General features: G+C 47.5%; 3 protein-coding genes and 1 long non-coding RNA gene across 13 annotated transcripts; 1 reads left to right on the forward strand and 3 right to left on the reverse strand.

The window, feature by feature from the left end:
- Positions 1-1,117: 1,117 nt before the first annotated feature.
- BIN2 (bridging integrator 2) lies at positions 1,118-31,298 on the reverse strand. Its single transcript, XM_037137109.2, has 13 exons — positions 31,139-31,298; positions 24,353-24,433; positions 17,240-17,294; positions 16,855-16,949; positions 16,217-16,312; positions 14,815-14,922; positions 14,191-14,276; positions 12,920-12,995; positions 11,972-12,054; positions 6,244-7,003; positions 4,524-4,604; positions 2,922-2,996; positions 1,118-2,128 (listed from the first exon to the last, which is right to left on the reverse strand). The coding sequence occupies exons 1-13, from the start codon at positions 31,217-31,219 to the stop codon at positions 2,099-2,101; spliced, it is 1,707 nt and encodes a 568-aa protein (XP_036993004.2). The 5' UTR covers positions 31,220-31,298; the 3' UTR covers positions 1,118-2,098.
- Positions 31,299-31,306: 8 nt separating this feature from the next.
- On the forward strand, positions 31,307-70,053 carry LOC119043266 (uncharacterized). Of its 2 annotated transcripts, XR_008391026.1 has the most exons (4): positions 31,307-31,721; positions 48,934-49,175; positions 67,089-67,270; positions 69,426-70,053. It is a non-coding gene; the product is annotated as an uncharacterized LOC119043266 (long non-coding RNA). The 2 variants fall into 2 exon arrangements; XR_005081382.2 differs by lacking the exon at positions 69,426-70,053 and having other exon boundaries at positions 67,089-67,686.
- CELA1 (chymotrypsin like elastase 1) lies at positions 36,219-51,055 on the reverse strand. The gene is made up of 8 exons (XM_037137170.2): positions 51,006-51,055; positions 50,295-50,377; positions 49,049-49,149; positions 48,067-48,192; positions 45,190-45,326; positions 43,928-44,073; positions 37,116-37,265; positions 36,219-36,371 (listed from the first exon to the last, which is right to left on the reverse strand). Exons 1-8 carry the CDS (start codon positions 51,043-51,045, stop codon positions 36,354-36,356), a joined length of 801 nt encoding a protein of 266 aa, XP_036993065.2. The 5' UTR covers positions 51,046-51,055; the 3' UTR covers positions 36,219-36,353.
- GALNT6 (polypeptide N-acetylgalactosaminyltransferase 6) lies at positions 57,547-87,607 on the reverse strand. Of its 9 annotated transcripts, XM_053662282.1 has the most exons (15): positions 87,507-87,606; positions 85,504-85,601; positions 83,268-83,403; positions 80,902-81,118; positions 80,036-80,365; positions 77,046-77,638; positions 75,357-75,529; positions 68,875-69,024; positions 67,585-67,819; positions 64,232-64,349; positions 62,714-62,914; positions 62,049-62,180; positions 61,364-61,465; positions 60,164-60,316; positions 57,547-59,208 (listed from the first exon to the last, which is right to left on the reverse strand). In XM_053662282.1, exons 6-15 carry the CDS (start codon positions 77,534-77,536, stop codon positions 59,095-59,097), a joined length of 1,869 nt encoding a protein of 622 aa, XP_053518257.1. In that variant the 5' UTR covers positions 77,537-77,638; positions 80,036-80,365; positions 80,902-81,118; positions 83,268-83,403; positions 85,504-85,601; positions 87,507-87,606; the 3' UTR covers positions 57,547-59,094. The 9 variants fall into 9 exon arrangements, 8 of the variants coding, with proteins under 8 accessions (XP_053518257.1, XP_036993028.2, XP_053518256.1 ...); XM_037137133.2 differs by lacking the exon at positions 80,036-80,365 and having other exon boundaries at positions 80,902-81,024; XM_053662281.1 differs by lacking the exon at positions 80,036-80,365.
- Between the last annotated feature and the right edge of the window lie 23,399 nt (positions 87,608-111,006).

Genomic DNA, 111,006 nt, shown 5'->3' on the forward strand with positions numbered 1-111,006 from the left:
TAGAGGGAGGCTTGCAATCTCCTCTCCATTACAAAACAGATCCTCTGAAGGTTTTTAAAATACAACGAAAGAGTAGCAGGCTCAGATCTTAGGAAAATGACTTCTAAATACAAACATGTATTTCCAGTTCCCTAACAGACACACCTACCAGAAAGTCCTGCAAGTTCTCAAACTTGTTAGTGTCCAAAGTTTGTATGATACCCCAAAACCTGCACACAGAGCATACAATTTGATATTGATACATACATATACCCTGCAAATTATCACAATCCAAATTAACATTTCTATCACCCCCTAAGCTTCCTTGTACTTCTTTGTAATCCACCCTCCTTACCACCACCGGTCTCTCACTGTAGACGCTAACAAGTTTCCCCCTCTGACTGGGCCAGTAAGATTCTTTCTCCAGGGAATCTGGATCTGGAAAGGACCCAGGGACACACGTTGGTTAAAGCCAAGTCTCCCAATGACAGCTGCCTAGGGGATCAGTCCAGATTCCTGCTACAGGCATTGTGGGCTGGCTCTTGTCTTCTTCAGCCTGGCTGTTCTTTCAGTTCTGTGAGCTGCCCAGTATTCTTCAATGTGCACTTTATTGCTTGCTTGTGTCAGTGTGTGTTTGTCAGAGAACCCGCATACAATGCACTTCCTCCTGTAGTAGCCACTTCAGGGAATGGCACCATCGAATTCTAGTCTCTAGAGCCTAACCTGGACTAATTCCCTGAACCTCGAGTCATCATGTCTGTAACACATCACTAACCCCTGCCCATTCTTCTCTGGGCTCAGTGTTCTGTCTCTATGAAGTTCTCGCTTTTTCTACTCATCACTGTTTCTCCAGGACCTAGTGCAGTGCTTGGCTCAGAGCAGGTGCTCAATAAATGCTTGCTGAATGACTGAAAAGGTGACACCTATCACCCTTAGAAACAAAAGCAGCCCTGGCTGGTGTGGCTCAGTGGACTGAGTGCCGGTCTGTGAGTCGAAAGGCCACTGGTTCGATTCCCAGTCAGGGCACATGCCTAGGTTGCTGGCCAGGTCTTCAGTCGGGGGTGTGCCAAGAGGCAACTGATAGATGTTTCTCTCCCTCTCTTCCTCCCTTCCCCTCTCTCTAAAAATAAATAAAACGTTAAGCAAACAAAAATCTTCATTAGTGACATTTTGAAAAAAAGCAAAGATGGAGGAACGAGTGTTTGCATGTGTGCATGTTTATCAGGGTGGCAGGATTTACAAAGTTAGCTTTTAATGTTTTTCACAGAAGCAAATGATAGAACTTGAATCCAGGACTTGATTCCCAATTACATGCCATCTCCATTATATTACTATACTTTCTATTCTTTCCCTTCACTTGGGGTTCCATGTCTTCTCCAATCCTGCTCATATCCTTACTTACACCAAGTACCAGATTATAAACACTAGACGTAGCTCTAAGTGTAACCCTTTTCCAAGGGTATTTGCTTATTAACTATAGGGGGGCGGGGGTAGTACAGGACTTGGACTGAGGAGCCTGTGGCCTGTGGCATCATCAAAGCGTTATGGCCAGGAGGTCGGGTGGGGAGGTCGGGGATGGGACTAAGGCTGTGCGACCCTGGGGCAGAACCAATACCCTCGCTCAAGTGGAGGGCACTGTGTTGGGCTGGGACAGCCTGTGTGCCAGACAGAGCGTCCACACACAGAATACTTTCTTTATCAATCTGAAAAGATGTCGACTGGAAGTCTTGAAAAAATGAGTAGTAGATCAAAGATTCGTTTCCTATTCCCTGAGCATGTGTTACATGTGCGTCTACAGATGCTTTTGCTTGTGGTAGTAATTTTAGCCCCATTTTAATTAATAGATAAAGTTGTAATTGTTCTAACAACGCTAAAGTCTGAATTAAATATTCCCTAAGCCTAATGACCTCTTCTCCCAGGCCTGTCTGCGTCCCTCTCCTAATTCTGCTCCTCAGCCTCCATTAATGCAACTAGGTCTTTAGACACCATCGGCACCCTTACTGCTTCAGAATCTAGAAATGACTGTTGAATCTTAAGTCCCTCTGACTTATTTATATGCCCTGTAGCTGAAGAGTTTCTCTGGGAGGTGTGTGTGCGGGGAGGTCTTGGCGGTTCCTCTTCAGAGCTGTTCACTTTGAACTGTGGATGCCTGGAAAGAAAACATGATTGCGTTAGATGCTCACCTGCCCTCCCACCAACCGCTCAAGAAGGGCAGAAACTCAATTTGCTCCTATCCAACTACACTGCACGTTGTGCGCTGCTGAGGGAAGTGAAACTGGTTGTTGGGATTATCGTCAAGACTTGTTACACATACTGTTCATTACGTTCCGTCACCGTCTCTTTATGAGGATTCGCAGGACGGATTTCTTTTTCATCTTAGTATTGTAGCAGTTGTTGTTCTCTGAAGGAATGGCATCGTGAACTTGGTGAACTGATCAGATTTTTCTCTTCTTCTTGGATGTTTATAAAGTCGAGCCAATTTCGTGATCCATCCTTAGGAAGTTTACTTTATCGAATGTAGTTTCGTACTTGCCTTATTCATAGCTCCATTTTGTATCACTGTCACTAACACTCTTCTGAGTTATTTTGCTATGAGCATATTCAATATGTGCATTTACCTTTTTGTATGCCTTCTGTATATCTTAACTCCTTTTTGAAATAAGTTCAGATATAACTAAATAAGTTCTTAGGAGACAGAACTATGGTGAGAATTCAAGAGGTTCAAGGCCAAATGTTGGGAAATGGGCACCAAAAAACAGAGCCCCAAGTTTACTCCTGGTTGCCCAGGCTCCCACCTACTTGACTTTGCCCTAAGGATACTGTTCACGGGGAGTTCCCCTTGTATCCCACAGGGGAGATTCCAGTCTGTGGCCAAACTGCTGTTCATTCCCAAAGACCAATCTTACCACCCATCCTGGCCTCTGCATATCTGGCCTCCTTACCTCTTCTTGAGGCTCAGGAGCTGTGACATTGCTGTCTTCTGGAACCACAGAGACATGAAGCTGGAGACCTGGGCTCTACAAAAAGAAGATTTCTGCCGGTGAGAGGTGGCTCAACACCCCCAGCCTCCGTACTTAAAAGGGCCTCCTGTGCCTTACACTACAGGGCCACGGACAACACGAAGGGCTGACATACGCTGTCGTTTCATTATAGCTTAAAGGCATCAGGGAAGGCTTTCCTGTCATCCTCTCTCACAGGCCATGCAACCAAGATTCAGAGGGTGAAATGACTTGCTGGGACAAGTGGCCAGGTCTTTGGGCTCCAGAGATGCTTCCATGATCAGACACCATGTGGTATGTGTGACATGCACCTGTGTGTCTATTTCTGTGGGAGTCTGTGAGGGCATAACCACCGTCTTAAGAACACAACTTCTAGACTGACCCTCCTCCACAATACACTGCAGCTCTCACACTTAGAGATGAGCCTAACCTATGGCAGTTAGGAGAGGCAAGTGGGATGCACAATGGCTCCTTTGGGAAAAGTTCTAGGTTCTGTGATAGGAACTCGCGTGTGGAAAACCCTATCAAGGAGCTGCGAAGCCTTGGCACTCTACAACTTAGAATGAATTTACTTTTTAATTGAGGTTTAATTCATACTATAAAATTCACCCTTTTAAAGTGGGACCAAATTCTATCAATGTGACAGATGCTTGAAATTCTCTGATTTTTCCTTGAAGGAAATTTTCCTTCTTACTCCCTACTCTGATTCCAAGCCACACATTACCACAAAGGTAATACCACCTCCCCGAAAGTTACCATTCTCTCTCAGGTAATTCAAATGCTAAGTAAGAACAAATTTTCTCATGGTGATCTTTTTATTTACCCATTTTATATGTGATATGTCCATAATTCTGCTTGAGAAAAAAGATGATTTATGATGCATCTGCAAGGGAAATGAATGGGTCTTGTAGGACAGACTTCAGAGGACTGAGGACACCGACAGGCTAGGATCTAAGATGCTGTAGTTGCTTAATTCCATGGGAAAAATAATGTCTCCTTAGCTGATGACCAATGCAATCCCACAGGAGAGGAGAGAGTCAAAAACACTCTAAATCTCAACTATGAGGAGGTGGCCTCGGGGAAAGGAGGCTGCGTCCTGTACCTCCTTCCCAAGGAGGGCAGTGTTACTAGCCTGTTCCTCAAAACAATCAGACAGCATCTTGGCCCTTTATAATCTCCCTTTCAACAAGATCACTCCCAGAATAAAAATGTTTTATTATTCACCAAACAGAAGGTGACTTTATTGCTGTCTTCACACTAAAGTCATATGTTCCAAAGTCAAATTTAAATTAACTTTGGACTTTCCATACTGTGGAGTTACTCTTTTCAGTGCAGAAAGGTGAGAAGTGGCCACACCTGCCTCAGAATCCCCCCCTCTGCCAAGCGCTCACTCACCAGCCGCACGCCCTGCATCTTTCTCAATGAGCACGGTTACCTCAGACTAGAAACCTGCCAAGGGGAAGTTTTGCATCTTGCTCTGTTAGGACCTTCAGTACTTCCTGTGAGTCTAGTCTTAGGGCATAATGTCCACTTAGATTTTAGTACCTCAGGGGACTCAGCCGAGATAAGCTTATTGTTCTCATCCTTGTCTTCCATCTTACTTTGCTTGTCAGACTCTGAAAAACCCTGTGGTAAAAGAGAACAATGTAGAAGGAAGTTTTGCACCTTCACACCCTGGATGGCACCCTGGGACCCTGTGTCCATGCTGACTCCTCAGACAGCAGAAGGCGCCAAGGCGGTGGGAGCCTTCAGTCAGGCACAGACAGGAGCAGGGGCTATGGTCTGCGGTGCCGGAAACCTCACACTCCCAGACATCGGCTTGGCCCGTGCCCCAGCCTCCCTCATTGCTCTAAAGTCACCTTCTCTGCCACTCTTTAAAACTGCAATACAGCCCCCACTCCCTGGATCTTCCCCTACTTAATTTTTCTCCATCTTTTATCACCACTATTTGTAAATTTTACTTGTTTATTCTGTTTTGTGTTTATCTTCTCCCCTCCCCCATTGGGGTGTTAGATGCACAGAATTTTGTGTTTTGTTCACTCTACTACCCCACCTCCTAGGAAAGTGCCTGGTACGTAGTAAGGGCTCAATAAGTAATCGTGGAATAAATGAATGAATGACTATCTAGTCAGATGTCTCACCAAGACCCTTTTGACAATGCACCTGACGGATGTTCATATGTCTTAGCTTTTACAATTAAGGAAGGAGAGCTATTTCTCAAGGTGGCCCACCCCATTTTGGTTTTTAGAAGCCCCTTGTATCCCCTTTCTCCTATATTTAAAAAATATTTTTCCATACCATTTTTAACAGAGCTAATTGCTAAAAGTTCTCCTTGTATCCATCAAAAATGTACTGCCCTGGCTGGTGTAGCTCAGTGGGTTGAGCGTGGGCTGTGAACTAAAGGGTCGCCAGTTTGATTCCCAGTCAGGGCACATGCCTGGGTTGTGGGGCAGGTCCCCAGTAGAGGCCACGTGACAGGCAACCACACACTGATGTTTCTGTCTCTCTCCCTCCCCCTCTGTCTAAAAATAAAAATTTTTAATTTAAAAAATTTTAAAAATGTACTTAAAAAAAAAAAACTTTACACATAGGGCCTAGTTCTGCCCTTGGGAATCTCATAGAACAAGTCAAATCTCTCTATGACAGCATTTCCATATAATGTAAATAGAATGTGACTTTTTAGATCTTTCAGAGAAAGATCCCAAGAGTTGCTCTCCCAAGAGTCTGTGTTTCCGTTTTAACACAATTCTTGTCTCATCCATATTCTCATCTTTCAAAAGACCATCTCTTTCGCTTTCCTTCCTCAGTAAGTTCCTTCTTCTAGGTCTTTCTTATCAAAGAAATAATACTTTGGAGATTTGCTAATGCCATTTTGGTTGAGGTCTATTTACCATAGTCATAAGTAGGGCAAACTGAAGTGTGAGCCTCTTCCCATCCCCTCTTAACAAAGATAAAGCTCAGGATGCCAGCTGTTGATTTTGTATATTGGAACTCACAGGACTTGGTACAAAAAAAGAAAATTAGTAGAAATTCATAATAATATTGGAGATAAGCCCCTCACAGAAGTCAATTATCTTAAGAGTAGACTCACTAAATTAGTTGCTCTGAAGATGTAAAACAATCCCCGAACCAGAAAACAGTGATCAAGAATATCTTTGAGACTATAATGACATAAAGTCCACTCGACTGTGGGACAACCTGGCTACAGTCAAGATGATCTGAATGGAGGTTACATAAGAAAAGACTTAGTCAGATGCACTCTCACCTGAGGGATCATCGAGGTGGGGGAAGTACCAAGTTCCGGGTTTGGGTGGTCGACGTTTTCCTTTTCTCCATCCTCAGGAGTTCTTGTTGGCTTCTCTGGTGGCTCTGGATTGAGAGAAACCTCCAAAGAGGCCCTGGGACTAGGACTTGGCGTCCCAGACCTCAAGGAGGCCCTGGAGCTGGTGGGTGAACCCTGCTCAGAAGCTGTAGGACTGGAGGGTGTGTTCCCTGTGGAGGTCCTAGGGCTGGGAGTGGCTTTGGGTGGAGGAGGCCTAGTAGGGGGTGCTGAGGTCCTCTGGACAGGGGCTCTCTTCTTCGATTGCTCAGACCCTTCACTGGAGGTTCGGGTTCGGAAGACAACTTCTGGGACAGATGAAGGCTGCTCTGAAGGGGTTGGGGCCATGCCTGGGGATGGAGCTGGGGAGCCAGGGGGAACTTCCTCCTGGGACTCGCCACCCTCAGCGGTGGAAGAGGGCTGGGCCTGGGTGGGGCCATTGCAGGCTGGCAGAGGCTCTTCCCCCTCAGAGGAGCTTGTTTCAGCCTCCTTCTCCTCTATTTCCTTGTCTGTTAAGGGCTTTTCTTTAATCTCAATGTCGTCTTCTTCCTGGGCTGTATCAGACGCTAGCTCTTCTTCACTTGCTGAGATGGAATCCTTCTCACTGGTCAAGGGAAGTGCAGAGGGACTGGTAGGTGAGGTAAGAGGGCTGGAGACGGCAGATGTCCGAACTGGGGAGGAGATGACTAAAGAGCGTCTGCTGCTGCTAAAAAACGAAGGACATTCAGATTCAGAAGAGCTAAAAACTGGAAGTTTTACTGAATACTTTTAAATACCTCCAAATGATGCATGCCATAGAATAATAAAACAGAATACAAAAAAATTTAAGTACTTTAGCCCTGGCTGGTGTAGCTCAGTGGATTGAGCGCAGGCCTGCAAACCAAAAGATCACAGTTTGATTCCCAGTCAGGGCACATGCCTGGGTTGCAGGCCAGTTCCGGGGGGGGGCGGGGAGACACATGAGAGGTAACCATACACTGATATGTCTCTCCCTCTCCCCTTCCCCTCTAAAGATAAATAAATAAAATCTTAAAAAATATAAAGTACTTTAAAATGATACTAGAAAGTTTGTATAATTTGCAACAATGCTTACATTATAAAGTGAAGTGAAAAACGACTATATCACAACCTCGATTATTTAAAAATATATAAAGATATTTCCGATCTCTACTGGAAAGTAATAGCAACATACTAACAAAATATTTTCTCTGGGACTTCCGCCAAGATGGAGGCGTAGGTGGAAGCACTGTGCCTTCTCACACAACCAAGTTTAAAAACGACAAAGTTTTAGCAACAAAAACACAGCCAAAACCACAGAAAATTTAACTTATAGAAGCCTGACAACAACGAACCCTTCAGCCAAACCAGTAAGAGGGGCAGAGCCAGCAGCAGAGCCAGCAGCAGAGCGGGGTCCACCGGACTGACCCGGGTGCACAACCCAGGTGCGCAGACAGCCGTGGGCGGATCCACTGAGGGCGCAAGGCGGTGGACTCACTGAGGGCTGACCACGGTCACACATTTACGTGCAGATAAACTGGTGAAGGACCGAGTGGTGAGACAGACCGTGCAGGCTCCAGTGGCGGGAAGCGGCAGAAGGAACCGCCACTGTCCCTCTCTGACCCCGCCCCCAGTCACAACCCAGTGACTGGATAGACCCGCCCTAGTGAACACCTAAGGCTCTGCCCCTCATACACAACAGGCGTGAACAGACCAAAACATTATGGCTCAAGAACTCAAAGACCCAGAGCCAATATCTCTAAGCAACCAAGAAATAGCCAAGCTATCAAATGCACAGTTCAAAACACTGGTGATCAGGATGCTCACAGGACTGGCTGATTTCAGTCACAAATTAGAGGAACATATGAAGGCTAAACTAATTGAAATGAAGGGAAATGCACAGGAAACCAATAGTAATGGAAAGGAAACTGGGACTCAAATCAAAGGAGTGGACCAGAAAGAGGAGAAAAATGACCAAACAGAAAAGGATGAAGAAACAAGAATTCAAAATAATGAGGAGAGGCTTAGGAACCTTCAGGACATCTTTAAACGTTCCAACATCCAAATTATAGGGGTACCAGAAGGGGAAGAACAGCAAAAAGTGGAAAACTTATTTGAACAAATAATAAAGGAGAAATTCCCCATTCTGGCAAAGAAAATAGACTTCCAGGAAATCCAGGAAGCTCAGAGAGTCCCAAAGAAGTTGGCCCCAAGAAGGAACACACCAAGGCACATCATCATTACATTAGCCAAGATTAAAATGAAGGAGGGAATTCTAGGAGCAGCAAGAGATAAGGGGACAGTAACCTACAAAGGAGTTCCCATCAGACTGTCAGCAGATTTCTCAAAAGAGACCTTCCAGGCAAGAAGGGGCTGGAAAGAAGTATTCCAAGTCATGAAATCCAAAGACCTACATCCAAGATTGATCTATCCAGCAAAGCTTTCATTTAGAATGGAAGGACAGATAAAGTGCTTCTCAGATAAGGTCAAGTTCAAGGAGTTCATCATCACCAAGCCCTTATTATATGAAATGTTAAAGGGACTTATCTAAGAAAAAGAAGATAAAAAAGATCAACAGTGAAAGGACAGCAAACTCACAGTTATTAAGAACCGCACCTAAAACAAAAGCAAACTAAGAGGACAGCTAGATCAGGAGTGGAAACATAGAAATGAAGATCTCATGGAGGGTTAGCAACAGGGGAGTGGAAGGAGGAGAAGGGGGGAGAAGGTATAGAAAATAAGTAGCATAGACGATAGGTAGAAAATAGACAGGGGGGGGCAAGACTAGTATGGGAAATATAGAATCTAAAGAACTTGAGACACATGGTCATAAACTAAAGGGGGAGAATGATGGGGGAGGGGGTGTGCAGGGTGGAGGGGAATGAAGGGAGGAAATAGGACAACTGTAATGGCATAATCAATAAAATATATTAAAAAAGAAAAAATATTTTTTCTGGGGAAAACATTCCTGGACGACATACAATTGATCTTCATGGATTCTGCATCTACAAACTCACCAACCCCCTAAAATTTACTTGTAACCCAAAATCAATACTCGTGGTGCTTTCCTGGTTATTTGTGTACACGTGCAAGCTGTGAAACATCAGTGCCTGACAGCACTTTCTCAGCTGAGGCCTGTCCAGAAAACCTTCTGCCTCCTCATTGCTGCTCTCACACGGTGAACACGTCCCTTGGTCACGGTTTCTACATTGTGGTACTTCTCCTTAGTGTTTCTGCTGTTTCAAGTGGCCTCCAAGTGTAGCACTACAGTGCTAAGAGCAACAGGACTGTGATGTGCCTTACAGGAAAAATATGTATGTTATATGAGTTTTATTCAGGCAGGAGTTATATAGTGCTGTAGGCTGTGAGTTCAATATTAATGAGTCAACAATATATACTAAATAAGGAGTCTCTAAACAGAAACACTCAGAACACAAGCTTATGTATTGAATGGGTGATGTAAAGGTTGGGACCAGGGGCTCGCAGGAACCAAACGCTGTGTTTCCCCTGGGAGCAGTGGTTTGGTATTCACTGATTCAGTGTTGGGGTTGATTTGATAGAACAAAACCACCATGAATGACAAAAAACGACTGTAACCTTTATCAAGTGTGCTGCATACTGCGCCGAGTGCTTCTATAGCCAGTATCAGCTTAATGCCTCGCCTCTGTAAGTGCCTCCTATGAACTATCCACCAAATTATCAAACCTCCCCAAAATACCTGCTTGACAGGTACCAACTATGTGTTGTGTCCTGGGCACTAGAACGGGAGATGTGGACAGGAAGAAAAAGATGTAGAAAAAGTTCCTTCTAAGGGAGTTTCTGACATGATATTAAACTGAGTGACATAAGGTTCTTTCCAGCACTAGAATTCTAGAGTTCAATAGGCTTGGAAGGCCCGGGACATAGCAAGTACACACTAGATTTCCCTACACGGTTCTGAGACACCTTGGTGTAAGTAATGGTAAGTTTCAGACGAAAGGACAATTAGAGAGAACTATGGCTTTCAATACTGAGAAGAGGGGAGAGTTTTGGGAGCAAAGTAGGAAGTCTACTTTGGCTCTTTAGTGGTTGTTTTTAATAGTCTGTAACTAACTGCTAAATGAATAGTATGAGCAACAGACATGAGCCCTATTCTTCCTTCAGGTCCCAAGCTCAGTCTTACCGCCGCCTTGAAGCCTCTCCGGACCATCTGCACACGGGTAATTACTTACCTAATGATCCCTGCTGGGCTCATTAGGCTCTGCAGCCTCATTAGGCACTACATATGTGCAAGTTTGTATTGTTCCTCGTCTCCTTATGCACATTTTCTGTCCTTTCAAGTTTTTGAAAGATCACTTCAGGGAAAGAACAAATCTCCTATCTTTGGCGCCCTCATTTTTGTCATAAAGTCTTGCACAAGGAAAGAATTTAATAAAACTTCCTGAATAAAGGCTTCATAATAAAAAAGTGATCACATTCTGAGGGACCAGTGAATTACTTACACTTACCAGCATAAAGAATGTATGAGGGCAATAGATACCACAAAAAAAAAAAAGGAAAAAAGTGAAAACTCAATGCATAACAAATTGAAAAAATTTTGCAATGAATATCATCAGATAATGAACATTCAGAGTATACAAACCCCCCCAAAACTTTATATAAATAAAATTTTTAAAAGGATAAACAATCCAAATGAAAAATGTGGAAAAAGGATAAACAGCAGTTACAGAATAGGAATCTTAACTCACTAATAACAAGAAAAGATGTTCACTAGCAATTGTGGAGATATGAATTAAAATCACAAAAAATTCTATTTCATACCCATTAGCTTGAAAATTAAGAAATCTGACAGTTACATGTATCAAGAATATGGAGGAGGGGGAACTTTCATTCACTGTTGATGGGTTGTAAACTGAAACAATCAGCTGAAGAACAATTTGGTAATGGCAACATCTCGTGAGGCCCAAGGAGCCTGAATGCTTGGATCTGTGACTCAGCAATACCACTCCCCGTACACACCCTACAGAAACTCTTGATAATATTCAGAAGGAGAAAGGTAAAATGTGTTCAATGTAATATTATTTGTAATAGCAAAAACTATAAAACAACCAAAATGTCCATTAGCAGGAGGACATATAAATTGTGAACTAGCCATACATATAACAATATAGAAAGAAAGGATCAGAGCTAGCGACACAAAGCTACAAGAATGAATAAACCTCATAAACAATACTAAGAGAACAAAAGAAGTTGCAAAAGAATACATCCAGTATAATTCTACCTATATAAAGTTTAAAAACATGCAAAACAATATTTTCTGTGTGTACATATGTGTATCATAATAGTAAAAAGACATGCACATACATGGGGATAATAAACACTAAATTTCAGATAGTGACCACCTTAGTGGAAAGTGAGTGGGGAAGGGATAGTGGGAGCTTCAATTATATGTGTATAATAGTTGTTTTCTTAAATTTGGTGGTAGGTGTATGGCTATTTGTTGTATTACTCTTTATACCTTTAGTCATAGCTGAACTGTTTCGTAAAGGGTGAAAGGCTTACACGGAGGCGCAACAACAAACGACATCATGCACATGAACAGGAAGGAAAGGCCAGGCTCTGGGGCTGGAGCTCAGAGTGTGGAACACATTCTCCCACAGGACACGGGAAACAGGGGAGAGTCTCAGGAGTTGCTCACCTTGAGAGTCCCTTCACCACAAAGACTTTATTGGAATGTTGCTTCTCCAGTTTGCTCATCACCTCATAGAGATTGTGGTTCAGCTAGAGCCAGCAAGAGAGAAGGGGATGCTTACTCAGATGGACCTTGAGGCTGGCATATTCCTTCCCTACACTCAGACAGTGAGCCAACCGAAAACCTCCACACCCTTAACTATAAAGTCACCCCCATCTCTTTTGCACTCAGTGTTCAGGGTCCTGTCCCACCATCCCTGCTTCCTTGACTTCCTTCTTAAGTTCTGCCTCTTCCATCAGACTTGCCATTTTCTGAAGGCAGGGTCCTTGATGAATGATTTGAGGTTCTAGCTTCTCTCAGGTGATCCCAGGAATGAAAACTCATTGTAATATAACCAGGCAAATCATAATTTAATTTAGCCAAAGTAACTGTGGAGAGGAACACGTGTGGGTGCGGATGTGCATATATTAATAATGGCGAAGAGTCTTGGACTCTCAGGACTAGAAACAACCCCATGAGGTCGTGCTTTGTTGGCTGCCTATCACTGAACAGGAGTGACCCTACTCAAAACCAACTAACTACCAGAGAAACTGACTTGTACTTAATTGAAACACTGCCCTCTCTGCTCCATAGCAACGAAAGATAGAGATCTCACAACTTGGTTCCCCACTTCGGTGATTCCTTCCATAGACCTAACCATCTTTATTCATCTTAAGTTCAAGTTTGGATACTATCATTCAGTTGTTAATGGTGATAGAAAGGGCCCTCTGATATGTATATTTATACTTTAATATGGTCAACACAGTAAATAAAGTACTATTATTTTATCATGAGAAAAAGGTAAAAATCTGTGGTGCTGATATGGATATTTAATGAGATTATGTAAATTAGGACTACTTCCATATTGACCACAAAAACCCACTGAGGTGTGTAAATTGACCAGCTGTGCCTTACCTTGCTCATTTCCCTGTAGAAGACGTCCTTCAAGTTGGAAATGTTTTGAAAGATGGTCACGTAACAGCCAATACGACTATCAGAAGGCAAAACAACAAATACATGGGTAAGGGTAGGTAAAGGAAATCTGTTTGAAAACACAGATAGGAGCTTTTGCCCAAGCCAGCCACCACCAGGGCTCCTCGGGGAAAGCCACCCCACACCCTAAAGCTCAGGATGTTCCGGGACCTGCATTCACCAGGGCCAGCCCAGGAGCACCCTTGACTCTCAGGAGGCGGAAGGCCAGAGGAGGCCCGCAGCCCGAGCCGACGCCAAAGTACAATATAACAGACCTCTAGCTGCATGAAGTTATCCGATTCAGGCTCTTTAGATACTGAAGCCAACATAAAAGTGCTTTGAGGAATTTTTAAAATGCTATCTAAATATAAGGCCATAAAAAAAGAAACAAATATATATATTTTTGTTAATTAAAAAAAGAAACACAAGGCCATGCAATTATAATTATTGCAATAATTAATTATTCTTTCTCATTATGCAATATGGGACTTCTGTGAAGCTACATGTACACTAATGGGATTCTATTGGAAATGAATTGGGAAAATTTACATTTCAAGAAACTATTAAATTTCAATTGTATTTAAATTGAGTCATATAATGCTTTAGAATACATGCAGCTATTAAAAAGGCTCCATAATATATAGAGTAATATTAAGTGACAATATGAAATACACTGGCTACAACTGCATTAAAGCATACCTTATGCAGTGAAAAAAAAAGATAGGATTTGTACAGAATTTCTGCTCAGATTTCTCTTCCAATGTAAAAAATTTATACCTAAAACACTTTTACCTACTGTGAAGCAGACATCTTCATTAATGGAAATAATTATCCCACAATTTATCTATATAAATCTGGATGGTCACAAACCGAGGTTAACAATACGCCCTTGTGGCATGAACCAGATACTTGTAGTAAGCCTGATGACAGCAATTTACTTGCCAAGATCTCTCCTATCTAAGAAGCACCTTGTTTTTAAACCCGGAAAAGCTGGCAGGGCAAGGATGGTTATCTGCATATTGCAGATGAAGAAACCAGGGTCTGGAGAGATACCGAGGCTTGCCTAATATCACACAGCAGGCTAGCAGCTGGGCTGAGGCCATAGCACTCTTAGACCAGGATGCTTTTTTTCATGAGATGACATGTTTGGGCTGCTGGCTGCCTGGGCCTCCAGTGGCCCAGGAGTCCAGCACTTTCCTGGACTCAATCATTACCTATTATAAAGAATGGGCAGCTCCTCTAGTAGTTCCTGGTTCAGGTCTTCAAACACAAGCTGGGCTTTGTTGAACTCTTCCTCTGCCTATGTGGTAAAAGAGACAACAATTCCTTCCTCTCAATCCTCAACCCCAGGATAGAATCTACTTCTTTCATCCTCTGCATTTTTTTTTCACGGACTACGCTTCCTCGGAACCATGGCTCTCCTTCCCCAGACCCATGCCCTCCCCAGCCTTGAGTTTCTGGCTCTCTGTAAAGCATTGGTGTCAGAGGAAACGAGATTTCTTCAGGACTTTAGATGTTAAATTCATCATTTCCTAAACCAAGTGTGCTCCAGCCACCTGCCATCATTGTGGGGAGAGAGAGGGCAGGAAGGTTTTATCAGGATTTTTTTTTAGCCCTGGCTGGTGTAGCTCAGTGGATTGAGCACGGGCCTGTGAAACAAAGGGTCACTGGTTCAATTCCCAGTCAGGGCACATGTCTGGGTTGCAGGCCGGGTCCCCAGTAGAGGACACATGAGAGGCAAGCACACATTGATGTTTCTCTCCTGCTCTCTCTCCTTTCCCCTTTCTCTAAAAATAAATAAATAAAATATTATTATTTTTTAAAGGATTTTTTTTTACCTTGGCAATCTTGGCCTCATCTTTCTTCTTGGCATTCTGCACCGCCTCCAGGTGGTGTCGGGCACTGTCGTAGTCCACGAGTTTCCGACCCCGCTTGGCAATTCTTTCCTAACCCAGAGTCAGGAGAAAGGGCCTTGACCCTCCGTGGCCCGGTGGTCGGCAACAGAGTATCAAACAGAGAGGCAAGAGTCCTGGGTCCTATTATCGAATTTCATGCGCTCCCAGGGTTTTGTGCCCAAGGGATCTCCCTCACTATCTGGAGAGAACAGGGGTTCTCAGGGGGAGAGAGACTGAAGGGCAATTCGACAAAGCACTTGCAAGCTTGCCATTAAATATTACTATTTGCTATGAACTCACTAAAACTAGTTCAGCCTCCAAGATAAACAGTCTTGAGAATCCTATGAAACTGAAAGGCAGGAGTTTTGGGTCTTACTCCTAACACTGCCATTTATTAGCCTTGTGACCTAGAGCAAAGTCCATCTCTTGTGAAGCCTCAGGAGCCTCGTCCATCTTTTGGTGTTATTTTGAAGATCAAATGCTAAATATACAGTGCTTTGAAAATCCTAAAGCACAACAAAAACATGAGCACTGAGAGAAAGTGTACTCGATCTCACCCAAACGACAAATTATACCAGGGAGAAGTAAATTATGTTATTGACCCCATCTCATTCTTTCAATCACTGAATTTGAAAGGATCCTAGCCATTATATGGTCCAACTTTCTATGCAATACATGAACATTTTGTACAACAGCCAAAATAAGAAGCAGTTTGAGCACTGGCTGGTGTGCCTCAGGTGGCTGGAGCGTAGACCCATAGACCAAAAGGTAGCGGGTTCAATCCCCAGTTGAGGCGCATACCAGAAGGTAACCAATCAATGTTTCTCTCTCCCTCTTCCTGTCTTTCTAAAATCAATAAACACCTTTTTAAAAAGTTGTGTGACATCTGTTTGAACACAGAATAGAGAACCCACTATCTTATGAAATGAATGAATCCTAATTCCGCTTTCTGGGACTGTTTAGAACAGGTTCAGTTCCTCTTTAGCCTACCAGACTTTCAAGTATTTGAAGATAACTATTTCGACTCCTTCCGCTTCTCTACAATAAATCTCTTTTAGTCCCATCAGCTGTTTCAAACAACTAAAAGGAATGCTCTGGCCTGGATCTCATTCAAAACCAGCCCAGATCTAGTTCACTGAAATCTAACTCCAAACATAACCTTCATACCACCCCTCACCCTTCACCCTAACCTTCTGTCTAACACTCCGCATTAATCCTTCTCCTAACCTACCGAACTTCATTCCTAATCGGGGGTCCTAACTCTATTATAAATTTAACCCAGTATGGTCTCTAACTTTGTGGGCCACTCATAATCCATCCTTGATTCTGTGAATTGGGTAAGTACCTTTATTTCTCCAAACTGGGCTACATAGTTTTCCATGGTCCTCAAAGCCTGGTCAGCTAGTTTCTCTTCATAGTCTTCCCAGAGAAGGTCATTATTCTGTGGGGCAGAGGCGAAGGGGAGTGGTGAGGGCCCCACTTCTCAATAATTGCACACCAGGGAAATACCCTAAGTCTTCCTGCAATAGCTTCCCTTTTTGAGCACCAGAAGAATCAGACGAAGAAACAGCCCTTCCCCAAGGAATTGCCCTACAAGTGATTGGACATATATTCAGGGATTAAGAACAGGAACAGATGGTCAGAGTCTTGTATTCTAGTGCTTGAAGGATAGGAAATTTTGGAAGTAAATAGCAGCATGAATTAGCTTCCAAAAACAACCAGTCAGGTTTTATGTAGGTAAAACATCCATAAGATTTTAAAAGGGGGAAGAAGGTCAAAAACGGAGGAGTCCACAGATTAGGGGAAACCTGTTTTTACCTTACAAGTTGCAGCATTTTCCTTTCACCTGTGACTGGGATATGCAAATGAACAGTGTGAACTGGCTGCTTTGCTTTCCCGGCGTTTGCGGATGGAGAAGCTAAGGTGACACTGAAATGAGGGGGGGGGGGTTGTGAGGAGTTCTAAGGCCCAGAACACTCTTACCCCTACGATGGCCTTCAGCTCCTCATGACCATCCCACTCACTGCTGTAGATCTCCTGCAGTGTTTGTGACACTCGCTTTGAACTTTCATGTATCACTGAAATGAGAGAAGGCCATCAAGTTTCCTGAAAGGTAGTCTGATACAATCATATGGGCGACAGGCAAATAAGTGGGCTCAATTCAGAAGGACATACTCAAAAGGTCTGGGTTATTGGTGAGGGAAGCTGGATGAGGCTGGGATGGGACTCTTCCCTGGCCCACAAAACTCCAGGAGTCAGGGGCAGGCAAGTGATAAAAACCCTGAGTATGGTTGATTTTTATTTCTATCCCCAGACCTACGAGCTGCATAAACACCCACTGGATTTTTTCCTGTGTTGCAATACCCACCTTTGACTGCACTAAGGAAGTTCTTCAGGTCCTTGTATAGCTTGAGGCCCTCTGCCTGAAAGGGAGAAATGCCTTTGGTAACTAAAGAGATATATTTGGAAAGATGCTCCGGAGGTCAAAGTATGAAAGTAGCTTAAAAGCAGAAGTCAGTCTTGGATTTTCTTCAAGCATTTGCAAATGTTGCAAATTAGCCTGTACTGTCTTACAAGAAGTTGCAGGTTGTCTCTTTGCGGCAATTTGTAGGTTGGGAGATTGCTCCCACTGCATCAGTGCGTCTTCCTTCCTGTGCCTGCTTCCAGAGAACCAGGGCCTTTACCAACGTTTCTCTGTTGAAATGTAATAGTCCTCTGGCTTATGCCTTCCTCTCTGGGTGAACTGCTCCCGTCTTCTGTGGACACCAGACTCTCCCCCCTTCTCTGCTCCCTCACACATTCTCCTCCCCATTCTCCTCCCCTAATATCCTCTCTGCCTGGCCCCGAGTTACCCTTCCCTTCCGTCAGCCACTGCTTTACACTTCTCTTCCAAGGAGCCTCATCATTGACTCTCCTCCTATTCTACTCCAGTGTCCTCACCTATGGCTCTATCTATCTTCCTGATTCTAGCTTCACTCCTGTGTCTGAATTCTCATTTTTTTATGCTAGGACTCCCAAGCACAGATTACATCTCCTCCCTCTGAAACAGAAAAAGGGAGAAAGGAGAGGAAGGTATCATTTATATTTTGCAGCTTAAATCTCAACCCAATAAATGAGCCGCTTTTGTTATAACTCTGACAAATGTTCATTTAGCCTCTGCTTCTTGAATACTTCCAGCAACCAGAAACTCATGACCTCTTGTTGAGGCTGCACTTCATTTTAAAATAGTTCTATCAGAACTTTTACCCACTGGCCTTAGTTAGATTGGCCTTCTGTACTCAGAGTAGATCTAATTTCCCTTCACTCGTTTGAAGACATCTTTCACATGCCCCGTACCAAGTCTTTTTCACAGGCTTCCTCAGTTGTTCTGCCGGGTGTTGTTTAAAGCCCCATTTCCCTCCTAGTCTCTTTCCTCTGTGTGAACTCCACTTCTAGGAGTTGGATGAGAGGGGAGTTTGAGACCAGGCCATTGGCATTTTAGAGCCTGACTTCAGGAGCGTGGGACTGGACTGAAAGGGCGGCCAACTGCAAGGGCCAGGCCCGTGGGTCCACAGTGACCCTCCTCCCAGTTCAGGTGATGAAGTACCTGAGCTAAGATACACTATGCAGGACATCATAAAATAGTTGTGAACGTGTTCATTACCAGATAGGCTATAGGCTATTGAGCATATCGAAAGTATAAAAAATAATAGGAGAAAACCTGAAAATTTAGTAAATTCTATCCAACAACTTGAAATTTTTATTTGTGGACATCTTTGAGAAAATGATCATTACTATTTAATTTTAGCAGCAGAAAATCTAGGTCTGCGCAGTCGAATAAAGAAAACTGAACTAAATATTTCATCTATCTTCTTGCCTCCAGAACTCTCCTCTGAGCCAGTCCAAACTTTTGGCTGGACTTCAGGTTAAAAGTCCTTTTCTAGAGGCTGAATTCCAGGGCTCAAGGGACATGAAGACCAAGGTAATCTCAAATTAATCTAAGGCACTGTCAGAGAGGGGGAGCAGCTGGGATTGTGTGGCATGTCATGGCAAATGAGAATCAAGGCAGTATCAGAGAAGTGACCAGGGAAGAGACAGATGCCACAGAGAGGTTAGAAGGCAGGAAGAATTGGTGAAAGTCACCGAACTTGGTAACTGGAGGTCACTGTTGACCGTGAGAAAGTGCCTTCTGTAGCATGACATAGAAAAATTCAGCCAGTTAAAAAAACCCTCAGAATCACTCAGCACTCACCAGAAAGGCTATCTCACTTCCTCCTTGCTTTTTCATTAACAGAAAAAAAGTTTAAATAGTAAAAGATATTAAATGTACATTAATATCTTTTAAACATGACTATGATATGTAGCTATAAGCTTGAGGGTTTGAAAATGTGATAACCAAGGTTTTAAAGAGTTTTAGGGATTCTAGAAATTAACAAAGATCTCAATTTCTTTTTTGAAGGAAAACAACTCAGATTCAACTTTTTACTTCACCATGAAGATTTAGTATCAAAAATACATATTTGAACAAAAGCTGTGAAAGTATCTTACATAAGTTCTACAAATAAAATTCTCGAATTTAACAAAATTTAAGACATGTATTTCACTTATTGATTTATTTTTAGAGAGAGGGGAAGGGAAGGAGAAAGAGAGGGAGAGAAACACCAGTATGTGGTTGCCTCTTGAGCACTCCCTGCTGGGGACCTGGCCTGCAACCCAGGCACATGTCCTGACTGGGAATTGAACTGGCAACCCTCTGGTTCATAGGCCACCAGTCAATCCACTGAGCCACAGCAGCCAGGGCAAAATTCTCAATTTTTTATTCCATTAGATATTACATGGCATGAAAAAACAGATTGATAATCAAGGCTATCATGTATGATTGTGTAAGTCGTATGTATACTGTTCAAAACTAGGGGCTACTCTATATAACACAGTCCACAAAATGTGAACACTTTCTGCCCTCCGTTACATCTCACAGAAGTCCAAATCCATTTCTGTGTTTTAGAATCAAGCCTCGTGGTCAAACTTCTTCCTTTATGCTTTTGTTCTTCCCTTTGAGGCGATGAAGTGGTACTAGTGGGACGTAGGCTGGCAGAACAGCCCTGGGCATCATTTTATTTCTCTGACCTGTCTGTCTTCCCCAAAACATCTCCAGGATGAATCACCCTGGAACATTTCTTCTTTCCTGACAGATGCAACTCTCACAGTGTTAGGTCTCTACTTGTCTGGGAGTCAAACTCTTGTCTCTGCCACCAACTAGCAAGTCGATCCTCTCCTTTGGCTTTAGCTTCCTCATCTATAAATGCTGGGTAAGGCGATTTGAGCTCTAAAGCTTTGTATTACTTCTGCTTTCTGAAGCCTTGTCAAATTCTTGGCAGCACTATGAAGAGTCTGAGTCAGTCTCTCCCATCCCTTATACAAAGAGTCTCAGCCCTCAGTTAATGCACCACTTGCTCTGGAAGCTTTTCCTAAGCACTCAGGTAGATAGAGCTGTCCAAAGAGACTCAGGTAATGATGAAGAAGGTCCCTGCCCTGGGTTTCCCTACTTGCTGGAGAAAAATGGACTCAGAGAAACCCAAACCTTTAGCAAAACAAGTAAAGGGCATGACCAGCTTGAGCAAGGGCTGGAAAAGTTTGATATAAGGGAGGTCCAGAAGGGAACAATGAGGCTGGACAGTTAGATGTGATTTTAAAGGCAATGACTTGGAAGCAGCTGTCACTACCAGAAACAAGAGATTAAAATGCTGCTTGAGAAAAAGAATTCTTCTTATATAATATGTTTTGGAGAGAGGGAAAGAGGGAAGAAAGCAAGCAGAGCTCTCAAAGGACAATTACCTATGGAAATTTGATTAGGAACCTAGGCAGGTACAAGGCCTTAAAATCAGGCTGGCACGTTTGGGAGTGATATTTATTAACTAACAAAAAGTTTACCTACAAGTTGTTGCTGGGTGAGGAACAGCGCACATGACCAACTGGTCCAGTCTCTGGAATACTTAACTGTCAATCTCTGGCCCTCTCCTTTTTCCTCCTGTTTGTCTGAGCCACCCCAGCTCCAGCCTCAGACCCGACTGTATTATCTATGGCTGTCTTTTTCTTAAACTGTGAGGGCCTTGAGGGCAGGTATGTTGTCTTATTTACACTGAAGCCCCAGCATCTACCACAGTGCCTGCAAGCAGGCACCTACGAAATGTTTGTTGCATGAACTTTCCAAGCATGTTCAAACACAAGTTGCTAGAGATGTAGCATTCTCTCAGGAGAAAAGTTTTTCCTCATTCCTAATCTAACTCCATTTCATTTCTCAAACCGATTTCCCCCCATTGAGTGACACTTAGTTGGGGCTCGCACAGGGAATTCTGAGGGAATCGTCCATCTGATCCTCTTTTTCTTCCTGATGACCCCATCTCTTGCCCTTCCTGCCCACACATCTGCCGTTGGAGGGCCATCCCACGAGGCAGACAGGAAAAGAAAGACTGAGGGACAGAATGGGCCAAGAGTGGGGACCTTTCCAAGTGGGTGTCAGCTTACTGATTCCTGTTCTTTTTATGCTGGAGTTGGAAGAACAGTAACTGGAGCGGAGAAGAGGCCCAGGGGGGGCCTTCTCTTGAGGTACAGGGAGAAAAGCACAGGGTTCAAGTCTGAATTCTAGCTCGGCAACTCTTCTGCTGCGTTACCTTGATGAAATTGTTCCCTCCCAATCAGATCCTATTTCCCCTCAAAGAAGTTAGACTAGATCGGTTGCCAAATGCTGTTCTCAGACTAGCTGCTACATCATAATTACCTACAAAGCTTAATGTAAAACACAGATTCCCTAGTTAATGATCACTTATGACTGTTAATATCACACAAAAAAGGAGACAACCAGGCATTATGTACCTCCAATGAAAGAACAGAATACCTATAATAATAAGTATTCTTTTAAAAAATATATATTTTTTATTTTTAGAGAGAGGAGAAGGGAAGGAGAAAAGAGAAACCTCAAGGTATGGTTGTCTCTCGCATGCCTGACTGGGAATTGAATTGGCAACCCTTTGGTTTGCAGGCCGGCACTCAATCCACTGAGCCACACCAGCCAGGGCAATAATAAGTATTCTTTTTTTTTTTTTTTAAAGATTTTATTTATTTATCTTTAGAGGGGAAGGGAAGGAGAGAGGGAGAGAAACATCAATGTATGGTTGCCTTTCATAAGTCCCCTGCTGGGAATTGGCCTGCAGGGAAATGGTCTGCAACCCAGGCATGTGCCCTGACTGGGAATCGAACCTCAATTGTCTGGTTTGCAGGCCCGTGCTCAATCCATTGAGCTACACCAGCCAGGGCAATAATAAGTATTCTTGCCACCAAAAGAAACGAAATAAAAAATCTGAATCTCATCAAGGCCCTAAATCTAACTATGAATTTTCAGACAAGTCAAGAGACAGGGAACATGTTAAATTATACCACAGATTCAATCAGCTAAATTTAGACTGCATGAAATTGTAGGTAAATAACCTAGTATCAACAAATAAACTACCAAAAAAAAAAGAATTAGAAATCTGTAGATTAAAAGATTTAACCTTAACTCTAAGACATTTAAATATGCTAGCTAGTTACTGACAAATAAACTATAAAAAATAACACAATTAAGAGAATGTGAACATTGACTGGATATTTTATAATATTAAGAAATTATTGCTGCCCCACCTAGTGTAGCTCAGTGTACTGAGCACGGCCTGTGAACTAAAAGGTTCCTGGTTCGATCCCCAGTCAGGGCACATGCTTGGGTTGTGGCCCAGGTCCCCAGTTGGGGGGCACATGAGAGGCAACCACACATTGATGTTTCTCTCCCTCTCTTTCTCCCTCTCTTCCCTCCCCTCTCTCTTAAAAATAAATACATAAAATTAAAAAAGAAATTATTGCTAATGTTTCTAGATATCACTAAAACACGTTTTAATGGGATAGTTATCATGAGATATCTGAAAAGATATTTGCGTTATTCTGAAAAAGGCAAGTTATAAAGCCATATGAGTGGGGTTTCACTTCTGTAAACCTTGTTTATTCATAGTGCATATATTTAGAGATCACGTACATATACAACAAAATAAGATATAAAACAGTGGTTGTGGCATGGAAGGGTATAAAATCATTATTTTTAAATTAAATTTTTTCTTGATGTACTTTCTGATTTGTTATGAGAAGTGCTTTACTGAAAAATATATTTAGGTGCAATAATGGTTTTGTGATTATATTTTAAAAGTCTTTATCTTTAGAGATTGATAATGAAATATTTTTTATAACCCCCGTGGGGTTAGCGGGTTAGGGCTCTGAGGCAGGTGGGATCAGCCCGGCCTCCAGGGGACAGGAGGGCAACTAGAGGTTGAGTTCAAACCCTTGGCCAACGATTCACTCTGCAGTGAAGTCACAGTAAAAACTCTAGACACCTGGAGCTGGGGTGAGCTTTCTCGGCAGGTTGGTTAGATCAGTGTGCTGGGAGGGTGACATGTCTTATGACATGTCCTGTGGACACATGTCTCTGGGACCCTCCCAGCCCTTACCGTGTAGGTCTTCATTTATCTGGTCTTGATTTGTATCCTTTATAATGAAACTGCAGTAGTAACTGGGGCCCTTTCCTGAGTTCTGGGAGTCATTTTAGCAAACTGTGCAAGCTGAGCAGCTAGTAGCTACCCCCAAATTTATAGCCAGTTGGTCAGAAATGCAGGGGGCCTGGGAACTCTGGAGTCTGTGCTCGTGTCTGAAGTACGGCAGTGCCGTGGGGGACTGTGCCCCTGACCTGTGAAATTTCACCCGTGAGTAGTCAGTGTCCTGACTGCAATGTAACTACATACTCATTTAAGTTAACAACTCCCTTCTTCCATCAAGAGGGATCACAATCCCCAAGGCTGTTGTTGTAGGAACTGAACGAGATGTGTGTAAAGCACCGGGCACGATGCCTGGCACACGGAGGTGGAAATTCAAATACCCCATGGAAGTCAAACTTCTGTCACCCACTTCTTAATGTAGGTTTTCTACATAAAATCACCATAACTCCCAGTGAAGACAGAAGGCACAGAAAGAGTAGGAGGTGGTGGTGAGAATGACCAGTGAAAAGACGGAGATACTACTTTTGAATAAAAGGCTTAGGTGGGGTATGTAGATGTAGTGGACCAAGAGGCCACACGGAAAACATGGGGCTACTGAGACAAAAGCCCTAGGGAAAGAGAGGGGAACCCTGGGAAGTAAATAAGGTGACAGGGGCTCATTTTGATTCTGTCTAAGGACCTGATGATGCCACTGTACCCTGAGGGAACCCTCGTCGGCGTGCCCCTAGAACCCGGGGACAGCAGGATCAGGAGAGCTAAGTTTCTCTGGACCGGAGGACTAGCAGCAGGGCACGCCACGGCCCTTACCCTTGGGGGAAGGCGGCTTAGTGGGGACACTTGCTGGTTTGAAGAACGTGCTGTTCCTCTGCCCCTCAGCACTCGTGTCTTCTTTCTTCCTCCAAGCTTCCCTTCCCCACCCTCCAGATTACCTGCTGATAGTAAAAGTTGTTGGCACTTTGTTCAAACCGTTCATCTTTGGTTTCCACAGTTTTCCCCAACTTCTGCAGTACCTGGGGAGATAAAGTCAGAAAGGTCCATAGGTTATATATGGTCAAGCCTCTCTTATCTGTTGGCTTCATATGACCCTGGCTTCTCTCTCAGAGTTTCAGATGCAACTAAAGGGCCACTGTACTGAATAATCAGCCCAACAGAATTATATATATAGCGCACCGCTGAATAAACAATCGTGTTTTGTGGCTCTTTTAAAATTGCATACTCATGGGGATATGCAGCAGTATGCTAGAAGCCATATATAAAGCCTAGAATAAATAAGGTATATGTTCCTGGAATGACATTGATATTTAGAGTGTTTTCTGTGGGGAGAGATGGGAAGTACTATATTAAAATAAGAATTAAAAGGAAGAATGTAAAATGTTCGTGGCTTTTAAAGATACAACATGAGCCTTAAGAATTTTTCACATAGCCACAGGTTCCTCTAGATAGACGAGGTTAGAGGGGCGGGCTGGAGACTCGTCTCTTATGAGGGCCCTTGTGGAAAATTTTAAGAAGCCCTAATAAAATGCATTTAAAATTCAGCTAAAAATTAATGCTATCCATGCCTGTCTCCTCTCCACTGGGAACCCGAGAGGTAACTGTTATACTGGTCTCAGTGCCAACGGGAAGGACGTGGAAATGAAAAAGGCACAGTACTTGTTCTCATAGGGGACACTCACTAACAAATACGAAAGTCCTGCCTCTTCTGTCTGCAACCCACTTTGGGAGGAGGCACCCCCCACCCACCGTGTTCACGTTGGAATCTCAGGAGTTGCCTGCCCTCAGCTCCACCTTGCCCACCTCCTTCACTGAACCCCTGACCAGGTCCATCTCCGAAAACCACCCCATGCTTTCTAGTTTCACTGCCACAGCTTCAGCCCAGGCCCTGACCATTTCCCAACTGGTCTGCTACCAATAGGCCTACCGTGCTGCTGCTTAAAACCTTCTAACGAGTCTCCATTTACCTTCTCAACACATTTTTACTCAAAACCCACTATGTGCCTGTAAATTATAGTTCCAGCTTTAGCATGCATACCGGTCTCAATGATTTGACTACTCATTTAGCCTCAGCTCTCACAGTTCTTCCTTCTTGTAGGTCTCTTCCCTCCCCACTTTTTCATTTCCTGAGTAAACCATAGTTCTTGCTTGTCGTAGATGCTCTTTCCTCTTTCTGGAATGCTCTTCCCCACCTTGGCTGTCAGGCCACTATCTAAAAAAAACCCAATTCATAACCTATATCCTTTGTGACACTTAATCACATCTACTTTACCTTATTAATCAAGTTAATCAGTTTCTTCTAAGTACTTACAACTTCTGTACCTTACATGCATTTCTGATATTGTTTTATTATTTGTATTTGTCTCCTATCTATGTCTCCTTCTATATTGTAAGCTCCTTAAGGATTGAGTACTTGCCTTCTTCATCTAAATTTCTCAGTATCCAACAAATGGATACTTAATACTTATAACAGGAAGGAGAGTAAGACTGATACAGGAGAGGAACAATGAGCTGGGCCTGGAATTAAGATTTGGCTAAATTAGAATAGAGTATGAAGGGTGAGGGTGGAAAGAAGCTTCTAGGAAAAGACAACATCAGCAAAGCCACAGGAGTATGCAAACTTTTAAAAAAATTATTTACTTTTAGAGAGCAGGGAAGGGAGAGAGAAATAGGGGGAGAGAAACATCAATGTGTGGTTGCCTCTCGTGTGCCCCCACTGGGTCCTGGCCCATAACCCAGGCATGTGCCCTGACTGGGAATCGAAATGGCGACCCTTTGGTTTGTAGGCTGATGCTCAATCCACTGAGCTACACCAGCCAGGCCAGGAGTATGCAAATTTATAGAAGCTTCATAAGTTGGTTCAGCATGGCTGGTTTACGGTGTGTTACAGGGAATGTGTGTACAGAAGCTAGAGAGGGTGACTGGGCTCTGAATCACATGAAAGACTGCCTGAGTCCTGAGAGTGAGAAAGACTCCGTTCTCAGGCCTGGGCTAGTGTCTCTCACTTCTGGAGCTCTCTCCACAATGTTAGTGTCAAGGACTCAGGAGTCGGACAGACAGATATAAGCATGCTCCCATCTTGGCCTTTCCGCTTACTGGCTATAAGCCTTTAGGCAAATCACTTCAACTCTTGAGCCTCAGTTTACCAAACTCCCTTTCCTCCATTAAGATACTAGTATCTCCTGGGGTTGTTGGTAAAATTAAATGATATTATACATATAAATTGCTTCAACAGTGCTGCCCTAAGGTGAGTACTCAACACAAATTCACTATTACTGTCTAGTTCCACTCCTTGCCCCATGCATACCTGTCTTTGTCTCCTTTTCAGTTTAAGCGCATGTGTTTGTCTACGTCTAACTTCACTTTATTTACAACCCAGCCCTGGCTGTGCAAAGTCCACCAGCTTCCTTGGCTCCACCTTCTCCCCCCAACGAAGCACTATTTTCTACCAAGAAAGTTGCAAAACCACCTTGTTTAGTGGTTAACTCAGCCCTTACTTCCTTCCTGCCAACCCTCCCTTCCTTTGCGTGGGGAGTGGTTCTTCTTAGGTGCAGCGGCTGGAAGAATAAGGAGTCAAGTGAGGCTAGAGTCGGTGTGGCATACCCCAGAGTGGACCTGTACTCCCAATGCTCACAAGGCTCAAGGCAAAAAAGGGCTGGAAGGCATGGGAGTGTGTGTGCTGAGGAAACACAACCACCTTCAATTCTGAAACTGAAGATGAGTATCATCATCCTGAAAACATAGCGAGCGCCCTGGGCCCAAAGTTTCTTGTTGCCATAAGCAACAGGGCCAGGCGTCACGGCACATACACTAGGCTGTAAATGTTCTTTCTTAACTAGGGTTCCCAGAGGGGAGAGGAGGTACAGATGCTCCACAGATGTGTGTTGAAAAAAATGAATAAATTCTACCTTTGGATCACTTTCTATCAAAGGCCCACCTAGTGTCAATCCCCAAAGTCCTGCACTGAGAATTCTGCCCAAATTTGTCTAGTTTAGTGCCTTGAAAGTTAGAATATAGATATTCAGGAAGAAAGAGCAGGGACAAGAGACAAAGTAAATGTGGCAAAGTGTTAACACTTAGTGAAATGGGTACAGAATATTCCAGTATTCACTGATTTATTTTCACTTCTGTGTAGGTTGAGGTGGGAGGGTAGAACTTAAAAAAAAATTCACTGCAGACATGTTTGGTGGATATAGTTCCTCACCATGACTCTTTCCCATAATCATTTATTATATCTTAGTTAATTCTCTCAATTGGGGTAATTTGAATAGGTCCTGTACATTAGATATTATGAAATTTTATTAAAATTTTTTTCTTAGGTGCAATAGTGATACTATAGTTACGTAAGGAACCCTTGCATTCAGGATATATGCTGAAGTAAACTCTCCTTAATAAGGCCCTAATACACTTGCCAGTCTTTTCTCCCACCACTCCTTGCCTGAAGGGATTTCCAGATGCCTTGCCTTGCTCCTGCTGGCTGGAACGCTCCCTCACACCTTGCCTGAGGAACTGCTACGGCCTCCACGACAAAACCTCCCTCCATTCTCAACTTTTCTGTCCTTGGCATTCCCATGGCAGCGCAGTTCTCTCAGGTCACTTATTTTACCTTTTTATTGTTTTTTAAGGACTTTATTTATTTATTTTTAGAGATGGGGAGGGGAGAGAGAGAGGGGAACATCTATGAGATGTGAGACAGAAGCACAGAGAGGCCTCCCCTCACCTCTCGTATGCACATTGACAGGGGGCGACCCGGACATGTGCCTGGATGGGGAATCAAACCCACGACTCAGGCATGTGTCCCAACCAGGAACTGAACTTTTGCTTGGTGAGACAACACCCACCCAACTGAACCATATGGGGTCTGGGTGACTTTTTTTGGTTTGTTTGTTTTAAACTAGATCGGAAGCTTCTAGCAGGCAAGAATGCCTCTAACTCCTCTCTAAATTCTCTCCTGGGTCCAGCTGGGTATCCAGGACAGGAGTTTTTCTCTAAATATTGTTGACTGAATTGTCTGGGACACAAGTTGAGTAAAAGTCAACACAGGAAAAGACCAACAAAGGAGTGGTAAAAATGCTCTTTCTTGGGGAATCAGAAATCTGAAAGGTCCGCCCTGGACATAACACAAACAGTTGGTGAAAATGTGAAGATGTGTCAAATTGTAAAAAAACACTGTAAAGCCAGTTTGAATTGTCTCATGTAGAGTCTGGGTGGGAACTGGGAAATAAAACAAGAACGCTTCACCTCCGCTGTGTTTAACAGTCACCAGACCTTCCACTCCTAGCTTTTAAGCCGCAGGTGCCTGAGCAAAAGGTGTTTCCATGCCCAGCTTTGCTCCTGAGAAGAGGTCAGCAGGAAGTGGGCGGGCACAGATATCAGACTGGGGCTCCTTAAACAGAACAGCCCGAGTCTGGCATCCAAAGAGGCAACACACCTGGGCTCCAGTGATAATTCTGCCACATGCCAATCTCTTTTGAGCCTTATTTCCTCATTTCTAAAATTGGGATGCTAATAACATGCTTAAGGGTTGAAAAGATGAAGTGAGAACATATCATGAGTATGTTGGCTCCATAAAGGGAAAGATCATGCCTTTCTGAAGTGGGCGCTTGATATGTGACACATTTGACTATTTGACATGTTAGTTATTACATACTGTTCAGAATATTATAGCCAACTGCTTACAGAAAAAATGCAAAGTTTGCCAGGGAGTCCTTTCTTTTGACTGTAACTTTTGCCATCTTTACCCTGCCTTCAATAACTTCTCATTCAACAGTAAAAAAATAAAAATAACTTCCCAAGATGCAAAGACTCTGGCAGGCTGAACTGAGCTCCTCCCCACATTCCAGGCCATTCCCCCTCCATGCATGCGGCGTCTGCTGCGTTTAGGGTGCTAGCTCAACTTCTGCCTGCCACTGTGCCTAAGTCTGGGTTCAGAGTATCTTCTGGTTTTCTGCAGCAATCTGGGGATCCTCAGGGCAGATTTGAGTTTGTTCTTCACTCTGCTGTTTCAAGGTTCAGACCTGGAAAAACAGGGTGTACCCAGGCAGCTGGTTTTCCCTTTGGAAAGTATTTGACTCTGGTTTAGTGAGTCTTCTCCCCTTTTCACTTGGGTGTCTTTACCATTTTGAGTTTCCAAATTGCTGAACACCAACTCTCTCATTTTACAAATGCAGAATTTGAAGCCCAGAGTAGGGACTTTATTTACCTAAGGCTTAGGAATCCATGCTTAAAAAAGGAGAGAAATCACAGAACAAGGGCATAGCATTAATGATAGGCTGGATGAGGACAGAAGGTGAAAGAGTGAGGTAAAATCAATTTCTGTGTTTTTAAAAAATAATTATTCTCCATAAGTTTTTGTCCTTTGGGTTTTCTTTTTGTTTTCCCAACCCATGGTGTAGCTGGCCTTCCCCTGTTGTCCAGTACCTCTGGTTTCTCCACACTGCTTCTTACTAGACCTTCACGGAGACTCTGACCTCTATGCATGCATCAGATCCGTAACAAGACAGCCTTTTGAAACCACGATCAAGTTGAAGTTAGGGTAAGGTGAAGTAACAAAGGCTAACCACACGAAATCTTTCCCTTTTCCTCTGCTCTTTCACAGCACTCGGCTTCCATTTCCCCGCCCCCCCTTCTATTATGAACCTCTTTAAAGATAAGGACTATATCTACATTCCATCAATTCTCTGTTGATAATCCCACTTGGGAGAGCTGGTTGCCTTTAATCCTTCCAGGACCAAGCCAGTGCTCTGCTTTTCAGAAGATGACACAAATATTTCAATTCTTAAGCATGTGATATTCATCCAAATGCTTCTAAGACCATGAATCCTTAGAAAAACCACAGTTCTATGCCAGGGCCTTCTTATCTTTCCCTCACCCTTTTCTTCTGGTTTTCGTCTTCCCATACCATCTCATCTACCTGAGTGTTAACAGGGGGAGGGCAGAAGCTGACGTTAGAAGCAAAGAAAACACTCTGGGTAGGTGGAAACAAGAATGCCACGAACTGTGTAGCGCAGTGTGCACATAATTTACATAGGTAGGCAAGTTACAGAAGGACAGCCTGCCTAAGTGCTAGCGCTGCAACAGGAGCACCATTAACTAATCAAGGGCACAATTTAAACTGAGAAGCACCTTCATCACCTTGGGATGGTCCTCTCCAACGCCAGAGGCAGAGTACAGGAAGCAGATAAGGGCTACTCTTACGTCAGCTTAAACAACACCTGGAGGCCAGGCAGGCTTGGGAACGGAGTCGTACGGAGGACTCCAGCCCTTGGCCTCCCAGTCCACGTCAACCAGCAACACTCGCAGGCAGCACAGCTGGTCGTCTTTGTCTCATGACTTTGGGGGGAATTACCTCCTTTGAAGCCTCATTGTCATCATCTGCAAAATACCATCCTTGCTGGGTTGCTAGGACAAAAACTGCTACACAGCAGTCGCCAATGTTAGTTCCTTCCCTTCATCTTTTCCTGGGCCAGGCAGAGCGTTAAGGCTCCTGAGAGAGACTGGGGTCTCCGCAGCGTCCCTCATCCTCGCCCAAGACTGGGTGATGTTCTCCCTCTTTCTCTCTCTCTCTCTCTCTCAAGTCTGCTTGTTTTCATGGACCTGTCTCCACTCCCGTTTCCCGGGGGAAGCCGGACACCCTCCTCTTCAGCCCAGACCAGGACCCCTCGGCACCCTGTACACCCCTCTCGTCACCTCCAGCCTCCGCCGGAATGGAGGCCCCCACTGACCTTCTCCTGGGCCCTGCTGAACTTCTTCTGCATCTGCTTGGCAAAGACGCCGGCAGCACCGCCAGCCTTGCCCTCTGCCATCCTGTGGGTCCCCTGGGGGCGCCGGCCCTGGCGGCCTGGGCAGGAGCCCTGTGGTTTTCTGGAGGCCGCTGAGGAGGAAGTGCAGTTCCCAGCATGCCTCGCTTCCGGCCCTGGTGGGCGGGGCCCCGACTTCCCCTCCGCAGCTGCCCCTGCACGACAGGACACGTAGCCCGTGGCTGCCTCGGGACCACCCAGCAGCGAGCCCAGGCCCCATACAGCGGCCACCGTGAGCAGGCCCACTGTGAGGTTCGCTTGGGCCCACTCCAGCCCAGCCAGCACTGACCCCTGAAGCCCTCCCCGAGGCCCACCGTGGTCCAGCGCTGGCCGTGGCCCTCAGGGCAGAGGCCGGGCTGTGCAGAGGAGGCTGGAAACTTGGTCCCGCCCGCAGGCAGCCCGCACTCAACACCAACCTTAAAGTTGTCCAGCCCTGACGTACAGGAGGACCAGCAGCCCCATGAACAGAGTTTTCAAATGTGGGCCAGTACTCATTCATTCCCGAAAGGTAATTATCTAGAATGATCCATGCTCGAAAATAACTACGGATGGGGTAGAAAATACTGTGCTTTTCACTCAGCAGGAGTACTTACTGTATGGGAAAACACGTTCCACTTATATGGGTATGTACACTGGGTTGCCAAATAAAGTATACTTCTTTAGGTTAGTTTTTAAAGATGGAAAGCCCCTATCAGAGAGGTTGGCTCTAAGCCTAGAACTGGTAGGGTTAGAGTCCACACTTGAATTTGAAAGGCAAGAACAACTGAGGTGTAGATAGAAATGGGGGTCCTTGGGAAAGCAGAGGGTCTTGTTGAAAAAAGTCGTAGGAGGAGAGTATGGAAGCGGGTGCTGGGGAGGGAGAGCAAATCATTCCAGCTTGATAAACGAGCACCATGTACTAGAAAGAGGCAGAAGGTGAAGACAGACACAGATTGCAAAGCTGGGGCGGGACTGCTGCTGTCACAACTGTTGCTTCTCTAGGTGGAAGGTCTCTAACAGGAAGTTACTCTTTGACCTGTTTAAGCAAATAGCTGGAAATTAGGACACTAGGTCTGGAGGAACTATTTACTTAAGGATGTTACAGTGCAGATGAAATTCCCTTAAGGAAGGGAAGAGGGTCAAAATGTACTTCCTAAGGAGTGGAGAAGGAAGCTGGACACCTGGGACGGAATTAGAGGCCGTCGTCCACTGTTGTTTTCCACGTCATTCCCCCAGGTGGATGTGCTACACTCAAGATCAGTTGTGTGACGGGCACCGCAGAGTGCTGGGAAGCCAAAGATGAATTAAAAACATGTGACCTCTGCCCTGGTCAGGTGGCTCAGTTCATTGGCCCTTCATCCGCACACCAAAGTGTTGCAGTTTCCATTCTGGTCAGGGCAAATGCCCAGGTTTCTGGTTCCATCTCTGGTTGGGGCATGTGTATAGAGAAGCGACTGAATCAGTATTTCTCTTCCACACTGGTGTGGTTGTCTGTCTGTCTGTCTCTCTCCTTTCTCTCTCTCCCTCTCTGCCCCTTCTTCTCACTTTAAAATCAATAAACATTTCCTTAGGTGAGGATTTAAATAAATAAATAAATAAATAAATAATCTCTATTCTCAGAGAGGTAGAGAAAGGTTGGTAATCAGATGATTATAATGTTAATGTTATATATGTTACTCACTTATACAGATAGGTACACTTTTTCATGTAATAGGTCAGTAGGTTTATTTGGAATGTTAGTTGTGAGTTGGTCTAGAAGGGCAGAATGAAGAAAATGGAAGGACTTGATGTTGGATAAAGAGAAGTGGGGAGAGGTCCAGAGAGTGGTGGTACTTGGGGACAACTGAGAAAAGATGGTGGTGTTAACAGGTGTGTCATTGACAGAAGGAGGCCAATATCCGTGTCACTCTCAGGAATCCACAGCATCTTCAGCAATGCAGTCCAGCCACTGCCTCCTAAGAAACTCTCTGCAGTGCTAATCTCTTTGGAACTGAGATTGATGGTCACCAAATCATGTACTATTAGAGCACAAATAATCTAGAAGTTAACTAGATAGGGAAATTGAGTCACAGAACTGGCTGGCGGCTGGCTCAAGGTTTCCCATTCCTCATTTGTGAAACTGAGACTGGGAATATAAGCTTCCTGATTCCAGCCCGCATTCTGGTAATGTATACACTGTTCCAGAGGCCTCTGCTGACACAGCAGCCTCCAGACTCCAGGACCTGTCTTAGCAGGTTTCCCCTGCTGTAATGTTAACTACCCTGGTCCCTCTTATTCTGTCCTCAGTGACTGCTGGGGAGAGTTGCTTCTCAAAACAGCTGTCCCAAGGAAGTCCACACCATGCATCTAGGAGGGTTTGGGGAACAAGCTTCTGTGGGAAGCGGGAGAAAGATTCTAGGAAGAACTGTGGCCAGGACCAATGCCACCCTGAGCCACGGAGTACTCTTTCATTGAATATAAGAATTTTAAGCTGATACACCGGCAGTGTGCAGCTTTCTTCATTGTGGTTGAAGTTAATGACACTAAGAATGAGATGGCATTTTATGAATTTGTCCAATAATTTGTAGAAGTTGTAGTTCAGTACTTCAGCTGGGTGAGTGAATTATATGTGATGTTTAATTTGGATAGAATATACATCATTTTGGATGAGATAGTGTTAAATGGCTGCGTTGTAGAAATTAATTGGGCAAGAATTCTTGCCCCTTTCCTGATTCTTGACAAGATGTCAGGAAGCTGCATAATGGAAGGCTCTGCCAGGCGTCATCGACGCAGGAAATGAGAATGTGGGACACCTCGCAACGTCAGTAGCCCAGAAGAGCATACATTGCAAAATGGAGCATCCTGCCAAAGACATTTTAAATAGGTGTTTTTCACAGTTTCTAAATGGAAAACAAACTTATATTTTAAAATATGATGCACAAAGGAAAGTAATCTCCGGGAGATGTTTTAGTTTCTAACCATAAGCATTTCCCTCTAATTGTTTAAATTTTGTTAAATAAAATTTTTGCTTTCTGCTTTTCTTTGCAAACTAAATTCAAGAATGGCAGCATGAGGTGGGAAGAAAGTGTGGCAGCCTATATCAACCAATAAAAATTTAAAACTAACTAAAAAAAAAAGAAGAAAGTTGCTTCTCATCCTCTTAGGCTTCTCCTCTGTTTCCTCTTCACTCTATCATAGAACACACTAACGGACTGAGCCCTGGCCAGGATGAGGCAAATTATCTGCTTCCCAGTTCTCTGTGGTTTATAGAACCCTGAATTAGGCTGCCTATGTTAGTCCCAGCCTTGAAGTGCTGACTCATACTTATTTAAGGATATATGAGGTCTGTCCAGAAGGTATCTAGCCATGTACTATGAAAAAGAGAGACATTTATTGAAGAAGAGACAGAAGACATTGTACACAGGACAATGACACTTCAGTTCCTTTCAAAGTAGGCACCCTGAGCCTCACATAGTTCATGTAGTTGCCATCAGCTGCCCCATCATATTTTTCTGAATCTCATCAATGGTCTGAGATCTCTTCCCTTTCAAAGGTGATTTTAGTTTTGGGAAAAGCCAGAAGTTGCAGAGCATCAAATCTAGGCCGTAGTGGGTCTGAGTCACCTGGGTACTTGATATTTTGCTGAAAAACTCTCTGTGGGACGTGAGGCATGAGTGAGCATGTTGTTGTGATGAAGCTGCTAATCAGTTGCCCATAGCTGTGGTCTTCTGGACCATCTGAATAGTTTCCACAGAGGAATGTTCAAACTTAATGCAAAATTTGATACAGATTTGTTGCTCTTATCAGTCATTTTGAATGCAATGGCCACACAGTACACATGCTTACTCACCAGCTTCTACCACCCCCACTGACTAGTACAGTGAAGGTGAAGTTGTCATTGTTCATGCATGTGCATTCTAGTCCACTCTCCTTGGCTGCCAGCTTACACTGATGTTGCACAAACTGTTGTTGTTATATTAACAATGGCTGCACTTTTATTTTTTGAAAGAATATATATTTCCCCCCAAAAAATACTTGTGAGCATTTCATGAACTTTCCTCTGTGAGGCTTCAAGCTACCAGGACACAAGACCACCAATACCCTTAATCTTCTCCTCAACCCTTTTGCTGAAGAATTTGGCCATTGTGATGACAGGCCGCTTTGGGAGCTTTCCCTTCCCCAGAACTTGGCCCGATTGCACCACATCAATGACGGGAGCAGCTCCGGTCTTGTTTTTGGCAGCATTTACCTGTGTCTGCTCACTGACCAAGGTCCACAGTGTATCAAGGTTGACAGTTGGGCAGAAGCTCTCGTTCCTCTTTAAGTGGTCATGCCTCATACCAACTTTCCCAAAGTAACCTGGGTGATAGTTATCAAAGTTGATCCTGTGATAATGCAAGCCACCAGCATTACCTTGACCTCCCAAATGCTGCTGGTGCTTGCAGATGCAACTATGGCTGTGGCTCACGTGAAGTCCCATATTATTGACTCCTCTCCCTTTTTGTTCTGCCCCTTCCCCTTAATTCTTTCTTTTCTTCATTCAATGTCTTCTTTTATCCTTTTTTAATCTTTCCTTCCTAGTCTCCTTTTTTATTTGCCACTTTCTTTGCTGGCATCTGACTTCCCACCTAATCCTGTATTCCTATCTCTAGTGTATCCTACCAAGAAGTTGCCCTCATCCAGAACCTTGGAGTGAACACTGGTTCTAGGCACTGAAGGAGGAAACAAAAAGGAGGAGCCACATAGCGTGGCTGGGAGATCAGAGCACATTGTGTAACTCAGGAGCATTTAAAAGTACTCCAAGCCTTTAAATATAGCAAATAAGCATAGAAGGAGGGCAGATGAGCAGATTAATGGATAGGTAGATCCTAAAATACAAGGTAATTCAAAAAAGATCATGTAAACCCATTCCCACTTGGCTTAGTTTGTGAACTGGCAGAGGTGGCAGCAAATGGAAGAATCAGCCCAGAAATGTGCAATCCAGCTTGGGTCGTCTAACTGCATTTCTTCTAAAGAGCTTACTCGCAAATAAAAAGACACAAGCTGATAATGTATATGCAGTTTTACTTGCTTTTCCATATCTGGCTCAATAGTCTCCTGGAATGTTTTTTCCTTGATGACCTCAAGTTCTGCTGTGAATTGAAGAATCATCTTGGGATGTCTTTTGTACTCAGAAAGATGTTCAGTTGCTGGCAATGACCTGAAGGAAAAGCCATGTATACCCACAGTCAGTTACTTCTGCCCACCTCCTTTCTTTTTGCTCCAGGGTTCCCAGCTGAGAATGGCCTTGTACTGGGTTTATGGGAGTTAAGAGGTTGCGGGGCAGGAAGTAGGTTTCGTCTGTGTCAGGGCAACTCAATGTTATAGGCATATACGCAGGACTTAGAGGCAAGGACAGACTTTGAAATGGTTGTGAGTCAGTGTTCATGTCACAAGACTCCAGAATGTGTCAAAAGCTGGAGGGCACAGGTGGGATGGCTATGAGGCTCTCCCACGACGTCAGTGCAGGTAGAGTCTCACCTAACTCTCGAATGTTGTTTAAAGTAGTAAAACCTCTTTCCAAAGGGTAGAGCAAATTCTCATAATGGGAGAGAATGTTAGTGCCTCTTCCCTTGCCCAGGACCATGCAGGCCTTCTGAAACCGTTTTTCCTTTGGCTTTAATTTAGGACAGCAGTGACATACGCCTGGTTCGGATGTGTTGTTACCACTATCTTACCCTATGTAGTAAACAACGTGGTGAGGCCTGCTTAGTGGCTGCGTGAAGGGGAACTCAGGACACCAGCATTATTGAGGGGAAGTGCATTACAGAGGGAAGGGAAAGGAGTAAAACATGAATGCGATGAGGAAAATGTTGGCTTTCCCTGCCCAACTTTTGCTCCCCAATCCAGCTAGTGTATAGGCCTCCAGGTGGCCCTATTTCGACCATTATTTGAGAAGACTCACATTTTTTATCCAAGAGATGTAAGCAGAGACCCGGGTGAAGACTGTGGGCTTCCTGGCAACATTACAGCCCTGGCTGGACACAAAGCTGGTCACCCCATGGACAACATACTGGCCGTTCACCAAGCAGTGGAGGGGGCCCCCAGAATCACCCTGCAGGGAATAAAAGCAGAGTCCTAAAATCCCAGGTATTTTGATCTTTTGGCCTTTACTTTTGCTTATGCCCTGCCCACCCCATCTCTGTTTGTAAAAACCTTAACAGTTTTAAAACTCCAGTTCAAATCACCACTTGCTTCACATCCCCACAATCAAGATGAATCTCTTCTTCCTTTCTGAACAACCACAGTACTTCTTCCTTTCTTTTGCATTATTTATGTCATGCAGAACATGCAGAACTTTGTATTTTGGTTTCACAATTTGTTTCTACCTCCCACACATATCTAAGAGCTTGAGAGTGTGAGACAAAAGCTATGTCTTGCTGATATTTCTCCTTTCCACAATGCTAACATAGAACTTTGAACATCTGCAGCTTAATAGCTTTTACTGACTTAAATTGAACCTGGGAAGGGAGAAGTAGGGCGTTCTGATGATTTTTTATCCCATACCTTGAGACCAATGGGTCTGATTAGACTTAGCCTGTACACACAGGGGAGGGAGTCAACACATGTTAACTGGGTGAAGAGTAGAGAAAATGATGTACTTGGTAGTGGTTACATACTCAAGCTTAGAATCAGAGGAATCTGGGTTTATAGAATATAACCTTGCATTATTCTTCTTACTCAGTCCCCAGAATGCCAGTTCTATAACTCCCCTATATAAAGTTGGAATAAAGTTGGATATAAAGTTGGAAGATATTTCTTGGGACAATCTGGCCAGAAGAAGAGGAAAGATCTAAAGACACTGACGTTGGAAATCCCCCAATGAAACGGCCTGGCCAGATCACTTGACAAAGCAGTTCCCTGCAGCTGAACTCCACCTGAGGTTCAGAGCTGCCTGTCGGCTTTAACTACCCCACTCTGAAATAGGAGCAGGTGGTCAAGGATTACAAAACATTTGAAGAAAGTCTGTTGTACAAAAATAAAAGAAAGAGACAAAGAAATAAACAAAAAACAGAGGCAACAAAGATTATGCAGGGAGAAGAAAACAAGAAATAAAACTTTTAAATATTGCATCCATGATATAAAAACAGCATGCTATTAAACAAAACATTTAGAAAACAAAAACAGCCTTTGGAAATTATGAATATGATAGTGGGAATGAAATATTGAAAGTGTTAGAAGATAAAGTAGAACAAACAAACAAAATATAGAGAAAATAAGAGAACCAGTTTAGGAGGCAAATGTGTAAATAACAAATTCTGGAAAGAGAAAAGAAAAATGGAGGGGAGGAAATCATCAACAAATAGACATTTTTGGAAACAAAGCTCTAGAGTTTCCAGAATGAAAGAAACCTAGGAAGTGTCCCTCATGACCAATGCAAACAGACCCTTACCAAGACAGAACACTAGGGACAAGAGAAGATAAAATTGGTCACTTACTAATCAGTGGAGAGTGTGGGGTTGAATCAGCAATAAGTTGAGTATATATTATGCAAATAATAAAGACAGTTATTTTGTAGAGAAAACAAAACTATGCAAGAAATGAAAAGTAATCCTAGAATACATGGTTTGGTTGTGAATAGCATTTCCTATAAAAAACATTAAATGTTATTCTAATACAAATTATTTTTGGAGGTCGAGGTGGTGATGGGAAGAGTTCATGCTTAGGGGAAGTATATATGTGTAAAAGGAAGAGAAATTGCATTTCTCATAATGCCTGAACTGAAAATTTAAGTAGCAACATGACCATATATATTTTCAGAGAGATATGGCATAGAAACCAAGGTCAGCTGAAAAGAGTTGAAAGTTGTCTCTTCTGGGGAACAAGAATTCAAGGGGCCAAAGGAATCTTTTCCCTTATTAAGTCTCATAGTTTTATTTGCCACCTTGAGCAATTTAATACCTATAGCTTCAATGAAAAATTAAAACTTAAAAAAAAAAGAACTAGGGAAAGAGACGAAAAGTTCAAATTAGTGATTTATTTTTAAAAGGGGCTAGCTGTACCCCACCTGAACTATTGCTTAGCCAAAGAAGATGTTTGCTTTAGACTATTGTACTCATAATGAACAAAAACGCTTAAACCTGTTCTACTCAAATTCTAATCGGGATTTGAGAGTATTTCTGGGCCAGAGGACAGGAGGGTAACTGATTTTATGTAATGCTACACTCTTATGCCAATTAACCTGAAAAGAAACAGAGACTCTAGAGAGATGGAGGGTAAGGCTGAGGGTTTCAGGACAGGAGAAGGAGATGGACAAGAGCTCAGTGGGGCATGTGGGTTGAGGTAAGTGGAGTTCAATGAGTTCACTCTCAGGGAAGGGCCCGGGACACAGAAGTCTGAAAACCTAAAGGAACACACTCTTTGGAAAGCTCTAGTGGGAAGGCACTCAGAGACACAACTGTCTCAGAGAATTGTCAATTTTGAGGGGCAGCCAGAAGACAACTCTAGATTTTCCGAGTTCAAGATCCTGGAAGAGAAGAAGAAATCCGAGCACACAGAGACCAGCAGCATACACAGAAAAAAGGTCACGAGAAGACACAGCAAGAAGGTCCCCATCCAAAAGTCCAGGAGAAAGGCCTGAGAAGAAAACCAAGCCTGTGGACACTTTGATTGGACACCTGATTGGACACCCAGCCTCCAGAACTGACCTGGCTTTAGTTTCTCATCTTGGTGATTGTTGGCCCCCGAAGCAGCAGAAGATAATAACTGGGTTTAGGCTAAAGGTCACAAGACTGAAGCGGATAAAGATAACGTCTTAATCTAAATTTCATTTTAACTTCTAAGCCCTAAGGTGGAATGAACCCCTTGGCTACCTTTCTTTGAAACTGGTTATGGACAACTGGACTTTTCAAAAATGTCAGTGTCGTGAAAGACAAAAAATACGGTAATATAAAATACAAGGGACAATAAAGGAGACTAAAGAAATAATTCTATTATTAAAAAAAAAAGACCCTGAAAGAGAGCAGAGGGAAGTGAATTAACTCAAAAAGTTTGAAGCCTTAAGAAGTTATGAATTAATTTGGCTGGTGGGGACTTGGAAGAGGTCTCCTTAGATCAGGGGTGCCAAACTCACTTTCACTCGGGGCCACAGCCTCACCGTTGCCTTCAAAGAGCCGAATGTAATTTTAGGACTGTATAAGTGTAACTACTCCTCAACAGGTAAGCCAGAGCTCAGCACTGCTGCCTCCAGGTAGAAACAAGGTGCTGGCCAGATAAAACAAGGTGGAGGGCTGGATTCAGCCTATGGCCTTGTGTTTGCCACCTGTGCCTTAGGTCTCGGTTCCTTTTTTGGCCCCTCCTTGTATATTGGGTTCCTATGATACAGGACACTTAGGTTTTAACACTGGGGGAGTTCTGGGAAAACTGGGATGATTTGGTCAACTTCCATAGTGCTTAGTACTCACAAAAAACCTGTATTTAATCTTTTGCTTCTGCTATTGTAGCCTGCAGGCTGGTAAGCTTCCTGCTGGCTTCTCTTCCTCTTCTACCTAGCTTGGACCTTGCGTTTGATTGGCAAGCCTGTTCTTTTGCTCAGTAATGACCTCAGTAATGCAGGAAAACTTAGTTCTGGATGAACCCATTCTCTACAACTGGGTCTTTGAATAAAATGAATGGCTATTATGTGATCTCTAACCTCAGTAATATTTTGGAAGCCAATGCTTCTCCCATTCACTTTAATTAATCCAGACCCACACAGCCCTTTCCTCTTCATTTTCAGCATCCGGTCTGATTCCTAGCTCATGAGTAAATAGAAGCAATAATGCAGAACATCTGCCAGCTTTCACCCACCCAGCGTGCACACTCTTTCACATTCATGCACCTCGGGCATCCCTTTCCCCGTGCAAAACAAGCTCCACCTGTCCTCTCAGTTCCCTCTTTTTTGTCACCTCCAGGATCTTGTGCCATCCCTTGTTTTCCTTTCTGCCTATTAAACACACTCAAAATTCTCTCCTCTTAAAACATCTACCCCCTCCTGACTTGTCATTCTTCTCAAAGCTACCAGACTTTTTCATTCCTCTCTTTCACCCAAGATGCTTGGAAGAGTGATCCACATTTCCCTGCTACGGTTTTTGTTGCCAGTGCTTCCTTACCCTCTAGCCTCTGCCATCACCGCCCCACTGGAACTGTTCTTGCCACAGTGCCGCTGATTCACCCGCAGCCAAGTAGTCACATTCGGTTATCCGCTGTAGCTCCTGGCTGGCGTGTGTGATGTATCCGTACTTTCTGAGGTTTTATAAAACCCTATTTTTCTCTTGCCTCTAATCCCTCTTAGATCTTTATGGGGTCTTTTTTTTTCGTCTTCCACCTATGTCCCTGAAACACTCATCACAGTTCTTTTGACTCACTTGTTGACTTTCCTTCTCTAGAAGTTTCCCCATGTGTTGGGGACCAAAGGGGATCTCATTGGGTACTAAGGGTATCTGTAGCCCAGCTCTCCCCTCCAAGGTTCCACTGTCTTCACATCTAATTATATCTAATTAACTATACCTGAATACCCCACAGGGGTCTCAGACTCAACTTATCCAGAACCGAACTCATCACCTTTCCTCCAAAATCCTATCAATCTTGTCTCATTTTTAAAAAGGTTTTATTTATTTTTAGAGAGAAGGGAAGGGAGGGAGAAAGACATCAAATCAGTTGCCTCACCTATGCACTCCCACAGGGGACCAAACCTGCAACCTAGGCATGTGCACTGACCAGGAATAGAATCAGCGACCTTTCACTTTGAGGGGCAACATCCAACCAACTGAGCGACACTGGTCAGGGCAAATACTGTCTCATTTGAGGGAGCAGAACCCTTTCCCAAATCACTGAAGCCAAAGCCTGTAATTTGTCCCATATCCTCCTCCTTTCTTCTCCACGGCCCGATTCAGGCCCTCACATTTCTCACCTGGACAATTACAATAGTCTCCTAATCGGTTTCCTTGCTAATCTTGTCCTCTTCATGATTATCTTGTCATCAGAGAGTGCTTCTAAAAGACAAATCTGATCATGCTGTTCTCCTATCTAAAGCTCTTCAATCATTTCCTAGTATCTGAGTGATAAAGTTCATGTCCTCAGCATGACCTTTGAAGCCTTAAAGCTTGTGGCTCCTATTGTCCCCAGCGTCATCTACTGACATTTCCTAGTATGGCAGTAGTTTACGTTCTAGCCCAAAGGGTCAGCAAACATTCTGTACTAAGCCAATTAGTAAATACTTTAGGCTTTGCAGGCCATTCAAGTCTCTGTAGCAACTTACTCAATTGCGAGAGCAGCCATAAATAACACATAACAAACAACTATGGCTGTGTTCCAATGAAATATTTTCCATGAACACTGAAATTTTATATTTTTCATCTGTCATGACATATTATTATTTTATTCCCCCCCCAATCATTTAAAAATGTAAAAACCATTCTTAGCTCATGGGTCAAACAAAAACAGGCAACAGGTTAGATTTGGAAGCTGTGGGCTTCGATCTCTGCTACAGCAAGTTGTAGGGAACGCCTTACGAGTCTCCGTGTTCCTTACTAGGTTCTTGGGCCATGCCTTTCTTCACACTGTCCCCTCTCTCTGAATGTCCTTCCCTCTGTCTCCTGTTTAACCTGCAGGATTCTACAGACTCCACTTCCTCAGGGAAGGCAAGTCTTTTCTGACCCCAACAGATAGAGGCAAGTACCTATTTTTTGTACGTCCATATCACCTGATGCATATCTTTATTGTAACATTCGACCATATTGTCAAATACCATATGATCTCACCTATAAGTAGAACCCAATCAACTCATCAAACAAGCAAGCAAAATATAACCAGAGACACTGGAATTAAGAACAAACTGACAGTAACCAGAGGGGAAGTGGGAGGGGATAATGGGGGAAAAAGGGAGAAGGGTTGTCAAATAACATGTATAAAGGACACATGGACAAAACCAAAGGGGGTAGGATCAAGGGTGGGAAGTAGGGATGGCCGGGGTGGGGGGAGTGGCAGGGGGAAATGGAGACAACTGTTCTTGAACAGCAGTTAAAAAAATTTTTAAAAATTAACCATATTGTATTACGGTGCTCTACCATATGTCTGCTCTTCCCATTCTTCCACTGAGTTTGATTTATCTTTGTATCCCTAGTGCTTAGCACAGTGCACATTTTATTCAGTAGATAATCAAGAACATTTGCCAAATTGCATTAAGAAATCTGTAAGCTGGTGTATTGCTGATTGACCTATTTGTTATATAAATAAATAAGATTCTATTTATTATATATATAAACTACTATAAAACCGTTTTGTGCACTTTCCCCTACTATAGTCACCCATATGTATGGCTGTAAATACTAGTGGGGTAAAAAGGCGGCAGTAGAGGAACTACCAGGATAATTGGGATTGGAGGGAGGGGAGCTACCTTGTACACAACAACAAGCACTACTCCAGGCCCAGCCCCACTGCCTCCATAAAAAATGTAGGTCACAGACAGATTCTGAAGAACATACGTATATACCCACACAAGTTTCTGAGGCGGGGGTACTAGTCAAGATGCATTTTAAAGTTCCTTTCAACTTTGAGATCCTGTGAGCATAGAATTACTAGCACAGAATCATTCTCATTCAGAAACTGGACTAGAAAGTTGAGTCTGCATATGGGGTATGAGTAGGGGTGGAACAGGGGTGAGGAAAAGGTGGGAGTGGTAGGCAGAGAGGGGAGGGGCCTGGGGCAGGACTTGTGACGCCTCCTACAAGTGTTCACCTGGCATCCGGAGCGCGATCCATCTCCTCCGGCACACACCATGGTGTTCTTCACGGTGGAGCCCCAGTAGGAGGATCTGGAGCAGGTGGCATAGTCCACGGAGGGCAGGTATGCCTGCTGCAGGGTCTGGGACAGCTGCCCGTTGGCTGAACAAGGACACACAGCATTGGAGATCAGCCCCAGATGCTGTCCAAGGGGAAACCTTCCCATATCCTCCCAAACCTTCCCAAGCTCTAATGAATGCTGAACTCAGGGCAAGCTCCTTCTCTCTGCTCATCGCATGTCATAGATTCTCCTTTTTTCTTTCTTTATATGGAATCTACAGGCCCCTTTCTTCAGGGAGTCATCCTTGATTATTGTTCCCTGGCTCTAAACAACCAGTCCCACTCCTGCTTTTTTTTTTTTAAACTCATGGATACCTTAGTTAAGTAACTAGAATTATTTGTTGATACCATATCTGCCTGCCCTGCTTTTTCCTCACACTGTTAACCACATGAAGCAGAACCGGGACTGTGCATCTTTGTTTCTATTTCTTAAGAACTTGGTGCAGCTTGTCTTTATCTGGGTCTTTAACTTTGCAAAGCCTTTTCATGTGAATTATTTCTTTGGATGCTTACAACCCTTTCATATTAAAGACCATGAAATTGAATTGCAATGATATCAAGTGAACTGCGAGCAGAGCTGGATGAGAAGCACGTCTCTCAGCTCCAGACTTTCCCAGTAGACCGGCTGCTCACAGCGAGGCCGTGTTCCCTGCCCGAGCTCAAATGCTGCCTGGTGGCCGAGAGACTTTCCTGTCAGGCCTCATGTCTCTGCCCTTCTTAACCATCTCTGCTCGCAGTCTCTCCCACCTTTGCCTGTTATCTGACCGATATTCCCTTACAGGAAACACCCTCCCCTCAATGACCATAAGGGGGCTGAGGCCTCCTCTGCCTTGACTTCTCCAGCCCCACAGCTGCCGCTGTCATTTACTCCAACCCAAAGACCCGGGACTGCCTATGGGGGTAGCATGATGGGGCAACACCCACCAAAGTGGGAGCCGGGATACCTGGGTTCGGGCCCCAGCTAACGAGTCATGTGTACTCGTACAAGGTCTTTAATTTCTTTGGGCCTCAGTTTCCTCGTGTGTAAAATGAAAGACTGGTACTACTCTCTAAGTTTTACGTATTATATTTTGTTTGTTATTTTCTGGTCTCTGGCTATGAATACCTAGGACCACAGACAACTGTACCCTGTGGGTGGCGTCCAGGTAGGTAACTTACTTCTGGTCAATCCCCAGCCTGTGATGTAGCAGGGACTGTCGTTGGCCAGGATGGCCCCTTCCTGCGGCAGCGCACCCAGCTGCACGTAGCTGTCGAGGGTGACACTGTTGGCCAGGCGCAGCAGGGCGATGTCATAGCTGTGGCAGGGGAGGAGACTGCTCACTCGAGGGGTCGGGCCGTCCTTTGGGTCAGTGCAGGGGCAGGCCCTCGCCGAGCCTTTGTGTCCCCATAAAGTTGGGAACTAACGATTTTGAAGAAGAAAAGGTCTGACTTGCTAAATTTCAAAGTCGATGCATTACACATTTGGATTGTTAGGACATTGTATGTTTAACAGTAGCACACATTGGTGAGGTCTTTGTGCTGTAGTCCAGCTCTGATTTCTGCAACTCTGGGGAGGAGAGCTTATTACACCTTCCAGTTATAAGTGGGGAATCGGGGAGGAGCAGGGTGGTGTGAAGATGGTAGCAGGGAAGGGTTCTCTGGGAAAGACGTAAAAATCTGTGCGGTTCTGAAAGCTCCACAGAAATATGCCAATGACTTGAACCTACCCCAACCCCCACATTCTACAGAATTGACCACCATTTCAACTACTTCTTTTCCAAAAGTGTGCGGCTCAGTCTGGAAGGAGTTTTCTTATGTAAGTTTCATTTTAAGAAGTTTCCTTTTGACTTCCGGCCAAGATGGAGGCATAGATGGAAATACTGTACCTCCTCACACAACCAAATTTAAGGACAACAAAGATTTAGAAACAAAACACAACCAAAACAGACAGAAAATTGAACTGTACCGAAGTCTGACAACAACAAACCATTCATCCAGACTGGCAAGAGGGGCAAAGTTGGCGGCCAGCCAGCAGAGAGGGGTCCCGGCAGGAAGAGGCTGTGGTTAGCGGACTGGGTGGGCGTGGGATGAAAACCCAGTAAGGGTCACAAGGTGGCTGGCTGACTGCAGATACACATTTGTGTGCAGATAAACTAGGCAGGTTTAAAAACGGTCAGTGAGACCGACTGTGCTATCCAGGGCCCCAGAAAGGACAAATAAAGCCTAAAAGCACAAATTGGGAAAACTTTTGGGGGTCAAGGTGCTGGGAGAGGCTCCCAGCCTCACAGGAGAGTTCGTTGGGAAGACCTACAGGGTCCTAGAATGTACACAAGCTCACCCACCTGGGAACCAGCACCAGAAGGGCCCAATTTGCTTGTGGGAAGTGGCAGAGGGGACCAAAATCTGAGACAGAATGGAACAACACCATTGCTTCCTCTCTGACCCCGCCCCCAGTCACAACCCAGTCACTGGATAGACCTGCCCTAGTGAACACCTAAGGCTCTGCCCCTCGTACACAACAGGCGTGAACAGACCAAAACATTATGGCTCAAGAACTCAAAGACCCAGAGCCAATATCTCTAAGCGACCAAGAAATAGCCAAGCTATCAGATGCACAATTCAAAACACTGGTGATCAGGATGCTCACAGGACTGGTTGATTTTAGTCACAAATTAGACGAACATATGAAGGCTAAACTAATTGAAATGAAGGGTAATGCACAGGAAACCAATAGTGATGGAAAGGAAACTGGGACTCAAATCAAGGGAGTGGACCAGAAAGAGGAGAAAAATGACCAAACAGAAAAGGATGAAGAAACAAGAACTCAAAATAATGAGGAGAGGCTTAGGAACCTTCAGAACATCTTTAAACGTTCCAACATCCAAATTATAGGGGTACCAGAAGGGGAAGAACAGCAAAAAGTGGAAAACTTATTTGAACAAATAATAAAGGAGAATTTTCCCGATCTGGCAAAGGAAATAGATTTCCAGGAAATCCAGGAAGCTCAGAGAGTCCCAAAGAAGCTGGACCCAAGAAGGAACACACCAAGGCACATCATCATTACATTAGCCAAGATTAAAATGAAGGAGAGAATTCTAGAAGCAGCAAGAGATAAGGGGATAGTCACCTACAAAGGAGTTCCCATCAGACTGTCAGCAGATTTCTCAAAAGAGACCTTCCAGGCAAGAAGGGGCTGGAAAGAGGTATTCCAAGTCATGAAATCCAAAGACCTACATTCAAGATTGCTCTATCCAGCAAAGCTTTCATTTAGAATGGAAGGTCAGATAAAGTGCTTCTCATATAAGGTCAAGTTCAAGGAGTTCATCATCACCAAGCCCTTATTATATGAAATGTTAAAGGGACTTATCTAAGAAAAAGAAGATAAAAAAGATGAACAGTGAAAGGACAGAAAACTCAGTTATTAAGAACCACACCTAAAACAAAAGCAAACTAAGCAAACAACTAGAACAGGAGCAGAACCATAGAAATGCAGATCACATGGAGGCTTAGCAACAAGGGAATGGGAGGAGGAGAAGGGGGGAGAAGGTACAGAGAATAAGTAGCATAGATGGTAGGTGGAAAATAGGGGGAGGGCAAGAATAGTATGGGAAATGTAGAAGCTAAAGAACTTGTGACACATGGACATGAACTAAAGGGGGGAATTTTGGGGAGGGGATGTGCAGAGTGGAGGGGAATGAAGGGGGGAAAATGCAACAACTGTAATGGCATAATCAAAATATATTTTAAAAGATAAATAAATAAATAAAACTTAAAAGAAAAAGAAATTTACTTCTGCTGATGGAGTCTACTCCATAAAATGAATAATAAATAACTATAAAAATGGAAACATTAAACTCTGCAGAGAAGGAGCTTCAGGTGATCCACTCACGCCATCCAGGCTAAATCAAATAAATACCAAACCTTCAAAAATTCTCAGGTGCTCCAAAACCTAAATTCTCAAAGTCCTTCTGGATGAATGCGAAGGAAACCAAAGCCCTGTCGCTAACTAGCGAGCCCTCCACCTCACAGCCCAGGCCAGCTCAGCCCTGCCCTTACCCGGCAGCCACGTCATTGCTGTTCCAGTATGGATGCACCACGATCTTCCGCACACTCACATACTGCTCGGTACCATCGTTCTGGCTTAGGTTGTGGTCTCCCACCACCACACGGAAGGTCATTTGGCTGGAGTGAGAGAGGGAAGCCCCGAGTGAGCCAAGGTGCTGAAGCCTTCTCTTCCCCTCTGAGCAAGAAGTTGGGAAGCCGGCTTAGGACAGGAACCCGTGTTATCCGGCACAGGCAGAGGGAGGGTGGAAAGCCCAGGATGGTGAGGAAGTAACAAGCTTCCTCATTTCCTAATTCACTAACTTGTGGGAGTGACAAAAAACTACCATCAACTTCATATTCCCAATTTATTAAATTAAATGTCATAAACTGAATAACCTGAGTGAGGTGTGGTGAGCATAAATGAAATAATGGCTTTTGGCTCACAGAGGGATTTTGAGGAAAGTATAAACTTCCAGACCAGTAATTCTTAAAGCACGGTCCCTGGACCAGCAGCATCAGCATAACCTGGAAATTGTTCCCAATGCAGATGATCAGGCTTCAGCCTCGACCTGTCAAATCAGAAACTGTGGATGGGGCCCAGCAGTCTTGCCCTTCCCGGTGATTCCAATACATGCTTAAATGAGAACCATCACTCCTTCCAAGCGACTAGACACTTAAAAGTTCACTTACTGAATCTGCACTATAACTCCACAAAGTAGGTGTTGTTACCCACCTTAGAGATAAGAGAAGGAGGACTCAGAGAAGCTAAATAGATCATCCAAGGTCACATAGCTGGAAGCGAGTGGAACGGGATTTGAATTTGGACTTTCCTGATACCAGAATGTGTACTTTTCTCTATATTCTACTCCCTTCCCACAGGCCCCCAAACAACCCCCTGGGGTCTTGCCCTGAGTGGTCACAGACACAGATGCCTCCAGAAGGGTTCGACTCCTCCCCGCTGGGGCCTCAGAAAAGCTGGTCTGCATTTTCTCACCTGTCCACGCAGTGAGCGGCTGTCATCACCCAGTTCCTTCTGATGAGGGTCCCTCCGCAGGTGTGGTACCAGTTACCTCTGGACAGGTACTGGAGGGAAATCTAGACGGGGAAGGAAGAAAGAAGGAGTAAGTGGTATTTCCTAAAAGGCTTTGTCCCAAACCATATGCTACCCCCTTAAATTCCTGCCATCTCTCAAAACATTCTTTAGCTTTCTGGGCTAGAGATGGCAAATAGGTTTCATTCTACCTGTCAGTTGCTCTGAATTGGTTGGTAGTGGCTACTTGGAGTGCTGGTGGGAATGGGTGGTAGGTGGTCTGGGGTCGGCAGCAGGAAAGACACTCCGCTGTTTGGTGACATTTGCTGTGTGTGGCGGGGGGAGGTAAAGGCGTGCACACAGAGGGCGTTTGGCCCGCCTCCTCTAGGCTGCACGAAGGGCCGAGAACCCGGGTCCTTGCACTTCCATTTCCTCTTGGGGAGGAAACGCAGCTATGGACTTACTTCATTAACTAAGACGCACAAGCTTAGGTCCCAGAGCTTCCCCTCCAGTGCTTTCAAAGGTGCGCCCCGTCCCCCTGCGTCAGGGGTATTTAGAAACGCCACCTGAATGTTCATGTTCGCCGGGTCTTTTCCGCCAGCGCCTCGCGTCGCACAGCGGCTCTGCTCCTGACAGCCAGGGCTCAGACTTCGTAAAGGGAATTTAATTCTAATGGCAGGGATGCCTCTCAATTTGCCAGTTTTGCACATTTAGAATTGGATAAATCAGAGCTTAGCTATCCTATTATGAAACTGGAAACTCTTTAAAACAGCCAGGTAAGCAACATGCCCTACTTAGGGGCAATAGTGAACTTAAATAAGTGACACACACTGTATGGACGGGTGCAAGTGTGTGACTGTGTGTGTGTGTGTGTGTGTGTGTGTGTGGGCACATAAGGTCTGAAGTGCAGGCCTGGCACACAGTCTTGTTAATGTGGCCCCGTGGTATCACAGGGAACGTCAGTGTCATGTGTGTTCAGGGGTGTGCCTGAGAGAATGAGTGTGGTTGCTGTTTAAATTTCCTGCTTTAAGCTTTTTGCATTTAGAAAAAGCAGCTAAGTCTGGTCCCACGCATCTTTAAAATCCAGAACCCAGGCAGTCGGAGAGCCTCCTGTTGATAAGGACATATGCAAACGCATGTCATGCTGTGTTTTGGTGTCTGGGGCAGCTCTTACTTTGTCGGAAGTCTGGGTGTGCAAAGGAACACTCACCTGAGAGGGCCAGGAATTCCTCCGGGCCTCAGTCCCTCCAACTACCCGGGCATTGGTTTCCAGAAAATCCTGGGTGCTGTGTCCTTTGCGGGGCAGAAGAAGAGTGAGTGATGACTAAGCACGGGGTCAGCCCAGGGCGGGGCAGAGGGGAGCGGTGGTGCTTTGTCAGCAAATTCACAGTCCCTCCCGAGCAAACGAGGGGCCCTCTCTGAGCCCCCTTCGAAAGCAAGGGAGTCTGAGTGCCGCCTTCTGTCCCTGGGCATCCCCAGAACCCTGGCATTCTGTGAAGGATTTACTTCAAATCACCAGGCTTCTTGTGGTCTCAGCCTTGCTCAGGGCCATCCCTTGGCCTGGGAGGACCCCCTTTTCCCTGACTCTCCTCCCCAAACAGCACTTTGGCAGGATTTTCCAGGGGGAGGGACAGCAGTGCTCATCCCAGCCAGGCACCTGCTGAGGCTTCTCCCTGTCAGCGGGGACGGGTAGGAAGGCCCAGGCCCCTGGGAGAGTCTCCTCTCTGCTTCATGCGGGGCCTGCATGCAGAGTGGCCCCGACCTTTCCTATCACGGGCCCCAGGAGAGTGAAACTTTGGCTAGACCCAGTCAGAGTGTCCCACCCACCCTGCACTGGAGAGCAGGCCTGGGCTTAGAGATAGCTTTCTGACCTTCCGGCTCAAATCCCCTCCCTAGAACTCTGGCCACAGGACCCACTCACCGTAAAGGACCAGAGTGGCGAAGACCAGAAAGCTCAGCATGTTGCCTATGAAATAGACCACTGCCCCTCACTTACCATGAACCAAGCCCTCTTTATATTCCTCTTATCAGCAGCTTTGCTGACCTTCCTCCTACCAGCTGGCAGGGCTGTGGGTGGAAGGCAGGGAAAATCACAGGTGACATGGAAATACAAATGAAAATATTTCTTTTCAGGTAAACTAATTTATCCGTTCAAAGACAGAACAAGGTCAGGGCTGAATTAATCACCTGCTTACTAAAGCATCTAAAAAACTAAAAAAAAATGTTTGTTTATTTTTAGAGAGAGGGGAAGTGAGGGAGAAAGAGAAGGAAACTTGATGTTGAAACATCAATTGGTTGCCTTTCACGTGCCCCCCACTGGGGGCCTGCCCTGCAACACAAGCATGTGCCCCGACTGGGAATCAAACCAGCAGCCTTTTGATTTGCAGTATGAAGCAAATCAACTGAGCCACACAAGTCAGGGCTTCAACAAACTTTTTTCTAGAAATAAGATGGAGCATCAGGACTGGTTTTTCTCTGAGGGTGTTCCCCTCATAGTCTGTCCCTGTCTCGCTGTCTTCAGTGGCGCTACAAGCACAGGGACATCCTGTGCACTGGGAGGTGGGGGCAAAGGAGACTGCAGGAGGGGAGCGTGGTTGGCAAAGGGAAGGAAGAGGCAGCAACACCTCCCTGTGCAAAGAGGGAGGTGGGACATGCATGTTCGCCTGCCCACACGCAGATGCGGGTGGAAATGCAGGGAGGCCGCAGCAAAGCAGGTGCTGTGGAGAGAACACTTGTGGAAGAGGATACTAAGAAACAGCTTTGGGGAGACAAGATGGAGAGCCAAAAAGAGACCTCCCAGAGAAGAATGTGGGGAGGGTTGGAAGAGGGAGCTCTCGAAATAGGGAGATAAGTCGAGGGTTATGGCTGTAGAGGGCAGGGGGAGCAGATGTGAAGAGCGGGCACATCCTGCAGGAGGTGAAAGGCTTCATCAGAGTCGGTAGAAGAGGGAAGAGGGAACTGCATTGTGCCTGGAGGTAGGCAGTGGATTGGGTCGGGAGGTCCCGGAGCAGCGGACTGTGGGGGGAGTGGCGATTTAGGCAGAGGGAAGCCAGGAAGCTCGGAAGCCTAGAGGGAAGCAGCAAAGTCACCAGGTTCCTAGGACTCCAGAACTCAAGTGCTCATGCCTGCAGGTTCAGGGGAGGCCTGGAAAAGCTGTTAGAAGTTCTGTACAAACGGTCGCCTCTTCAGGTCCTTGAGCTATTCAGGAGAATTGCACCATGATGCTCTGGTAACCTGGAGGCAGAACTTGGGGAGGAGGGCGAGCTGGGCTGGAGAACCGGGGCCTCTTTTGTATTCTCCTGTCACGTCCCGCCCCTTCCCTTCGAGAGTGAGGAGACAGCTTGAGCCCCAGGGCGAGGAGTTTAAGAGAAGGCTTTCAGCAGAGGTGTCCAGCCTTTTGGCATCTCTGTGCCACACTGGAAGAAGAGGAGTTGTCTTGGGTCACACATTAAATACATCACAACAAGTAATAACAAAAAAAAATCTCTCGATAAGTATAATTACCATCTTGTGTTGGGCCTCATTCACAGCCTTCCTCGGCTGCATGTGGCCCACAGGCTGCAGGCTGGACACCCCTGCAAGTTAGGGCCTCCCCAGTGGGGGGTAACCTGAAGGTTACCCCTTAACATCGCATACCCCAAAGTGAACCTTTAAGGACAGGGCCAGTATCACGTCCGTCTCTGTACCCATGGCCTAGCCCAGAGAAGTCCAGACCAGTCTTTTTATTAACTTAAAACACCAAACTTTTTAGGACCGCATTTAACACCCTCACAATCAGTACCTAATCTGCATGCTCTGCATCATCTCCCACACTGGTCACACTCTTTTTCATTCTTACTATTAGGGGTAGGCATAGTGGCTTTGGCTTAAGTTTAAAATTTTAAAAATGTTTTTTTTAAATTATAGTCGACATTCAATGTTATATTAGTTTCAGGTGCACAGCATAGTAGTTAGACATTTAGATAACTTTAGAAGTGATCCCCCAGCCCTGGCTGGTGTGGCTCCGTTGGTTGGAGCATTGTCCTGTAAACCGACGCAGTGCGAGTTCAATTCCTGGTCTGGGCCGGTGTCTGAGTTGTGGGTGCGTAGGAGAGGCGACTGATCAATGTTTCTCTCTCATCCGTGTTTCTCTCTCCTCTCTCTACCTTCCCCTCTCTCTAAAATCAACAAGCAGGTCTTTGGGTGAGGAGTTTTTTAAAGAAGTGATTCCCCAGATAAACCTTGCACCCGCCTGACACCACACACAGTCATTATGGTATCAGTGACCGTGTTCCCTGTGCTGTACTTACATCCTGTGACTGTTTTGTAAACGCCAATTTGTGCTTCTTAATCCCTTCAGCTTTTCCACCCAGCCCCCAACCCCAGTCCCGTCTGGCAACCGTTCATTTGTTCTCCGTATCTATGAGTTTATTTCTGTTTAATTTGTTAATTTCTTTTGGTTTTAGATTAAACATATAAGTGAAATCATATGGTGTCGTCTTCCACAGTCTGACTTACTTCACTTGGCACAGCTCCCTCTGGGCCCATCCGTGTTGGCACAGTGGCGAGACCTCATTCCCTTTCATCATTGCCAGGCAGTATTTCATTGTATCTGTGTACCACTTCTTTGTCCGTTCTTCTTTTGATTGGAGCATGCAATCCATTTACATTTAAAGTAATTATCGATAGGTATGTACTTACTGCCACTTTATTTGTTGTTTTCTGCTTGTTTTTGTAATCCTCTATTCCTTCCTTACGTTCTTACACAGTGATGACTTTCTGTGGTGTTGTGTTTGGATTCCTTTGTCTCTATTTCTTGCAAATCTCTTGTAGATTTTTTTGTTTGTGGTTGCCATGTGCTTTTTATATATACACCAGGCTATGTTTATGGTAGTATATTTTAAGATCATGGTCACTTAAGTTTGAATACATTCTAAAATCACTGCCATTTTTACTCAAGCCCTCCGTGTTTATATTTTTGTCATCAGTTTTTTTAACTTCTTTTGTGTGTGTTTGCAGTTATGTGTGATCTTCCAACTTTTGTCTTTTAACCTTTGTACTCCCTTTAGTGTTGGTTGATCCACTGCTTTTGTCAGAATTCTTTCTTTTGTAAAAAAAGTATTTTTAGTGATATCTTTTAATATTACTTCTGTTCTATTCATTCATTTTTAACAATTCTACTTATTTATTTTTAGAGGGAGGGGAAAAGAAAGAGAAAGAGAGGGAAAGAAACATCAGTGTGTGGTTGCCTCTCACACTCCTCCTTTTGGGGACCTGGCCCTCAATTCAGGCATGTGCCATGAGTGGGAATTGAACCAGTGACCCTTTAGTTTGCAGTCCAGTGCTCAATCCACTGAGCCACACCAGTCAGGGGCCTTATTTCTTTCTTATCCTTTTTCCTGTCTGCTGTTCTGAGTAGGTGTTTTTGTCTACACTGCCTTCCAAATCGCCAGTTTGATTCTCTGCGTCATCCAATCTGATGTTAATTCTATCTAATGTAGTCTTCATTTCAGTTATTGTATTCTTCATTTGTGACTGGTTCTTTTATATGGTTTTTATCCTCTTTTTACTTTATTTTTAAAAAATTTTTTTAAAGGATATACATTTTTTAAAAGATTTTATTCATTTATCTTTAGAGGGGAAGGGAAGGAGAGAGGGAGAGAAACATCAATGTATGGTTGCCTCTCATGTGTCCCCTGCTGGGAACTGGCCTACAACCCAGGCATGTGCCCTGACTGGGAATCGAACCTCGATCTTTCGGTTCCCAGGCCCACGCTCAATCCGCTGAGCTACACCAGCCAGGGCTTTATCTCCTTTTTAGGTTTACTATCTCTTTGTTGAAGTTCTCACCGAGACAATTGGTTCTTCACCTAAGTTCGTCAAGTATCCTTATAACCAGTGTTTTGAACTCTGCGTGTGCTAGCCTGCCTTTCAGAGGACCCCTGGGTCTGTAGCTGCCCTGTGTGTCCCCAGGCCTGGCCCCTGCTGATTTTCACGCCAGCTGTGCTGAGGACTCCTCTTTCCAGCACTGGCGACCTGGGCTGGGGAGCCTGGGGTGGCGCTGGAGCCCTTGCTCCTCAGTGGGGGGCTCCACAGTGGGGTTTCCCTGACAGTTTTAATGGCCACATATGGGCGCAGGACCAGATCTCCACCCTTCCTGTTAGTCTCCTAGCACATTCTTCTTCTCTGTGTTTTTAGTTACAGGAGTCCTGTTCAGCTAGTCTCCAGGTGATTCAGGTGGTTGCTCTATAATTTAGTCATAATCTACGTGGCCATGGAAGGAGGCAAGCACAGCATCTGCCTGCTCCACCATCTTGACCAGAAGTCTGGCTTAACTTTCAAGGGACGGCATTTCTTCTGACTAAGCAATTCTAGGAATGCATCCTTTTGAAATGAACACAAGCATAAAAATAAAGTACAAGAATGTGGGCTACAGTATAGTTTGTCACAAAAATTTGATGCAAAATTGGGGGAAATCTAAGTGTTCATCAATAAGGGAAGGTGCAAGAAATTGGATTTAACCACGTTTTGGAATACTATGCAGCTTTTACAAAGAATGAGTTAGATTTAAATAAACTGACATGAAAAGATGTCCTTGATATATTAAATATCAAGGACAGTTGGCTGGGCAACATCCCATAAAGCAAAAGGTCTCCAATTTGATTCCCGACCAGGGCACACGCCTGGGTTGCAGGTTTGGTTCCCAACTCGGGTGCGTACGAGAGGCAGCCAATTGGTGTTTGTCTCTCACACTGGTGTTTCTTTTCCTCTCTTCCTCCCCCCTTCTCTCTCTCTCTAAAAGTAAACAAATAAAATCTTTTAGCAAAGAAATCAAGTCGCAAACAATGTGGTGTTGTGTACATGCGTATTTGTAGATTCGCTGAAGAACAGCATGGGAGTGGTTACACTAAGCTGTGAAGTCATCACATCTAGAGAACTAATCAATAGGTATGACAGCATCATGAAGATAAATTTCCCTATTTAAACTCACATTTTTCTGTATTCTCTACAGAATTACTTTGTAATTAAAAATAAGTAAATAACACATTCTGGGGCAGTTAGCTATTTTTGGCAATGGCACCAGTACTTCTCAGTGGGGACTAGATCCCCACAGGGGAGCACCCATTTAGTGCTAAGAAAGGTGAGAGTCCTCTAGAGCCAGGGGACAGCAGCGCAGGGCTGGCATCGAAGTTTGAAGGTTTCGGGTCGGCTGAGCGGTCAGAAGGGAGGATGGTAAGGAAGAGTGCAGCTGTCAGGCCAGGGCAGGGCCCGCGCTGGCTAGAGAGAGGCCGTGAGGCTGGGTGCACGAGCCTTCCCGCCACCTGTCAGTGCTCTCTCCCTCCTCTTCACTGCCTCCCTTCCCCAGTCCTGCCTCGCCCCCAAGCCTGGGCCTGCTCCGTAGGCCTGTCGTGTGGTCTTTTCTCTCTTCCGCTGCATCTCTCACTTCCTGTGAGTTACTCTGAACTGACTGCCCCTGAGAGAGGCTGTGCTGCTTTGGGGCGGGGGTGAGGAATCACATCAGGGCACCTTGGTTGGGCATGTATCGTAAGAGTGGGCTGGAGAGCTGTCGGGTGATGTCATAGACTGCGTGAGAGATACTGGGATAAATAGCAAATACTGCCTGACAAACAACTGGATGTTTAATGCAACCAAGAGTAGGGCTAGGATTAGAGTTGGGAACGGTGGCTCCTTATGGCTCAGCTGACTTATTGGCGTGACATTCAAGGCCTTTTTGACGGGGCCCCGTGCCCCTGTCGTATGGGGCTGACTTACCCCGCAGGCACAGTGGGCACAGTGGGCACAGTGCCCAGGGCCCATGACACTTCCAGGGGCCCACAAAAATGTTTTAGTTCCTTTTAAAATCAGAAGAAATAAGATGAATCCACCAGTCTGGATTATAGTCATCTTTATACCAATGCAATTATAAAACATAATTTTAAATATATTTTATGAAGGCACAGGTGCCCCTGAAGGCCACACTGTGGTTTTGATCTTCCAGCTCCTACCCCCTCTGCTCCCTCACCCTGACGTCCTCTCGGCTCCCCAGATCCCCTTGTGCCTTTGTCCTTCCGTGACTCTTCTCATGCTAGATCGTTTCTTGTCTGAGGTCTTTGCTTATTGAACCCTTCCCACCTGAGGACTCATCCTTTGAGGGCTCAAGTCAAATGTCACCACCTTCGAAGGCCTTCCCTGATCCCCTGAAGGGGAAGGAATTGTTCTGACTCAGCCAGCACATCTCTGAATTCTGTGACATGCTTGCACCTCTGCCTCCCCAGCTGGAGTGTGAGCTCCAGGGGGAAGGGCCTCATTCTACAACTGCTCACGTCTACACGGAGGCTCAGCTGGGGGCCAGGGGATGTTGGGGAACAAGAGCCAGTGGCTGTGATGGAACTTTTCAGATGCGTGTAGTTCTTTGCAGCCTGAATCAGTTGGTTCTCCAAAAGTATCTGCTAAGGAACAATAAAGGGTGAAGGACAATCCAATGCCAGTGTCATTAAACCTTTATTTCCTTGAGGATCTCATGTCCAACTCTCTTCTCTTTCAGGAGAAGACCTTTCCCCAGCCCCCTTTCCCACTCCAGGCCACATCCTGGGAGAGGCTATGCCCTGCCTTCCCCCTTTGGGTGGGCTGCTCCAAAGTGTTTCCTCTACCGGGCTCTTCAGGGAGCTTAGGAGACCTGCGGTAATGAGCCGCTGGGAAGGAGAGGCAGCTGTGGTCCCATGGCGCCCTCACGTGGCTGTGCCTGAGATGACAGCCTGCTACTGAAAGACCTGGAAGGACTTGTGTCTGGGTTTGTGGAGTCCAACTTGCTGGGAAAAGAGCTGACAGGCATTGTCAGGAGTGGTCCACGTGGGGACTTCATGTGAGTACAGCAGACAAGGCCGGTCAGGCAGTCACGTGTGAGTTTACACGTCCCTGATTCCTCAGACTTCCCAAGGCTCTCGTGGGCCTTCTCTGGGCCCTCCCCCAGGGCTGCCAGTGCCTTGCTGTGTGGCCTTGGGCAAATTACTTCACTTATTTGCCCTCAGTTTTATAATAGGAAAGTGATAAGCCTGGGCTAAAATGACAGTTTTCAAAGTGTCTTAGAGAACTTTAGAAGTTCAGGGGCTGACGGGCACTGCTCTCCTCCACCCTCAGTTTCACCCAGGGCTGCTCCCCCCTTTGTCACATTATACATGGGGCGTTAAAAAAAGGGTTCAGGGACTTAAACCTGAGAACCACTGGCTCCATGAGCGTTACGCTCTCCCTCCTGGCTGCCCGGCTCCACTGTTCTAAGCTTTATGGAGACCAGCCAGCCAGACATGACCGGAAGGGAGAGAAGAGAGAATGGGCAGGCTGGTGGCTAGTGTTTAGTGTTCGTGTGTTGTGGTGGAAGGCGCCCTGGCGCCGTGTTCAAGCCCCGGTCTTGGCTGCAGCCCTCCACCAGCTGTGAGGCTACAGAGAACCTCCTTCACCCCTCTCTCTGCCTCAGCTTCCTTATCCGTAAGGTGGGCATGCCGGTTCCTGTCCTGCCCTTCTCACGGAGTTATCGTCAGACGAAGTAAGACAAAGGATTCCTGTCAGGGCACTTTCCATAAACGGCTCTACAGACTTGGGGTACGATAAGCAAAGGAGATGCTCTTAGGCCCCCAACAGAGGCATCTCTGTTAGCGTGTCACCGGATTCTGTGGGTGTGCGAGTGACCAGGATGCAGGGTGTGGCTGCAGGAGTCCTGTCTTGAACTCGGCATTGCTGCCTGGGACCCTGCCCCGGGAGCCCTCTCTGCTTGGGGAGTCTCTGTATCCAGGACAGAAGGAAAGCTCCGGGCCAGGCGTTACGTGCTCTCACGGTCGCTTCCGTCAGCGTAAAGAACACGGGCCCCACGTTGCTGCAAGGAGTAGGAGGTCCTGCCTCAACGTCCAAAGTTAGGTTTGGAGCTCCATCTTTAAGGCCTACAGAGAAGCTGAGGAGTGGGTTCCCAAATACCAGGGTCCCCAAAACCCTGTTTCCTGAGAGGCTTGTGGGAACCCCCTCCGGGGGTGATCTGCGGCCTAGATGAAGAGCCAGTGCTGGTGGGGGTCGCTGGGATTGCAGGAGGCCATGACGGGCTTTTTGTCCTTGGCCGCCAGGCAGGTACCAGATCCTGAATTCCTGACGAGCTGGCCCTAGAAGGTGACACAGCAAACAGTCAGCCCGGCCTCGGCCCTGTAACGGTGCTACTAGATCATGCCTGTAGTAACTCTGACGGGATGCGTTCCTGACTTTCCGCTGTGTCTGGTGCCCGCCGCCCACCCCCAGCTTCAGCCTGAATGGTTGGAATAGAGGAGGGACCTCGAGCTGACTGAAAAATGCTCTCAGGGCTTGCCTCCTCCCCATGCCGGTCTTAAAGACCCGGCCGCGGCTGCCTACCTCCCCTTTCGCCTCCTCCCCTATCTACTCCTCCCTTCCCTGTAGCCCCAAGGTTAGGCTCCTCTGCCCCTGAGCCAGCACTGGTGCTTCGGGTAGAGGAGCGTGTAGAGATTCATGGGGTGGGGGCGCCTAGTTTGGGCTCAGCACTGTAGAAGCTACATTAGAAATGCCAAGGCAGCGTGCTGTAATGGAAAGAATCTACACTTTCAAGTCTGACTTCTCCGGGTTTGAATCTCAGGCCTGCCATTTATTAGTTATGGGCCTTGACGGGTCTGGGTCCGTCGCAAACATGCTGAGCCTCAGTGGGCTTAGCTGTGGAAATGGGACGCTGCCTACTTGGGAAGAGCCTCTGAAATATTAGAAACCCACGTGTGTGAGTGCGCAGCTCTGTGCCAGGCACGCACAGTCCGGGCGGGAACCTTGAGTGAGTCTTCATGTTTTGTCACGTAGGCTCAGTCTAAAAATGTTTGAGCTACAACACAGCTGGCCACAGACTGTAACCCCTAACCCTGTCTTTATGTCAGCCGGAACCGGCCATCACCAAACATTTCTTAAGCCCCAGGAATCCCGCCTGTGACCAAGCCCACACTCACCACGCTTCCTACATTGCGCGGATCCAGCCCCTGGTATCTCAGGCATAAGACGTAAAAAGTGAGGAGGGGACAGCGGTGACCTTAGGTTCTTGATACTGAGCTTTTGGGGCTGACTTACCTGGGTCAATTCCCATTCCTCGTCCTTAGGGACTTGGCTGTTTTTGCCAGTGAATTGACAGCTCCGAAGGCCCAGAGCGCCAGCGCTGGCGTGTAGACACAGCTGCTTTGCAATGTTGTGGCGAAGGTCTCTCTGGGTTGTGTACTCAAAGTACTAGAAGTCAAGGTAGGGAGGAGGTCTCAGGGGCAGGCAGAGTTTGCCTGCCACCTTCCAAAGCCGCCCGCCGTGAGATGCCGACCACGGGGCCTCCCGGGGAGGCAGCTGAGCGGGTGACGGGACGTCAGCAATTCACGTGTGACCTTTGGGGTTTTTTAGAGTGGTGTCTGGATTATACTAGAATGCTAGTTACTTACTATGTTTTATTTAGTTAAAATTTTAACTTAGCTTCATTTTCAACATTGTGAAGTCAGGTGTTTGATATGCTAGTTCTTTTTTTGCTAATGGATTACTAGGAAAAGGAAAAGGTTCAACAGTGCACCACCTGAAATCATTGCGCAGGCTGGTGGTACAGGGAATTGCTTTAGAATCACACACACACACACACACACACACACACACACACACACACACACAGCTTCAGTTGCGGTTCCAGTGCTTCTTCCATACCAAACGCTGGGCATTCAGGGCAGACTGAGGGACTGGGGTCAGGGCGGGGGTTACTAGCTACTCCTCAGGAAGAGCTGGGCATTGTGGGGCATGGAGTAGATTTTCAGGGTACCAGATGACTGAGCTGTCCAGAGGCGGTGGCTTTGGGGTGACCTTTGGGTGGTAGGATGCGTGGTATTTTGTGGGCAGAGGAGGCACTGAAGGCAGAGCTGTGTGCAGGTGAGGGAAGGTGCTCAAAAGCTCCCCACGCTCCCCAGCATCACTTAGGGTGTGGCGCCCTCCAGCGAGGGAGCTCACCCCCGACCCTGGTGAGCAACCCCGCACCCCCACCCCAATCCAGCACCCGGCACTGATGCCCAGCGCCCTCCGGGCGTTCCCGATCCAGAATTCACATCTTGTCTCTGCTTCACGCACTCTTCCTCAGACTGGGAGCTTTCTGAGGGTGGGGATGGCGTCTCCTCTTCTCTCTGGATGTCCCCCACCCTCGACCTTAGGGAAGGACTGTTTTCAGTGGAGAGAGGGGCTCGTTAAGGGAGGAGAGGCCCAGGGACAGGCCTCTCTTGGGCCTGCCCCCCGGAGGGCTGGGCTCCGTACCTGGTTGCCGCCGAGGCCGTGGCAGGGGTACATGATGAGGGGCTTCCCGCCACGGTTGTTCTCACCCACGTCCAGGCACTGATTGATGCCAAGGTTCTTTATCTGCAGAACAGTGAGCAGGGAGGGGAACCAGGAGAGCACAGTCGGGGGTTCTGCAGTCCGTGGTATCGGGCCCAGACTGCAGTAAATTTGCATGACTAGATTGCTCCTCCGATTCTTCTCCTCATCAACCCAGATGCCTGGAGTTAGTATCACAGGGAGATGCGGAGCCCGGAGGCCGGGCCAGGGCCGGCCGGGCCACCTCCCAGGCCGCCAGGTCCCTGGGAGAAGCCCTCGCACGTGGGGACTTCCTTGTGAGTGCGGGCTCTCGGTGCGCTTCCCCGGACCGCCAGCCCCCGACCTGGGAACTTATCAGAAAAGGCGGACGTCCAGGCTCCTCCCCAGTCCTAGCGCATCAGCAGCCTGTGGTGGAACACTCCCTCCCAGTGACTCTAGTGCAGGTGAGTGAGAAGCACTGCTTCTGGGTTTTCTCTCATAAGGATTTCCTCTACCTCTGCAAGCCCCGGAGTCTTCCCTCTGGAGAGGGGAGTGTGGGGAGTGTAACTAAATCCTTGTTTGTTATCTCCGTGGGGTGGGTGGTCCTGAGCTTCTCCAGGGGACTCTGAGGATGGTTCTCAAGACTCACGGCTCCGTAGAAGGTGGGCTTCAGGTCAGGAACGAACATCTCTGGGTAGATATTGTGCAGGTACCAGGAAAAGTTGCGACAGTGTAGTTGTTCCCTCAGCTGCAGTCGTTCAGAGATGTCACCGAAGGATTTCTGTCAACGAAGCCAGCCCCGTAAAGGTCAGTTCCTCTAGCCTTGACCTTCTCGTCTGGGTGGCAGCAGTCGAGTTCCCGGGGTCACTGTCTCCCAGCATGGGTCTCGGGCTCATTCCTGCTCAGGACCTCCAGGAGCCACTGGCCCAGTCTCACATCTAATCCCAAAGCCCGTCTTGGCTTCGGGCCCCCCACCCGCAGCCCCCTCACTCCCTCCTCTCCTGTCACTTCCCAGATTCCTCGCAGCCCCAGTCCGAGCCTCTCAGAGTAAAGCCAGTGCTCCTGGAAGAGGACTCCTAAAGGACGCTGGAGTGTCCTTCCCTCCTGAAGGATCCTGGGGCTCTCCGGGCAGGGACAGCAAAGGCTCCTCCCCTCCTTCTCTCACTTCCCTGGGCTCTAGCGCATGGGTCTCGTCTTGTAAAGAGAAGACTCAGTGGTAGCGATGGGGGGCCTCTACCGTCCAGCCCTCGGCCAGGATCTGGGATGCTGCACTTCTCTGCATCCAGACGCCTCCTGAGCACCATTCCCTCTCACCTCTTGGGCCATCTTTGCTGCCTGTATATTTCTCCGGTAGAAAATCTCCTTGTAGTTATCCATCCAGACCTCAGCCAGGCGCACTTGGTTGCGAGCAATGACATTGGTGCCCTTGGGAAAGGTGTGGGGGCTTTTGGTGCGGAACACGTGGCCGACCACAGAGCAGGGGACGATCTCCAGCTGGCCCCCACACTGCCACACCTGCCGGAGAGGAGACAGCACGGGCCGCAGTCAGGGGCTGGTTGCAGTGATCTCCCCCCAAGTATCTCCGCTCTGTTCCCAGGGCCCCAGACCCCAGGTCCGAGAACTCAGGGCAATGCTGCTTTCTCTCCTGGAAAAAGGGACAGTGACCAGGCTTCTCCCTGGGCCATGACGGCACTCTCCTGAGCTCTAAACTGCTTCACTCTGATTTAAGCAAACAGAAGTTTGCAGGGTCCACAGGGCTTCCAGGGCCCACGTTAGAGAAAAGACAGTTTGTCTAACTTGTGTCCGTGTACCTCCTTCGAGCTCTGGTCACTTGGCTTTTTGGCCTGAAAATGTGATTTTATCAGCTCCCCCAGGTGTTACTGGAAACTCAGCATCAGCGTATTAATCATTAATCAAGGACAATCACCTGCCAGGTGACCCGTGCGTCACCTGTAGCACACGAGCTTCCCAGGAGAGAGACTGAAGAGAGGTCAGAGCCCCACGGCGGAGCCTGGGACCAGAGCCCTGGGAGTTACGTGAGTGGCCACCTTTCCGCAGGAGCTCTCGCGCCTGCGCTGCTCTGCTAGGGTTTCCATTGGGAGGAAGGCTGTTCACCTTAGTGTAGCAGCAACAGAAACACATCGCCACAGTAGCAGCAAGTATTAAAGACGTGCTCGGCGTGTCCCAGGCACTGTGAGAGGTGACTTCATAAACGAGCTCGTTTACTTATTGATTACCCCTCCACTGGCGTGGGAACCGGTGCAGATTTCACGAGGCAATCCTTCCTTCCTGACCTAACCCTGACTTGTCTGATTGCTGGAGTCCCTCAGACTTCTGGGTCCACCAGCATCCGGGCCACCACCTTCTCCTCCAGTATGACGAGCTTTCTGAGCACAGGGTTAGGAGGCTCTAGAGACTACCAGGGCCCGTGTCCTCTGACCTGGAAAGGGGACCCTGATGTTTCTAGGAAAGGGGTAGTGACTGCTTACTCATCTGTCCCAGGGGCCTCTACCATTAAGCCCTTGATCCGGCTCTAATCCTGTCCCACAGACACCATGACAGATGTCACTGGCCCCCAGACGTCCTGTTTCTGTCACCACCATCCCTTCTCTCTGAGGAGTTCCGCCCGGTGACTTGTTTCTCGCTGCCCAGCCTGACCCCCAAAGCCCTCCTGCCAGGGACCGGAGGGGAGTGGAGGGGAAGCGCAGTCACGGCAGGAAGCAGCCACCTTGCCAGCTCAGTTCCAGACGCGACACCTCTGCTGCCCGAGAGGTTCTCAGGCTGTGCCCCGGGACGTGGCGGTTCCCCCCTGGAAGCCCTCTTCACTCTCACCCGGAAGGACATTTCCACGTTCTCCCCTCCCCAGATCTCCATCTGATTATCATAGGTACCGATGTGCTCAAAGTAGGACTTGGAGATGGAGAAGAGGCCACCAGCAAACGTCGGGGATCTGGAGAGACAGAGGGAGAAGCATGTGTGTCTTCTGGGGGAGCAGGCGTGGGAGCCTGGCCTGGAACGGCGTGGACGCCCCCTAACCGACCCCGGCCCCTCTCCCGGGATGTGCAGCCTTTCTTCCACAAACCTGTTCATTTAGCAAAAGTTCACGGAGCTTTTACTATGTCTTCTTTACCTTCTGGGAATCACGTCCAGGAGAGTTGTAATTTTCGTGACTCTCGCCTAAAAGGTACCCATTCATTTGTTCAACCAAGGATGTATTAACTACCAGCCACCAGGGCCTGGGTGAGGCATACAGAGCTAGGACGACAGACCCCACCCCCTGGGAGCTCAGGCTGCTGGCTGAGGGGAAAGCTGCACCGTTTGTTTGCTTTTGGGCAGCAAAGCTCCTAGAGCATAGTAGACACTTGGTTATTGGAAACTATGTGAAATTATTTTTGGAAATAGGATTCAAACCATGAGTGAGTGAATATGATGAGCTGGACCAGTCCCATTCTCTTTCAGGGTCCCTGGCCCTTTGGGGGACCCCGAAAGCTGTGGTTTTATTGAGTCCAGCCCCAGTGCTTAACACTGAATGAGCATTGGGAAAAATCTGCCAGCTGCTTTGAACAGAGGAAACTCTGGAAACAGAACAGGAAATGAGATGGCAAAAGCTCAACTTGTACCAAAAGGAACATTTGGAGGTGACAAAAAGGTTCTGGCTTCCAGACAAAAGCAGGGAGGCACAGACCCACATGAAGATAAAATGACAAAAACATCTCATTCCTAGAATTTAGATTCCGTGTTGCCCATGGGTGGGGGCCAGTGCTTGGGCTAAGGGCTGAGGTGTGGGCAGGGGCTGGGGGAGCCTGGGGCCCTCTACCAGGTACTGAATCAGCTGTGCCTGAGCAGGCTCGCTGGGATGGGGCTTTGCTGCCCCCTGGTGTTGCTTCCTCTTGTAGTACAGATAGGCAGAAAGATACCATCTCTGTAAGCCCGGAACCCACCACAGCAGGGGCGCCCATCAGAGTCATTGGAATCACCTGTCAAAGTGACGACACAGGCGCTCGGCCTTGCTGTTAACCTTGTGGCTGCCCTTGCGCCCTGAAGTTGGCTCCTGCAGCTGCTTTCTGGAGGAAACTTCAGTTGGGAAACCCTCATGCTCACGCAGGCCTGCTGTCGCTGGTTCTGACCCAGAGGTTCCAAACCAGCCCAAGGAAGTCCCAGGAAGGCTCAGAAAGTCCTGGGCCTCCAGATGAGCACTTCAGACCTAACCGACTTCTTCCTGAGGGTCTCCCTGACTTGGTCCTGACCCTCGGCTTTGAGAGGTCTCTCTGACCCAGAAGCCACTGACAAATTACCCTCTGAGGACACAGGGAACCTCATTGCAGACCCACAACCAACAGGCAACACCCTGTACTTCCTGGCCTACTTCTTAGGATCCTCTGCGTCCTTGACCTCCCTCGCCTCTCAGCCTCCTTAGCGTTCCGAGTGGAGGGAAGGGTGCTGCCTGCAGCCTGCCGGGGGGTCCTGTGCACAGTGCTGAGGGCAAGCCGTGCATGCCACCAGGGAACAAAGTCATTGCTCAAACACTGGGGCTTTATCTCCCAGCTGTAAGGTCCTTGGACAGTGGAGTCCGGGATGTCAGTGATGGGTGGTGGCCAGGTGCCCTGTCCCCGATTGTGCCACTGAGTGCCTGGCCCCCAGCTTGGGCGAGGGGGGCTTTATTGCCATATACACCAAACAAAAGACATCTGTGAAACAGGCAGATGGCTAACAGCTCTCCTTTCTTTTCTCCCTCCTGCCCTCTCCCCTCTCCCCTTTCTGCTGCTTCTCCTCCTCATGGAGACAGCGCCGTGGGCTGTTCAGGGTTCATGGGGTTACTGCTGCAGCACCCACCTGAGACCTCTCCACTGGACTCTGGACGGCATGTTTTTAGGATCTTGGCATGTGGAAGGGGAAGAACTCCCAAGCTCTCTTCCTTTCAGGCCTTCCCTCTAATCTCTGCTCACCGTGTCCCCTACCTCTGCTTCCCTCCACCCCAGCTATATATTCATTTGACCCTGAGGTTTCCTGGCCAGTATAGGGAAACAGTGGTAGATAATAACAGGCTACTCTAAAAGTCACTCCCCAACTCAGCGTGGCAGAGACATTTGTTAAAATGAACTTTTCATCTCCAGCAGCACCGGCAGGCAATCGGAGAGGGAAAGGCAGCGTAGCTGTATGGGGGCGGGTAACCTAGGTGGGCATGAAACACTGGGTAAGCTGCCACACAGCCACCAGATAGCTTAAGGGTTGACAAACTACGGCCCAGGGGCCAAATCTGGCCTGGCCTCATTCTTAGCCCCGTGAGGCTCTGGGGCTAAGAATGGCTTTTACATTTTTAAAGGATTGTTTAAAAGAAACATAAACAGCCCTGGCTGGTGTGGCTCAGTGGATTGAGTGCCAGCCTATGAATCAAAGGGTCTCTGGTTCAATTCCCAGTCAAGGCACATGCCTGAGTTGCAGGCTGGGCCCCCAGTAGGGGGCATGCAAGAGGCAACCACACGTTTCTCTCCCTTTCTCCCCCTTCCCCGTCTCTAAAAATCTTTTTAAAAAACAAACAAACCCACAAACAAGGGATATTTTGCAACAGACTGTATGTAGCTGGCAAACCTGAAATATTTACTATCTGGCCCTTCACCAGGAACGTTCGGGACAACTGCGACAAGCTGAAAACTGCAGAACACTTGTCTATATTCTTTAATGTTTTCAGTCTTTTCCAGGAGAGCAACCTGGGAGCACCCGCCACCCCACCTTACTACAATGGCTCCCCAAGGATGGCTACTCCCCACTACGTCTCAGCACCTCTGCAAGCGCCAGTCGCGGCCTTCTGTGTGTAAGGAAGAAGAGATGGCATGAAGCGTGTAAAGCCCTCAGTCCAGTGCCTGGCACACAGTGAGTGGCAGATAAAAGCAAGCAGTCTGGTGCCATGGTCAGGGGCAGAGGTGTGGGTCAGACTGGCCAGCACGGGTGCCCCTGCTCCATCCTTTGTTAGCTGCGTGATCTGAGGCCAGCTGTTTGTCACTAGGAACCTCAATGTTCCTACCTGTAAAACAGGCTAACCATAGGGGATAGAGAGTAAATAAAATATGTCAAGTGCTTGACAGAGCACCTAACAAACGTTCACCTGAGATGGCCCAGGTCCCCAGAACTGGTGGGTCTGAGACCATGGAGGCCAGCTCAGGGGCTCACCAGGCCGTGGTCCTTACTTGATTGGGTCGGTCTCATCCTTGCGCCTCTGCCTTTCATGTGCAGGCAGAGTCTCCCAGCCGAAGGTCAGGCTCCAGTCAAAGTTGCCCCGGCTATGGACTCTGCCCTTCTGGACGGGCTTGGAGAACTCAAAAGTGTTAAGGTCAATGGTGACAATGTCTGGGCTCACCACTGCTGTCTCGTCCTCGGTGATGCGAGCTAGGAGGGGCTCCAGCCAGCCATGGAAGCACTCACCTGCAGGCCAGAGCGGGAGACGGCTGTCAGGGCTCTGATGGCAGCTGAGCCCATGCCCCAGGCCAGGGGGGAGGATAAGAGAACTCTCCATTCATTTCCTAGCTGTAGGCGGAGAAACACAAGCAGGCTCCCCAGCTGTACAGATCACAGAGCCATCTCCTGAGAACCTCCTACCTTCCCCTCCCCCATCCAGAGATGCAGGCAGCTTTGGAGGGGAGAACGGAGGTCTCAGAGGAGCAACATGGTCCATTCAGATGACCCAGAAGCACAGGGAAGGCCCTGGGTGGGAATCTCCGGGTTTCCGGCCCATCCACTGAATCAGCCCTCCCTGCCCGAGCGCGGGTGCCCACACAGGTGTCCTCTTGCCCGGGAATATCTACCCCTCAAGCTCCAGCTCCGGTTGTAGACTAACAACCCCTTTCACTTGCTGGCCCTTTGAGATTTTCAGTGACACACACACGACTTAATTTGGCCCTCAGAGTAATAATTCTGTTGGTGAGTAAGGCTGGTATCCTCTCACCATCTGACAAATGACGAAACTGAGGCTTTGCTAGTGGCAGAGCCAGAACGGAAATCTGGGTCTTCTGACTCCCATGTCCCGGGCTTTCCCCCGCATGCATCCCTGCTCTTAGGGGAGTTACTTTTCCCTGACAATGTGGGAGGTTTTGTCTGTCTGGGGGAAGAGGGAGGCCTTCCCGGCTCCAGGTGGCCCCACAGGAAGAGCCCCACACAGATCAGTTCCAGTGGTAACTGGAGGCCTCTCTGGGGGCCGAGCTCAGAGCAAGTGCAGATCTGGGGGGACAGGAAAGTCTGGGGCTGCAGGGCTCACTCCCAGCAGTTGTGGGGCGACCACCTGTTTCAGGGTTGTGTGTGTGTCTGATAAGACGCCCTCGGGACTGGGGTGAGAAACGGTTAGGAAAAGCTGGGGCGAGTCCCAAGCTGCCTTCGCTCCTGGGACAGAGCAGGAAGGGGCCTCGGCCACAGCTCTCCATCCTGCCAGGGCGTGGGGCGGGGAGGGGGGACCCGAGCACACCCAGGTCCGCTCTCTCACTCACAGTGGGCGTCCAGGAAGGTGAGCACCTCGGCCTGCGCCACGCTGGCTCCCAGCAGGCGGGCCGTGATCAGCCCCTTCCGCTTCTCCTGCCGTACCACCCTCACGATCTGCAGCTGCTTCACGTACTGCTCCAGTTGCTCCTTTAAATGCTCTGGAAGGGACAGTGTCATTGTAGTCAGCTCACCACTTAGTTGCAAGCCTAATCCCCCGTGGGCACCAAGCCCTGGCGCTCTCAGGCCTCCAGCAGGCCTGAGTTTTTAACCCTCCCACACCAACCCGCAGGCACGCATGCACGGAGCAGTTCCGTGGAAGCTGATGGTGGGGGAAGGGGTGGAAGGAGGAAGGGGTGCAAGGAGGAAGTCCTGCATAGGGTCAAGCCCACCCTGCCAGGATGCTGGCCCTGCAGTGTCCATCCTGTGCCTGTTTGCCCACTGGGTACCTTCTCTAATGTCCACGACAGGATCTCAGGGTTGTGTTTCTTTGATCTAAAACCAAGCACGAACTTCCGAGAAAGGCTCTCAGAGGCCTCTCTCGGTCTCTGCGCCCTTTCAGCCACCATCTTTCAGAGCCGAGACTCGGGGCTCCTCTCCTTTCTGCACCCAGTTGTTCCTCAGTGTCCGGTTCCCTGCCTCCCTGGCTCCTCTAGACAAGTTTGCCAGGTAGGACACACAGGGGTTGATGTCTTACTTCCTGGGTCAGCGAGCAGCAAGCAGTCTTATTCTAATCTTCTTTATGACCTCCTCTGCATGTACAATTTTTTTTTGAAACAAAAAGATGCCAAGCAGCTTTTTAATTAAATTAAGAACATGTACCAAGTGCCTGCCATTGGCCGGGCAGTGGTGAGTCCAGCCATCCAGGGGACGGTGACCTGCCAGAGGTAGTGCAGGGCTGAGAGAGCCCGCAGGGGAAAAGCCGACCTGAATCTGGGGTGCAGAGGGCTTTCTGAAGGGGGGGGCGTCTCTGCTGAGCTCTCAGTCCCTCTGAGTGGGGGTTACTTCGCAGCCTTGTTATCCGGTGCAAACCCTCAGGGCACTGCAGATGCTACATTCTGAAACAGCCCATCCTGAAACACTCCAAAGCTCACTTATGTTGTATTAACTGCGATTCAGGTTTATCCATGTCACTGTTCTGTCCCTAACTGTGCAGAACGGAGTTGCCTGTAGTGTCAGAAGTGGAGGTGGAGGGCAGGTGTGACATTTGATTCAGTCCTTTCTCTTTTGAGCTGTGGATTGGCCTTGCTCAGACCTTGCTCCGAACACAGTCCTGTACAAACTGTGGGGCCTGGAATCAATTTGGGGTGGGGGTGATCTCTCTCTCTCTCTCTCTATCTCACACACACACACACATGCTATGCCCAAATATTGATACTTGAGCACCTACTACGTGCTCAGTCATTGAACTAGGTGCTTTCATGTTGACTTTCTTATTTAATATTCTCTATGAAAATTAAAACACTGAAATAGGGAATATTGTCCCCAAGGTTTATGTATTAAAAGTAGTCTCATTTGGCAGCCTCAGCCCAGCACTTGCTTAGTAAACACCTGCTTAGTAAACACCTGCTTACGCACTGCCCGGGTGCCAGATTCTACCCTGGCAGGGAGGGGCCGGTCTGGGTCCTGCCTTCAAGGAACTCCAGGACTCATAACCCAGTGGTATCCCCCAAGCGCTGGCTCTAACAGAAAGAAGGGAGGAGCCCAAACCAGGAGCCTCATCTTCTCAGTGTAGCTGATGTTTCCCCAGAGAACTCGCTTAACTGGGCTCACAGGAAGTTCAGGATGATGGAGACAACTCGGGGACAAAACATCACAGGAAGTGGGTTTTGTGGTAAGAGGCTGCAAAGCACCAAGCTGTGAACCTCAGGGGGGCCTGAGCTCTGCAAGGCCTTTCTCCCCCACCTTCCTCTAGGATCAGAGCCGAGCTTGGAGACACAGGGAACCCATCCGTACTCTCTTACGTCCCCTAGGCAATAAATAGCCTCCTCATTTAAGATGAACGCCCCACCACGCCAGCCTAGCTTCGTCCCCCAGGACCGGCGTCTGTAAGAGTCCTGTGACCTCCAACACACACACCTTACTCCGTCTCATCAACATGCAGACGGGCCTTCCAGGCCCCGCCTCCTTCACTCGGATGTCTAACAGAACCACAGACCAAACACGCCCGAAGGGGAACTCCAGGTTTCCTCCCACGCTGCACCCCCAGGCTGCCCCACGTCAGTGCGTCGTAGCCACGCCCCTCCAGCTGCTCTAACTGAGGCGTCGTGCCGGAGTCTCCCCTCTTCTCATCCTTTGCAGTCAGTCCATCAGCAAGTACGGCCGGTTTTTTCTCTCGGTCCCCCTGTCACCCCAGCAATAATGCCTTCGCTGGTCTCCTGGCCTTTATCCTACACCACTCTTCCCAATCTATTCTTGACACAGTGGCAGAGTTGTCTCGTAAAACGAAATCGGGACCTGGCCAGGCAGTTCAGTCGGGCTACAGCGTCATCCCAGTGGCACTAAGGTTGCAGGTTTGCTCTCCAGTCAAGGCACATACAAGAAGCAACCAAAGAATGCCTCAAATAGTGGAGCAACAAATCATTGTTTCTCTCTCTCTCAAATCAGTACATTAAAAAAATAACTAAATCAGATCACGTCACCACAGTGGTTTAAAGTTGCACCTGCCCTGACTGGTGAGGCCCAGTGGGTTGGGTGTCGTCCCACAAACCGAAAGATCGATTCCAGTCAGGGCCACGTGCCCAGGTCGCGGGCCAGGCTCCCAGGTTAGGGGCCTGCAGGAGGAGCCGGTCAGTGTTTCTCTCACACACTGAGGTTTCTTCCCCTCTGTCTCCCGCCCTCTCCCTTTCTCTAAAAATAAATGAATGACATCTTAAAGTTGCACTTAGAAAAAAATCCACACGGCATCATGGTTCCTCAAAAAATTAAACATAGTTGAATATTTGTGACTTCCACATAATAAAACCTATTATTTTAAAGGAAAAAAAGATATTAAACATAGAATTACCGCATGGTCCAGCCATGCCACTTCTGGTTATGTACCCCAAAAAAGGCGAGAGCATGAACTCAAATATTTGCACGCTGATGCCGACGGCATTATTCACAATAGCCAACGGTAGAAACAGTCCCCAGGACCATGGTACAGGCGAGTGGATACACAGATCCAGTTTATACAAACAACTAAACATTCAGTGAATGCAAAGTGCCCCCAAATGTCTCCTCCTGTGGGTTTCACACAGTGCACTCCCTCACTTCCGGCAGCCCCTTCTCTCCTTTCCTTTGCCTCCTACGGAGCCCTTTCCTGGCCCCGCCCCCCCTCACTCCTCCTCCCACCCTAAGGAACTTACTCACTGGGGTCCTGCTCCCTTCTCAGCTCTGCGGGTCCTGGGCATGTGTCTGATTTCCTCCCATCCATCCGGCAAATTCCCACAGGAGGGAGGGCTGGGCTCCGTCTCCCCCAGGGGCAGGGCAGGGCAGGGCTGTGGATGTGGATGTGCCCTTTTGGCAGCACAACAGACCGACAGGGGCCAGTTTTCAGAAGCCTGTGGCGTGCGCCCGACCAGGAGTAGACCTGGCCACTCAGGAGTGAAATCTGTGCCCAGGGTTCAGACCCTGAGGTAGGTAAGAAAAAGCTCCCCAGCCTGCCACTGGGCCTCCCCCACCCCAGCACCAGGCGTCCCCACACCCGTGGCCTCAGAGCACTGCCAAGTACCGGCTAGGAGGGCAGAGAGCACGGGCATTGCATTTCAGCAGAGACACAGCTCTGCCCTGTGTGTGTAATCAGAGCCAGTTAATCTGATCGAATGGTCAAATGTGTGGAAAATTTTACCCTGCTGTGGACTGCAGAGACTTCTGACCATGGAGCTGAGTTTCTCCCTCGTCCCCACAGAACTGAACGTTGCTGAAAGTATCTCAAGTGCCCGAAAGCCCTCCCGGTGGTGGTGTTTATCCTAGGACCCACCAAGTCCCTGGAATCACGGTGCAGAGATGCAGATGTGTGTGCACCTTGTTGTAGCAATTCTGCACTGTTCTCGGGAGACGGGCAAAGCTTTGAACAGATTCTCAAAGGAGGCCAGGACCCAGAAGACTAAGAATGATGCGTTCAGGATTTTCAGGCAGGTGAGTCCAAGATGCTGAAATTGGCCTTAAGAGAGAGCCCAGGAGACAACCAGAGAGGAGGCCTGCTAGGGGGAGGCACCCTGGAGGGCGTCTAGGGGCTGCTGCAAAGTCCACCCTGCTAGGCACTGGCTGTTTTCCCCTCAGATGCTGCCCGTGCCAGCCTGGCATTCCATCATTTGTCCGGTCTGGTCGGAGGAGTTGCCCAACTGGATATTGTATCTTATGGGCTCAAAGAATTCTGAGTGACAAGCAGAAACAGTTTGGACACAGGCGTGTCCAACCTTTTGGCATCTCTGCACCACACTGGAAAAAGAAGAGTTGCCTTGGGCCACACATTCAATACACCGTGACACGTAGTCAGAAAAAGAAATCTCCGTAATGTTTTAAGTAAGTTTACGATCTTGTGTTGGGCCGCATTCACAGCAGTCCTGGGCTGCACGCAGCTTGTGGGCCGCAGATTGTATGCCCCTTGGTAGAACTTTTGCCCCACGGGGTTCAAGAGGCGAAGCAGCAGAGGGCTGGGAAGCATAGGTTCGGGGGAGAGGGGTGACCGGAGAGCCCAGTTCGAGAGGAAGGGCAGCCAATATACTCGCTCCCCATTCCAAACAACCGTTCACTGCTACCAAGGCACAGCTCTCAAGCCCACCCCCTAAACTCTTTGCCCTTCCCTTTCCGGAAGCCTAATGTCATACTCTTCATCCACCAGATGCTCCGGACTCTGTCACTGCATCGGTGACACCCATTTGCCTCTGCTTTGTAAGTGCTGCTGGTGTCTGCCTGCCCTGGGGAAAGGTGAACTCACCACAGAAGTGGACTCGGCCATGCTCACACTCAGCTCCTCCTTCCACTGCCTTCCCCAGTCTTACTCCACTTAGCATGGCCCCTGATCTAGAGGAGGGGCCTGGGGGAAGGTCGGGAGCAGCGGCAGCTGTACTGCAGTGGCCGGGCGCACACTGGGAGGTGCGGTGCCGGTGTGCGGCTGCGTCGCTGTGGGAACATGGGCTGCGGAGGCCGACCTGGGAGAGCCCTACACACCAGGCACCGCCCAGGAGGGGTGCTCAGCTCCCGGAGACTCCGGGCCCTCAGCCCCTTTCCTGGGTCTGGCCCGTCATCCCGCTCTCAGGGGACTATAGGAACACGCCCCCCCTCCCCATCCAGACTCGGTCCCTGCCCCCAAACTGCCATCCCTCTGAGATGACGTCACTCTCCACCCAAAATATCTTCAATAACTGCTAATTTTTTTTCTAAATAAATACCTTCAGCACGACACAAGTTTCAATTCAACATCTTTTTTAGCGTCACTTTCTAAAACAAACCTAAGCTTCAGCCACATCGCACCTCTCAATTGCTCGCAAATGCACCCGTGTCTCCAGGACTATGTCTGCGCACGGTCTCTTCTGGGAACGCCTGTCAACCCTTCTTCTCTCCCCAGACACTGGCGCTTTCAGGCCCAGCGGCAATCTGTCCCCCACTGTGGGCCGTCCCAGCCGTGCTGGGTAGAAATAACGTCAACTGGCTACGCGCTGCTCCCACGCAAAGACTAAACTGAAGCTGATGCAAATGGAGCTGGACTCCATGCTAAGTACTCGGTGTCCCATGAATTGTCACCTGTCTCTGACCCCTTGTTCACCATGGGAGGGAGTCAACTGCCTTCATTTTCAGAAGAGGAAACTGAGGCTCAGAGAGGCTAGGTATCGGGCCCAAGGTCGCAGAGTTAAGAGGCAGAATTGGGATTTGAGTTCCCGGATGTTGGCCTCCCACGTCCACGCCCTTTCCCGTCTGTTGGGGCTGCCTTACGGGCCACACTGATACGGCTGGTGTGGGGAGGAGCCACCGGATCGGTGGGGGTCGTTGGCTTTTTCAGGGCAAGCTCCGCCTCATTGGTTACTTGTCATGGTATCCTCCAGGCCTGCGTCGGTGCCAGCCACAGAACACTCTAGATGTTTGTGGAATTGCTTTAAAAGGTGTTTGGTGAGCAGTTACCTATGACCAACTCCAACAAAGAGGGCACCGGAGGGGGAGTCTTGCAGGAACAGAGGAGCGGTGTGGTGGGGAGGAGCAGCGGGAAAGCCCGTCCCGCACTCTGCCCTGACCTCCCCCAGCATTTCCTCAAAGGGAGTCTTAGAAGCACCACTTCCAAGCTCTCTGTGCGTGTGGTGGGAATGAAGCCCAGGCTCTAGGAACACGGTCTCCCGCCGCCTGTCCCTACCTTCTTGCTCCTCACCTGCCTTCTCCTTGCTCCTGGCCTTTACGATGAGCTGTGGTGCCCGGCAGCAGACAGTGAAGGTGCCCGCTCCCTCAAGAGACCATGCCCTCCTTCCCAGAATAGCAGGTGGGACACCAGCCCCCGCCTCAGGGCCCCCCCTGGCCTCACCCTCAGTGCTGGCATCATCCACCAGGATGATCTCCCTCAGCAGGATGGCAGGGCTGGTGTGCAGGACACTGTACACCGTCCGCAGCAGCGTGGACCAGGCCTCGTTGTGAAACACAATGATGACGCTGGTGGTGGGCAGTGGCGGGCAGCGCCGGAACTTCTGGTCGACACACCTGGGAAAACGAAAGTGTAGATGCAGCTCTCCAAGACCCTCAGAGTTTGGGGGTCGGGGGTGTGTGTGCACAACACCCATAACCACCTGCTGCTCCCAGGAACCAGCAGCCCCCGTTCCCTGCTGCAGTTGAGAACAGCTGCCCCCAGTTCCCCGCTCAGCCCGCATTCGCCACCCCCTCTGAGCCTGGGCACGGGTGCCAGCCACCCCACTCCAAAACCCGGTTCCCCAGAGCCGGCTCAGCGCCCAGGCGGGACGCCCTCCTCCCTGCACCCCCTCCGGCTCCTCCGACCTGCTGCAGGAGTTCTCAAGGCTGACTGTCTTCCTCAGTGCGACGTGTACTGTGTAAAGCATCAGGCCATCCCGAGGCCCCAGAGGGAAAGTCATAAAAGGCGAATCTGACATCTGAGAAAAGCGACTACGATTTTCATGTTCTCGCTACCCTTGACATTCTCCTCTAATGCGTTTCCTCATTAGCTCCCTGCGATCGGACGACGCTGTCACAATCAGTTTCCTGACCGTCTCTCTCCCCTGGCCCACTCAGGCCCTCCGGCGCCTGGCCGCGCTGCTGCTCTTGACACTCCAGCTCCAGGGGCTTGTGGACACCTGGATCCTGGATCTCAAGGGAATGCGTGGCCTGACTCCCGTTCTCATCCCGCCTGCTAGTCAGAGAGATTTCCTGTGGAGCCGCCTCTGGCTTCCCGAACGGCCCTGAACCCTTCCCTGCTGAGGAGCTGGTGACAATTCCAAGTGGCACCAACTTCTAGGACTGTAATACTTGGCCAAGTTCTGAGGACCCCAGGTTCGCAACCCTAAAGAATCATGAATTTAGGGACGGGAGCTGCCACATGACACACCGGAAAGGGTATAATTCTTACGTTGGGGAAGACAAGTCTGAGCGGGACAGACACAGAATCTTTGACTTGAGGACAGCGTGGTCACAGCCACGACCACATGGGAGTGAGGCGGATTGCAGCTCGGAGGTCTCGGCACTGGCTCGGTGCTGGGACCGAGAGTGCACAGCTTCCGGTCAAGGCTGGAACCAAGTCCCGGGCCTGCGCGCCTTCGCTGGAGGGCGGACGTCAGGAGGTGTGGGCACGTCCCAACCGCTCCCCAACAGCTCGGCAGCAGAGCCCCGCGTTCTGGGGCAGGCCCAGCACAGGGCAAGGCCACCAAGTCTGTGGCCTGGAATCAGTCCTTCTCAGTCACCCCTCTGCCAGGTCCCGGTCCCCGGCCCCGAGTTCCCCTTTCTGTACCCTGCCACCTTCGTGAGTGTGTTTCCCTCTCACAGGTCTCCCTGCCCCTCTGGCCTGACCAGAATAGTCTTGAACCCCAAACCCTGGGACAAAGACAACTGGTCAGAAAAAGGGGTGAGGGTGTAGAGGAAGTCCTTGCCTATATTTAAAAATCCCTATCAGTTCTTTACTTGGCACTTGGTCCACAGCCACGGCCATGGCCACACCAGCCACTCTTTCAGCAGAGCCGGGCCTCACCCCACACCTCTGGGCGCTACTCACTCAGGGGGTCGAGTGTCGGGCCCCAAGGCCCTCTGCAGGGAGATCCGGTCACTGGCGAAGGCGTTGAAGCAGTGCTTCTTATAGCCTTCTTCCTTTTCCCGGGTCTCCTGTGGGGTCCACTGGTCCTTCTGAAATGCTTTCCCGTCCGCCCCAGGGCTTCTGGGGTCCTGTGGCGGCCGTTCCCAGAAGGGCTTCAGTTCAGCCGGGGTGTAGAACCCAGGGAGGCAGGATGTGTTTGTGGAGACCGGTGCCTTCTGGGGCTCTGGAGCCCTGATCTGGAGCTTGGGCACCGAATCCTTGAGGTTGTTCATGGCTCCCAGCATGAGGTCCAGGACGCGGTCCTTCTGACTCACCAAGGACTTCAGCCATGGCTTCTCTGTGGCCTGCTCCCTGGTGCTTACATCCCTCTGCAGGATGAAGAGGAAGAGCACGAAGGCGCTGCCCACCACGGCCAGGCGCAGGGGCATGTGGCGTCTGCGGAGGAGTCTCATCCTCTGGAACCGGTGGGGACCCCGGCTGAGTCGGCTCTAGCGCTGGGCCCAGCCCTGGAAATAGCTTGACGTGTCGTGGTGGCCACACCTCGGGGCCTGAGCCTGAGAAGGGAGGAGATGAGGAAGACAAATAAGCCAAGGCAGGGTGGAGAGGGAGTCAGGGGTTTGGGGTTCAAAGCAGGCTCAGTTCCTGAATAGTGACATCACCTTATCCAGTCACTTAACTCTCCTGCATCTATGTCCTCCATCCCTAAAATGAGGAGACTGGAATCAGTGTTTCTTTCCTGCCCTAAGATTCTGACATTAATGGATATAGAAGAACCAGGACACTCGAACTCTAAATGCAGAGATTAACGGGCATAACCACTTTAGGCAACAATTTGGCAATTCCGCTCCTAGTTTCGTATTCCAGACAGACCCCAGTGCACATGAGCTGGGAGGCACTCACCGGGGAGTTTCTAGGTGCACTGAGTAAACGGCAAAGGCAGCAACCATCCAAATGTCCATCAGCAGTAGAATGAATAAATAGGTTGTAAAATATATCCATATTATGGAGTACGCAACAGCAGTGCCAAAGACTGAACCACTTTGACACGCAATGCCCCAGATGTTATGTCGGGTGAAAAAAGCAAGTGGCAGAAAGATACATACAGTATGGTTCCATTTATAGAAAACTGTAAAATTTTAAACTAAACAATATATTGTTTATGAAAACAAAAATGAATATAAAATATTGCTCATGAATAAAAAAATAAATATGTAGTAAAGCTATATATAAAAAAAAAAAACAAAACTAAAGGGCCCTGGCCAGTGTGGCTCAGTGCATTGAGTGCTAGACTGTGAACCAAAGGGTTGCTGGTTCAATTCCCAGTCAGGGCACGTGCCTGGGTTATGAGCAGGATCCCCAGTAGGGAGTGTCGAGAGGCAACCACACACTGATGTTTCTCTCCCTTTCTCCCTCCCTTCCTCTCTTTAAAAATAAATAAGCAAAATAAGAAAGAAAGAAAACTAAAGGAACAGTGAAAGCAGAGTTTCTGAAGAAGGAGGAAACATACGGGAATAAAGGCACCACCAAACTTCAAAGCAAAGTGCTTTTTCTTAAAGCGGGAGGTGGCTGCTTCTGGCACTGTTATTCCTTATAGCCTAAACATATTTTATAAATATTCTTCTGCATCTACTCCTATTTGATAAGACATGGATATCTCGATTCTATGACAACACCTTCCAGGCGGGACTGAGCTCCAGTGTTCGTCAGCTGACACCCCAGGCGTACACATCGTCCCACGGCTCAGAGGACGTTTGTGGAATTTTCTGTGGAGAGCTCTGGAAACACGAGGTGCCACTGTTAAGTACCAGATGCTCATGGCGGCAGACCTGCACACAAATCCCAGTTCTGCCCCTTCTAGTAATAACAGCACCTGCTTCCTAGGGTTGTTACAAGGGTTAATAAGTTCAATGAAACAAACATGGAAAAAGCTTAGTTGTCTCTGCTCACAGTAGATTCTGAAAAAGTGTTAATTTTTCTCATCAGTGGCTCTGTGACCCTTGGGCAAATTACTTAATCTCTCTAAGCCTCAATTTCCTCATCCATAAAGTGGGGATAACTAATACCTAACTCACAGGGCATGGTGAGGATCGAATTAGAGCTAATGTACAAACCCTTGGCAGAATGCCTGGCACATACTAATCCCTTAGTAAATGGTATCAATTTCTATCCTTATAATTAATAAATCTCTGCTCAGCTTTCCAGCAATTTTCCTCAAGCACCTGGTCCTTGGCCAAAGCCACACTCATTCCCGTGTGGCACATCTTGCTTAAAAGTAACTTTATTTGAGCTATTTAATTATGTTGCTTGAACACGAAAGCTCCTGCCCGTGGAGAAGCCTGCCGTCTGGAGCCACCTGGATTTGGGGAACATGACCTCAAGGGGAGCATGAGTCATTCTGGGTGGGCGAGACAGGTGGTTTTCTTTTATAACATCAGACACAGCCACAGCATCAAAAATCAAATAAAATGAAATCTCTCTGAGCATCTATTTTGCATTAGATGTTGCCTAGGAGACAGGAGAGGAGCTTGTTCGCTCTGCCAGTGTTGGTGGAGCACCTGCTATGTGCCAGGTACTCTGCCGGGCTGGGGAGACACGGAGCTGAGCAGGCCCAGCCTTCGAGAAGCATGCAGTCAACTGGGGGAGTCCGATTTTAAATACAGATCACTCGGGGAGACTTAAGAGAGGCGCCCTTGGGTGCCGACAGAAGATACGAGAAACTCTGTGGGTGGGGGAGGGTGACATCTGAGAAGAGGTCTCCACGGGGAGGAGGCTGGGCTGAGCACTACCCCACAAGCAGGAGCCGGCCAGGCGACGTGGGCACACGCGGAGGCCCGGGGGCAGGAGACGGCAGAGCCCGTCGGAGGACGGCAGGCAGACTGGGGCTGCGGGAGAACGAAGCCTGAGGGAGGCAGTAGAGGACGGGCCTGGGCAGGCGGGTGCTGCCAACTCACCATGCCAAGCAGTCTGCCGCCGACCTGAAGTCCGAGGAGCAATACAGGGTCAGAGGGAGCTGGCGCTGCAGGAGGGACCACGTGATAGCTGGGGCAGGGCACCTGATTGGCAGCGGGATGGCCACCTAAGAGGGGCTTGGGATGTGACCCAAGACGGCAACAGTGCTGATGGCGGGGGGAGGCTGTGGTGCTAGAAAACGCCCCTTGGGTGACGGGTGGGGACAGTTCAGTTCGGCCGGGGCACGAGGTGTGAAAGGCTGCTTTCCCCTGGGATTTTAGGGTCTAGCTGGAGGACAAAAACTGGTACCGCTGGGTCTAGGCAGCGCCTGTCTGGGAGGAAAAGGAGCAGGGAAAACATCTTCGCTGAACCCCCTTTTGTACTTTGAACCTGACTGTATTACCTATTTGAAAAGTAATAACATTAAAACACTAGCACAGGCAGTGAGTGCCCAGTTGGAAAGGCAGAGCTCCCCGTGGCCTTGAAGCAGGCTTCAAGGAGGAGATGGGGATTCAGTGCGGAGTGAGTTTCCTGCTCCAGGTGTGGAGCTGTGCTGGGCCGGCACAGGCAGTTCTGCTGGAGCTGGACACCTCGGAAACCCTGAACTGCCCCAGCTAAGCACAAACGGAGCCCAACAGGAGGGGAAGTGTCTGCCATGACAGTGGCAACCTGTCCTGCAGGCCATGCTCCCTTAAACGGAAACAGTCCCATAGAGAACAGGCTGACAGCTGGAGAGAGAGTGGGGGGAGGTGCCAGAGGGCTCCGTGGGTAAACAGATTGAAAAAAAAAAAGAGGGAAAATAAAAGAATGTAACCTCCCCCCAAAGAAACAACAGTGTTAACAGTTTAGTCAAGTGCTTAAGACTCACCTCCTCCAGGAAGGCCTTCCTGACCAATTCACTCAGAATCACCAAGGTCACTTCAACCCCCACTTCCTGGTATTATGTCATGATCCCTCGAAGTGGAGTTGGTCTTTATTCCTTTTATTTCCCCTGAAGAGAGGGACCCAGGGTTAAATTGAGCCCTTCCCTGACATACATTCTCTCAATCCAAGAGTCTGCAATTCCTCAAGGCACTAACCACATCCTGAAATGAAAGGAGACACCTGTGATTAGCCTTGGCAGTAAGGCCCTTGTTCTCTAGTTTGTTTGCTCAGCGTGTAGGTGATAGGAAAAGAGTCGCTCAGAAGAGACACATAATCCGATGGAAGACAGAAGACTGGGATTAAGGATTCCCGCTCTCTGAGTAGATGATTCCCAGAAGTGTGGTTAGCAAGGTCGGGGAGGTTGCCCTTCCACCAGCCTTGGGGAAGCAACAGCCCCTCTTCTACGCACCAAGTGCAGGGCTTCATCGATCTTCCCCCGAGGTGTCCTGTGTGGCTCCCTCTCCTTCTCGTTCCCACAGCGCGGCCACCAGGTGCCCTGGCAAGTGCGCCCGCACCCACTCACTGCCCTCCTCCTGCTGCTGCTGAGAGTTCATGCCCAATTCTTTTTCCTCTTGGGATTTCAACACATTGAACCATCCTGGGTTTCAGTACTGAGATGACGCCAGAACACAAATGCACCTTCTGTCACTGGTCTAAGGGAACTGAGCCTTCCTGCAGCTCAGTGTCTATGAAACTGCTGACCACACCCCACTATAGGGTTGTGAAATACATTTAGACTGTTGCAAATCAGCATGAAAAAATTATTTAAAATTAGAATGGAATAGAACAAAAAAATCAAAGTAGGTCACATGTAAAATAGACAATGTTTTGTTAAACATTTCATTTCAGTTACTATACAGAATATATAGTGTTCCGAAAGTCTTAGGGAAGTCTCACACTTCAATAACTTCAGAAACAGAAACACTACAGACTTTCAAAGAACATCATTTGAAAGTTTTATTTAAATTTCTTTTACCTGCCCTGGCTGGTGTAGCTCAGTGGATTGAGCACGGGCTAGGAATCAAAGGGTCGCTAGTTCGATTCCCAGTCAGGGCACGTGACTGGGTTGCAGGCCAGGTCCCCAGTCGGGGCCATGTGAGAGGCAACCACACATTGATGTTTCTCTCCCTCTCTTTCTCCCTCCTTTCCACTCTCCTTAAAAATAAGTAAAATCTTAAAAAAAATAATAAGTAAATTTCCCTTATTGAGTTTTATGAATTTGGAAAAATAAATTTTTATTTTAATGTTTGTCTCAATCCATTGATGATAAACATTTCCTGATACAAACTGAAATGGAAAAATTTTTATTCAAAAATTCATAAAGGTGGAAAATGTAAATGACTACATTTCAAATCGTGTTTTTTGTTCATTTGTAGAATCCATACCTCTGATGTGATAAAAGTGCAAAACTGCCCCAAGTCTTCTGGGATACCCTGTCACATGTTAAGTGGGCATGACATTTTGTTGCAAAATGTCTTTCTTGCTTTGCTCCAGTCACAGAGCTCTGAAAGCCAGCGACTGACACAGCCCGTCCCCCAGGAGCCTTCTCAGACCTGCAGCAGAACTCCTCCCTCCCGGCCCCACCCGACCCTCAGCGGCCCCGTCACAGCCTTCCCTGTGTGGGAGCAGTCTGCTCTCTCTCACACCCCTGTGACCTCCCGCACCAGACGGGCCAGGCTGCGTTCACCTCTTCATCACTTGCAAAGTCTAGCACAAGTTCACTCTGTAGGAAGTAGTCCATGAACTGTTGTTCAAAGAGCCGAGGGCAGCCTGGTGACAGCCACAGGGACTTCACTGGGTGATCTTTTGAGTGCACTCACTCCACCAAGCACCGAGTCACATGCTATTCTGTTGTTAGGCGTTAGTGCGCCATTCCGACTCGGTCTGCCGGCCAGTCCAGCACCCTCGGATTTTACAGGTGAGGCCGGAGTGGTTGGGTTACTTCCACATTGTCCCACAGCTTGTGGCTCCCCGGCGCAGATGGTGGTCTCTAAACTGCCTGGCCACTGCTCTGTTCCCACATCTCACCTACCCCTTGCAGGCCCCCTGGGGAGCTGGGGGACTGGGTTTGGATCTCCTGAGCCTGAGCAGGGCCGTTTTCCTGAGTGTCCTGACTTTACTCTCAGATCCCCACCCCCACCCCAAATCCCACTCAAGACTACAAATGCTTTAAAGACGCCCAAACTGAAAGTCCCAAACAAAGTTTCAGCTTTTATGAAAGCCAGGGTAAACCACACAAAACACACCCTTGCTGGCCAGGTGACCTCTTTGTAACAAGGTTTCTTTCTGTGTATCCACTGAGTGGCTCACCTCCGGAGACGTGGCAGCCAGGAAGTGAGGCACCGCCACAGGGATGTTTGTTCAGGTTGGTCACACTAAGGCTCCATCACAGGTTTCTTGAAAAGAGGTGACTGTCGCCTCTCACCCAAGGTGCAGGTGCATGGAGCTGGACACCACCGTCGGGGAGGGAACAAGTCAGTTTCAGGCTACTGGTGGGGGCAGAGGGCCAGGAGGCAGCCTTGGCCGAACATCATCCTGTTCTTCCTTCCCTTCACACAGACATTTCACTTCCTCTGCTCGCGTGCTGAGAACAAGGTAGCAAACCACCTCCTTCAAGCCTCTCCTCCCGCTCCGACCCTTCTGCTTACAGAACGTTGCAAGGTTTTCACTTTCCTCCATAATTACACCTTTAAGACATTTCAGCTGCTATGGCTTATTTGCCCAGAAAGACACAGTGTAGGTTATTTCTGTAGCTAGTCTGGTAAGTTCCTTCCCCAGCACACCCAGGTTCATTTTATGTTCGTATAACATGTCAAGCTGAAGTAAACCCAAACAGCAGGCTTTCAGCTGAAACGACCTAACCAACTCTGTGCACACTGTAAACCTAGAACAGTACAGACATACACGGCACATATACTTGGCACGTATACAGTGGGCACTCAGTAAATATTTGTCGATTTATTACAATTTTGTGAAAGTCCTTGAAAATCAAAATGATATGTGACCCAACAGGAAGTCCCGCAGCTGGATCACAGGTTTTCACTGGGGCTCCGTGCAGGCCCCGACAGGCCGGCAGGAATGTGCGACTGCACCCAGACCAGGAGACGGCCGGCTCCTCGGGGTCCAGTGACGGAGGAGGAAACTTCAGGGGGGCGTGACGTGGCATTTCCCAAACCCTGGTGACAGGCTGGGTTTGAGAGGAGGCAAACTGCTCCCCCCCCCCCAAAAAAAAAACCTCTCCAAAAAACCAAACTAAAAAACTTGAATTGAGTCTTATCACCTGTTGGCTGGGCGTGCGGAGGGAGGATAAAGGGGGACTGAAAGGAAAGGTATTCCTAAGGGCTTGGACTGCTCTCCGGACTGTGGAGGGGGCAGCAGTGAGTCTTGCCTTCTCTCCCCCACCCACCATCCATGCAGGGCCACCAGAGACTCAACATGCCTCACTCTGAAGTCAGGGTGTGTGTTCTGCCCGCCCCCCAGCCAGCATTCCCAGTTTCCCCGCTACAGCCAGCAGCACCGAAATCCTAGAAACCACCACCTCTGCCCCACTCCAGCGGGCAGCGTGTGTAGTTCGGAATCCCTTCTCAGTATCAGGTTCACCCCACCCACTGCCGAGTTCTGCTGATTCATTCTCTGCCTCCCCAAACCCTCATCTGAGAATGCGCCCTTATCACCCAACATCTGGAGGATAAGCAGAAGCTGCCAGCCAGCGCCCTTTGCCTCAGGCCTCCCTCTCCCTTTCACAACCAGAACAGCCACATCCATATTTCTCACCCTCACTGGCTCTCTTTCCTCTCCACTGCCTTTCCCTTATATTCTTGCTAAGCAAGCCATGTTTCTTTTCCCTTTCACATTCTGATGCGAAACTCCCCTCCTCCAAGCAGCCTTCTTAGTCCAAGGTGTATCTTACTGCCCTCAGTATCAAGGTGCATTTGTTTCCAAGTGTCACTACCCATGTGTCGCCACGTGGGACTTCCCCACTAGATTTTAGGAGGGAGAAGTAACAGGTCTAGACACTAAGCCACCTAGGTCCTATTTGCTTGCTCTTTCCCAACCCTTAGATCCTGGGCCCTGATTTCTGCCTCTAGGATGCAATCCCCCTGGCCCTCCCACCCCTTCAGGGTCCCCCTGCCCTGAGGGATTCGGTTATGCTGTTCCACTGCTCTCATCTGTCCTTTGTTCTCTGTTATACGTCAGATGTAGAGCTGATGGTGCGGATTGGGTTTCTTCCTTCCTTCAAATCTCTTCGTAGGGCTCAGGACCAGGTTGCCCAGGGTACAGAAGAATAACCTGACCCCACAGGGCTCTTAGGTGCCACAAAAGAGTCTTCTGACAGTGCCTTTTCTCTCCAGACTGAACCCATCCTTGTTCACTGTGCGAGCCTTTTCAACAGCACAATTATAGCATTGAGCTCGACAGAGACAGTCACTGCCCTGCACTTGACCTCTCCCTTATTCAAACCCTCACTCTCATTCCCATCAAATGAAAACGGACATTTTTGGGATTTCCCAGAGAGGAGCAGGGGCTGCACGAAGAGCTAGTTTACCCAAGTCTTTGGCACAGGGATTCACTGGGTCCCCCGGCGCACAGGCACCTGCTCAGGTCCTCGGCTTCACTTCCAGGGCTGGGGACGCTCGAACAAGTCTGTGAGAGACAGGAGAGAGTTAGGACAGTACCACCACTTTTAAAATGACCACTCACCACACCAAGTCAAGTGACAGTCATCTTCTCCATTTTACACAGGAAACTGAAGCACAGTGAGCTAAAGTAACTTGACCAAAGTCACATAGCGAGGAAGTAGCAGAGGCAGGATTTGCACTCGGGCCCACGTCTCTCCAAAGCCCACCCACTGCCTTCCCCATGACACCTCCCTGCCTTGTATTTGGCTGGTGCTTAGAGCTTTGCCAAAGCTCTTTCGTACACACCTTCTCATTTGCTCTCCACCCAGGGAGTGTTTATGTGATTTGGCTAAGGTTAGACAGCTAAATTAGCGACAGGGCTGAGTCAGCCGCCTGCCTCCATTATACCCACTGCCTTCGGGAATTGAGAGGCCCTCGGTGCTAGGGTTTACTGCCCCTCCTATTCCTGACTTCTGTTCTAGGCAATGGCTACATGGACTAAGCCCATGGCCATAGCTCCTGTCCAGTTTTCTCCCGCCTGAAGTTGAGCTAAGGTGTTTCTGACCTCAGAGGGCATCTGACACATACGAGGGTTTCCCCTTTCATGCCTGAGTTCTTCTCTGCTGCTGTGGGAGGGAGTCAGCCGTCCTGCTAACTGTGGGCAGTGATTACCAAGGACGAGACCATAGCGGTCATCCAGAATCCTTTGTGGTTGCACCAGCTTCAGACTACCTCTTCCCTTTGACAGTTCTGTTCTGTTTTCTGCCCTGGTGTCCCTAAAGTGTCACCTCTGGGTGCCTAAAATGAATGGGATTCTTGAGGAACAGGAGCGAGGGAAGTCCCTGCAATCACACCGACTTTTGCTGGATAACTTGAAGCAAAATCTATAGCATATACCATCCATCCTGTGAATTTGCCTGCCTCATCCTTTTTACCTTTCCTGTGATGGGTAGGGACACAGCTGATCTGTCCACAAGGAGGACAGGGCCTGGGTGGTAGAACCCACCTCTAGTAAAATGACCGCAAGCCCCAGGTTCTTTGGTGTCTCCAGAGCTGCTGACCTCCGTGGGCCTGGGGGTGTGCTGAGAGCACAGTATCAAACGCTCCCTGGGACTGTTGCAATGGGTTGTTGGCTAATAGAGGGGGTCTGTTCTAAGTGCTGGTGGCAAACTGCACCCTCCCCCCCCACACACACACACAGGAGAGCTCTGTCCTACCCTCTGCCGACAGGGTCTTGGGGCAAGTAAGTTTCTCCTTTTGGTTAGCTAGGGCTTGGAACAAATGACGGGGAAATGGGGAAGTTGGCAACAGCCACAATCATGAAGATACATCAGACTCCCTCCCCACAATGGCACACGGCTCCCACTTGCAAAAGGCCCAAGGCCCCAGAGGGGAGACTTCTGAGACGACCCCAGCCCCCCAGGAGGCTTCTCCTGCCTTGCCCTTCTGCGCAGGGGCAACACAGCACTGGCGGGAGGTCACCTCTGTGAAAGAGTTCCTGTAGCAGGGCACAGAGGGTGGCCCACCCGCGGAGGCTGGGCACACAGGATGCACGCAGCGGCCTGGGCGAGTGAAGGGAAGAGGTGGAGAGCCCTGGAGCGAGGGCGCGGGCTTGTCCCTCTCCTGCCCCACCCCTACGAGCCAGAGCCCTGGGCTTGTCTTGCACTCATCCTTTAAGGGGCAAAGGAGGAGGGGATCCTACCGCGGGAGGAGCTAGAGGCCACCAGGACCGATTAGGACCATTGTGACCCACCCTCTGCATGTTACTGTGGGGTGCGGTGAGGAGGAAGAAGAGGAGGAGGAGGTGGGAGAGAGCGAGGACCAGGCAGAAGCGAGAGACTGGAGGGAAGTCTCGAGAAGGGGGACAGCTCAGGGTTTCAAGTCAGGGGGAGGGTCGCAGGAGGCCCTGGAGGCTGCTTCCGAGACTCACCTGCTGCGCCGAGGCCGCGCCGCCGCCGCCGCCGAGCAGCCCGTGGGTTTTCTGACGGGACGTCCTGGGGGGCGGGGCCGCGCAGGATCCGCGAGGCCGCCGGGGCGCGTCCTGCCCGCCCCCCCGCAGGCCGGGTGCTCGGCGGCCGCCCGGGTCCCGTAACTTCTCCCCTCCGCCTGCGGGCCGCTGCCAGGAGCCCAGCTTTTCCAGATCTCAGCCCCCGCACGGTGCGGCCTCCGCGGGAAAAGACCGGAGGGCCCCTACCCACCCCAAAGTCCAGGGGCATCGCCGGTCCGGCTGGCGGCGCGGCGGGAACGCTCAGAGCCCGAGGCCGCGGCGCTGGAGGGTTAACCCGGGGGCAGGCGGTGAGCAGCCCGGGGCTCCGTCCGTGTTTGCTGCTCACCGGCGGGGCTGTCCCGGGCCAACGACTCCTCCCCTGCACATGAAGGCGGGAGGGCCTACCCTCACCGTCCAGAAAGTACACGGGGGACGGCTGGTCGCACAGCCACGGGGATGCTCGCAGCGGGTCCCGGACCGGCAGCAGCAGCAGCATCGGATAATCCGTTGGGAAGGTGGATTCTTGGGTCCCCTCCCAGACCTAAATAATGCAGATCTCTGGGGATGGGGCCCAGAGATTTGCGTTCTTCAAAGCCCTCCAGGCGATTCTGGGGCACACTCAACCTTGAGAACCATGGAGCCCGTGGCGGCGGGGCTGGGATTAGGGTCCAGTCGGTCCACTTCCCGCGCGCCCCGCACCTCCCCTGCAGGCCACGTGCTGTCCGGTCCGCCTCCAGGAGTCTGCGGTGTCGTCTGCGGGTCTTTATCTCGATAAAAGGGGAGCAGCACAGTGGACTGCAAATAAACCTGATATTTTGAAAGTTTTCTGTGATAGAATCTGAAACCACTAATTGTGTTTTTCTTTGTTTTGATACTTAAACAAGTTTGTTTAAACATCTCTTAAGTTTACAAGACCTGGGAGCAGGAGTGTGGGTGAGGAGATCCGAGCAAGAAGACAGGTGTGACCTGAACCAGGACAGGCAGGGGAAGCTACCTGGCGATGAACTGTTGGATGAAGGAGTCATTTTATTTTCTAATCTGGGACCCCATGCTAGAATCGAGCTGTGCGGGAGGCCAAAGGCTTCCCAGTGATCGGGTCTGGAGAGACAAGGCTGGCGGACCGTGGAGCCCCGGCCCAGGCCCACCAGATCAGGGGGACGCTGAAAGATGGGCGTTCCCAAAGGAGCGTGGCCACCTATCTCTTCCTTCTCCAAGTCGCTGAGTATTCCACCCGCCCAACTCCCTTTCTTTCACACTAGAGACTTTCTGGGGTTTAAATTCCCAAAGAAAGACTTTCTACAGTGGTTACCTGATGGTGCATTTTAGCCCCGCAACAGACCCCCAGGGCTCATGTTGGCTCCCACTGCTCCAGCTGCCTCCATTCTTGGCACTTGCCTTATTAGACTGCTATCTTTCTCGGAATAAGAACATTCTCTATCGAAGATTGCGGGGCGATGCCCCTTATTTCTCTTTCTCTGAGCGCTGGACTCTCCCTTACAGGTCTGGCCCTACTATTTTTGCTCCGCCCTCCCTTTAACTCTGCTCTGTGACTCCCAGGGGTCATGTGACTCTCACCCAGCCCTGGAGCCTCAGTCTGGACCCAGCCTGACCTAAGGGTCACAGGCTAGGCTGGATTCACATTGTTCTCCAGGATGGTCATGACCACGGACTCCATGCCAGTGTCCCAAGGAAGCAGCATTAGTCTGTATTCTGTGCACCACTTTCCGGAACCAAATTACTCATTCGATTTCATTTCAACTGACTCTGATTTTAAATGTGACTTTCACTCCTCAGAATCATTAGCTGTCTGATTTGGAGACACATGTCTACAGGATGTGGGACCCACCCCTAATGTGTCACACAGGGAGCCTCTCAGCCGCCCTGCTCTCAGGTTCAGGACGATCTGAAGACGAGCTGCTGCACAATAGCCACTGTGACTTCCGCCTGCCATTGGTGGCTGGCCGCTTTTTAAAAGATTACTTTAATTGAAAAATTTATATAGGCATAGTTTTTTTAAAATCAAGCATTAAAAACTATGTACAATGCAAGATACGTTTCCTTCCTCCCAGCTTTCAGTTCTTCTGTCCAGAAATCATCTTGCATATTTCTGCCCAAAACTCGCCATCATTACGCTTTTCTGCAGAACATGCCTGCATCCCCTGCTCTGAATTTCATTTTTTTCTCCCAATTTTATTTTTATTTCTGGGCCATTTTAGATTTTGTTTTGGGGTGTTGGGTTTTGCTTTTCACACCAATGTGCTTCAGGGGCTCCCCCACCCCACAGCAGGAAATGCTGTGGGGAGCAGATCAGTGGAAGCTGGTGAGACAAGAGCTGCTCCCTGAGGCTGTGACGTGGGCTTTGGTCCTGGTCAAGTCTCTTCCTTCTACACGCAGCGCCTGGTAAGGGGACACCCACCTCTGGGTGGGGCAGGATGAGGGAGATTTGCTCCTGTGGAGGAGGTGCGAAGCTCCACGTTGCAGGGAAAGTTTGCAGAGGAAGCCACCCTGCGCTTGCTAGGGAGGTTGGGGGGGAGGGCGGGTGGCCTGCTGACAACATGTCCGCCCTCCCTGTGACTTTCGTCCTCCACCTGGGAGGGTAGCTAACCCCAGAAGGAACCAGGTAAGTCCCTGTAACTTTGTTACATCTCAGTCTGCTATCTGTAAAGTGGGGTTAATGATGCTTAGGGTTGTGACACTCAAGCAAATAGCCGAGATGAACGTGCTATGATTTAGTTCCACCAGGGCTGCTTCTTCATCTGTCTTCTCCCCGTGAGCCCCCTTCTGCCTTCTCACCTCATTCCCACGCCCAGAAGAGAAATGGTCGAAGCAAGAAACCCAATCAGAGCTGCTCCAAGTTCTGCCATAACCACTCATTTATTCCGATTCCCTGCCCTCTGTGCGCCTCAATTTCCTCATCTGTAAAGTGGGCATATTATTTTTATTATTGAGTTGTTAGATTAAAATAAATAAAATGTTTCCTTAACCCACTGCCTGGTACACAATAAGCACTAAGTCAATGTTAGAAGGTTAGTTTTATCATTAGCTGTTTTCCTTCCTTCCACAAAACAATGTTGAAGCCCATGCTTGGTAGATTCTATGCTGGGTATTGGGAAGGACACAGATGTGAAGATAAATAAGCCACATCTTTCTCCCCAGGACACCCATAGTCTAGGAAAGGAAGTCAATAAGTGTAAAAGGGATTATGTCTGGGGCAGAGACAGGACTAGGGTAAGGTGAGTGAGGCACTTGCTTTGAATGCAAAATTAAAGAGGGTACCGCAAAATTCAGTAATTCAAATATTTCAATATTTAATAATATTTAACATAATATTTAAAAAATCAAAATTAATAAAAATCTGCAATGAGCAAAACATTAACAATTTAAAATAAAGAACAGTGATTCTGCTGAGCCATATTGGAGCTTGAGGCAAAAGAAAAAATGTGTATACCATATTCATGTTTCTCTGTGTGTTTTTTTAAAAGATTTTTAACCTACTTTTAGAGTGAGGGGAAGGGAGGGATACAGAGAAAAAGAAAGAGAAAGAGAGAAATAGCAACGTGTGAGAGATACAATGTCAGCTGCCTTCCGCATGCACGCCACCAACTGGAGACCTGGCCCACAGCCCAGCCATGTGCCGTGACTGGGAACTGAACTGGCGACCTTTTGGTTCACAGCCTGGTGCTCAGTCCAGTGAGCCACATCAGCCAGGGCTTTATCTGTATTTTTTTAAATGCTTGTTTTTTTCTAGTTCATTAAAGTAGTTGAAATATTTAAAAATAGGTATATTAAAACCCACATTAATTTAAAATACATATTTTATTTACACAGAAACAGAATTTACTATGACTTTACTTTAGCTTAGTTAAAATTTATTTAAGATCATCACTTGGTCAAGAGAAATTTTTCAAGCATGCAGTTTCTTAACTGAAAATAAAATAAGCAAAAAATTAGATTTTAAAAGTATCATTATGAGTTTGCTTGTATTAAAGCAAATTTTCTTTTTTCTCAGGCTTCAACGTGGCACTGGATTGGAGTCTGGACAAAGAACCTAAAGAGAATGGTGGGGGGGGGTACAAGAAAGGGAGAAGAGTTAGAAGAGCTGGAAGAACAAGTGATACCATATTTATTGTTTTTATTAATTACCCAAATATCACATGTTTAGAAAGCACAAAAAAACAAACAAGAAAATACACTACCCAAAATTAAGGTACCTAGAGATTACCACTGTTACTATTTTGCTGTAATACATTCTATTTTCGTCTACGCATGTGTAATCCACATGCACATGTATTTCATCAATTCTAAGATGCCTATTTTTTTTTCATTTTTTAATATTTCTGAAATCGGCGTGTATCTTAAAATTGTTGGTATCACAGTTAGCAGTGTTTTTCCTGTACTGGTATATAAAATAATGATTTATCTTATAATTTACATTAAATGACTATGTATAACCATGAAATTATATGTATAATACATATGAAATTCCTTCACTCTCTTCCTCCCTTCAGCTTATGTACGTAATTACTGTATCTATGTGACAAAACTGGAATCATACTGAATATACTGTTTTATGACCCCATTTTTTTGTTTACTATATTATATATTTTTCAGGGTGATGAAAAATAATCTCACATTAGGTCATGAATCACTGCATAGTGGTTTGTTATGTAGATGAACCATATATATATATGTGTGTGTGTGTGTGTGTGTGTGTGTGTGTGTGTGTATTTAATCAACTACTCTTTATAGGACATTTGGGTTGTTTGCCTGTTTTGTTTTTCTACTCTGTGTAGCTTGGCTGTGCCGCTAGAGGTTAAGTCCATGTACAGTTTTTCTTTCCCGCTCTGTCCCACCTCAAGTGAGAGATCAGAAAGTTACTTTGATTGGCATTTGTAAGATAAATCACCTTGAGTTCTTGAAGTAATCTACCCCCCTACTGCCCCAAGAAGTAGGGTGTGTGTGTGTGTGTGTGTGTGTGTGTGTGTGTGTGTGTTAATTACTCTGGGAAGCACTGAGGGGACCACTGATGGTAGTCAAATAATCTACAGGAAAGTGAGGTATGTATCAGTCTTTCTGTGTTAGGAAGATAGAAAGGGAGAGATGCTAACTAACTCCTTGGAGGTGAACAAGGAAAGGAAATACAGTTTGGTGGGCCAGGAGGCCCCTTATCACTGGGAGGTGGCTGTGCTGGTTAATTTTATGTGTCAGCTTAACTAGGCTGTGGTGCCCCGTGGTTTGGCCAAACACTAGTCTAGAGGCTGCTGCAAAGGTATTTGTCTAAGTCACTAATGTATACAGTCAGTTGACTTTAAAGCAGATTACCCTTCGCAGTGTGAGTGGGCTTCATCCAGCCAGCTGCAGGCCTTACGGACAAAGCCTGAGATTGAAGGATGGGGGGCTGGGGGGCAGGAGAGAGAATCGATTTTGCCTCAAGACTGCAACCTAGAAACTGTCCGAGCTTCCAGGCTGCTGGCCTTCCCCACAAACGTCAGACTCGCCCATGCCCAGAGCCATGTGAGTCAGTTCTTTAAAATTCCGTCTGCATATACTCTGTTTTGTTTCTCTAGAGAACCATGACTAAGTCAGTGACTGTGCATGACACAGAACTGTGGACCTTGGGTGAGGACTCTCAGCAGAGATTCCACTTGAAAATACAGCTTGCGGCAAGCTGCGAGCCTGCGGCGTCTCCGTCCTCGGTGAAACCTGGTGTGACACAGCCCGCCCACGGGGAACAACAGCCCTTGTCCAGGAAGCACTAGAAAGGGGGCACTATGAGTTTCCCTATTTTTTCTTCTCTTATGCTCTTGTTTTTAAATCCTCACTGAAGACATGCTTATTGATTTCGAGAGAAGGGAAGAGAGGAAGAGAGTGAAGGAGAGAAGCATCGATGTGAGAAACATCGATCTGTTGCCTCCCATACCTGCCCCAACCGGGGACTGAACCCACAGCCCAGGTATGTGCCCTGACCGGGAGTCAGACCCGAGATTGTTCTGGTTTATGAAGTGACGTTCTAACCAACTGAGCCACACTGGACAGGACAAGTGTCCCTGTTTTTCACAAGTGAGAAGTGTGAGCACAACAGGTCCCGGTGACCTCAGGGTCTAAACTCTTTGTCACTACTTTTGGCAAGACCCTCCATTTACTAAAGTTCTTACCTTATCATCTTTGGGACAGTTCCCTGGTGCCCTCCCTTCCAAATCTGCCGTTCTTGTTGAAATTATGCCTCGGTATTTTATGTTTTGGTTGCCATTGTAAATATTATCTCTTCCAGAAGACTCTTGGTCCACTTTAAAAAATATAACTGAAGTCTCTCCCTATATCATACAATGACTAATTTTTCCTCTCTGGGGAAACGTGTAGGACTGGCAAGTTGTGACTATGGATTCTTTTGTTTAAATAATACAAGATCTTCTCCTTAAAAGCACTTAAGTCATCTGGGATCTGTGTGTACCTTTTGCAAAGAGAACTTTAATAATTATGAAGAGTGAAAACATAAATGTTGCAAGGTTTTGTTCTGAGAACTCCTTCTGCCTCAAATTATGATATCTTATTGCTCAATAGCTCTCTTAAAAAGGGAAGAAGGGTATGCACATTGAACCTTCTGAAGCAGAGGTAACTGGGTCTCAACCTAACAATTATTTTGCTCAAAGGGAAGTAATAAAAGGAGTAATAAACTATCCTCCAGAACAAACTACTTACTACCCAGCTAACAGGAAAACTGAGACAGGATTGTAAGAAGCCTGGAAAATTCCTTGGTAAGTGGAATAGAGAAACTGAGCCAGATAGCTGAGCACAACGGCTGAGCAATTTACAGTCAGGAGCAGATGGTCACTAGGATGGAAGGACCCCAGTGCCTGGCAGGGGGGCAAAACTGGGAAAACAAGGACCTCACCCCCGGGGTAACCTCCTCCCCTGGCCTTTCCTCCCTGGAGTAATAAACTAGGTCTCAGTTGCATTTCAGCTTCAGGCCCAGAAAAGTAGCAAAACCAGGTGGGCCACACCAGAACCAACTGAAATAACTAAAGGCCCCTTCTCACTGACCAATAGAGGAGACCATGATCCTGAAAGGGCGCGCCTGGAGAACTGATGAATGTTTCACTGAAACCCTCCCCTGAGATTCTGGCCTTTTAGAAAGAGAAAAAAGCCTCAAGATAAAGGACCTACTGTGTGCTCTCCCTCTGGACCATTCCCTTCTTTCCTTCTCCCCCTCCCCCAACAGGCACAGGGTCCTAAACTCTAAGGCAATTGACACCTGACAGCTTGTTCCAGGCTGATCCCCTGAACCAGTCCCAAAGCCCCCTTTTCTCCGACTCCCCAGTGAGCTGAGGCAGCCCCGCCCAGGCTCTCCTGTTCCTTCTATGCTAAGCCCTTCCTTGTTCCACTGCCCCAGCTTTAGTAAATGCATCCTCGTAGTCACCTGGACTCCTGTTGCGAAATCTTTCCTGCATGAAGTCAAGAACCCACACACTACAGCTGGCCCTAGGCAGACCCGCTCAGGGCCAAGCCCCTGCCTAGTAACATAATCTCTTATTTATCCCTAGAAAATAGTAAAGGAAATATCAATCTTCTTAGACATTTGAAAAAAAAACCAATGAATCCCATTTAAAAGGGTTGAAATCCATCTGATAGCATCTGAATGTTGTTTAACATTGTTTTGGAGAGGTACACGCCTATACGGTCGATTAATATTTGACAAAGAAAGTGAGAACATACAGGGGATAAATACAAACTAACAAAACAGAAACAGACTCATAGATACACAGAACAAATTGGTGGTTGCCAGAGAATAGGGGTTGGCAGTCTGGGTGAGAAAGGTGAAGGGACTGAGAAGCACAGACTGGTAGTTACAGAACAGTCATGGGACATGAAGTGCAGCCCAGGACGTATAGTCAGTAACACCGTAATAACTTTGCACGGTGCCAGGTGGGGCCTGGAAATACCAGGGGAACACTTTGTGAAGTAGATGATTGTCTAAACCACGATGCTGTGCACTTGAAACCAATATAAAATAACATTGGACGTAAACTGTAATTGAAAAAATAAAAAAAGAAACTAAAAGAGAGGTGATAGAAGAACTCAACAGCTGTTCTAATGGCCTGATGTCTAATGTCCTCGTAATGTTCTGAAATTTTTGCCTTATGACTTACTATTTCCCACGGAATCTTTGTTATTTCTAATAGGTTACCTGTGCACATAGTGCAAAAACTAAAAGTTCACACGTCTAGGAAACGGTAAGTCTACTCTTGTCCCTGGTCATCTGGGTTTCCTCCCCAGAGGCAGCCACTGCTGCTGCCCAGAGGCGTCATGCTGACTTTAGTAAAAACCTTGAAGAGTAACTTTTTCAATTATATTGCCTGAAGTGGTTACAGTTATTTTAAAAGCAGTCCACTTAGCTCTCTGTGGCTCTGATAGCTTCCCAGTGGATTCTCTTGGGTTTTCTGGGTAGACACGCACATCAACAGCATATGGTCTGGGCAAAATGAAGACAGTTTTGGAGTGAGAACTGAGTTGAATCCTGGCTCTTCCAGTTACCTGCTGTCTAACTTGAAATCCGGCCTTCGGAAAATGTTGGCGTTCTCCAAAGGCAGCGTGTGGGTACGAAGCAGTCCTTTCCTCCAGGGTGGGCAGAGGCCACGCAGGGCCCAGTTCTGCCCCTCCGCACTGTTCTGGATTTGTTCCACTCAGAGCCGTGGGTTAACCCAGAGGGCTTTGATCTCAGGGATCTCTAACCCAGAGGTTGGGAGGAGAGACTAAAAAGGAAGTCCTAAGTGAAAATAACTTTATCTTTCCTAATGCATGGAATGTGGGTAATGTTTGTTAAGAACAGATTAAAACAGGTTTTATTGTTTGAAACTGGGGATTTACAGAAACTCTTTGAAAAGCTACTGATTATCAGTGAGGCCCTGTGACCCCCACCCCCACCACAATGGGGTGGGCTTAACAGCCGACACTGTGTAGATGGGGGCAGGTTTTCTCAGAGCTGGGACCCGCTGCCAGGAACAAGTCGGTGGGGTTTGGTGAGGAGTGGTACTAAGACCTATGGTTAGTGAGGTAGAATTTTCACTTGTCCATAGAATTCTATGAATTTGAAGGGATGCCCCAGAACACTTACTTGATCTCTTTAACCATTCCACGAAAAGGTGACTGGGGACGTGCAGCATCTAGTTCGTTTACGTGACACTCTTTTCCAGCAGGACCTTAGAAGGAGCGTGACAGAACTCCTTCAGATCTCGTGCTGCCAGGAGAGGACAGACAGGCTGGTGCTTTAATGCCCGCCCGTCCCCCCAGACCACAGTCCCATGTGCCAGGCATACGTCATCGCAACACAGAATGAGCTCAAACACTAAAAAGACATTGGCTCTGCTTATTAATTATCAAGAAAAAATATCTTGGGGGTTCAGCTGTTATAAGAGACTTATGGGAAACTATTGCAGGCTCACCAGACCACCAAGTGACTGAGCAGGCACAGAACAAGCCTCAAGAGTAGAAGAAGCAGCTCCAGTGTAGAAAGCTGGCGACGGACTTGCAGGACCCCGATGGGCTGTGCAGTGTGCTGTCCTGTGTTGGCATTCAATAACCTGGTGAACCCACAGGTGCTCAATTTGAAGGTTATGGTGGTCAGGGTATTTGACCTCCTGGCATTTACTGGCCCCTTGGCCGTTAGCCCAAGCTCAACATGGTGATTATCCTCCTTGTCACTAATGGGCAAAGCAGGATGTCTGTTGGAGGCCTCTGGGAAAGCTTTCATGCCTTTGGGGGAAAAAGAAACCCACACCAGATGCAAGAATAAGACAAGGCCCTCTTGAGGACAAAAGCCACACAGAGTCAGGGTGAAGCCGAGGGATGACAGAACCTGGGCTCCTGTTGACGCTTTCGAGCTGGAGTTCAGGCTGTTCTTGGGGTCCATCCCCCTGATGTCTGTTATGTGAGATAACTCAGTGGGCTGTTCTGGAGCCAAGGGAGGGACCACAGGGGAAATAAGGGTACTAGCCCAAAGGGACCCAGACTTCCTCCAAGGGCATTCAGATTTTGCTGAGTCTACCAAAACTAGAATCTTCTACAGACCCTGGAACTGACAGTGGAAACAGTCCTACCTAGGGAGCCAGAGAACTGCATTGCCAGTATGAATCTAGTCTCTCAACTCAGAAAGCTGCGAAAGCCCCGTCTGAGAGGGGACGCAGCTGCTGCCTCTGAGCGGCTCCTCTGAGACCTCGCGGGGGAGTGAAGTCCTGGTGCTGAGACCTGTGCGTGTTTTGCCTTTGGAACTGGAGAGTGGAGCGCAGGGAACATTCACTCGTTCTTCACAGGGCTGTCCCGTGGCCAGACCCCATGGGAGGGGCACATCTCAGTGTGCGGTCTGGGAGGCCCTGATAGAGCTCCCAAGCACAGGAGAGACTTGCAGAGTAAAGGCATGAAGTGCCTTAGTTTGCTAGAAGTTCCATGATTGTCGGCAAGTTTAACCTCAGTTTTCTCTTTTTAAGAAAAGGATGTTGATATGAGTCCATTGTGAAATTTAGATGAGATAATATATGTAAACCACTCAGAACACAATGTTCCTAGTTCAACAGCAACAGCAACACAGGGACCAGGGCCGTTCCTTTCTGCTGACGAGAAGAGCCATTAAACCCTTTAGCAGGTGCTGGGAACACTCAAGCCTGAAAGAGGAGCATCAGTGGGGCCGGCATGTGCCCACCGGCTTTCTTAGCGTGTGCCTGTAACTCCACCGGAAAGCTTTACATGTTTTCAGAGCTGGGGCGGGGGCCTCACAGCTCATTGGTGAGCTTGGCTAATCCATTAAAGCTTGGTGTGGGTTTGAAGGTAGGCAAGAATGACCACTTGGATCCTGCTCAAAGTTCTTTCATTTTGGTTTACTCCCAAAGCGACTGAAAGCTGTGCACAGAATGGAAGTGAAACCAGGGTCTGTCCAGTGGTGGTCGCTGCTCCCTGTGACCCCTTGTGTGAATGTACAAAGCCACAGCCCCCAGAGTGTGGTAGTGTTGGCAGCCAGTGGGGAGGAGCGCAGGCCCGGCAGGGAAGAAGCAGAGAGAAACACCAGGAAATGATGCTTCTGACTCTCAACTGCAGAGAAAGAGAGTTGAGCGGTGGGTGACTCATAGTGGGGAGGTGGTGCCTTATCACGGTGTGCATTGGGAAGGCTGGACTACTGGGAAGTGTCTGGTCTATGTCTGAACGCCCCCAGGGCATGCGGCGCCTCAACCCCTGTTAGTGCTGGCTGAGCCTGGGAGATGGCCACTTCTCCGTTTCATTACAACCTTAGACTCAGGCTCGTTGATGTTCTGTGGCCAACCATGTCCCTTGCGTCTGCCTTGAAGGGACTATACCAAACTCCCAGGGAGGTCTCCTCTGTTACACATAAATAGCGCTGCTGTTCATTTTCTAGGGTGAGCTTCTACAGGTGAGACTTGTGGGTTCAAAGGCTGTGAACATTAAGGTTTCTGATTCTTATTCCAGGAGGAAATGTTATCCAGTACTAAAACAGAGATATAAAAAGTTCCTGCCCTTGTCAACTAGGAGAGGGCTGGTGGCCAAATAACTAATGTAAGAGGTGGCCTGTTTTTCTGAAAAAACAGGCACGTCACAATGTCTATAATAAATTAAGTTAAGAGCCTACAATGTGGTCTGGGCGCGGCAGATCACATGGCACTAAACAAATTGGACTGCCCGGAGATTCACGGGACAGAAAGCACCAGAGAGACACAATGAGGTTATCAGAAGCTTCCCGAAAAGTAGGAAGTGTGGCCGTGGCAGCGGCCGAAGTTGCATTTACTGAGGGCAACTTCTGTGTAAACGGGATTAGGACCAGAGGAGTGCAAATAACTAGCATTTCTCTTTCAGGAAACTCTTTGTTGAATGAGGGAGATCATCAGCTACAGATAGAATTACCCCAGGAGAGAGATTTTGTGCTGGTGCCCACAGTTGGAAAGGTTAATGGGTGGGGCGCATTGCTGGGTGCCAGTGAGTGGAGATGAAGGTCACGGTCTCCATCCAGAGGAGCTCCCAGACCCCAGGACTGTTCCTCTAGAGTGTGGTGAGGGCTGTAATGGAGAGCATGCCTAGGAGGCCCAGGGGTGGCACCAGGGAGGGTGTGATCAACCTCCCGCTTGGAGGAAGAGGTGACATGACCTAGTTTGTGAAGAACGAGTAGAAGTTTGCCGGGTGGTAAGTGCGAGAGACACAAGTATAAGTGAGGGGCATACACTTGTGTGTCACCTGGGTGCCCGCTCCCCACATTTGAACTTCGAATAACACACCTCCCCTTGTCCCCAGAATTCAGTGCTTCAGGCCCCACGTGCAGCGATATCAGACCCAGAAGTCCCTCTGGATGGGCCCTCTGAGGCTCCGCTCACTCCCCAGGAGCCCTGGGGTTGCTAGTGTTATGAAACAACAGAGTCAGCTGGGTCCTGACTGGGTGGGCTCCTTGCAGCAGGGGACTGCAGTTAATGAGAAGGAGCCAGCCAGGCCAGTGAGTCCTCAGAGTGGAAGCTCGGCAGAGTTAGGAGGCCCGTAAGAGCAATGTCTTGCCCCCAGGCTGTGTCTCTCAAGCGTGGGACCCTCCCACTCCTGGCTGGTCTGGTCAGAATTTCCTGTTTCACAGTCTTGGCCACTTCTGCCGGGTGCTCAGCCACTGCCCGAGTGGTGTGCACTGCATGGATCCTGCAGAGATTCTGACTATAGACATCTGGTTTCCTGGGGCTGCAGTGGCAAAGTACCACCGATGGGGTGGCTTACAACAGAAATTTAACTGTCTCATCATTCTGGAGAAATCTGCAGGGCCACACTCCACCCAAAACCTGTAGAGGAACCCTTCCTTGCCTCTTCCTGGCAGTTTCTGTTGTTCTCTGGGCTGTAGACGCCCCACTCTGATCTTCCATCTTCACGTGGTCTTCGCCTGTGTCTCTACATGGCCATCGCTTTACAAGGACATCGGTCGTGTTGGATCGGGGACCTACTCTACTTCAGTATGACCTCATCTTAATTAATTACACCTGCAATGACCCTATTTCCAAATCGAGTCACATCCCGAGATAGTGGGGGTTAGGACTTCAACATATCTTTTTTTCTTTTCTGGCCAGCCGGGGGGCGGGGGAGCCGGGGACGCAGTTCAGCCCCAAACAGCACCTCTCAGGTATGTGGCAGAGCTTTGAGATAGCAAGAACTGATGATCCGGCGCTTTGAAGCGCTGCTCAGGTGTGGCAGGTCAGGAACACGGTGTTCATATCTCGGCTCGGAGGGCCAAGGCTGCCCAGGACTGCGGCTGCAGGAGGGCTGGGCTGCCGGGAGCTGGAGCTCGGCCACAGGCAGCGAGGCTGGGTGCGGAGGAAGGGGGTACAGTTGGGTTCCCGTCAGGGGAGCCACTTTGCTGGCCCCTGACCCCATTGTTCAAGGAAAGGGGCTCCCAGTGTAATTCTTACTCCAGAGCATTTTCCTTCCAGAGCAGGTGAGAAGGGAGGAAGGGATCTAACTAACTACCCAGCTTTTTTCCCCCATAGTTTTCTTGGATATTTTTGCTCACCCATTAAAAAATCCTATGGTGATATCCTGGAATTTATGGAAGAATAAAAGGAGAACTAACATCTTTAATAAAACCGAGTTTCTCCCACCAGTCTCAGGGTGCCATTCGATTTACGGAGGATTCCTTTTGTACCACTGGGCAGTGCTTCTTACCTCCTGTACGTAGTCGAGTTCGAAATGCCAACAGTGAGTCCCAACTGCGGTTCTTCTGAGAACTGTCGGTGCACAAGGGCGACTTACTGATTTACCTCCCCGAACGGTTCTGGGGAGCTGTCAGATGTGCTGGATGGCGGGAGACTCCGGCGTCCAGGGGGCCAGCGCCTTCCCCACGGACTTCCACGCGCTGGAATGTCCCCCCCGGCCGAGCGTGTCTTCCACGCTTTGGCCAACAGGGAGATCACTGTCGCTCAAACGCTGGATGACTCCATGGGGGTCAATTACGAAGCGACCTCTCAGTGCGAGCACAGGACCTTCTAACAGCGCACTGCAGCCTCAGGAAATTTTGCTTACTCAAATCTGACAAGAATGCAACGTTCCCGGGGTCCCAACCACCATTCTTCCCTCGCGTCTTTACCCAGACAAGACGGCTCACATCACGACATTCATAGGCTTTCTCTCTAAAAGCAATAATGTCTGCAGGACACACAAAGGTAAAATTCAAATGATGGAAGAAAAGCACCAAATGCTTCCTTTTGAAGTCGTTAAGGCCTGATTCTTAGAACCCCCTGTCGATGATGGCTGCGCTGGGAGGTGGCAGGAGGTGGTGTGAGGAATCAGTGCTGCAGGCAGATCTGGCTGGACCGGAAGCAAAGGCAATGTATTTGTCAAGCAGGCCTTCAGGAAGCAGCCACAGAGGCGGAGACGCCCCCGGGAATGACGCTCGGAGTGGGCGACCACAGCCGAAGCAACCTTTCCGCTGGGGCTGCAGTCGGTCTTCCGTGCAGGTGGGAGCCGGGGCGGGCGCGGGCATTCTCGGCTGGGGTTTGGCTTTACCGGGAATACGTGCACTGCTTTCCTACGAAGAACGATGCTGGTTTTCATTGTTCTGCTTGGAGTCACCCGTAAATACATCTGGGCTTGAATTTATTCATCTTTTTAGTGGATGTTATTTCTTTGAAACTGTCTTGTCCCTCCTCCCCTATCTATGGTTTGGATTTTCTGCCTTTTCTAGCAATTTTTCTTTTCACAGAGCATTTGACATTTAGTTGTTTTTCAGTTACTTACACAGAACTGAGCAGATTTTCTTTGCATTAATGACGTTATTGATCTTCATTTCTCCTTTTTTTGTATTTAAACTTTTCCCCCTTGCCTGCCCTTCCCCCACACTGTGATTTGGTTAGCTGATGGTTTACCTTTTCCCCCAAAGAATTTGCTTTGAATATATTTCCCCCAGATTGACTGAGATATAATTGACAGGTAACATCGTGTACATTAAGGTGATGATTTGATTCACGTACCTTTTGGCTATTTGTATGTCTTCTTTGGAAAAATACCTATTCATGTCCTTTACTCATTTTTAAATTGGATTATAGTCATACCTCAGTACTTGTCGGCTTCAGAACTTGTCAAACCCTGTACTCACTGCATTTTGACAGGAAAAAGTGTTTCAGCCCTCGGCACTTGCTCAGGACTCGTTGCACTTGCTAGAACCTGTGTGAGTCATGATGCTGCACCACAACAGAAAAGCTTCACCCTTCAGCATTCATCAGGCTGGGCACTCTTCGTGAGTTCTGGAACGAATTAATGACGAGTACCAAGGTACCACTATATTTGTGTTTTTGGTATTGAGTCGGATGAATGCCTTATATATTTTGGATATTAACCCTTAGCAGATATATGGTTTGCAAATATTTTTCCAATTCCCATAGGTTCTATTTGTAATTTTGGGGAAAATTTTTCTCCAATAGGTTGCCTTTTCTTTTTGTCAACAGTTTCTTCTGCTATGCAGAGTTTTAAAATTTAATGTAGTCCCATTTGCCTATTTTTGCTTTTGTACCATGTGCTTTTGGTGCGATACCCCCAAAATCATTGCCAAGACCCATGTCAGGGAGCTTGTTCCCTCTGCTTTCTTCTAGGAGTTTTATGGTTTCAGGCCTTACATTTAAGTTTTTAACACATTTTGAGCTAATTTTTGTGAGTGGTGTAAGATAAGGGTCCAGTTTCATTCTTTTGCATGTGAGTATCTGGTTGCCTGAATCAAATTTATTGAAGACATTATTTTTCGTCATTGAGTATACTTAGCTCCTTTGTTAAATTTTAGTTGACCAAATACACATAGATTTATTTCTGGGATCTAGGTTCTGTTGTGTTGGTCCAGGTCTATTTTTATGCAGTATTTTATACTATTTTGATTACTATAGCTTTGTAATTTAATTTAAAATATTCTTTTTTAAAAATAAATTTTATTGATTATGCTATTACAATTGTCCCATTTTTTTCTCTTCACTATACCCCTCCACTCTTTACCCTCCACCCCACATCCCTCCACTTAAGTTCATGTCCATGGGTCATACATATAAGTACTTTGGCTTCTCCATTTCCCTGAACTATTCTTAACCTCCTCCTGTCTATTTTGGTCCTACTATTCATGCTTCTTAGTCCCTGTACCTTTTCTCCCATTTTCCTTCCTTTCTACTGATAACCCTCCATGTGCTCTCCATTTCTGTGATTCTGTTCCTGTTCTAGTTCTTTGCTTAGTTTGTTTTCATTTTTTAGGTTCAGTTGTTGATAGCTGTGAGTTTGTTGCCATTTTACTGTTCATAGTTTTGATCTTCTTTTTCTTAGATAAGTTTCTTTAACAGTTCATGTAATACAGGCTTGGTGATAATAAACTCCTTTAGCTTTACCTTGTCTGGGAAGCACTTTATCCACCCGTCCATTCTAAATGATAGCTTTGCTGGATAGAGCAATCTTGGATGTAGGTCATTGCCTTTCATGACTTTGAATATTTCTTGTCAGCCCCTTGTTGCCTGTAAGGTTTCTTTTGAGAAGTCAGCTGTTAGTCTTATGGGAACTCCTTTGTAGGTAACTGTCTCCTTCTCTCTCACTGCTTTTAAGATTCTCCTTCTCTTTAATCTTGGATAATGTAATTATGATGTGTCTTGGTGTGTGTTTCCTTGAGTCCACCTTCTTTGGGACTCTCTGAGCTTTCTCAACTTCCTGGAAGTCTATTTCCTTTGCCAGATTCAAGAAGTTCATTATTTTTTCAAATAAGTTTTCAATATCTCGGTCTTCCTCTTCTCCTTCTGGCACCCCTATGATTTGGATGTTGAAACTTTTAAAGCTGTCCCAGAGGTTCCTAAGCTTCTCATTATTTTTCAAATTGTTTCTTCATTCTGTTATGGTTGAATATTTATTTTTTCCTTCTGTTCCAAATCATTGATCTGAGTCCCAGTTCCCTTTCCATCACTGTTGGTTCTCTGCATATTTTTCTTTATTTATCCTGGATAGCTTTCACTTTTTCCTTTATTTTGCATCTGTGCTCCATCATTTCCGTGAGCATTCTGATTACCAGTGTTCTTACTCTGCATCTGATAGGTTGGCTATCTCCTCATCACTTAGTTATTTTTCTAGAGTTTTGATTTGTTCTTTCACTTGGGCCATATTTCTTTGTCTTGGTGCACCTGTTACATTGTAAGGGGCAGAGGCTTAGGTATTTTTAGGGGACAGGGACGAGAAGTTCTAGAGAGACCCAAACTGATCTATAGTTTACAATCAAAATGTGATGGAACCTTCTTCATTTTGTCTACACCAGCCAAGCTGATCATGTCTATTTCTGCCTTAAGGCTGATCTTGTTTCCCTCTGGTGTTCACTGGCTAATCATCTTCTAGCCCCAGTTGTTCTTAGTAAATCTTGCAAGTACTCTTTCTTTATTTTATAAGAAAGGACCAGAGACACTCTGCCTTTTTTAAAGAGAAGGCTGGCCTTTTCAGTTTTGACAGTAGAGATAAAAAAAGATAAATTCATGAAATATCTTCAAATTCTATGTTCATTCTTTTTTTCTCCAGCTCAAATGTCTGAATGGGTCCTTCTGGGGGACAAGCGGTCCGCGTGCTCAATCCACTGAGCTACACCAGCCAGGGTCTTTTCTTTTTTCTTTTAAATTTTATGTAATTATTTTTTTTTGAGAGAGGGAAAGGGAGGGAGAAAGAGAGTGATAGAAACATTAATGTGAGAGAGAAACATCTATTTGTTGCCTCTTGCACACGCCTTGAGTAGGGACAGAACCTGAAATGTAGGCATGTGCCCTGACGGATAATTGAACTGGTGACCTTTGCAGGACAACACCCAACCAACTGAGCTACACCAGTCAGGGGCCCTTCCTTCCTTCCTTCCTTCCTTCCTTCCTTCCTTCCTTCCTTCCCTTCTTCCACATTTTGTTTATTTATTTTTAGAGAGAGGGCAAGGGAGGGAGAAAGACAGGGAGAGAATCATCATTTGGCTGCTAACTCACATTCCCCTAACCAGAGATCTGACTTGAAACCCAGACATGCGTCTTGACCAGGAATCAAACAGGCAACACTTGGATTTGCAGGCTGGTGCTCAATCCACTGAGCCACACCAGCCAGGGCTCTTTTCTTTTTAATTAACTTCAAAATGAAAGGCCTCAAGGGATGTTCCATAGGGAATAAGAGTAGCTTGGACTGAATTTATATCTATGTCAGATAATGTACTTCCAGAGATAAAAAGCAGTAATAATTATTTTCAGAGCTTCATGAAAGTTTGTTAAGTAAACTAATGAATGGGTATTACTGACAAGCTTTCCAAAGTGGAAATTATATGAAACTGTCATGTGATAGGAAAAGGTAACAGAGGAGAAACCCTGGGTTTTTGCTTTGGGGAGTTTATGTCAATTCTAAACAAAATTCACACTTTCACTGTTTCATTGAAACCAATTCAATTTAATGCAGGAGGTGGCTGAATGGAATTATATTTCTAGGAAGCTAATCTATGGAGTGGAAAGCATCAGTAGTTCTTGACTGGGCTCTGCTATTAACTGGTCTGGGCAAGTCCCTATTCTAACCACATTTCAGCCTCCTGGTCTGTGAAATGTTCTGTGTGCATTTACAGACCCATTGAAGGGAAATGAGATAAGGTAATAAAGAAATTAAGGGTATATAGAATTATACAAATGTGAGGTATTGAATTTGCTGCTACCTTAAGGACATCCCAGGTCTATCGGCTTAAAGAAAGAACTTCCCTACTCAGTAAAACAAGCTCAAAAGGCCTTATCCCCAGAGAAGAAGTGGAGTGAAACCACTGTACACAGACCTGATTTCTGGGCAGGGCTAGGTTGGCTTGGAAACAGATAAGATAACTGTATTTAATGAATATAAATGTGCTCAGATCTGACATCAGGGACCTGGCAAGCGGTCTTCTTTCTCTCAAGTTCCTGGATGACTTCTCTGGATCTGGAAGTCCCATGACATCTCACATCCAGGGCCTGCTTTCTGTTTTGTTCCGCTCCTTCTATAGGTCCTTCCTGCCCCTCTTCCCCTGTGCATCCCAGAGAAGGCGGAAAGTAGGTTTTTGCTATTTTACTTGTGTTCAGTCTATCAGAGCCTCAGTGTGGAGCAAGATGCAAATGACTACAGTATAAGGAATTTCTATGGGTAATGGTGATCACGAATGGAGGGGGACTGATTTTCTCCGTCCAGAGCCAGTTTTTGTGGTGCTTCATTGTTCTTCCCTGTGATGTGTAGTGTTCCGGGCTGGCAATATGCTGTGAACAAAGACAATTGTACTCTGTGGTCTCTTTTCAATGTGCTGTGACTTGGCAAGGGCTGAAGGCAAATCATGCACCTGCGTAACCTTTTTAGCTTGACAAAGAATGGCGTCCCTCTCCCACTCTCCCTCCCTACACAGGAAATGCTCCCAGACGACAGCGCAAACAAGCCCTAATTAAGTCTTTCCACCAACCTTTTCTTGGGTTTAGATGTGTAATTAAGTGGGAGAAACTGAATCAGGTATGAGATGCAGCTGGAAACTGGGAGTACCTAATGGCAAGAAAAGACTAGAACCTCTGCCCTGGTGGTTCTTCGGACAGGGTAAGCAGGGCAAGAGACATGGTAAACTGATGGGGGAATTCAGATGCTTTTGATGGAAAAGTTGGTTGCAATTGTATGAGAACATTTTCTCAAGCCTTTTGAGTTTCTTGTGTTTTTGCCTTTTTGTCTCTGAGTAAGAGAATTTCAATGTTTCTTAGCCAATATTTAAAGATAATATGTGTAAGGTGCCTGCTGCTACCCTAGGAAGGCTGTGAATACATCCTTATAATTATATACAAAATTTGGGGTTTTGTGTACTTATCTGAAAGGAGAGTTCCATATATTTTATCATGTTCCCCAGGGTTCAAGACTTGCTCTCCTCCCCCTGCCCTGGTATTAGAAAAGAGAAGAATCTAGTCCTGGCTGGTGTGGCTCAGCGGATTGAGTGCTGGCCTGCAAACCAAAGCATTGCCGGTTTGAGTCCCTATCAGGGCACATACCTCGGTTGTGGGCCAGCTCCCCAGTAGGGGGCGCACAAGAGGCAACCACAAATTGATGTTTTTTCCCTTCTCTTTTCCCCTTCTCTAAAAATAAATAAATATAATTTAAGAAAAGAAAGAAAAGAGAAGGATCTACAGACAGGAACTGGAAGGGCAGCGACGTTTGGAATAAAGAGAGGGTGGAGCCTATAAAAGAGAAGGATGGAGCCCCGAGGCAGCCCAGTGAGAGGCAGTAGGTGGTTAAGCATGTGCACTCTGGAGTCAGATACTTCCGATCTCAGAGCCCAGTGTCTTCATTTATTAGCTGTGCTGGCTGTGTGGTCTGGGCACTTCATATCTCCAAGCCTGAATCTTCAGTTTTCTCACCTGTAACATGGGACGATAGAACATAAAATTGTTGCAAGGATTAAGGTTATGCATGTAGCATTTCTCCCTGCCTCCTTGTTGATGTGTGTGTGTGTGTAGTCTGACTCTATGTGTATTTTGCATTTTCCTGTTCATTTTTAGCCTCATTCTAGGCCAAGCATCCTGTGCAGTTGTCAGAAGGCTCTGAGTTCTGTTCTGCTATTTGTTTTTTTCTTTTTTGCTGTCTTGTAAAAATAGTGAATGTGAGGAGGGTGTCCTTGACTGAATATACTACTTCCAGCTCACCCAGCACCAGCTTGCTGGCCAGGCTGAGAGCAGTGTATTTGCACTTAGCCCTGTAGGGAGTAGTACACTACTACTCCCAAGCAGTGGAGGGAGAAGTAGAAGCTAGGAACCTGGAGCCTGGAGCCCAGTGAGCCAGCCTCCTTTGGGAAGGGGAGGCAAATCAGCCCTGGGAGGGGAGAGCCTGTTTATTGCAGCACTGCAGATGGCTGCCACCTCCGGCAGCTTCAGAGACTGCTTCTGTGGCCTGGTTTCTTTTGTAATTTGCACAATAGACCAGAAGATGGGGCTCTTGACCCTGGAGTCAAGGGCCAGAGGTTCTGACTTGATCTACATTTGAACTGGAGGGAAATCAGACCCATCAGAGCTCCCGAGGAATCAATCCTCTGTCTCCTGAGTTCTCATCCTACTTTGCTCACTCAAGACCACTTTCATGGCTGGGAGCTGTCCTTCTAAGAAGGGAGGAAATGTGGGTGTATCTTTCCTTTGGTCCCCATCTTTGGCCCCTTCTGAATTACCACGTTGCTAGAGCTAGTCTAATTGACCCCCTGCCTTAGGTTTCTGCCTCTAATTGGCTTGCCCTAATGTCAGATTTCGGCAATGAAACCAGTTACGTGGGACATGTTGTGCACTGGTCAAGAACTGTAGAATCAGGCAGATTTGTCCTTCACCCATCTCATCAGCAGAAGCTCTCCTCACCTCCTCAGAGAAGCCCTCCCTGACCACCCCATTTAAAGTAGCTCCTCCCAACCCCCACGTCAGCTACTCTCTATCATATAACCCTGTTACTTACCTTATAGAAGCAATCATAACCTGTAATTATCTTGTTTGTTTACTTGTTTTTTGTCTCTGCACTAGACTGTAATGCTCAAGAGGGCAAGACCCTATTTGTCCTATTGCTGTTTCTCCAACACCCAGCACAGGGCTAAATACATAGATTATTAGTAAATATGTTTTTAATTAATAAATGACTGAATCTCAGCTTAATGATTTTCTAACCTAGAGAAAGCTGGTAAACTTCTCTGAGTCTCAGTTTTTTCTTCTTTTCTAAAGATTTTATTTATTTTTAGAGGGGAAGTGAGGGAGAAAGAGGGAAGAGGGAGAGAAACATCAGTGTGTGGTTGCCCCTCAAGCGCCCCCTACTGGGAACCTGGCCTGCAACCCAGGCATGTGCCCTGACTGGGAATTGAACCTGCAACTCTTTACTTCGAAGTCTGGCTCTCAATCCACTGTGCCACACCAGCTAGGGCTGAGTCTCAGTCTTCTTACCAGTGAAACGGAGAAATAATGGAGATGCTATGAATATTAAATGACACAATGTACTTACACAATTAAACCTGGGCCCTGGTGCAGGGAAGTGTTCTCTAAAACCTTTAGCTGTGTTCTACTTTCTATCATGTGAGAAAATAAAGTCTGAACTAATTAGCCAGCTCCCCATTATATGGCCATAGCTTTTCTTGACCACAATTTTTGCTTCCTACTGCTTTCTATCACTTTCCACTTTGGTTCAAATCACTGTTACCCTGAACAGGCTATGTGCATTCCTATTCTTAAGTCTTTGCCCAAGAATGAAGATGCTGGCCCTTTTTGCCTTGGCTCTACTTTTTAGATTTAGCTCAAGTCCATGTCCTCTGTGTCATATTTCTAAAGTGCCCCAAGTCATAAGGACCATGTTCTCTTTTGAATTTTTCTAATCTTTGTTGTTTATATTACTCATATGGTTCTTATTCTATGTTCTATTAGCTTGTCTTGTGTTAACATAAGTATATCCTGTTTCCCTCATTAAATTTTAAGCCTCATGGAGATATGCGTTATATTTCAGACTTCTCGGCATGTTCAGTGCCATGCAGGCCTGTACACAATAGGTATAAAAACATTTATTTGCTAACTACTTTCTATGTGCCCAGCATTTTTTTGAAGCTCCGTGGAGTATTTGGAAGGGCATAAGAAAAATAGCCATTGCCTTCAAATATTTACAATATTAGAGTAAGTTAAAATCAACATATAATCAAAGTAGTTAAATATCCACAGCATGGTGACTGCTTCTTGGAAGAGGTGGCCTTTGAGATGGACTCTGAGGAAAGGTTAAGGTTTGAATGGAAAAAGATGAGGTGAATGCCGGATTCAAGAGACAAGAGTCTCCTGAAGTGATGAGATGTGAAGAGATGGATAGAGACTGTGGCGATTAACGGTCAAACTCAGAAATGAAACCAGAGGTTTATGTAGGAGATTGGAAATATAGTTCTGCTTCAATTACACTTCACATTTCAGAGCCAATGGAAGAAATGGTATGCAGAGTGGAAACTTTAACATGTACATAACTATGGTCCTCAAGTGTAACCTGTGGATTGAGAGTGATTTGCAGGAGTTCTTTTTGCTCTAATGTGACTCACCTACAGTCTGCTGTGATAGAATTAATACGTACGAAGGAAAAGGCCCCTTTCCTCCTCTTGGGGACAGAGGATTGGTTGGACTATGGTCAGTCTCTTTTCTTTAAAACCCAAATCGAATTGAATGTGTTATTCACGACTTTCTAAACTTGTCTTAAATCAGTAGTTCTTGTTATTAAATAATAATTTGCCTTACATTATTTTTCAGAAAAGTTGGCAGCATTTTTGTAGTTACTTCAACAGTCATCCTTAGTTCACCTCTGTGCTTGTTGCTGCCAATCTGAGACCCAGGGAGGTGACCTAAGTCGCAGTGAGTTTGTGGAGTGGGTAGGATCTCTGTTTGTCTGCTTATCTTTAATGTTATTTAATCTGGCTGCTAGCTCA

The sequence above is a fragment of the Artibeus jamaicensis genome, unplaced genomic scaffold (genome assembly GCF_021234435.1).
Source record: "Artibeus jamaicensis isolate MK-2021 breed Jamaican fruit bat unplaced genomic scaffold, CSHL_Jam_final contig_233, whole genome shotgun sequence".
In the NCBI taxonomy this organism is placed as follows: domain Eukaryota; kingdom Metazoa; phylum Chordata; class Mammalia; order Chiroptera; family Phyllostomidae; genus Artibeus; species Artibeus jamaicensis.

What these genes read in the sequence shown, in the direction of transcription:
- BIN2 (XM_037137109.2), bottom strand. Translation starts at nt 31,219, where the DNA reads ATGGCAGAGGGCAAGGCTGGCGGTGCTGCCGGCGTCTTTGCCAAGCAG. An exon ending in CTGCCCATTCTTTATAATAG is followed by an intron (nt 12,996 to 14,190) that starts GTAATGATTGAG and finishes GCCTTCTGATAG; the next exon opens with TCGTATTGGCTGTTACGTGA. An exon ending in TCTACAGGGAAATGAGCAAG is followed by an intron (nt 12,055 to 12,919) that starts GTAAGGCACAGC and finishes TGCTGGCTCTAG; the next exon opens with CTGAACCACAATCTCTATGA.
- CELA1 (XM_037137170.2), bottom strand. Translation starts at nt 51,045, where the DNA reads ATGCTGAGCTTTCTGGTCTTCGCCACTCTGGTCCTTTACG. An exon ending in GGAATTCCTGGCCCTCTCAG is followed by an intron (nt 49,150 to 50,294) that starts GTGAGTGTTCCT and finishes TTCCCCGTCTAG; the next exon opens with ATTTCCCTCCAGTACCTGTC. An exon ending in GATCGCGCTCCGGATGCCAG is followed by an intron (nt 37,266 to 43,927) that starts GTGAACACTTGT and finishes TATTCCCTGCAG; the next exon opens with GGTGATTCTGGGGGCCCCCT.
- GALNT6 (XM_037137154.2), bottom strand. Translation starts at nt 77,536, where the DNA reads ATGAGACTCCTCCGCAGACGCCACATGCCCCTGCGCCTGGCCGTGGTG. An exon ending in CCCGACACTCGACCCCCTGA is followed by an intron (nt 75,530 to 77,045) that starts GTGAGTAGCGCC and finishes TCGTTTTCCCAG; the next exon opens with GTGTGTCGACCAGAAGTTCC. An exon ending in ACGGCCTCGGCGGCAACCAG is followed by an intron (nt 60,317 to 61,363) that starts GTACGGAGCCCA and finishes CTTGACTTCTAG; the next exon opens with TACTTTGAGTACACAACCCA.